The sequence below is a fragment of the Chelon labrosus genome (genome assembly GCF_963514085.1).
Source record: "Chelon labrosus genome assembly, chromosome: 22".
NCBI lineage: Eukaryota > Metazoa > Chordata > Actinopteri > Mugiliformes > Mugilidae > Chelon > Chelon labrosus.
In genome coordinates, this window is record NC_140355.1 from 16,024,138 (window position 1) to 16,129,116 (window position 104,979).

At 42.9% G+C, this 104,979-nt stretch overlaps 3 protein-coding genes across 9 annotated transcripts in view; 2 read left to right on the top strand and 1 right to left on the bottom strand.

Moving 5' to 3' along the window:
- Nucleotides 1-2,030: 2,030 nt before the first annotated feature.
- LOC311507736 (putative E3 ubiquitin-protein ligase HERC1) lies at nucleotides 2,031-39,123 on the bottom strand. Of its 7 annotated transcripts, none has more exons than XM_084572205.1 (80): nucleotides 39,058-39,123; nucleotides 35,772-36,774; nucleotides 35,130-35,225; nucleotides 34,856-35,038; nucleotides 34,423-34,635; nucleotides 34,140-34,238; nucleotides 33,931-34,027; nucleotides 33,677-33,820; nucleotides 33,372-33,499; nucleotides 32,913-33,057; nucleotides 32,650-32,821; nucleotides 32,416-32,550; nucleotides 32,122-32,287; nucleotides 31,515-31,640; nucleotides 30,954-31,178; nucleotides 30,171-30,323; nucleotides 29,851-29,983; nucleotides 29,380-29,583; nucleotides 29,069-29,284; nucleotides 28,673-28,846; nucleotides 28,408-28,522; nucleotides 28,129-28,246; nucleotides 27,263-27,464; nucleotides 26,839-27,139; nucleotides 26,712-26,760; nucleotides 26,579-26,624; nucleotides 25,935-26,188; nucleotides 25,359-25,547; nucleotides 25,067-25,187; nucleotides 24,700-24,940; nucleotides 24,446-24,609; nucleotides 24,149-24,301; nucleotides 23,952-24,049; nucleotides 23,736-23,831; nucleotides 22,688-22,855; nucleotides 22,348-22,587; nucleotides 22,170-22,253; nucleotides 21,794-22,019; nucleotides 20,699-20,993; nucleotides 19,599-20,344; nucleotides 19,145-19,358; nucleotides 18,283-18,452; nucleotides 17,435-17,518; nucleotides 16,503-16,689; nucleotides 16,266-16,405; nucleotides 15,965-16,167; nucleotides 15,526-15,785; nucleotides 15,375-15,427; nucleotides 15,075-15,269; nucleotides 14,263-14,428; nucleotides 13,919-14,168; nucleotides 13,454-13,670; nucleotides 13,066-13,349; nucleotides 12,123-12,250; nucleotides 11,875-12,002; nucleotides 10,428-10,655; nucleotides 9,938-10,065; nucleotides 9,558-9,757; nucleotides 9,299-9,407; nucleotides 9,042-9,173; nucleotides 8,765-8,863; nucleotides 8,500-8,673; nucleotides 8,124-8,408; nucleotides 7,946-8,011; nucleotides 7,729-7,854; nucleotides 7,489-7,627; nucleotides 7,204-7,385; nucleotides 6,794-6,949; nucleotides 6,585-6,707; nucleotides 6,390-6,492; nucleotides 5,887-6,056; nucleotides 5,655-5,793; nucleotides 5,387-5,556; nucleotides 5,060-5,229; nucleotides 4,753-4,918; nucleotides 4,582-4,658; nucleotides 4,241-4,493; nucleotides 3,973-4,125; nucleotides 2,874-3,179; nucleotides 2,031-2,790 (listed from the first exon to the last, which is right to left on the bottom strand). In XM_084572205.1, exons 2-80 carry the CDS (start codon nucleotides 36,741-36,743, stop codon nucleotides 2,605-2,607), a joined length of 14,406 nt encoding a protein of 4,801 aa, XP_084428331.1. In that variant the 5' UTR covers nucleotides 36,744-36,774; nucleotides 39,058-39,123; the 3' UTR covers nucleotides 2,031-2,604. The 7 variants fall into 7 exon arrangements, with proteins under 7 accessions (XP_084428331.1, XP_084428330.1, XP_084428329.1 ...); XM_084572204.1 differs by having other exon boundaries at nucleotides 9,042-9,170; nucleotides 16,278-16,405; nucleotides 19,599-20,368; XM_084572203.1 differs by having other exon boundaries at nucleotides 16,278-16,405; nucleotides 19,599-20,368.
- Nucleotides 39,124-40,907: 1,784 nt separating this feature from the next.
- esm1 (endothelial cell-specific molecule 1) lies at nucleotides 40,908-42,395 on the top strand (the record flags this gene model as incomplete). The annotated part of the gene is given in 7 exon segments (XM_084571801.1): nucleotides 40,908-40,920; nucleotides 40,923-41,005; nucleotides 41,007-41,040; nucleotides 41,043-41,098; nucleotides 41,100-41,412; nucleotides 41,732-41,875; nucleotides 42,058-42,395. Coding segments are annotated over 7 exon segments (738 nt in total). The 3' UTR covers nucleotides 42,153-42,395.
- A 59,435-nt stretch (nucleotides 42,396-101,830) lies between these two features.
- Nucleotides 101,831-104,979, top strand: part of arhgap24 (Rho GTPase activating protein 24) — a 13,489-nt gene continuing 10,340 nt past the window's right edge. Inside the window, exon 1 of the mRNA XM_084572145.1 lies at nucleotides 101,831-102,598. Within this exon, the coding sequence (XP_084428271.1) occupies nucleotides 102,493-102,598 (106 nt within the window). The 5' untranslated portion in view covers nucleotides 101,831-102,492. The remainder of the gene's footprint in view (nucleotides 102,599-104,979) is intronic.

Genomic DNA, 104,979 nt, shown 5'->3' on the forward strand with positions numbered 1-104,979 from the left:
CAGAGTAAACTAACTTTAAAATTATCACAATGCCATTCATTCATTGATGACACGTGGTAGATGCTGAATACATGTTTTCAAAGGGTCTGTAATTTTTTATAGTTGAGAACAAATGTGGAGTAGTTAGAATATATCCGTGAAACTGAGCTAAACTTATTATTTTAAATGCACCTGGACTGAAACTAACGTGTGGGTGGCCTAGTTAAGAGCAGTGACAGGCAAGCACTTCTCTCTTTTCTAAGTAATGCCACAATGCTAACTGCACTTATGGCTGCTGGAAAAACCCTTTTATTCAATCATAACCAGAACGCCTCGGCCCGCAGGGATGCATGTGTCAGCGCTGCTCTGGTTTGTAACGCTTGTTGTAATTTGACCACAAACTGTTTATTATCCAGTGTGTTGTCATCGTTTGTACTGATCAAATCAGCTGATCAGGAGAAACAGAGCGACAGAGATGAGCTGACAGCGATCTGCATCATCAGCTGTACAGGATCTTTGTGTGTTTGTGTGTGTGTGTGTGTGTGTGTGTGTGTGTGTGTGTGGGGGGGGGGGTTGGTGTGCTGACAATGATCTCTGCTTATTCTCAATGCTCTCTTGAACTTGCTCATTACAGTGGTAAACTGCAGCATTCACACTGCCCTCTAGTGGTAGTAGGAACTACTGCATGGTCATAATGTTTGACAATTAAAGCTGGCCTTACACATACACCGATCAGGCGTAGCATTATGACCACCTGCCTAACATTGAGTAGGTGTCCCTTGTCCCTCCACAAAACAGTTGTGACTCATCAGAGAATGGACATGGGCCTTCTGAGGGTGTCCTGTGGTGTCTGGCAACAGAATGTTGTTAGTGGGGGTCTTTGGGTGATGTGGATTGAGGAGAGGGGCCTCTGTGGATCAATTGCCGTCTTCTATGTAATTTTCGCATTTCGCAAATTCATGCTGCAGGCCAGGTTAGACCCTCTACTGGGCCGCCTATGTCTCTTTCATTCTACGCTATAAGATATAATAATCAACACCTGTCTAGACGTACCTTTCAGGTTCCGATAATCCCCTTTTGGTGAGGAGGTCTATATTAGATTTGAGCATTGTCTGAGCATGTAATTCCAGCCAGGATAATTTAGTTTATGGTTGTATTTTTGTGGGTCTACCTACATTACAACTTAGTGTGCTTGTATTTCCCCTAAATGACCCTTGGTCTACATGCAAGGTCTTAATACAGTATACTTAAATCCACACCTGCTTCACACCAGAAATACCCTGTAGAGAAGAGCTGCACCAAATATTAGAAACAAATTCCTGACATCATTTTTTTCCCCCCTACCTTGGCCTTTCCAAATATGTGTACATGTTAGGTTGATAGATGGATGTTATATTTATACCTGGCCAGGCTTCTCGTGAGAAACCCTCCCCTCTCAGCTGCAGGGCTGCTGACGGCAGGCTGAATTCTGCCTTAGTGGCCACACAGCACACAAGGAAACAGATGGGTAATAAGGTCACAGCAGACGCACCTCTCACTAGCACAGACAAATTGCAGACACGCCAGCTGTGCTGACTCAGGACAACATTAGACCCGCGGGGATTGAATTAAGACCTCTTTTTGTAAAATAGGAAGGTTGTTGCTTTCTGTGTTGTTTCTCTTTCATGAGGACGTTGATAGCAAATGGATGTTAAGAGGGGCTTTAAAAAAAAAAAAGGAACGATGCAGTTCTACATGATCAGTAAACAGATCACAACATGTCTGTTTTCCCTCTCTATTCCCAAATCTTGCAATCTGATATCTTCTTATTTGTCCAATGATTTGAAGCTGTGAGCTCGTTTCATAATCCCAGGCCTTAGATCAAATCAATCCATGCTCACACTCTCCTGAGGAATTCTTTATCTAATTGACACCAGATAAACCCAATTTTTTTAGAGAGTTTAGAGGCAAATAGACTACACCAGAAACATTTCTAATTAGGTTTCTGTTTTAAATATAGACTTTTCTTTGGGGCTGAAAAGGATTCTTCTGTAGGAAAGGCTGGTGGACTGTGTTCTGCTTATTTTTAGTTTGTTTGATCGGAGCACACAAACAATATGAGAAACAAATCCTCCACATACAGTCAAATAGACACTTACTTGTCATTCCAAGTGGAAACATGGGACTTTTTGTGTTCTTATTTACACCGATCAGGCGTAACATTACGACTACATTTGTCTAGTTCTATAATTTTGTGATGTACATTGATCTTTTTCTGAAAAGTGAATCATTCAAATACAATCCACCAAAGTCCTTATTTAAACACTCTTTATTTTACAATAGTACTTCCTAGAGTATGTGGGCTAGGTCATTAAATTATTACATATTTTCAAACAAACAGGCACATTAACTCCTTTATTGTGGCTTAATCGCCTATATTTTTTAAAAATCTCTATCCTTTGTCCCTGTAGTGGTTCTGATTCAGAGTAAGCACTGCAATAATTACAACACGTGTCTTTAAATAAACCAACATATAAACAGTACGCTAACATACAAGTTTGGCGAATAAAAATCTGTGTTCAGTGCATAATGTGCATGGCATCGGAGAAGATACATTCATCGTCCGGTTGTCTGCAGGTGTCCGCTTCATTCCTCTGTGTCGGAGCTGTCTGCTGGGTCGGTGTTGTGGGTCAGCATGTAGTTGTCCATGTCGATGGAGGGGCAGTTGTGGATAGAGTAACGCAGACGCTCGGCGAGGATGGCCTGGCTCGTGTACGGGGGCAGGCGAAGCAGGAAGAAGCAGGTCTGAGCCGTTGGGAGTCCGTTGATGGGCTGGAGGTAAGCAGTAAAGAAAAAATTAAAGTTTATAATTATAATACTATTAGTTCATGTAACTTTAGTTGTGATGACCTTACCCTGTCCACCTTGATGATTTGAAACTTCTGTGAGATATCCGCCGGGTTGGAAGGCAGCCTGGACCTGCCAGAGACGAAACGTAGGAAAAGCACCCGCTCCTCATTGGTGAACTCCTCCAAGCTCTGCCACAACCAGCCAATGAGCTGGTGGCTCTCGGTGATATCGCGGTAGCGCACCAGCTTCTTCAGCATCTCCACCGAGACCTCTGGCAGGCCGCAGACCAGCTGCTCCAGCTGCTGCGCCGTCAGCAGGGAGAGGAGGGGCACGGGGATGATGGTGGACATGCCCTCTCTGACTGCTGCCACCTGGACATAACAGGACAAGCTCAAGCTTTGATACTTCTGAGGACGGGACAACAACAAACGGGCTGTGTAGTTTGCACTAATGGAAACTGCTGGGTGTTTAAACGTGGAAGCAGGGTTTCACATGTCTGTACAAAAGAGGGAAATCCACACCAAAGTCTGTTTGTACACAACAATGATGCCCGTGTGATCCAGGGCTGGTGATTTCAATGTAGAGAAACATGCAGAACTAAATTACTATCACAGAAAAATAATAGAATTAGACTTGTACTAATCAGTAAGAAAAACTGGAAAATTCAGTTTAAGCTGCTCAGAAATGATAATCGCCGCCTCATTCTACTCCTCCGTGAAATCTTTTCTACTGCATGGTTTAGTAATTAAATAAAGTGCGGTCATTTTGCATAATCACTTCCATTCACCTGCGCAGAAACAGCTGGTGAAACTAACAGAAATGTCTTTTTTATCACTGTTTCTGCATCATTCGCCACAGTTGCGTCCTCTTCTTTTGCTACGATTTAATGGCACCCGAGGGGAGAGTTAGTGCCACCAGCTCTTTATCTCGAGGCACTTTACGTCTAACAAGGTGACGGTGTAGAGCCGAAGAAAGGCAGTGGTTCAATACAGCTATTGACACATTGAATGGATTTAGGACCTCGGTGTATCCTGAAGAAGTCAGTGTTGTATAGTGTCTAAATATAGACAGTATGCATACCTTTTAAATTTACCTTTTAGCTTATCTATATGCTGATAATTATCTGACAGATTTGTTAAAATACGTTATTTTAACCCTTCAAACCTGTGAGTCCATCTCATGCAGTCTGTGTTCCAGAGCTCTCTCCACATATTCAGTGCGGTTGGTAAAGGTTAGGGATATGTTTTGGCCTCCAGGGACCACGGGCACCAGCCTGCCATCTGCACTGTGGGCCATGAACGAATCCAGTGGGATCATCTTCAGAGAGATGGGGGATGATGCAGAAAATGAAGTGAGGGGTTAGTAAATAAAGATCCAAAAGTAAAGACTTTGAAGAATATTTTGCACTAAGCCCGTTCACACTGTATCGTACCACGTGGAAATTCTCCTCCGTGATTCCACTGTTTTCTAGGTGAAGGATGCCTTGAAGGGTGCGGTGGGTGAGCAGGTCCACCTCCTCCAGGTCAGCCCCTCCCAGTGGCATCGAGCAAAGCTGTTTCCACACCCAAGGAGCCAGATGTAAGTCCAGAGGTTTTTTGGTGCGGATGGCCACGGCCATGAGGATGCCCAAGAAGCGAAACTGGACCATGTGATCCTCTGAGTGGGCCGCCGGATTCAGAAGGAACCTGTGAACAGCCAGTGACAGAGGTAAAGATCAGTTTTGAGAACTGGATGTTCTGTTATATAATCCATAGGACTACGAAAGATGTGCACCTGTCAGTGTTGCTGCCCACATCTGCAAAGCTGTTGGGAGTATGAATCAGAAGATCCACCACACCAGACTGCAGCTCCTGGTGCAAACACAAGTGTCAGATTCCATAAAGCACAGACAGCATTATGAGCCATCTGTGGAGCTTTTAGACGTCTGTGTGGTTTTCTTTCTACCTGACACATCTCCGTGATGGTATCATCAAACACTCCTCCGGCATCGTCGGCGCCCTCTCCGACCAGCTTGACCTTCCAGGCTCGTGATGGCAGACGCAGCTCCAGAGGATTCAGGCTCACGACCTGCTTCGCGATCTGCACAAAGATGGGTTTGCTCGAACGCCCTCTGTGGGAACATGTGGTAGAGGATGTCAGTGTACAACTGGATGTTGCTTTTAAAAGACAGTTTAAAACGATCTTGTGACCGTAACTATCAAGGTGCCATGAAAAGGTAACACGGCAGACTGAATTTCATGGTCATCCTTACCTTGTGGAAATCCGTTTCACAGTGATCTGTGGCCCATATGTTTTGCCCTGGGTCATTGTTCTGCCGATGGTGCGCACAAGAGGAAGAGTATTGACCTTGGGTGATAGAAGGCCTCTGAGCTCGCCCCGGATGATGGCTGTCGTCCCTGAACTATAGCGTGAGGTGGACACCTGAATAAAGATTTTTAAAAAAAGAGGGAAATAGAATAGCAGGAAATGAATGGGACATCACAAATGAGCGCACAGGTGTATGACTATTGGAAGGAATACTGTTATTTTTATTTGTTCTTTTGACATATTTAAAGGGTAGACATAGGATTAAAGTTACCGAATTCTTGGCATCCATATTGAGCAGCCGCCAGGATTTGTACATGAGATCAGAGAAGTGGTAGAGTACCCTAAGGCGCATGCTGAGGACATCAGGACCGCAGTCTTTCAGAGTGTTGTACTGGGGAGGGACAGACTGTGGAAGGCCTATCTGGAAATTTCCAGAGCCACCTGCAGATGAAGGTAACATATGGAGTCCCAGGTGGATTCCCTTTCATGGATCAGAGAGTATTTGTGTGTGCACAGTTACCGCAGGACTGTGTGTGTACCTGAGTTTTTCATCGAGGTAGACGGGGTTGTCCATGCTGAACTGTGACAGCGGCCAGCAGAGATCTGTCTGATGTTTTTGCCCTGGAGGGCTGTTATGAGCGTGGGCTCCTTCACAAGGTTGGAGTGGCCGAGGCCAAGCTAAAAAAATACAACAGGGCAGTCGTAGGAGAGCCTCAGATGTGCAATGCAACGTAATGCTGCCCGAGTGTGTATTTTCTAATAACCGGTTACCTGTCCCTCACTGTTGCAGCCCCAGGCGTAGACGTCTCCAGTGGAAGTCAAGGCGAGCACGTGTTCACAGCCCACAGCAATGTCTTCTATAAACAGCCCTTCCAGGGATGGAACAACCTGAGGGCAGGATTTATTCTTCAGCATGGAGTCAGGCAGGCCAATCAGACGCTCTGAGGGACGAGCAAAAGAAGATAAACAATGGTAAGACACAAACCAACATTATTAGTCATCATGTCAAGTGGTTAGTTGTCAGAAGGACAAGAGCACAATTTTGTTTTAATTTCTAAAGTACTAAATGTGTTGTTAAGTGACTCCTTGTGGTAGTATGAAAGATTAAAAGTGCTGATACTAACTCCAATTACTCCAATATTTTTTAATGTGTTTCAATGTAATCAATTTATACAATTAAATAATCTTTCAAAAACTAAATTGATTAGTGATTAGTGTATAATATTTCACATTTCATTTTCCACAACGCAATCGACTTTCACAGTAAAATGTACCTTGTCCAAATGTGTAGACATGTCCATCACAGGCCAAGGCCACAGAGAACTGAGTCCCACAGCAAACCTTCTTGATCCCCTTGTTGCAAAGTGATTCCACTTTCTATAAATAGGAACGACAGAAATGTATATTTCATCTACAGTCAAATATAGTGGAAGCTCTAAATAAATGAATGCCTGTCAGTGACAACTTACCTGAGGGTAGTATTTGGCTGTGGAGGAACCAGTTCCCAATTTGCCATAATCCCCATCCCCGAATGCCCACACAACCATGCCATCGAGAGAGAGCACTAAGGTGTGGTTTAAACCACATGATACCTGGAAAAATGTAACCGAGTTAGTTTTCATTCATTTTCTTTTTGCAGTGAAAAGGATTCAACAACATCTGTCTACTTATTTCTTACCTGTCCAACGTGATATCCCTCCAGTGCAGCAACCCTTTCAGGCAACATCTTGTTGGATGTTGACCTCTGACCCAGGCGCCCAGACTCTCCACTGCCGAAGGTGAACAATTTCCCATCTGCTGTAACTACAGCAGAGTGACGAAAGCCACAAGCGAGCTGGGAAGATGAAGCAAGGTATTTACCGTACAGCATTAAACGGAGGTGTCTCTGTTTAACTCTCTTGAAATGCAGTGTTTGTGTTATAAAACACTGTAAAACAACTGGACTCTGGACTCAAGACTGGGTTGCCACTTTATATTAGGGCACATCCATATGGCTCCTTTATATAAATCTCAAAAATTGTGCAATATAACATTTTTAAGTGTTACAAATCATCACGTGAAAGTCCAGGGCACTGAGTTTATCTTTACCTGGACGACCTCTTCTCCTTGTAAGGCCTCGATCTGTTTGGGTCTCCTCTGTCTTTCACTGTTGCCGTGGCCCAGTTTTCCAAAATCTCCATCTCCCCAGCTGAATACCTCCCCGGTCTCAGTCAGGGCCATCGAGTGTCCATCTGACCCACAGGACGTCACCAGCTGTGTCACCACATAACCTGCCCCAAAAACAATCAGGCGTTTATAGAAGCTACTAGCTAAAATGTGTCCACAACATCCAAAAGCGAACCTGTGTTTTTACACCCTGAACGGTTACTGTACCTTGAAAAGCAGAGATAATAGTGGGCACGTAGAGATCATCAGAATTCCCCTGGCCCAGTCGGCCATATTGCCCTTCTCCTACGGCCAGTACAGTCCCATTGGACTGGAGTAGGAAGGTGCAGTTCTGACCGCACACGACCTGAATGACAATGAAAACACCAATAACAGCAGCAACATGAGAAAACGGGAGCAACAGAGAACAAAGACTGTGTCCACTGGAGTGAGTGGTGAAGTTGCAACCTGTTGTGTCTGTAACAGAGAAGATGCCAGTGTCGGCATCATGAGGTTAGTTCCAACTCCTGCCAGCTGTCCGAAACGTCCGTTCCCCCACAGATACACTTCACTCTTTCCTCCTTGTTGCCAGTCCTAAGAAACAAAGCAGTAGTCTCTAGTTATTGTTTGCATATCCTTTGCTTGGAAATTATATTTAAAGCAGATGAGTATAGCTAAGCAATACCTCTGGTCTGCTGGTGGCCCATGACATTAGCTGTTCATCCATCCTGAAGCTCCACTTACTATTGTCCTACAAGACAAAATGCAAGATGCCAAAACTGGAGAAACTTGTACATTTCAGGCAGCTCAGATTTCTGTTATATGATAGCAACAAAAGCACAAAGAGAACCATCGCCACTCACCAGTGCTTTGATAATTTCAGAGTCTTGCACCTCTGGAAACTCTGCAGCAATGAAGGATTCTGGGAAGGCAGTCCCGCTGGCAATAGCCTCAGCGCTACGGACAGTAGTGGCATAAGTGACCAGCCAGCTCCACTCTGACGGGCAGGACTGAGCATCAGGACAGATGTGGTGTGGGGGACGTGGGTAACAGCACAGATGTTTCTCCAAGGACAATCCAACAGCTAAGGAGGCCAGGCTCTGCAGGAAGGCACTGTGGACAAGCTGGTCACCTGCTGCAACATGGGTCTGCATTAAGAGAAAACATTCAGAATCATGTCTCTGCTGAGGTCCACAACGCAGCTCAGAAACAACTTTAAAAACTAGACTGAGGAATGACCCGCTCATAGTTGTATTGCTCCTGCAGCAACAAGGGCAGCCTCTCCAGGAACACGGCCAAACAAGGTGCCCGATTTAGACCCAAGATGTTCTGGCTTCTGAGGACCATACGACAGGAAGCTAGCACGTGATTTTGACTGATCCAGTCAGGGGTGCAGCAGATCAACAAAACGTCCTGGGAAATGAGAGAACAGCTGTTTTACCAAAGTAGCACGGTGAAGAACTGATATTCTGGCTACCTTTATGGTTTCAGTCATCCATATTACCTTTGACCTCCCAAAGCAGGCAGCTACACCTAAGTTTGGTATCCAGGTAGTGTTGACAACTGAGCCCAAGCCCGTAACAGTTTGTAACACTGAACCATCCTGGAAGAAGCAGAGAGAAGTAGGGAGATTAAAACTCTGAGACATGTTTCAACAGAATACTACTAGAAATTGCCTTATTATCACAAACAGTAATGTTGTTTGTTGAGAGATTTAAATGAAGCACTGTCTTTAGTTCAAGAATTGGCAGCAGCAGCAGCGGGGACTCTTATTTTCTGACCTGTAGGGACCAGATGTTGAGGAGTCCCCCGATCCCCCCAGAAACCAACGCCAATCCACTGGAGCAAAAGGAAAGAGACTTCACTGCTGCAATGTGGCCATGAAGTACAAATGCACACTTTGCACTATCCTGCTGTAACATGAAAAAGAGACAGATGGTTTTAGACGACAGGATTACTACCCTGGTAATAGGTAAGGTTCAAGATAGTAGCAGCACCAAGGCTGCACAGAGAGTTCCAGCAGCAGATCCAAACTGACCTTGACCTCAGTGCTTTTATCCTGGGAGCTGTTCAACATGTTGGGAGAAGATACAATGGTGCCCCCCTGTGGTAGTGTCCAGACATGCACGGAGCCATTTTGACAACCTCTATAAAACATAGAGAGAATAAAGAAAGAAACAACAAACAAGTGAAAAACGAAATTAATAGTAATATATAAAATCATGTTCAGATATGACTTGCAAATAAATAGGCAAAATATTCAGAGAGAGAATGACGAAGGAATTAAATAAACTCACACAGCCATCATGAGCCTGGGATCGGGTGCCCTGCCAGCGAGTGGGCACCACTCTGCAATGTTAACAATGCTGGTGTGGAAGAGGGAGTGGAGGGTCACCCAGGTGGCCCCAGACTGTCCCAAAATCTTCACTACCTCTGACCTCCCCAAACAGAGGAGCAAGTGTCCTGTGGGGTCCCATTTTAGGGAACTCACACTTTCCTGCAGAAGGAGGAAGGAGCGGGGAGCAGTTAGTAAGCATAACATGGGCAGAAAATAACACCAGTGGGTGAAAAAAACATGACAGATGATTGCACATTTTAAAAACTAAAATGTCTCAGAGAAAGGCCAAATAGTCTACATACCAATATACTGCATATATAATGAGTGTGAATGACAAACCTGAAAGAGAGACAGCACTACAGGCTGCTCGTTCTCATAGGTCTCCGTTGTGGCCAAAAGGATCTTCCCACTGGGATAGCCTACTGCAAAAGGCTTGTCCTCACTGTGCCAGGCTACACACTGGGGCGCTAGGTAAGATCAAAGAGATAGAATTCAAGTCTTTTTTATGAAGTCACCTGTATGTGGGGAGTTTAAGAAAACCGTAAAACATGTTTTTTTTTAGCTGTAGACGTATATAATTGTTGTCTGTGGGGTAAATTAACTAAGCGCTAACAAGTGATTAGCCTAACTTAGCATTAAGAAGGGGACTGGAACCAGCTAGATGACAGAATCTGGCAAGCTCCCAGACTATAGGATAAACTAAAATAATCCCTCTCTTGGTCTAGCTTTATTTTAACTATACTGAAGTCGGCTTTTACATCATATAATATAATGTGTTTGATAAGATGTTATATTTAATTTAGATTAATAAGCGTTGCACTCTCTTTACCTTCTTTCCTGTAGCAGTGGGTGAGTTCAGTGTTCTTCACCACCAGCTCTGTTTCCTGCATTGTGACCTGCAGCCAGCAGAGGGTGCCATCAAGCCGTCCCACCAGCAGGCTCTCGGCAGATCGGTTCTTACAGGCCACTAGCTGGTCGAGCACCCACAAGCTGAAGGTCTGAGCCCAGCAAAGAGCTGTGACCCGAGAACCCTGGGCCTCCACGTGACAAATGGATCCTGGAAAGTGACAAAAACAAGTCAGTTGTCTGTGGAAACCACCACACAGGCAGAGAGGAAGGCTCTGCAAAGAGTCATAGACAGAGGACAGCGGAGAGGATTATAGGGACAAAACTTCCTTCCATGATCTGTATGTACGTGCAGCGCTGTAGGAAACGAGCAGAGGGAATCATCAGAGACTCACTCCACCCACTCTCTGCTTAGACACAAACACTGCACGTACAACCTGAGACACAGCAGAGCGGACAGCATAATCACACATAAAACTCGCTTTTTCAACAGCTTCTTCCCTGCCACAGTCAGACTGATGGCAAAACAATAACTACTGAACTTGTGCAAAAAATAACCAAACACTACTTCACTTTAATTACATGGGCAATAGTTGACTTAATATTATCTCTGTACGATGTGAAATTTGTTCTGTAGTTTCTCCGATAAATGTGCAATAGTCCATCACTGCAATATTCCCAATACTCTCTCTCCCTCTCTCCTGCTCTCGCTCTCCCTCCTGCTCTCCCCCTCACCCCCACTTCACATTCCTAGAACCAGTCTAACCAGTTTATCTATTTACTATTATTTATTACTCTGTCACCAACACTGCCCTCTCACCTTCATACTTCTCATATTTTAATATTACAGTTGTATATTGTTTCTATATTTTGTATTTATATTTTTCGTTGTATAGTGATTTCTATATTTTATACTTCTTTTTAACTAAACTGTTGACTCTGAGAGCCCTGCACAAGATTTCCAATGTGCCTGGACTGTTGGTTTATGCACAAATGGCCAAATAAAGAACCTTGAACCTTGAAATTACTGTAGGCATCTTACAACTGTTTCACTTGTCACTCAGAAATTCATTTTTTATGTTTCCTAAAACTTGTTTGGATGAGCAGCTTTATTAAGTGCTCAGTATAATAACAATAAAATACCTTGTAATTATTCTTGTAATCTTTATAGATCCTTTGTCGATAATTAAGCGCCATGTTTATTTCAGAATCATGGTAGCATTCACGATCATTTCCAGACCATAGATCCTGTAAATGCTGTAGATGTATTTTTTATGCTGCAGTGGAATAACTGGTTCCTTTCTTATATTTTCTGTTTATTTTATATAAAATCTGCAGCTTTGACAAAAAAAAAAGTTTTCAGCTACATTAATAGCTGTAACAACTATAACATTAGAGACTAGTAAGTAAAGTGAAACAAATAGATTTACCTCTTATGTTCATGATGTTGATGTGTTTGTTCTCAGGGGCAGCCAAAAAGTTTCCCCCTGTACTCCAGTACACGGGAGACATGTGATGACACCTGCCAGCCCTCTCACTGCTTGATCTGTCCGTCTTACTGCAAAGCATCAACAGGAACAAATATTGAGTCTATGAACAATACCAGTTTGTTGATGGCAGCAGCTTTTTTAAATATCTTTATAATTGAAGCGTAGATGAATAAATGTTCACGCCTAACCTGGTGATACAAGAGAAGGTGGTCTGTAACTCCACAGTGTTCTGGCTGATGCTCCAGAGCTGCACAACCTTGTCCTGAGAGCATGTAGCCAGCAGACTCTGCTCACTGCTCCAGGAACAGCTGGCCACCTGAAGAGAACAGAAATGATGAAAAAAGAATACTCTTACTACTTAGGATTCACTAAAATGTGCCACTGACTAAATCACTGGCAGGTCCATGGACACAGAGTACCACTGAAATAATCCTCTACTACTTACTTAGTGCAAAGTAATGGTGTGATTAAAGTTCTTTGTTAATCAGAATAATAGCCTAATCAGAACAAAAACACCATCTACATAGCAACCAGTTGGACTGGAGAGATTCTTCAACCGGATTGAGAGGGGCAGTGTAAGCATTTATAAACTAATGGGACAGGGAAATATTAGTTCTTTATAACCATTTAAATGAATGGCAAATGAGACTATGGAATGGAGTAGGCCTGTCTGAACAAGTAAGTTTTGAACTGAGATTTGAAGGTGGTGACTGAGTCTGAATTTTTTAAGTGTTCTGGGAGGGCGTTCCAGAGGCAGGGGGCTGAATGGCAGAAGGCTCTGGACCCCATGGTGGTCAAGCGAGCAGCTGGGAGGGTGAGTTGTTGTGATGAGGATGCAGGTTAGTGAGGTACTGAGGGGGCGAGGTTGTTCAAGGCCTTGAAGGTGAGAGTAGGTTTTTGTAGGTGATATACGGAATTTGACAGGAAGCCAGTGGAGTTGCTGCAGGACCGGTGTTATGTGACTTTTGGGGGGTGTTCTAGTGATGATTTGTGCAGCCTATCTTCATATTTGTCCATGTACATTACATAGTGTAGGTAATGGAAGCCCTGTCTTAACATTTCGTTCAAAACCATTAAAACTTAGTTTCGGAGGGAGAGCTAGGAGTACAAAAGTCAATACATATAACTTACCTTGTTGTAATGTCCTTCTAGTCTCTTGAGAGGACATTTGCGCAAGTCACCAGCCAGGTCACTGTACGTTTGGGGCCTATGAGGACCGTCCCTTCCTGTGGCGGCCAACGCCTGCACCAGCTGCTGTGCTGCCCACTGGCGGTGTTTGCTGGTCAGCCTGGCGGACAGGACACATGCTGCCAATGCATTTGCCAGCTCCAGAGGGCCCACTCTGGCGCTCAGGTGTGGTAACGGGGAAGGAGGCAAGGACGAAGAAGAAGACGACGCCCCTTGGTTTCCTGCATCTGGGTCAAACAGACACATTTGCACGGGAGAGGTACTATGAATAACACCGCAATGAATCATTACACATAACGCACCTAATTAAGTATACCCCACTCTCTCTCACCATGAGACTCATGTTCAGCTTTATCTGGGCTGTGACAGTGAACGCTCTTTTCAGTGAGCAGGGACACCAGACTTTGTGTGACCAGGAATGTTGGTGGCGTCTGGTCATGGTAGTCCCTCTGCTGCAGAGCTCCCTGTGTTGCAACTGTCAGGCAACTTCTCTGCTGTGGGTCACTGATGGCCCCAATGTTCACCCCTGTAGCTGCTGCCATTAGGTCCTAGAGGCAGGAATATTAAGAAGGTATTAAGCTTTCAGAATTATTCTCCAACCATTTTTGGAAAGTTTGAGATCCACTCTTGCAATGCCTGAATAATTTCCGCAGACCTTAGTTTGATCTTTTATAGTTAGCATTGCTAGAAAATAACCCAAAGTTACTAGTCTGAATCAAGTATAGGTGAACTCAAAGAAGCAACAACCTTTAACCGGATGTTTCACTCTAGTGTTAATGACTGGATTGACACTGACCTGGGTGCATATCTCCACTAGCTGTCTGTAAGCTGTAGGGCTGTGAGACACCACGCTGCCAATGGCTGAGGTAAGAAAGCTGAGGCAGGTGGAGTTGTTTCGTTCTGTCGCCAGTCCCTTCACACCCGACTGGCTGTCCACACAGGTGTGAGCTCTGCCGGCGGCCGCTAACGTCATCAAACGAACCAGGATGCGGATGTCTGCTAGACCCAAGGACTCCAGTCCATTAGACTGGCTGCACAATGAAGCACTGGAGGGAGGAAGACAGAAAAGATTCTTGAAGTCACTTGTTAAAAATGTATTCAGTAGATATTACATGAGAGTGATGTTCTGCTCATGGATACCTTGAGGCAGTCTGAGACAGTGCTCTCATCACCATGCTGTATGCTAGCAGAATCTGGGCTGTGGATGTGACTCTTCTTAAAGCTTTTAGCCTGTCATGAGAGTCCCTCAGTGACACTGCCTGCTGTCCAAGGCTCAGGGAAGTCTTCTGCTCAACAAGTGCGTTACCTAAAATACATATAACAAAGCATTTTATTAATTACAGGATACAGTGTTTTTAAAAAGCCACATGAAAAGCCACATAACATTCATCTGGTGTGAACACAAAGACGTCACCGGATCCACTGAAATGATTGTGTATGATCTGCTATGTCCCAGCTATGATAAATGAATCATTATGCTGCAGTGAGTTTAACTAGGGTTGGATACTCCTGCTGCCAGCGAGCACAGAGGGAATGTGGGTGTGTGTTACAAGTGTCAAGTGTGCTAAATTATGATCAGAGGAAAAAAAAATCACAGAATCATTCACTGCAACATGAACAGGAAGACAGATAGCCACTGAGTAACTGTGACCTCATTCTCTGAATATGTCCAGGAATTTATTATTTACAGGGGTAGATATGGAATTTAAATCATGGTCGTGGGTGCTTGGTTTGATGGCTAGGGTCAGGGTAGGAATGCATCTGGAAAAAGACAAAAGTATACTTTTCAGGTGCATTCAAGGGTTTGTACTGTCCAGACTTTTAAAGATACTGTTTTATGTCTATTCCCTAATATACGAGTTTGTATGGAAACGTATTTCTTATACCCCAGAAATGTCAAAAGACAATCTGAATACGTGTGATCTTCTGAAATTCTATACAAAAAGTATTACCTTTGGTTGTGGCTCTTGTAGGACTAGCTGAGCTGTAAACCAGGGCTCCGAGTGGATCTGGTTCAGTAAAGACTATGGGGTCTGGTACCAGCTTCTTTTCAGTCAGTCCAAGCGGTCTCAGCAGGAGTCCAAAATCCTCCTGTCCTGTCAGTTTGTCCGTGTCATACTCATCTTGGTGGCTCATTTCCCAGTCATCTGTGTAAACAGAAGCACCATTCATATTATAAAACCAGTCGATAGAAAAGCATTATAAATAATTTGATTGTGCACCACTTCAGAGTGAAAGTAGCCCTTCCCTACCATCTGAAGTGCTGTCCATTTGGCCAATCAAGTCAGATGTCAGACCTTTTATCCTAAAGCAAGAGGATGACACATTGATGAAGCACAGATCGTCTCTCTCACCTAGTATGGTATGCATAGATCAGTCATTCTCCATATCGATCTGCAGTACCTTTCATATTTGGAGCTCGGGTCGCTCACGTTTGCGGCCAGATACTTTTCCCTGCAGGAGCTGCAGAGAAGGTAGAAGGGGAAGTTGGAGCCACATTCCCCTTTGAACCAGACGTCCACGTAGGCCCCGGTGCTGTCGTAGCCCTTACGGGCGGCGCTCTGCCCGCAGCCTGGGTGTCGTCTCTTTATGTGATTGTTAAATTGCAAGGTGAGGGTGTTGCACAGTTCACATTTCACCATCTGACTGTGTTCTTCTCCAGCCTAAAAAAAGCATCATGAATAGATATTATATCAGGACTACAAGTAACTGTTCATAAAGTTCTGAGGTTTAAACTTAAATGTAATTTTGAATATCAATTCATGACATTTATTTATTAAAGCAATCAGATTATATTTGATCCATGTTTTGTGATGGCAATATGTGTATGTATTTGTGTCACCTCCACTATCTGAAGTGTGTCTCTCTCCAAGCTGAAGAATGAAGGAGTGAGCAGGTCCTCATACGTTTCTTCGTGGTACGGGTCATCCATGTAGCCCAACTCTGTCTCCTCCTCAGCAGAGAAGGGATGAAACTGCTCTGGCCAATCACCAACCGTTGTGTGCTGTTGGTACAGCTGAGGGAGGGGGTTGGGTGATGGCAAGTCTGAAAAAATGATGTTTGTTGAAAGGGTTTACTTTCACCAACAACTGCGTTTGGAGCATATTTCTGTTGTTCATGTTTAATAGTTGTTATTATACTACCGTGACTCTGACCTGCCCTTCGGAAGGACGTCCTCTGAGTTGGGCCTGATCGTCGCCGTCGCGCTGGAGGCGGTCTGTTTCTAGTGAGGTGGACATCTAAGAAGTTCTCCCTCTCTATCCAGTCGAGTCCTGGCAATAGGCTGTAAACAAAATAACTCAATCCACCGGTGTACCAATCGTATTCATACAAATAATAATAATAGAAATGACCTTCTCAGCATCAAAGTATTCGTATACCTTTCATTGGCTTGACTGGTGGGACGCTCGGGACATTGCACCGTCTCGGGCCCATCTGGGGACGGGGTTTCAGGAGCACCCTCTGGTCTCTGTGACTCCACTGCCTGCTGCTCCTCGGTGAAGGGGTGCTCTAGCATCCAGCTGGCCAACACCTCAATGGTCTGAGAGTCCAAGTCACCTGCTACGTCTGTGTTGGACCACAGAAGAGTTGTACAGTCAGAGTTCAGAAGAAAAGACGCATCATGGAGGGCTGCATTGCTAATTCATGGCGCACATCCCCACCAGATGACCATGTGTGGTCCAGGGTCAGACTAGCACATCTGTTTTTAAATCCACTTTGCGGAAAGGTTTAGTGTATAATTTGTGATTGGGAGGGAGAGTCTAAAATTTAAATGGAAAAAGGTGGCGATAACACATGACAGTGAATCCTTGTGCAACGTGTAAATGTGAAAAACTTATTTTTTCACCTGTTTACATGCTCACAACACATATGTGCACCGTACTTCTGAATTGGTTCAGTTTTAACATGCGGTAAGGTTGTAGTGTAATTAAATGGCAAAGAAACTATTTGGAAAAAGTACTGTTGTAGGAATCTGTAAAGAGCTGCCCAGGAGAGGTGGGGAGAATCTGGAGACCATCCAACTAATTAAACTGCTCCAGGAGCAAGTCACTGAGAGACTGTTTTAAGGCAGAAAAACAACAAATAAAACACACATTTTGGTCTACATCTGTTTATGTCCACTTTGATCCTAAAACTAATACATTTTCTATGAAGGAAAATGCGTTTATTATAGAAAAACTACATTTGTTTTTTTCAAATGCTACCCTTATGCAACACACAATGAAGGACAGATGTTTAAAATATAAAGCACACGAAGCAAAAGATTTTGTGGCATCACACTCACACACACACACACTACACAAAGCAATACCTGCAGCCTCCATGGCCCAGTAGATATGTCTCATAGAGAATCCCATTTCTAGCAACCGACTGGTGACAAACATTTGTGTCCGTTCTGGTGGTTGAGGAGAAAAGGAAAAGTACACAAAAAACAGAAAACAAAAACAAGCCCACGGCTCCATTTTGAAATGTGCACTGTTGTGGAATTTAGCAGTTTAAAAAAATAATTTGTCACATTTAAATTATTTTCCTCTGGTGCTGATGCTCCCTTTTCTTAGTTTGGAGAATGAAAAGTCTCTCCTGAACACTTTTTAACCTTTTACCAACAGTAACTTAACTACACTCTGATCCAACTGTACTCTATACAAGACCCAGAGAGGAAACCTTTAGTCCAATGCACTTTCTGAAATTGTTCAAAAATAACATCAACATAACTGACGATGATGAGAAAAGGTGCCATTCAAGCATGTGAGTGTATGCATGCATATCATAATTTTAATAGCTTTCCAGTAGCAGAGCAAAACACATGCTGTTTTGAGCAGCGGATCTGCTGTGACCAGTGGCTGAACATTTAAGACCATGCAGAAGACAGACAGTTCCCACTGTGTCACCATCGATCTGCTTTGCTTCTTTTACCATAATACAGGGCATAATTAACTTCCTTTTTAAATCACATTAAAGGCATTAAACCAGCATGGGCAAAAAGGGTTGTTAAACGCTGGACTGACCTGCAGGACTGAAACGACTAGCAAAACTATTCCCTTTAAGACAGTTTATCTGTAGCTTTGTAATATATATATTTTTTAAGTATCTGTGTAGTCTTGTGTGTTGACTTCCAACAGCTTTTCCCCCCATTACTGTTTCTGCGCTTGTTCTTACCCAAGCTGCTTCTGGCCTGTGTGCTGCAGGGACCAGGTTCCATGAAGCTAGTCTGCTGTTCTGTGAAGGCATCACAAGAAGCAGAGCTGGCCAGGCTGAAGCAAGGGTGCAGCAAAGGGGGGGTGCTAACCAGGCCCGTAAGCGTAGGGAACCGAGTTAGCACCATGTGCCTAGAGGAGGTGAAGATAAGTATATACAGTAATAACACAATGAAAGCGGTGCTACGTTGACAGTTTGAAATTCTGACCAGACCAGGCATGTGGGTGGCCTTTATTTAGCCTGATTTATTGCTTTGGGATGCCTATAAACCACAGTAAACCAAGCATGTATCATTATATATGAGTTATATTAATCTCAACATTTTCCTGAAGCCCATTATTAGTTGGTGTGGTATCAAGACACATTCAGAAAAGGTACTGCAGGGATTGGTGATCCTTTGGTGAAGAATTTATTGGTGTTCCTGTCAGAACAACCAAACCTCCTCCCTAGGCTTTTGATTTTATTTTCAAGTTTATTACATAGCTGTTTGATTCTTTGCCTCTTGAATGCAGAAATAACTATAGCTGGGTTAGAAGAAGAACAAGCAGGCAGAGCTGCAGCCTAGGTTAAAGACGGTGCAGGCAAAATCTTTCACTCTTTTTGCCATTTACAGTACATCCTAACTCACCCATTCCCTGGACTTCAGAATAGCTGCTGCTGTCAAAAGATACAGGTCTATAGCGATCAGTAACAACATGAGAACGGATGAAGTTGCTAATCACTCTGCCTGGGACTATTCAGTATGTTTTTGAGAATATAATCAACCTACTATAGGTGAACTCCTCAAAAAAACTACTTTAAGATCAGCCTGTTGTATACTTACTGGAGGAGGCTGATTGGGAGGAAAGGGTTGAAATTATCAAGACCGTCTGCCTGCAGGTTTGCTGGCAGAGAGGATGCCAAGTCGGTATTAGAGGAAGAGGCAGAGGCTCTGTTTGACTGGCCAAAGATGGCAGTTCCTTCGGACCCTGCTGAGTACAAGGACACAGAGCTGGAGGACTTTGAAATGGGCTGAGAGGACGAGTGGTGGCCTGATTCTGCAAGGAAAAGGAGGTGATGAAGGTTAGAAGTTGAAGTTGAGTCTTACGATAGATGAGACAAGTCCAGAGTCTGTAAATATAACTAGTTCAAGTGTTTATAATAGTGTTTCCAATAAGGCTAAATATTTAAATAATTAAGGCATGGAGATTTCTCTTGGACTAAGAGTAGTCAAAGTTTACAGTCTACAGTTCTGCAAAACAGAGACCTCATTAAAATAACTACATACATCCACATACCTTTGCGTTCTTTGTCCTCCTGCAGTTGGTTAAGGGCTCCCTTGTATATCATGACTTGAGCTCTCTCTAAATCGACAAGGGACACAGTCTGTTTGATGGGACAGGGCCTGACCGCCCACTTCACCATGCTTTGTACGACATATTGCAGCACTGACTGCAGCTCGGCACTTTCATCCCATTGTTTACAGCTTGCCTTAGCCTGGTCAGAGTTTGGGCTGGAAAGGGGGCTCACTGAGCTGTCATGTTTGGGCACTAGGAGCAAATCTGACAGCTTCTCGCAGCTAAAAATGACAGTGAGAGATTTTAAACCTCCAATGAGAAGGTATGAGACTCTAACAGCTCTCAGTTCAAGTGCAAAGGCATCCAGTTTGGAGGTTTGGGATGTTTGGGGAGGCTGAGCTACACAGGTCAACTCCTCGATCTTTGCGGCATCTTTGGTTGAGGACGATGAAGGGAACGGATCCGCCTCAACCTTCTGATCTTTAATCTTTTTCCTTTCATCTTCTGTCAGCCTTCTTACATCATCTGATAGGTCTTCATCCAGGCAGCGCTGCGTCTCACCCTCTTTCATGTTCTCCTCAGAGTATTTCCTCCTCGGTGGTGGGTGAGCCCCCAGCCACCCCTGTTCCTCCAGCAGCCCCATCAAATAAATCAGATCTAACAACACCGTCGGTTTGAGCCCTCCGAGGCGGGAGACGTCACAGCAGCATATGTCACAGGGCTCCAGTGAGATGATCGGCGTGTCGCTGGGTGACCAAGAATTCATGGAGCTTAGTTATTGGGAAGGATGGGAAGAACCCACAGATACAGCATGGAGTGACACCAGGACGGATTCAACAGCGATTAATGGATTTAAGAATGAAGAAGAAGAAGGAAGAAGAAAGTACGATCAGGAGGGTAAATGATGAAAATAAAGTAAAATGTTAGACACATTACAGAGAGAATGAAAAAATAAACACTAACAAAAAGGAATTAGAGTAATACACATGCTGGACCAAGACAAGAAAAATATAAGAGTTGTTTAATGGAAGTTAATGAGAATCATAATTTAAGACGTTTAATCATGAGCTAGTGGGCATATGACTATATTTTTGTAATACCTGACAGAGAGGTCCGCCTCCTCCCACTGAAGCTTGGCCAGAGAGCTTCCTTCTTTCAAGACCCCAAGCAGAATAGCCCTGCGCCCGCTGGGCTTGTGCAGGCACTGACCTCCGGCACGGAGGCCGCCGTCCACGCCTCCAATTACAGCCAGTACCGGCCACACTTCAGTGCAGAGAGCAGCTAGCTTGACTTCTGACAGGGACCGACGATGGGACAGAAATTCCCTTGCGTCATCACCAGCTAGGTCTTTGTCTCTTTCATTCTCCTCTCTTTCGGTGTGTGTGGAACTGAAGCCTGTAGGAGAATGGGAGACAGAATCAAACAAAGAGTAAAATGAAATGAGAAAAAGTGTTTTTTAAGAAGACTCCTGGTTGTATATAATATTAACATCCTAACACTGGATTCTTGGAAAAATTCTGCATCTAAATCTAACCAACAGTGACCAGATGTTTCTTCTGTCTGTTCTTTGTCATAGCTGGTTTTCATTGGTCCACTGTAGCTGCATTGTGTTTGGCAGAATACTGTGAAAATACTCCATTACAAACCTAATTATAGGTCAGCTTCAGGTAATGTCAAATCTAAATTGGTCAAAGAGAAAATTAAGCTGCGTACTTGAGGGAATGTACTGTACCTATAATGATAAGACGACAAAGAGTTTGCTAGCGTATTTGGGGATTTAAGAATACGGAAAATCCTGCGCATCGGTGCATTTGTAATAATAAATTGACAGAGTAGTTTGGTAGGTTTAAAATGTGAGTGAATGCACACTGCCAAGATAGCCGGTAAGACATAACCCCAGTAGCCTCAGTGGATCTCTCCCTTTGGTGAGGGTGCATCGCTCCCTCTCTAGCTTTCTAAAATGCTTATTGTTTGTAAAATAGTTTTGGCAAAATAGATGCTTGCAGAGCTCAGCAAACTTAATTTTCTGGCCGCAAATATGTTCAGAAATGAATTACTGATCGCAATCGCTTTCCTCACTATTTATAGCTGCTCTTTTCCACAGTTTCCAGCGCTATTTAAGCCTTATAAATTATTAAACCTTAAGCAAGTTCTCTTTACAAAAGAAAACATGCTGGTCTAAGTGTGTGTCTGACCTGGATTGAAGCTTCCTGACTCCTCCTCTCTCAGGAGGGGGCCGATGAGCTCCAGTTGGGCATGAATGTGCTGGTTAATGTGTGGGGACCACTGGTCACACTGATGGAGCCTACGCAGGAGCTGCACCGTTGACTCCAGCAGCACGGTGGTCCTAGGGCTGCAGAGGGGCTCGCCAGGTAGTAAATTACTGGGCATGCCTCTCATCTGCAGGTCACGCAGCGCCACCTGTGGGAATACAAACCCACAAGAGTCTGGTTTATCCTTTTTCTTTTAGTTTAGAAATTTCCTCTAACTATTAATGTTATCCACAATGATGTTCTAGTTATACTATCATAGTTTATTAACTGTGAGTTATACGGTAAGTATATCAACTACCTTCTCCCCGGGATTGCTGCTGTAGAACAAGACACAGGGGTACAGTTCAGAGGCAACCACGCCTTCAAATGCCAACTTTGGTTCCTAAAAGTCAAACAAAAATGGGCAAAGATTAAATAGGAACACATCAATCAGTATGAGTAAAACCCTTGAATACACTGCGAATATCTGGTTAAACCTTGTCATTTTTTGCAAATGATACGGTATGAGCCTCCATGTCTAGGATGCAGGTGATGGTGTCACCCTGGGTAAACGAGGGAAGTGTTCGGACCAGTTCCCCTCCGTGATACAGGTTGCCGCTATAAGCGCGATACAGCCACATGTCAGTGGTAGTATGGTGGTTGTAATCTCTAACTGGCCAGCGTGAAACACCAATACACGTGCCCTCATTGCCTCTGTTCTCTTTGGTAATGTAGAACTGAAGAGAGAAGTCGGATACATATTGGGTTGTGTTAAAGTCTGGACACCAAACAATTAAAATGAAGAACTATGTGAGTGTGATTATGACTAGTCCTTACCTTCCATATGAAACAGCCAGAGGTAATGGCAGTGGTTGCCAAGCCGTAGCCTTTCCCTCCCGAACCATGGGAGAGGATGTTTCCACTCTCCAGACAACAGCAGATTAGTTTGCTCGGGTCAAAGGAAAAATCTCCAATAGGAATACATTCATCGTAGCTGCCAGGATTCTACAAAACAATGTGTTGGATACACATTTAAGTACCATATAACATAATAAAAAACACACACACACAGGGCGTTGTGACCCAGCAGTGGAAACATGTAAAATACAGAGGGCAGATGCAGCTGCTTCAGTCAGCACAATAAAGACGAATTTACAAATGCAGTTTAGCTGTATAAACCCTTTAAACCGCAAAACTACAAAAAACAGTGTTTCAATTAGTTTGTGACCAAAGATTCAATAGTAAGATTAGAAAACTGCAATTTGAAGTGATAATTAAAATATAGATATAATATTAAAATGTTGGATTTTATTAGATTTTTGTATTCAGTTGATACTTTCAAGATGTATTAGTTTGATGTCATTTGTTTGTATGTTTCTGTCCTCTACCACTTTCCATCCCACCCTTCCACAGATTACTGGCCCATCTGTTTCATCAAGTAGCCCTGCTGTTTTCGGTGTCATCACTGCCAGGATTGTACCTCACTTCCCCATGAACGCTGCGTTTTCTCTCAGATTATTGCATTCCATTGCTATTTTTGCTTGTGGCTGGCTGTAAGTTACTCATTTATACTGTGCACTGCATGCACTGTAATTAATTCTGCAAAATAATGGACACAAGGTAAGGGGAAAACAACGTTGCACACAGATTATATGACTCTTTTTTTGTTTTTTTTTAGCTAACTAATGCTGATCATGCTGTAAAGTGAGCAGCAGTTCAGAGACCGCAGTGTGAGTAAAGGCTTGTGCAGGGCATTAGGGAAGATGCTTCTAAAACAGTTTTATATAGAAAGAGGTAGAGAGTAGAAAGAAGTGCATTAGCCCTTAAAGTGCAGAGCATTACTGATGCAGCCCATAGTATTATTAATGTAACAGTACTGTATTACCTCTGTGTTTTTCTCAGCTGTCTCATCGTGGCTCTTCTCAGCAAGTGGTTCCTCCCACATATAAACAGACAAGAGCTGAAAGAGTTGTTTCACAATCTACAAGAAAAGAGAGAAAAAGAAAAGAAAATCACTCCATGACAGCGTATAATTTTCATGATAAATGTACTGATGTCTTCTTGAGCTTCTTTACTAGCGTGTTGGCTTTTTACACCATACCTGTTCAATCTGAACTGGCTCAGAACAAGCAGGTAACAGTCGTTCTAAAACATGGAAGGCCAAGAGCTTAGTGCGGAGGTTCTGGAAGCGTGTAGATCCTACAAAGGAGGAGGTTGGAGGTATGAATTAAAAGGAAACTGTTCTGCTCTTAAAATCAATACTTACTTTAATAATTGCTTGTTTTGAAATTGTCTTACCTAAAGAGCACTTGTGTGAAATAATGGCCATGAGTGGGTCGATCCATTTGACAAAAGTAGAAAGTCTTTTCATTACTCTTAATGACAGCACACGTCTCAGAAACACCAAGAAATCTGCAAGCTGAGATTCTACCACTTTGCTGCTTTCCACTCCTACAACAAACAACAAAAGAAAGGGAAATGGACTAGTTCATATGTAACGGCTTTCCAAATACCATATCTATTCTTTAAAGCAGTATGCTTCATTGTGCTCTTCGATTAAATTGCATTGACAAGACTTGATTAAATTTGCCACACCAGCTAAATTTGTGCTCTTGCTGGAGTCCAGATCTGCTTTTTCGGCTGTTCCTCTCTCTACTGTCTGTTGTTGGTGGAAGTTGTACAGGATCTTTTGGAGCTGCTCACACATCACTTCCATTAGAGCATGGGACACTTCAAGAGGCAGCAAATCCTCACAGGAGCTGAGAGCACAAGACACTTAGTTATTGAAATGTAATAACAGTGAAGGTAATATTAGTAGTCTTAGTTGTTTACAGTGTCTTCACTCTCACCTTGCAGCTACAGTCAATATCTGAAGCAGACGGGCACAAGCTAGTCTGACTGCCCTGCTTAGTAACATGGATCCAGAAGCTGAGGCTGCAAACCAGCCTTGGTTTATCAGTGCACAGCTGTTGTTGGTCAACGTGGAAAGGATTTCAAGGATGCCACATTTGATGATAAGCACCAGGTCCACTGGTTGGTAACAAAAATTCAGTGCAAACATTGTGGCCAGTAGGAGGTGCTGGCATGAACCTGAGTGTGACAGAGACACAGAGACACAGTGTACACAATCAATAATAAGCAGTGAGGAGCAATACAGTTCTGTTCAAATGATGGCACAGTATGGTTAAGAGATGTAAAACACAATAATGAGGACACCTGGGTGTTCTCTTTCCAACAGGACCCTCTGCTTGAGGACACGAACCACCTGCTGGTAAAAGGTATGGGCTGCAGATTGTAGCTCTCTTTGCGTATCTATAGAAGCTGAATGCGTGCCACACTGAATTGAGATGAAAAAGATTGGAAAAAAACATATTACTAAAGAAAAGACATTTAAAAATACCTTAATATCCAGTATCTCTTCTCTCCATCTGGATTGAACTAGATATTAATTCTTCCCTTGCATCTTTACTCTGCACAAACATTGTGACAGTATGATTATGAGATGTACCATGTAATGCTGAGTCTCGTAATTAGCCCCGGAGTGCGAGCCAATGATTTGTGTTCCCAAGGCGAAGCATCCAGAGAGGAACTGGAGCTGGACAGACTGCAACAATGCAGGAGACACAGTGGACCCACTGCTTTTTTCCTCCATCTTGGACAAGAAGGCCGACATCTGACACAAGGCCTCCAGACGCATCTGGTCATAACAGAAGATAGTTCATATTCAGTTAAGGCCTTGACATTTAGTCACAGAACATGTGGTTCATGTGAAAGCAGCAGTTAAATATAAGCCATAGGGTGTGATGTTTAACCTGTCACATTTTAGCTCTGGTACTGCATGACAACAATAGAACAAGGAGATTTCTCCACGAATACTGTACTAAACATCCAAGTCATAACAAAGTAGTTTCTTGTAGTTTTAAATAATCACCTACCGCATTTATGGGCCTAGGTGGCTGAAAACCCCTCCGTAATTATAAAATGTAAAAAACGAGTACATAACGAAATACTAGCTCCTGAGATTCCACAGCAGGAATAATAGTTTGTTTTTAACTTAAAATACAAAAAGAAAAATCACAATCACCTCAGCACGCTGTTGCTGCTGCAGTATGGCAAATGTAATGGCCTTGGGATCTGCCTGACTACAACTCTGTCCGCCCGGCAGCGTCGGTGAGGGGGGTGATAAGTGGACCAGGCTCCCGCAGACGAAGTGGAACACCTGGTTAAGAATGGGCAAAGTGTTGTTGCTGTAGTGGGACATAGTGGCGGTCGGGCTGATGCACTGCCGCAGGCGATCCCAAGCATCTTTCATGATCCCCAAAGAGCACAGAGGTAGGCCTGTGGCAGACGGATGAATACAGTAAAATAAAGGTCAGAGTAATTTTTCAACAAAGAAACAAATAAAGGGGGAATTTCCTTTTTTTAGTAAGTTCAACTACATCTTCGAACAACAGGCAAGTGCCCATATGAACACAGAAACTGGCTTTATTAGCTGTAATCATTCCTCCTATACATACTGCTTGTTAGGACATTCCTTCCCAATGGGATAACAGTATATCTTGTTTTGTGCAAAAATGCATACCAAGGCAGAACAAAAAAATGTGGCTTCAGCAATCTGAGTTAGTGTCTTTAGTATGAAATTCCCTATGTGTATCGTGTTACTATCCCTTCCCAGCAGCTCGGCATAGAAACACTATCCGGTGAGACCAAAGCAGATTTCCCTCTTACCCATTTTATTCTTGGAAGATCCAGAGTAGTTTTTGGACTGGTCAGGCTAAAAAAAGCCAAGAGCACTACATTAATATAACATGTAACCGGAATCAAACTTGCTGATGAAACTTTGGTGCAGCATGATGCTTACTTGTTTTCGTCCATTAACAGCCGTGTTAAAGGATTCTGACGACGACTTCCTGAAAGTGAGACGACGTGGAGCGTTAGCGCAAAAGCAGAGTGCTATAAACCAAACAAACCAACAACACAAACACTACCTTGCCCCAGTGGTCACAGCTTGACTGTTCTCCCTTTCGCTAGGTTCCACCCAAGCAGGCCTGACCCCCAGCAGGAGGAAGAGACACCGGGACACCACCAGATGGCAGGCCGCAGGGAATGACAAGCTTTCCTCGGATTCCCTGTGCTTCTCCCACTGCTGCTTGGGTTCCGTCTCTCTCTCTGGGCTGGCGGGGCTTTCCATGCTGCTGGGGAGGTTGGAAGTGCCAAACGACTCGTAGACGGTCACATTCTGCTGTACTTGCATGGCTTCCCGGGTGGCCATGAAGGATTCTAAGACTTCTGCCGTGACAGGAAAGATATCAGAGGATGAAATGATTTGTGACTGTGTATTTTTCTATCTCAGACTGTCTGTTGGTGAGCATTAAGATACCAAGAATGAATAAAAAAATATGCATTTCTAACCTGACAGGTACATACGACTGCTGCCAAATCTATCCTCATCTGCAACCTCTTCCTGGTTGTGGTTTGCTGTTGGAGTCGGAGGCACCTGTACCTCCCGGCTACAGTGGCCTCCTAATTGTTGCTCAGTATCCTTTCCTACCTGCTCCACTGAGGAGCATGGCTCTTCCCTGTCTACGTCAGGACTTTGGGGAGACTGAGACATCTGCAAAGCAAAGAAATATGTTCAATCAATCAGATTTACCAGACTATGTCCTTTTAATACAGTTGAAAAATAAATTCAGGAAAAACTGAGCAATTGAGTCAATTTAAAATTCAAAAGAAAAAATGATAAGCTACAGTACCAATCAAAATCAGGCATACCATTATAACCACCTTCCTAATATTGTGTAGGTCTCCCTTGTGCCTCCAAAACAGTTGTGACTCATCAGAGAATGGACATGGGCCTTCTGAGGGTGTCCTGTGGTGTCTGACAACATAATGTTGTGAATGGGGGGCCTTTGGGTCCTATGGGTTAAGTGGAGGGGCCTCTGTGGATCATCCCACAGATACTTGATCAGTTTGGGATCCAGTGAATATCTAGTGAATTTGCAGTCCAGGTCAACATCTTGTGCTGTTCTTCAAGTTTTTTGGGTTGTTTCTAAATCATTCCTGCTGGGTATGGCTGCTGCCATCAAAGAGTGTCATTGCTATGCTTTGTCTAAGTAACATCCACACGAATGTGAGGTTCAAAGGTTTCTCAGTAGAACACTGTATTGTCACAAGAAGGTCAATGTTATTCATTTCCCCTGTCAGTGGTCATAATGCTGTGCCTGATCGGTGTACATAACTGACAATAACGTTAAGTGGAGTATTTTTAGTAATCTTACCTGTTTGTTAGCTGCTTGCACCTGGGACATCCTTGGAGAGTTTTTAAGGGCCAACAGAGTGCTTCTGATTTTATAAACCGTTTCATAGACATCAAACAGCATCTCACAGGGCTCGTATCTGTCTCAGCAGAGAGAATAAACGGAGTAGAAAATTAGCATAGTTCCACAAAATTCAGAAGAAAAGTAGAATTTAAACAAACATGAGACACTTAAGCTAATCCTTTCAGAGAGTATTAATAGCTTTAAGTGTTTCAGTAAATATCCATTTGTGTTACTGACCTGTCGTGACAAAAGGCCTCATTATGGAGTCCAGTGTGTTTCAACAGAGCAGCCAGACTGCAGCGACAGACAATCTGCAGCAGACAATCTCCTGAAGAGCCTCCACTATCCCATTCTGCTCTCACAGCAAACAATACAGCTGAATTACAACAAAGCTATAAAGTGGGATTTAATTTTAAAGATAGGTGTCTTTTATCAGATTTCTATTTCAAAAAATGTTCAAAATCAAGCATGAACGTAAACAGGTACATGCAAATCAGACTACCTTTGCTGTGAGCGTACTCCTCCATCTTCCACCACAGGCTGCCTGCAAGTCCTCTAGAGGATCCCAGTGCGAGTTCCAGTAAAGTCCTGGTTTCCTCAGTCAGACTCAGCTCTCCTAGTCTGGTATCAGTACTACCCAGCAGCACTACTTCAGTCAGCCATGTCATGCTGGAGTCTATGGGACAAACCATTGCATAGAACACATGATAAAACTATACATCTACACTAGATTAAGATTAATACAGACTATTATTAAATTTTTCTCAGTTGGACAATAATAAGATCTGTGGCCTTGTGATCTAAGATGTCATTATTTGTTTCCACATCCAGGTGGTATCTATTTCAGACACACTTGCACATTTTGAAAGCCCCGACAGCAGACAGTGTGTTTTCCTACCCAGCTGTTCAAAGTCCATCTCAAGACCGTTTCGTAGGAGGACATTTGATAGCCAGATCTCTGACGTTTTCTCCTGCAGAGAGAGTGGTGGGCCCTGCAGCATGCCGCCAAGGCAGCGGCCGACTGCCAACGCCACAGACCGTTCGAGGTCCAACAGCCATACCCATCTGCACTCTTCCTGCTGCTGTCCATGGCTTGCGTTCTCTTCACTTTTATCTATTACAAAGATACCCTGTTATCTTCAGCATTTATATCTTCTGCCTTTAACAGTTGATTTATATTTGCAACAAACCAAGGATCTCTGAACTGACCTGAGCAGGCTTTCTGAGCCTCCACTCCTAGTTCTTGTTCCTCCAGCAGGACTGTCTCTGGCAACAGCCTGTTGAAATCGTTGAGGTGCTCCAACAAGGCCAGTAAATGGCTGAGGAGAGGTTGAACGGTGCCCAGAGGCAGCAGCAGCAGGGAATACATTACCTGGCACAGCAGACTGCCAGCCACTGAATTGTACAACACCACTGGGACAAGGGGTGAGACGAGAGAGGGGGGTTAGAATGACTGATAAAAATAAGTGGGATGAGGAATGAACACATAAACAGGTGCCTGTCATCAAATAAACGCACAACTATTGGTCTACAGAACTCTACCAAATATGCATAGATATTTTCTGTACTGTTTTTAACTACCGTTCAATTTGTCAAAATAAATTGAAAAAATGATTTGAACTGTATTTTGTGAATATAAGTGTAGTACTATCTTACTTAATAATAAGTCATGATTCTTACTGTGCAGCTTTTTAACCATTTGTTTATCTGGGGAACTCTCCTTCAACAGTTTGGTCGATCTTCTGAGAGTCTCAGCAGCACAGGGAAGCAGCAGATAAAGATGCTCCCGAAGCAGTGTTACGCTGCTGTCGTCCTACAGGGCAGACGAAATTGTTAACATAAGGGTACCTACGACACTAAAGGGCTCTGAGTAAAATAAAGCGTTTAAACATATGTCAACATAAGACTACTGTGTACACAGGAACATTTACAAATGAGGCGTCGACTTTTGCTATTGTACTGCACATTTTCCATTGCGTTTAGCTGGTTCTCTGGTTTACCTCAGGGCTGGGATGGATGTAGCAATGGGCGAGCAGGTGTTTGTGCAGTCCAGACAGCAGCTGGTGGAATTGAGAGGGAGGATCAGTTTGTCCCTGCTGATCAGCACATAGCTGCTTGTCACTATTTTTCTCCAGTTCCCCAAACTGTTGCTCCTTTATGAATGAAAGAGGAAGCATGCAGAGGGATGAGAATACTAATTAAACACCAACGAATGCAAAACATCCACAAACTCCAGAACTCCACAGATAATAAAACACAAACCACTTTATATACTTCAAAAGTGAGCTGTTAGAACAATTACTTATCAAGAACCAACTAACCCAAAGTTTCAAAATAAAAGCTCTGAAATCTAAAAATATCTATGGATATTTAATCTAGGATCTAAAAATATATGTCGCTATTTTACATAGAGGAAAACATGTAAACACGGTGACCGATAAAGATATTTGATCTGTGTTAAATGTTGGCATTAGGGCACAGGAAAATGTATCTGTTGTTATTTTTTTATCCCAAGTTAGGAGACTCTTGTAATATTCATAGGATACAGCCTACGGTCTGTAGAAAATCATCTTTCTTCCAAGTTGCACTGCTTTGTAATGTGTTTTTTTATTAGAATGAACTGCTATTTTAATAGTTTTAGCCTGTGCAGTTGCTTCAAGAACAAATTACTTTAGAGAAATCATAAAAACAACCAGATTAGCCAGAGAAAAGGAAAGCACTAAATATGTCACAAACTGTAAATCTGTCCCCGTTCACCTCACATGTGGTCCCTTGTTTCGTACCGTGTAAAAGCCTATGCTAAGCAGCAGGGTTCTCAGCAGCACCTCTGCTAAGTGCAGAGGGTCATAGGCCTCGACGGAGCTGGACGACGAGTGTGCCCGCACTGACATGGCGGGCGTCAGCGGAGGTCCCAGGGCTGTCACCTCCCCAAAATTGCTGTAGCCCAGCAGAGAAGCTACATGGCTCTGGTCCTGAAGGCTGCTGAGGACCATATCTAACTGCAGACGCTTTGAAAGAGACACAAAGGAAAGAAGAAGGTAATGCCGATTTCACAGTTACATGTTTTCACAACAACACTCACACACAGTCTTCAACAGATATTGCCTAGCAACACTCCTTCAAGCTTGCACTGGGATGTTCTAGCTCCGTCCATTGGTTCGTTCTCAATCCAACTATCTGGATCACTATCACAGTTACAAGAAGGAAAGAGAAGCAGCCAACGAAACATAAAGTATAAATAGTTTGTGTCCTGCAATTAACATTTTTATATGGACCATATTTTGGATGGGGAATATATAGAAGAACTTGTGCACACTAGTACAATAATATAGCATGCTACATACCTGTCCTTTAGAAAGAACATTCAAACTCTGAGGGCCCTGAGGGAGGAGGGAGAGGAGCAGTTCTGTTCTTTCCCTGAGTGGAGGCAGCAGCAGGGATGCACCAATAGACAGCGTGTTCAGAACGGCCTGAGGATGAAAAACAATGTCAGCACGACACGGATATGGGACACATGGGATCAATAGCTAGTATTTACTGCAATAAATAACATTATGCCATCTCACAATTGGTGAGATGGGTTGTACATTTGCTGTGGTCGCCCAAACAGCTGGGACAAGCTGAGGCACTGACTCCGCAAGACCTCTGAAGATGAACTTGTGGTCCCAGGTTGCAGGCCACTGCACCTAAGACGTCTCCCAGCACACTACCACAAATTCATGGCGTGTCCCTCTTTGGACCGCCGATAGTAGGTGGTCACCATTGCTGACCAGGAGCATCCCACAATATGCTCTCATCCAGCTAACTCGCCATAATGCCTTTCCCCTTTTTAAAGTTCCTACCCTATACATTTGTACAACAAGCAAGAGATTTTTAACAACTATGACAATGTTTTGGCTAATCTATTATCTTAAGTATAAGTATATTAGGAAAATTAGTTAGTTGGTTTACTTGTTGTATGGACTCTGGCATGTTGGTGTCTATGAGCCTGAAGAGCAGGTTTCTCAGGGGCCTGCCCTGAGCACCCAAAACCATAGCACCAGTGCCACCCGCATGGGCCAAGGACAAGTGGATGGACAGCAGCTTCATGCACAGCAAAAGAAAATGATGGTGGTCCCTGAGGAACAGATGCAAAGAGCGTAACGAGTGTTGGTTAGGTGAACAGTAGGGAAAGTGTGTAGAAGTATAAGTAAAGAAAGTGAGTATGTTACGGTAACTGCATGCAGGTGTGAGGTAATTTCATACCTTTTAGACAAGAATGGAGCAGGGGGTGTGTCGTTACTGATGCCATCACAGTAACTTTCTAGGAAGTTGCGTAAGTAGGCAAATGTACTCTCCTCCAAGTCGACACAAAAGGGCCTGTGCCATGCCACCAGCTGCCTGGAAAAAGACAATGACAATAAAGACCTATTCTATTCTAAAAGTCAATATTAATGAGTTGTGCTTGTTGAATATATGCACTTGAAATTGAGGCTTTACCTGTCAGTTGGAACTGCAGTCCAGGCCAGACTGTGAGAGGTGCCAGCAGTGATTTGTTGGATGGAGACGCCCTCTAAACCAAGCACTTTTTTGGGTTTGGTAATAGGTGTAGAAGTGTGGCCTTGCCCGCACTGGCCCATAGTGTTGTTCCCCCATGCATACACTTCATTCTCTGATGACAGGAGAACACCAGGAGTTGTAACCAGAAGACATTTTTCAACTCCTTCAAATGCACTGACTGTTAACCACTGACAGTTTCTTACCATGGGACAGAGCCAGACAGTGGCTGTCTCCACATGAGATATCAATGATCTTGGTTATACTCAGGTCCTCTATGAACCTGGGCCTCAGAGAGGTTGTTTCAGAGGAGCCACATCCTAAACATGAGCCACAGCCCCATGCAAACACCTAAAAGAAATACCACAAACAAAAACCCAAAACATATGAATTAACCTTGTGGAGAATAACAATGGTATGTGGTAGAGTGATGTTATTATGCTCCTCCAAAATAAAAGCTTTCACCAAAGACAATTTAGAGTTAAAGTTAGTTACACTTTGGTGGAGATTTGGATATTTATGACTGCGTTTTTGTCAACAGAACAGCACTGTTCAAGAGTGTAAAAACAACAAGTATCACCTCAGTCTTACATGAATCTAGTAATTTGGTGCTAGCCAAATTTGACACTCAGAATCTATGTCTTACTCGCAGCCTTGCATCTCACCTGTCCTGCAGAGGTAAGAGCCAGAGATGACTGGCTGCCAGCACACACTTTCCTGATGATGAACCCATGCAGGGCCTCTATGACCTTTGGGCGATACACGCGATTGGTGTCTCCATGACCTAGTTTACCTGCATGGATGAGTCATATCCCAGAACTTGCATTAGTGAAAACACTAGCTCAAGACATATCTTTTACGAAAGGATGAAAAGGATAATTCAAGAGAAACTTAAGGTGCGACTTCCACCAGTTCACAGAAATCATTCATTATGTATTTAAGTCAAACGGTATGTAATCTGTCGACTCACCATTGTCCCCTCCACCAAAGGACCACACAGTGCGTCCATCCTGTGCCACAGCAATGGTGTGGGAGCTCCCACAGGCCACCTGCCCAACACCACTGATGTCCTTCACCAGTGTGGGCACGTTTCGACTCTGGCTGTCGCTGTGACCTGAGGCAGGTAGAAACACGGGACAACAGAGGTTGCAACTCTGTACTAAAGGAATGTTTTCATTCTGAAAAAAATAAAAAAATCGAGACAAGATCAAGCAAGGTGAGTACCAAGTCTGCCAAAGTCTCCTTCTCCCCACGTGTAAAGCTCTCCATCATTAGTCACAGCAGCACTGTGTCTGTAGCCAGCAGACACACAAACGACAACCTGTAAGAGATGATGTTATAAGTGAAAAGTATATTCATAAACAAAATATATCACCACTGTTACATTTCCCATTCATCTTCCCTCCCACAAGCTGCATCTCCTGCAGGCTTACTTTTCCTAACAGTGGTCCTTGGATAATTTTGGGGTATTTCTGTGTAGCACTGTTGCCATGGCCCAGTTTTCCGTATTCTCCATCACCCCAGCTGAACACCTGAAAGTATTTATAAAGTTTTATGACACAGCGAACCTAGTTCTGCATTGTATCTACCAAATAAAATTAATTGAAACATGCTGCAGTAGGTTTAATGCCGCTAAACATTTACAGAACAGTCAAAAAATCCAATCTCCAAGCTTTAAAATATTCACAGTACTAGTAGTCAAGTTGAACTTCTCACCTCTCCCTCTACAGTGATAGCCAAAGTGTGACCATCAGAGCCCTTGGAGGAGGACACTTTCTTCATGTTCCTATGTGGCTCGAGCACAAGTTTCTTGGGCATGGACTGGTTGTTGGAGTCCCCCAGGCCCAGTCGGCCATAGCTGCCTTTTCCACATGCTTTCACTGAACCATCCGCAGACACTGAGAAGGTGCAGTACTGTCCTGCCTCAATCTAAGAGAAGGACATTATAGGATGGTGTTTCACGCATGCTTTCAATTTTCTAAACCCTCAACCGTTTATAGAAAAGACAGCAGTGATACTGATAGTGGTATTAGAAGCTGATTTAAGGTGAACTTTTGGTTTTACATGTGTAGACAATGAATAGAAGTGATGAAAAATGGTTTAAAAAGCTTTTGTGAAGGAAAAATGAGACACCAATAGCTAGCCATACCATCTGAGCATCACTGAAGCCCTGCGTCAGTTTTGGCAGCAGGATTTTCTCCAGCGTTCCCTCTGCCAGCTGATGGCTGCTGTTGCTGCCCCACACATACACCATGACTGTGTCACTCTCTGTGCCAGGAGCAGCCGCATCCGTGCTGCAGGAGCACAGGCAGTAGGACGCAAGGTTACAAATCTGTCGAAACAGAAGAGGGTGAGGTCCTTAAATCTGGTCACCGGAAAGAACTTAATACTGTCAATATGCATGTCGCTAAGCTCTGCCTCACCTCTTCAAACAAGGAGAGAGCTGCCTGGGAGAGTCGACAGAGTCCATCCGCGTCCTTCTTAAGCACCTGAGTATTGACAGCTTCCCCTCGGAAACCCTGGGAAAAGAGTATTCACCTTAATCCTTCAGCTTGGAGTGTTTTTAATTTAAGAGACTTTAAAGTCCGCCATTTCTGGTAACCATTATTTACAAGAAAAGCTTCTGTCGTCTCCAGAAACAGGAACATGCCACTGCATGATAAAGCAACAAATGAAGTCAAGGGAGAAAAATTGTTTGTTTTTCCCCTCACAAATCAAAAGTTGTGTTTCAACTTGTGCGATCCCTCCGTTTAGTCTGTTGCACATATATTGAATGCGGCTCACAGGTAAAATCAATACACATTATAAAAAGCACCAGCGACGTGATACTTGATACATAACATGTGCAGTATAATGAGGTTGTTGGCAACGGACATCTTTAGCTGATTAGACTGGAAGACGAATTCAGTCTTAAAGATTAGCAGAACACTAAAGCATCAGTCCAAGCTTCAAAAGGCCCATGCTTATCAGTATGTTCATAAAAGATAACCACATTTAAAGACCTTAAACAACCACAGCTGTCACTGCAAATATGTCATTTATGCAAAATAAAGTATATGACCCACCGAATATTGCCTCATTTGGAGAAGAGTTTGATGGACGACATCAAAGCCCACACCAGCGGACTGCTGTGAGCTCAGTGAGGAGGAGGAAGACAGTGCAGAGGTGGACGAGGACATGGAAGCAGCTAAGGCTACCTCCACCCACTCCAGCAGAAACTTCAGGGAGCCTCTCTGCATGGCAAGGCCGAGCAGCAGCTCCAGCGCTAGCCTCCTGCCGGTCGGGTCTGCCCCACCACTCCCGCTGCTCACTGATGTCTTCTTAAGGAACTCGGCCACCTGCGCCAGGCAGTCCAGACCCACTGATGGGATCTTATTCTCGTTAGCCAGAGAAAGTGGCGGCAGCGAAGCCAGGACAGAGGAGGCTGTGGCAAGCACGTCATTGCAAAGCACAGACTCTGGGTGCACAGACGCTGCGTATCTCCAGTTCTGCTGCAGCAATGAGAAGAGCAGACTCAAACCCGTCCTCACCCCCATTTCTATCAGAACATCTGTACCGGACTTGATTTTAGACGCTCCCCCCGGCAAGCAAGGTTCTGAGGCCGGCTCGATTTGCCCACATTCAGTTCCACTGTCTGTGGACTGAGAGGGCAGCTGCACGCGGAATTTGTCATGGTATTTGCTGTGAAGTGCGTAGTAGATCCTCTGCAGAACTAAAAGCCTGCGGTGGAGGCCCAGGGTGTAGGAGGTCTGCGTCAGCATGCGGTGAGCGAGCCATCGCTGGCTGTGAAGCAGCGATGACAGGTACTCTTCCTTCTCCGCCGATGCACTGGACTCGCACTCAAAGTCAGGCAGGCGCGGGCCGACAAGTTCTTGAACAGGCTGGGCCAAAGTCACCACCTCCTTGTTGTGAAGGAGCTTGTTGTAGAGCACAGCAGCACCATGCCTCCTGGCTGTCTGCACGCTGTCTTCTGCTGCCCAGGAGCTATTGAAGTGCTCCTGCCACTTCAGCAACACATGGGTTTGACAAGGCACCATGTCTGAGCATTATCTACGCTCTTATGTACACCTGCAAAATTAGAAGGAAGAACAATTAAAACGGGGACTCGGTGCGGCACAGCACTCCCTCACATTTGATTAACAAAATGAAATGGCACTTCCATCTCCGTCATAAATTTGCAGGAAACATTTGCTGCTGAAAACCAATGTTCTAATGTGATTTGCTGCCAAGTAAATTCAGCGTGAAGGTGTCAGGTTTCTCTTTAGCGTTGGCACACTTCCAGCATACAGTACATCTAGGCTATTGCCACAGGCCCAGTGGGTATCATTGAAATAGGCCAGCTCACCCCTTGATAACTGCTTAAGCAGCACACCCACACTAATGAGGGGGCTGTTGTCTCAAAGGTATTATGCTATACACTAAAAAGATAATGCAATATATCGTTTTAATTTAATTCATCCACATTTTCCCTCTCGGTCATTATCTCCAAGTTGATCACCCGGCGCGCCGCCATTCAGCCGCATGCAAAGGAGCCACACCTAAACCTTAATCTCGGCCTTCCAGGCAAATAAAGAACAAGTTTGCTGCTGTTAGGTGGAAACATTGCCGCAGTTTAGATAATCAGATGTAGGGTGGTTAGACGTTAATGATGAGGAGGTCATAGAAGAGGTTAAAATGTGGTAGTCACAATGTGGAGGTCAACATTCATAGCATAGGCGATCTTTTTTATGACAATATTAGCGGAATGACATTCTCACAACATATGCTAAAATATTGTTTAATACCCAATGAGCTAGTGATAGAAAGACATATTTTTAGAGTTAATTCAACGCCTTCACTACAATTGCATTTCCTTTTTGTGTTGCCGTGACCCCAGTGTGTTTTCAGCCGTCTAAATGTATACCAAAAAGCAGAAATTAACCATCATACAGCCATATTTGGCTGAGACAAAAAACTTGCACCAAAACACGAACCCGTATGAGAGTGTGAATGCCGGGTTACAGACTGCTAAACATGTGAGCACAGTCCACAGTCACAGAGCCTCGTCTCTCTTGCAGTGCCTGAGGCCTGTGGGGCTATATGGTTTCCACTCTGGCCAAAAATAACAGCGAGCATTGATATAGCAGTGGGCACTATGTTCAGACAACCACCAACAGGAAACCACCAGCAATGCAATCATCACCGCTTTAAAATATCTGGCATTGCGGGATATAAACGCCGTGAGATCGGACATCCTGTTTTTTCCAGGTAGCCAGCTTTATGTAAAAAAAAAATGTCTAGTAAACACGCAGAAACGCACGTTGTACATTACCGGCAGTAAAGTAAAGGTAACAAATTGAGCCAAATGTCCTGTTATCTATTAAAATAAAATAAAAACAAGGCTCATCTAGTAGGGGGATCAAACCAAATGTATTCATAAACACAAAAAACACTATAAATTAACTACTAAAGATTATTTTTGTCATCACTTCAACTTCGCTTCTGTTTCGTCCAACTAACCATCCAAAATATATCAGATTGAAATGGAAGCACCAGACAAAAAAAGTAAAATGTCTAGCTTTCACCTGAACTAACAGAAAATGGTATTATTACTAAGATTGTGGATTATTTATTTGCACCACAGCAATCTGCATAAGAGGGATAAAGCAAACTCCTTTTACGCGTTTCTGATTGCTCCACTCTTGAGACCCCCCAAAGCCTGACTCAGTACCGGCTGGAGGTATTCCTTTTTTTATTAGATAAGGCTTGAATGTCATCCAGACAGAGCTGGAGGAAGTTGCTGGGTCAATAATGGGACGTTTGGGCTGATGTTGCCAGGACAACCCTGACCACAATAAGCATTAATTCGCTGTGGATAACGGATGGACATTTCTTCTCAGTAATAATATGAATTAGAAAATGCCACGCAGAAACTTAATTACATCCAACTGCTATTTAAAATGACAAACAAGACACTGAGCTCAAATTAATTTAAAATTAACGACATTACCCAGTCTGTCACTTTAAAGCTAGCATTTTGCACACGCTGACACGGTTTACGTCTCAGCTGTCGCGCAGTGTCCTTCCCTGCGACGCCGAACACAAACAATGAAATCTTTCAACCTCGGCCGTGTCATTGACAAACACCGGTAACATTATTCTGCATCATGCGGTGACAGCTGAGCTAACGCTGGCTGCAGTGCAGTTGCTAGTCTGCTCCGTCCGTGGCTTGTCAAAACCCGACCAAGCCCCTGCTTTCGCTGACAGCCCTCAGCAGCAAAACACCACCCGCGGCTCCTAAACGCCGCTGTCAGTTACGTTTTAACCGAGCTATTGTAAAATTAGATATCAGACGGCAGGCGTGTGAGTTACCTTGACAGTAAAAGCCCCGGCCGATAAGCGGTTTGCGCTACCTGCCCCGTTCCAGTGAGGTCTCCCTTGGACGCAAATATCATCAGCCGTCTCCGCTTTCAGCTTCTTCTTCGGCGGTTTTAATCACCGGCGACGACCAGCGTTGGAGTACTGTCTTAGCGCCCCCACGTGTCTCGGGGTGTTCATCACCATCGAGTTTTAATTCATTTATCTTTTAATTTTCTTCTATTTTTATATTTGTATAAAAGCACATTTTGATTCCTTATCAATTCAGGGTTATATTTACATATTTTTTGTTAAAATACATAGTCTTTACTGAATAGGATGAAAAGGAACTAGGTGGATTTAACATGTACATCGATCAGCCACAACACTGACACCAATGACAGCTGAAGGGAATAACATTAATAATCTTGTTGCAGGGGCGGCACAGGGGCGAGGTGGTTAGCACTGATGCCTCACAGCGAGAAGGTCCCGGGTTTGAATCCATCAGCCGACTGGGCCTTTCTGTGTGGAGTTTGTATGTTCTCCCTGTGTCTGCGTGGGTTCTCTCCGGGTACACCGTCCAAAGACATGCTTGTTAGGTTAATTGGTAGTTCTAAATTGGCCGTAGGTGTGAGTGTGAGTGTGAATGGTTGTCTGTCTCTCTGTGTTAGCCCTGCGATAGACTGGCGACCTGTCCAGGCTGTACCCACCTCTCGCCTGATGACAGCTGGGATAGGCTCCAGCAGACCCCGTGACCCTTAACAGGAACAAACGGTTACAGAAGATGAATGAATGAATGAATCTTGTTGCAATGCAGTGTTCTGATGAGAAATCTGGTCCTGGTCCTATTCATGTAAACATTGTTGCTGACCTGGCACCCCCACCCCATAGCAACAGCACTCCCATAATGGCAGCAGCCGTTCCCACCAGGACAATGTGTCCCTCCACATCATAAAAACTGTTTAAGAACAGCTCAGAAAACATGAAAAATAATCCAAGTTGTTGACCCAAACTGATCAAGTATCTGTGGAATGCAGACACCCCTCCACTTAACCCACGGGTCCCAAAGACTCCCCTACCGACGCCCTGGTGCCAGACACAATAGGACACCCTCAGTAGGCCTGCGTCCATATCCCGATGCACCAAAACTTTGTGGGAGGCGAAAACAATATTATTCAGGTGTGTACGGCCAGGTATGTTTGTTAACTTTGATGGTGTTGCATTATGGGAAATATAGGATGCAGACTATTTTTTGGACTGCAATGGCTCCTAAACTCACATGTAAGCCCCTGCTGGTTGATTCTGACTTTGTGCTTTGGTCATTTTTGTGTGTGTCTAACATCTGGTGATTTTCTACCACTTATTTATGCAATAATAATATTTTTCTAGTAGCCTAATACCAATAAATTGGGTCATGAAAGAAACTTATTTCGTTTTTCTTTAAAATGAGACATGAGTGAGACTTTCTTACTGCAAACAATAAAAATAGGCCCTATGATTATGTTTGCAAGTTAGTGAACAGCTGCAAAACATGCATTCATGTTTATTTCATCAGTTTCTGCTTTTTCTCCCTTACATTTCACTTTGAGATCTAAAATAATTAATTTCTAAAATCTAGTTTCTACTATGTTAAACTAACATTGAACTGAATTCTTGCACGGTGCCACAGTCACGACAGACCTGATGCAATCGGAGGTTTGGGGGTTCTCGTCACTCAGACAAAAACAAAACAAACCAAAGATAACTTATGACATCAGGTCACACGGATTTCAATTCCTGGATGGCGGTCCACAGTTAATCCCACTTCCAAGCCGGATTTCTAAAAGGGGGACTGACTGACAAAAAAAAAGGACGACAACACCGGAATGAGGAAACTGACGAGGGCAAGCCATGTGCAAAACAAAGTTGTTCATCGCTGATAACCGTGCAACCTGATGAACCACAGGTCACTTCACTCAAGTCTTCACAGAGGTGCTCCGCTGCTCTTCTCGTCTCTTCCCCAGACCGCTCATCTAAAACAGACCCGCAGCCTTCCTCGAGCTCTCCGGACTTTCGCCCCAGTGATGTCTTTTCTGCTCATCACAGTGCTGTCCTCTCTGGTGGTGCATGATGCTGAGGCGTGGGGCGCCAGTGTGAAATACGCGGTGAACTGCCCGGACAGATGCAACCCGGAGCGGTGTGGCGGGACGCAGCGGTGCGCACGGACGGTCCTGGATGACTGCGGCTGTTGCCAGGTCTGCGCGGCCGGCAGAGGGGAGCACTGTTACCGCACAGTGTCGGGGATGCACGGGGTGAAGTGCGGACCGGGGTTATTCTGCGAGTTCTACAAGGACGAGGACGATTATGGAGACGAATATGGGATTTGCAAAGGTATATTCAGATTGAACAGGTTATTTTTAAGATCTTGCTGCTATATTTGTGCATGCTGCATTTTGAATAGAGATGGTGTGCTGCACCAAATTCAATATCCCTTCATGTTATTACCATCATTTAGCCCAGAATTTATGAATTATTTTAATACATAGCACAGTTGGATGTTTTTTTAGAGGCTCTGGGTTTCCAGATCCAGTTATGAATTGATTATTTAACTTGACTATCCCAGACATTCAAGCATCTATACTGCAGCAATATCACATGCACTTGCAGTTCTTTTTCTCTTGGTTACAAATTAAAATCTCTTCCTTCACAGACTGTCACTATGGAACCTATGGGGTTGAGTGCCGTAAGACCTGCAACTGCAAAGGAGGCATTTGTGACAGGGAGACTGGAGCTTGTCTCAACCTCACCTTCTTTGCCAAGATTGCCAGCAAGCTCAAGACTGAGCCACAAGCAGGTAAAAAAAAAAAAAACATTTTCCAATAAAGGTTGTTCTCCCACCTTTGTACTATTGGATTATATGATATAAGGAGTGGAATGTCTGGGTTACATCAAGTTCTGAGAAGGCATATCGTTTGTGAGAATGCACTCTTGCAAAAACTGAATGATAAATGCATTCCTTCTCTCTTGCATTCTCAGGGGGCGAGGTGGGCTCGGGAGAAGTCAGCGCTTCCCAGAACACTGCCCAGCACACAAACAGATCCACGGCTCCGAAGCGGCTCAACCCTCGCTGACAAGTGCTGACAAGACTGAATCTGTTCAGTGTAAATGTAGCATTAACTTATAAATGAACTGAAAGATATATTTTATTATGTTAAGGGATGAGAAACTTTTCTTTTTTTTACCCCATCTGGAGGTTCTGTTTGTTTCGTTTGGCACGTCATCTTTTCTAATGAAATATCCAGTTATTCTCTTTTGATTTTCTCTCTGTTCTTTGTCAGCTTTGAGGATAAATACATTAAACGGTCTTGCGGTTGTTACCCACAAGCTTCAGTGTTAATTTGTGTGCCTTCATAAACGATTCTTGTGGAAGTTCAGCAGAATGTACCCTGCATTTATTTCCAAAGTCTACGGCAATAGTTTTTATTGAAGTATTTTAGTTTTATTTGTACTGTGGATATATGAGAAGCTGACACGGATGATGTAATGTATATAACACCAGCCATTGTAAAGAATGCTCTTGCAATTAAACCAAAGTTATCACTGACTGTTGTCTTTTGATTGCCTTCATCCATTAAATTAAGTTGCATAATTACAAATTAATGGCATCTAAATGAGCCCGCTGTATACAAACTAAGCTGCAGACTAAGGCTACAGATGATAATGCTGGCTCTATCCATCCTTTTTTTTTTTATCCATTATCAGTATCACATGTATCATGCATCACAGAGTATCATGTACTATTATCTGAATCATGCATATACGGTGCATGCATGAACTTGTCTGTTTGGGTCAGACTCTAGAAGTTCAAGAGACAGTTTTGACGCTATATAAATAAAACAGAACCGTATATGTGGGCAATAAATGCCCATAAATATGTGATGAAAAGTCCCCATATCTCATAACTGACCTTTCTTGGCCATAGCAGTGCATTTAAAAGTAACTCCAACGCATTAAAAGGTCATGGCACCACTTGTTCGGCATCGTCTTGGCTGTATGCTTCAGTTTATGGTCATGAAACTGCAACTCTCATTCTGAGCTCATGTCCTCATTTGAGTTTTCTCCGTATACGTCTATCCCGAATCCTTGAGGCGACGATCAGCTAGACACAGCGCTGGAATTGAAGGCACTTTTAACCTCATAATAATCTTTCTTCTAATTCTCTAGGCATTTTCAGCGCTTTTGTGTTACTATAATGATATATCTCCATGATGGGAAGATTCTCTCCCCTCACGAGAGCGCTCAATCACACTTCCAGCGGCACACAGACAGAAAATGTTGATATTTGTTTCTGGGAGAGGGAAAAAGGGCTAATATTTGGTGCAGAAATGCAAAGAGGTCTGGAGAGAAGCAGGTCTTTTTTTAGCAGAAGGAATTCTTGTCAGCCGCGTTTCCCATGACAATATGACATGATATATTCAAAAACAGGAGCAGAGGTGGCTTTCATTGCTGAGAACGTCGCAGACATCCTTGACTCTGGAATTGTGGAATGGCCTACTTACTTTCCACAAATGGCAAAAAAATACTCTTGTAGAAAACATCTCTAAGTCATGGAAAAATATTTTTATAGAGCAAAAAAAAAAAAAAGAAAGAAAGAAAGAAAGAAGAGCAATGACGCTATCACTGTGGAAACTGATTTGGAGAAGTAAGTCTCATAAGTAAGTCTCTCGGTCTGTGCAGATATACCCGGGAAACTATTTTTAACTTACCTGATCTTATTTTATGTGGAGAAAAGTCATAAAATTATTTAAATTTTATGACACTACTTTCTCGAGAAGTGCATGTAAAAAAAATATACAACATTCATTTCTTGGATCTTTTAGATCTTAAGTTAGACAGACCTAATCAGGAGACTCTTATTTTTATTTTTTATATTTTACACTTTTTCTACTAATGTCTTGTGTTCTCACAATTAAATAAAAAAGAAAATTGTATCATGTTTTAAACCTGCAGATCTGACCAAAGTCCTAAAAGAACAAGATCATTGAAGTAAGAATATGATGATGATAAAAGCTTCTGTAATAGATTATCTGAACCTGCAAACCCCACTGTTCTGGTATAAATGAAATATAAAGCAGCCAGTAGAAAAAATTAAATTAATAAGAGCACTTATATGATACGTATTCAGTCAAGTATTCAGTGTGTTTTTTATGTTTTAACGGATAAAGATCCAAGACAGTATGACAGGAGGAGGATGCTATTCCCCTGCATCATCCCTTTATAATCCAGCATCAAACGGTGATTAAAAATATATACGTATCAAGCATCTTGGGCGCGATTTCACAATAATTCTTCCCCTGCGAGCTAAAAATATCTCTTATTAGCCTCACCTCTGACTCTTGCCGGTACAAGAATGTTTTCCAGCATCCAGCTTGTTTATTTCCTGTGCTTCCTGACACCTGTGAAAATGTCCCTTCTTCCTGTTGTTGTTGTGTCTACTCGGGACAGGAATTTAAAAGCAAGGCTCTTTTTTTTTTTTTTTTTTTTTCCTAAGTGACAAACTCAAAGCTTGGAATTTATAAAGTGACACACAAGTGCGAAAGGGCCGCGTCCTCTTGCTGCTGGGAGTTAGAAGAAGACACTGCCGCCGTTATTTAAATGAAGGCTTGGCACCAAATGAACAAGTTTGATGGGCGTATTTGAAGCGGCAGCAACTTTAATGTTGATAAATGTGAAAAAAACAAAGGGTTATTCTATAAATATATTGTGTCCACACATTTCCAATTATGTCTAGAGAAAAAAAAAAACAGAGATGAAGTTCCCAGAAAAAGACATAAATTACATTCCAGGGATTTACCTCCTCAAGCCAAGGACAAGGTGACACACACACACAAACACACACACAGGGATGCAGACAGGTATGGGAGCAGTCTGCGCTTGAGGACCTGGGGAGTTCGTGAGTGCTCTGGCTCGAATGTTCCTCTCATTCCCCTGAGAACCGACCGGCCGAGGTCCCGCCACCAAACAAAGGACCCTGGAAAATAACAGGAAAGCGTTGGTGAGAAATACCCTTTATCTGACTCCCTGAGCACGTCACTGCCGCCTCTGCAGAAACAAAGGTGCGTGAATGGAGTAGTAAATAACACTGATTTACTGCAAATAGATGTTCTGGTATTTACAGTCTGGCCCTGCCTCTACAGGTTGTTTATCGTAGCTGTAGAATGATGGGGCTAATTGGAGACAACACGCAAACACGTAGGAGGCGTAGGAGGAAATGAACCGATGCGATTGATTGCATTGATTGCAGATACCAAAATAAGGCCCCAGTCTATTCAGATGACTTGAATTGAGTTTGATTAACGAGTAATTTGGTTCTTTTAATCTAGCGTTTTCCGCCTCTTCTTGTCTTGCGGTTCTCAGAAACACAGCGCTGTGAAGTGTCAGGAGCAAAACAAGAGGTCGGAGCCTTGACCTTGGCGACCCTTGACAGATTTCTGGCTCCTGCAGGAACTGTCTTTTCCTCAAAGACGCGAGGAGGAATTTTTTTCTCACCTCAGAAATGCGGAGAGTTAGTTTAAGCAGACAGCCAACGGATGTGTTCAGACTTTGAGTAACTGTCAAAGACCCCCTTCATGTGCAGGCTCCTGTTAAGTGGAACGTGTTTATCATTAATTAGAAAACAGCTAGTGTTGCTTTCTCCTAATTTTCCGTTTTCCCATCAGGATTTATTTAGAATCAGTAATATTGTTTTTACCCCCGCATCCTAATTTAATACACTTTTAAGAGAGAAAATAGCCATATGTGACAGTTTCTCACGTCATGGGATCACGTCCTCATGAGAAAAACTTACAAACTGCATCTTATTAAACGCCATGTTTTTGTCTTTCAGATATCTTATGCAAAGTGTCGTAAAGGCAACAAAACAATATATGAACCTTGTCATGAATGTACATGAATAAACGTGAAAAAAGCACATTTTACATTTATATATTTTACAGCCATTATTGTGTTGGTGAGAATATCATGGGCCTCACGGAGGCCGGGTCTCGTATATGTGAAAGGACAGTTTGTCTAAATGCACAACAACTTAAGCTTGTTCATTTTGTGAAGTTGTTATATAAGATACTGCAGGACTGCACCATTATCTGTTTTTAGAATGTGTCATGTTTTTAGAATGTGTCATATCCTGTTTTAATATTGCACATTGGAGTATGGGAGAAACGCAATTTCAGTCTGCTGTGTAATGTACTGTTGCATGGTTTGATTGACAATAAAGTTGACTTGACTTGACTTGACTTGATTATCTCACTTCAAGGAGATTAAAAGAAAGGACCTTTTCAGTGATTGCAAACTAAATTAATGATACGTGCATCATATAAATAAAAAATGGCAATAACAAAATGTGCTTTTATAGTTCCAGTCCAAAATAAGTCTTTATGTGTTTTTTGGTGATACACATGGAACTCTGGTGGCTCTTTGATGGTATTGTACTACATAGTTGATTTTTATTTTTTTTATTTTAACAATGCACCGTTCATTTTGTTTGGAGGTGTTTCGCTGTGCAACATTACATTGACTTTACCTATTTTTAATTTATATCATTGTACTTTATAATCGTCATATGAATTTAATAGCATTGACTGTATTGTAACTGTCCCATATACGCTGCCGTGCCACTCAATTTCTTAAATGAAACATTAAAAGCAGCGCTGAAGCGTGCAGAGGAGCATAAAGACGAAGAGAAACGGCTTTAAACAAGCCAGTTTACATTTATTGGTTTTAGAAATCGCCAGCAGAGAGCAATGTTGCACCATGAGGAGCGTGGGAGATCATCGAGGAGGAAGCCTTACACTCCTGTCTCTCAATAAAGGAGGAATAATTATCACTAGGTCCATATGTAGCTGCTTATAGATAGTTCATGTGAAGTATTTTCTTTTGTTTGCAGTTTCATGGTGACCTAGATAAGCTGTATTTTTCAGTTTCATGTAAACAGAAAGAGAGAAAAGAGCTCCAGGGTCTGATAAATACTTGTTAGAAAGATATGTGTGTGTGTACACAAATAACCCCAGTCATGTGAACATCTTGGGGTCTGGGTCTGTGGGTTTGTGTGTGTGACCTTTCAACAACTATCAGGCGGATAGGAAACATGAGGCGATGTCTCCTCAGTCATTTTCTATCTCTACTGAAGCAAGCAGACTAAATAAATATATATTACCTATTAAGCTGACCTTCACAGAGTAAAATATTTACTCTTAAATTTAGTATTTTTTGTACTTATTATATAGTCAAAAGGATAAGATACTGATAGAACAACATGTCACTTTTTATTTGGTTAAACCGGCAATAACTTATATTGGCCACTAGGGGGCAGTAGAAATAAACTATAAACACCAAGCTATGACTCTTCCAATGGATTAAACTGATTAACAATTATACAGAACCATCAAAAATCAACTTTTGGCATTAATTTTAAGTCACGTTTGTGTCTATTTGATAAATTTAAGTCTAGCATTTACTCTATTTTACTTCTGTTCGTTTATAATACTGCTTTTGCCAGTCTGCTCTGTGCGTACAACAGGTTTCAGAGACTTTACATGACTGCATTGTTTCTGCATCTAAACAGCCTCTTTAATGTCCACGACTGTTTTTCTTAGTTGCAGTCTCCTAATTCATCTATTCAATTTGCCCTCTCTACTGGGTTTTAACCGATATTCAGGACATTTTAACCAAACTAAACATTTAAATACAAATCAAGAATTCAGTCACCTCTCTCTGCTCCTTTTGCGTCATGATGCAGACAGGAACATGCTGACAGACACCTGCCAACCACTGTCATGCACACTTATTCGCCGCAGAGACACTGACAGCTGTCGAATCTCACAAACCTACTGTTTTTTTTTTATTTTTTTAATACTACATATTAACGCTGCAATATAAAAACTCAGTGAGTGTCCTCCCAGTCCACCAGGAGAGGCTTCATGTCTGCAACGGGCCTCTGGAGATTTTTTCATTATCTGTCCAGAAGTCACCGACCGTCCAAAGCCTCTGAGCGCAAGGCCATGAGAACAGCAGAACCCATTGAGGAAAAATGTAATTCCCAGAGGCTTCATCTATGAAGATTCATCCATTCTAATCCCGCTCTCTATCAGACGAGGCCTCCCGCGTTATCTCACGGGAGTAGATGCAGCTCCGGTTTGATTACAGACGGCCACTCCGTACGTCACAAGGTCACAGCGTTTCATGTTCGGCATTCCTCGTCCTGCAAATGCAATAAAGCATGCCGAAGGATGGCTGAGGACAGATGGCTCGGAGCTTACTGTTGTTTGTTCACGGAATTTGATATAATTTCTATTTTTTATTTATTTATTTATTTTTAATCTTCAGGGACGCCTCATAACACCTAGAAAACTAATCTTCTTTGGAGTGATTTTATTTTACTGGGAGGAAAGAACTCACTTCTGAGTGTTGGATATAAACCTTACTGCACTAAATAAAAAGATCATGATAAATGACCCAATATTCCTTTTCACCATTATTTTATTAAAATGGAACTGAGACTGAGTCTGAGTCACACTAAGTGGCCTTGAGCAAAAGTTACAGCGCGAACAATGCCATCACATTGTACCAAATTTCACGCAATGCATCATTTTTGGCTGACTACTGGACGAAGGAATCGGGAAGCTAGCATGGCTTCAGACTGGAGAAAGCGGGATGCAGCACAAGGTGTTGACCGGGCCTCCGAATTCTCTAGATCCCAACCTGATCAAGTATCTGTGGGATGATCCACAGAGGCCCCTCCCCTCAAATTCCCCCACTGACAACATCCTGTTGCCAGACACCACAGGACACCCTCAGAAGGCCCATGTCTATTCTCTGATGAGTCACAACTGTTTTCGAGGCACAAGGGAGACCTACACAATATTAGGAAGCTGGTCATAATGTTACGCCTGATCGGTGTATATGCTAGCTGGCTGCTGGTTGTGACGTGATACCACAGTCGGCCCGCACTGCTGCTTCTTCTTAAGATGAAGCTGACGAGGACATCCCTCTCTGCCAGTAGATCAAAAACAGGTAATGCATTCAGTCTGACCCCTCACTTGACCCTTTAACACCTCAATAAACCCACCAGGATCTTCACCTCCTCCACCCTCCACCGAAAACACCTCCATCAACTCCGTTCAGGCAGCCGCTCTGGGAGCCTACGACAGTATATCACGCACTGTACGCGAGCTTGGAAATAATCCAATTCTCGACCAGCTGATTGGATTTTGAGGAAGTAATTATTGTTGACACGCCAGCCACCTCCTACGTAGATTGGAATTTTCCTCCTCGTTAGTAATGAGCACATTTTGCAGGCTCAGGTTTGGCTGACATGTGCCAAGGATAGATTAGGATCTGTCCCGTGGTTATATTATAAACGGCAGACTGCATAATGACTATTTCAGTATATTATATATTTATTCTTACACTGATCTAATTTTGCATATACTTTGGGATGTATATCTTTAAATATATATATATATATTTATATAAGTTATTTTTGAAATCATTTCTTACGATAAAGTGACTAAATATGAGACTCAGTGATTGCACAGGAATTTACTCCACAAGATGTCATCACAGTTTATTCAGATTTTTGTATAGTACACACAAAATGCTCTTTTTTTTTCTTCCCAAGAACACTTTGAAATTAAAAAAAAACTTTCAGACCACCCCTAAACAAACGGGATGCACTTTCCGCTGGTGTGTATACAGCTGGCCTTGCACCAGAGTGAGAACAGAGAGACTGAATAAATGTTTGCTGAGGAGCCTGCTCGCAGTCATTTGTGTATGTCATCTTGAAGACACCTTAAAACCGGAGCCGCGCTTGATGATGTATGGAAGGTTTAAGGTTTCTGTTCCTCGCCGTAGATGCTTTGAGACGAGTGGATCGCCATGGGAGTTTAAAAACTGTCTGTAATCTGAAATAAAAGAGAAAGTCAGCTGCACTGCTCTTGGTTTGAGACTTCCTCAAACACGGTCTCCCTCCCTCTCTCTCTCTCTCTCTCTCTCACACACACACACAAACACACACACACTTTTCCCCTCCTTCTCCCCTCCCTCCACCTCCTCTCTGTAACCAACATTCACACACTGTCTTCTCAGACTGAGTGTGAGCGTCTCACCGGCCGGGATGACTGGAAGAGTTAGGGCTGCATAGACTGCAGTGCTGAGAGAGAAAGAGAAAGAGTGTGTGTGTGTGTGTGTTTGTGTGTGAGAGCATGTGGCATGTGTCTGGGCGGACTTCATCTATAATGGTGGCCCGTGTGAAACCGTGCTGACCGCGACAGCCTTCCCGTCCGCAGTCTTTCTCAGCATGCAGATGGTGTGAGCAGTCAGGGGGAAAAGTTTTTTAACAGCTCAACGTCTCAGCCTTTGCCTAACTCGATCCGCTCGGCACTCTCTGAGTCAGCCCAGGAGAGCGAGCAACAGCGAGCAACAGCAGCCGCAGCTGAGCAGGAGTACAACTCGAGCTCGTATCAGCGCAGGATTACTGCTGTTTGCTGATTGATTACCTGTCACTGGATTGGATACGAGAGTTTGGGCATCACAGGACGTCAGAGGCCGAGGGATTCGACAGGGCTGTTTGTTTGAGAGGTGAGTCTGCTGGGTGAGATTTGTGCAGTTTAATCAGGGTGCTTGTGACAAGAGGTACATCTGTGCACCTCCTCACACACTGACATGTAATATGAATTAAAAAAAGATGCTGTAGGCAAATTGTCCAAGAGACAAGAGTCTGAGTGGCAGGTCACGGTTATGTAACTGATAATTTTAAGCAGGTATTCCTGGAGTTGAAATTAACACAAAACTGCAGCGGCAGGTAACGTCACGTCTTCTGGCAAGGCAGTACACGGCTGTAGGTGTTGTCGAAGAAAAATACAAGGTACCAGGCAGGTACTTCAACATGTAATGTAGGTTCTTGGAGTCTACTGGTATCTGGAATCACTGGAGAAGTCAAAGTTTGATGCAGGCAGTGTCATTAAATCAGTCAGCTGTGTCCACTTCCCTGTTGTGTGATTATACATTCAACCCTTATATGTTCATTTCTTTCTGATGTGGTTTCTAATATTAGAAACAGAGGTTACATAAAGGCTACTTACTAATTACCAAAAACATCTGGTTCCTCTCAACAGTATCTTTTTTATCTGCATGTGTTTCATTTCCTTTTAACCCACGTGACCCCTGATCACCAGCAGAGCAAGCGTCAACTTCAACTTACTGATCAATGATCTTTGAGATATTGCGTGTGTGCGCGAGTGCTTTTTCTGCCATTATCCTCTCGCATAAACTTCCACTTACTAATGGATTTAATCACTGGTCAATGGTTCATCAATGTGATATATACTACCGACGTGTCAGTCTAGGAACGCAGCTCATCCATATGTGAGCAGCCAGTGTCATACTGAGACCGGAGCGAAGATGCACCGGGGGGAAATAAGCGCACGACCTTCACCGTGATGTGCACGTGCCTCACACCTGGATGGGCCCTCTGGGAATCTGAGAAACGTAACGTGAAAGCGGCTAAAAGCTTTAATTGCTATCTGACACTGTATTAGCCACACTGATAGCCTGTGCATACATATGTATAGCAAATCCATGTCAGTAATTATGGCAACAAGTGTCGGACAGCTGTGAAGCATCGGTCTTCTGCACCTTTCACTCATGTGACTAAAATCAGCAGAGCATTAGAGCATTTCGTGGTGCACTACAAACAGATGGTGAGGCGTGTTCCCTCCAAAACTTCCTGATTTGCTGGCGTGCTGGTCATACACGCCAAAACTCAACTGTGTCTGGATTAATGCACTGGATGTGTGAGGAAGTCGCTGACTGGAACTACTTGGGAAAAGTAAAGATAAAATGGAAAGAGCAGCAGTGATGACATAAGAAAAGACACCTCCGCAACTCATGCTCCCCCCACCACCTGCTGTGTTGATGGAAAAGGGTGATGTGAAAGCAAACGGGGCACGGGCCGAGGCACAAGCGGGGATGGCGACCCTCGTGCGCCAGGAGGAATGTCTGCGGCGCTCAGGCTGTGCCGCTGGAAAGCCCGGGGATCAGGTTCCCTGTGTCAGCTGCTGCACTCGACTGTTCCCAGGTCTGTGATATCTGTTTATTGGGAGAGGAAGGGGCGGAGGCAGGGAGACCGCAGCAAACCTGGAGTTGAGATCAGCAAAAGAAGATTTTTTTTTTTTTTTGAGAAATACACTTAAGATGAGCATACCTGAGGCTCATTATTTAACACGTCGTACCCCGATTGTTTAATCCATGCTAAAACTGACGAGGCACCGTTTTTATTTTCTTGCTTGGCGCAGCAGCTTTGGGTGACATTTCTGAAGGTTAAAATGCAGAGTCAACTTCTCCTCCTGCCTTTGAGGGGAAAACATCACCAAGCGCAGTTTTCCATTTGCCCCGTCACCTCGTGCCATCTCGTACAGCGTCTTAATTTATGTCCACATCAACGGTATCATTCATTCGCTTGTTACGGAGTGAGTCAAGTTTTCATCCTCGTCTCTCCACAGAGCTGCTGCTGCTCAGTTCCCAGACAAACTGTGACACATGGCACGGAGGAAATTTGGAAAAGGAGGGGGGGAGTGATGATGCCAGTCAGGGTGTAATGAGTGTATCATAGCAAAAGGCCTGACGTTTTAGGGGATGAAGCCTGCCACATATGGCGTGTAAATCGTTGCGTAGACAAAATAGACGCTGACTCATCACATTGATTCATACTGGGACTTTACTGGGGACTTCAGCAACAGGAGCGACGAGAATGTTTATCTCCAAGAACCGGGCTTTCTGTGTTTGCTCTACATTATGCCGCCCCTCTCACCTCCTTTCCTCTCTTCCTGCTTCCATGCGCCCATTCATGACTCACGGTGAGTTGTGTGGGTAGCGACTGATCGCACTTATCCCGTGATGAGGGATGGCTTTTCAGATCTCGACCTCCCCGTGACCCCCCTCCTGGATTAAATCATGACAGACCTCACTTTTATGTGTGTGTGTTGGACGGAGCAATGGATCTTTATTTTTTTCATGTGTTTGAGTACTTCCATCTGTGACTGCTCCGAAGCCCTTCCTCTTTCACATCCTCTCCAACGATTAACGCGGCCGCAGCACAGCGAGCGGCATGGCCTCCTCTCACCTCTGTGTCTTTATAACAGGAGTCTAACAGAGACGGGCCGCTGTCGAGGTAGCAGCAGCTTTTGGCAAGCAAGGGTTATATTTGTCTTTAACACATGTGGGTCACGGAGGCCCCGCTGCGCCGGCTTTAAGGGGGGAAGGCTGCTTAGGGGATATTTAAAGGGTTGACAGCACTGACTGGCAATGTGAAGTTCATGTTTCCTCTCTTGCATGTTTTGTGGTGTTTTGCACTGTTAGCACAGCTAGCGCCTACCTAAAAACAGGAACACGGACTTATAAACATTGCTTTGATTGTTGGTAAGAAAGCACCGGCGTTAAAAAAAAACACCGCCACCTGTAAAATGTGCTGACTCGCATGTGGTAGGCAGATTACAACAGTCCAGTATTATTAGTCCGAACATGAGGCTAAAAAGGAAGCTCTGTTTTCACCCTCCATAGTGACATTCACATTACACGCACCGTTGACCTTTGCATCATCCAAGGAAAGTTGGCACGGGGGGGGATCACTGGCAAGCGGCGGGGTCAACGTGGAGAACAACAGTTGCTGAAAATGCAAAAGCTGAGGCCCGATGACGGACAGATGGTAACGGCAGTGCGTGCCACATGTCCACACGAATGAGGAATTTGCGTCTGCTGCTCATCAGCGACTCATCAGGGCTTCGAGCAAGGGGATCGCTTGCGTGGCCGGTTGTCATCGATAAACCTCAGATATGAACACAAAATGCAACACGTACGGAAAAACATGAAGTCCTCGGAAACTCACAGTTCATTTAAACTGCACACAAAGCAGTGATCGGTTAGTTCGGTCGTAACTTAGCAACCGTGACCATGGCAGGTGGGTCAAGCTTTGTGTTTCTCCATTTGCAGAAAGTAGGTGCGTGGGATTTAATTAAGAGCCACAGACTGTATTTAAACAGGATGGATTTCTGTCCTTTTCAAGACCACTATATAGGATGAGGAAAAATATGTATAGAAATAAGAATAATTTACATTTTCCAGAAACAGTTCTGAACACATCTCTAGAAATGGTTTATCTGTTTCAAGCTAAGCGCTAAGCCACTGTTGTTAGCGTACACAGGAGCTAAAAAGCTTGCCGTTAATATAAAACATCGCGGCTAGCACTTCCTCCTCCTCCTCCGTGTGAAATCTGGGCCGGGATAATCGCCTGCCTTGGAAATGCCCTTGACAGCAAAGCCTGATTTGAGATGTTTTTTGAAATAAGATACTTAAGGCTTTGTGCTGACGTCAGCGTGAAACGGTACGATAATTTATAGAGTGGAGTAAAGCAGGTTTCTGGGGCTCTGTTTCAATCACCAATGTCCCATTCTCTTAGCACCACCACGACGTTGAGAGAAAGTCGTCGCACAGAAAGAACAGGAAGCTACAAGTATCAGTAGATGGTGGTGAGAAAATGGTCTGCAGTTTGAAAGCTGTGAAATCATGTCACATGTTGCACATCAATGCTCAGCCCTAGACTCTTTATAGCAACCACGCGGTGGGAAAGGCAGCAGTTAGTTAGGTCCAGTTTTTGCTCAGCAGCGCTCTTTGCTCTTACCGTTGTGAACGACCACTTCCTGATGTCATAAATAATTTCCTTTTAACTTTTTAGTAGTTGTGTAGCTTAAGTCCCAGTAAGCAAACAAGTGAGTTCTCTTACTTCTGCAGACCAAATACACCACGTCTTAAACTCTGTTGCTGTTGCTTTGTTTTTTTTTTACCTCAGAAAATACTTTAATTTCCCAAAGGATGAGCTGCACCGTGAAGCGAGGCCTCAATCTCCTTTCCTCCAAAACCAGCTCAATTCAAACAAAGACGTGTCAAACAGCAGCTCAGTCTTTTTTTGTGCGCCCGCAGCCTCAATACTTTCCCATATGGGGAACAAACAGCCTGTGCAAGCAGCGCAAACCCAGCGAGCAACTGATGCTGCGGGAATGTGCAGAGAAGAAGATCTGCGCTATCGCATTTCAGAGATTTTACTGTCTCGTTCGATTCCCTTTCTTTTCTTTTAGACCTCCAGATCTCCCCATTTCCACGGCGTTGCGGTCAACACATGATACACATGACATCATTCACGCCCTCGAACGTGCATATGTAGAATTTTTTAAAACTGAAACTAAACACAGAGCCCCTCTTGTCAGCTGCTGAACTGACCTATTGTACAATTCAGCATTTGCCCGTCCGCTCTGTCGTCACTCAAAGCACATCCAGTTGCTGTATTTTATTACTTCACTGACAGATGCACATTTCCAAAACAACAAAGTGAAACTGAGAGGGCTCCGTATCCATTACTGATGGACACAGATAGACGGAGGACATCTACTAAAGCCCCTGTGCTCAAATAGAAACAAACACTAATGGCGGTTTGAAAGATTCACTCTCCTCACAGGAGAACTCAGTCCCTTCCCTTTTCACTTTGACTCGCACACTTTGAACTTATACATTTTGGTTCGGCTAACGGCCACGGAGCCACAGATATGTTGCACCCTGCTAAGAAACTGCAGCGCATGCCACAAAACCTCAGAGGGCTGATTTTGTAGCTATCTTTGTGTCGTCCTTCCCGAAACACTGTGTGTGCATGTGTGCATGTGTGTGTGTGTGTGTGGCTGTCTGTGCCGTATGCTGAGCTGTTGTTGTTTATCATGGAGGTCAGTGCGTCTCTTCCCACTGACTTTGGCTCAGCACGGTCAAAGTTCTCAGGCTCGCTGTGAGAAAATTCAGGGACATGCTTAAACTCAAGATAGTTCCTCGACTTGCCGATGACAGAAGTATTGCAAATCAGTTCATATGCATGAACAGATGGTCATTTGGGCCTTGAAATGCCACGTCATATTCCAGAGATCACGCTGAAGCAGGAAAAATAGGATTCTTGTTAAGCAATGTCAAGTCTTAGTTTGAAATGTAAAATCTATTTGCATATGTTGATTTACAGGATAGATTATTATCATCACTATTCAAGCTAGCATTTCATGAAAGCGCTCATATTTCAGGCTGCTTTGAGCAGGTATAGTGTTTCGATGTTTTCTGTGCAGCTTTCCCAGCCTTCTTGTGGTTGTGCAGGGGGGGACAGAAAATCATTAATATTACCTATCTAGTTCCACAGCTTATTTTGGAGACCGAGGCTCAGGGGACGAAGACAAACACACGAGCACATGCATCTATACACACACAGGTGTTTTTCAGGGACACAGGATACGCCTTTGAGAGGCTGTTTTTCGATGTGCTGAATGGACACAACAGCCCGGCAGTGATGTGTTCTCTTTGCGGCGACTTTGCAAAGGTTCTCTGAACCACACCTGGCGTCATCGGGGAGGTGTCTGCGGAAAAAAGAGAGCGGCTACTTAGAAAATCTAGGTTTGGAAAACAGGTCAGACATTTTTACTTTTAGCCCCCCTGTTGGGTTGAATCTGTCTAGAGCACATAAAGAGTATTTGCTTTGCTAGCTGGCTCAAAGTCTTAAACACACACACAGTGTAATTGTCATGATTCATTATACAGGCATAATCTAAAAATCCAAGCAACCCTGTTAAAGCAGCAGGTTTGAAAATAAACAGAGATGAATCATATGAGAACCTATGTTGGTTTAGAAAACGCAGCTTATGTGATACCACTAAAAACCAACGTGATACATCTCCCTAACAAGCTGTTACAAGAAAATGAATGAATGAATGAATGAATGAATATACATGTGTGTTTAGATTACAATTAACCTGGTATTAGCTTTCAAGAAACTTCATTTGCTTGGTAATCTTAAGGGTTAAAACGGCAGCAGATGGATTGGGAGGAGCTAATATTGACATACTGATATTCGCCCAGGTTCACCCGATATTAGTTCATCATGTTAGCATGTTTACACTTACTAATTAAAAGCTAAATGCACCTGAGGCTGATGGGAGTTTGCAGACTTTAAAACAAATGATTGGATACAATAAATGTGAGGATGCCCACTGTATTTCTTCATATATCGTGCACAGATGTATGAATCGTCTCTGTTGTTATGCACTAGGGGTTGGACGGCTTCGGTCGACCAATATGTGGTGAAAGTCGAGTCGACCAGTCAATGACGTCACACATAAAAACACAGTAGAAAGTAATGCTTTGCAACAGTGAAATCTATATGTTCTTGACCTGCATACATACTGTAAATAGAAGCTTCCGGGGCTTTTCTGCAAGGTAATTGAAGCTTGAACAGGGCTACTGTCGGCCATAGCCTGCACAAACACCATAAACACCGTCAGTCTGACACTTCTAATATGCAGTGTCAACTAATAAAACACAACAGAACTGAACTTAAATACATGAGCTTATCATTACTGCTCGCTGCACATACTGTATATATATATAGCCTATATAAATCGGCACCGTCAATAATGTTTAATAGTACTTCACACCGTGTTATAAGACAGGATGATGTAGCCGGGATAAAAAATGCATAAAGCAGCTGAAGGTCTAATAACTTTAGACAATGAAACTCAATGACAGGACATGGACTGTTGTTCCTCTGCTAGCGTTAGCGGATGTCTTTTCAGAGGAGTGTGCATTGCAGCTGTACATTTGTTGTATTTCAGGACTGATTTACATATTCTGCATGTCACAGTACAATGGGCTTCATCTTTAGTGAAGTATTTCCACACACTTGATGAATCGCTGCTAGTTTGCTGCAATGACCCACTTGGCTCCTCACCTGTCTTCTCCGAGGCGTCCGCGTTGTTATTGTCACGTAATCGGTGATTTGTCGACTAGTCGGTTCAAGCCCTGTTATGCACAGCACTTATATGATTCCCTGTGATTTGTTCCACATAATCTACAAATTGCCTTTTAGTGGGAACATAACAATTACACTTTCTAAAGGTTGTAATTCATCAAGGTTATGCTCCTGCATGGGCCAGAGAACTATTTTGATTCCACTCTGGTAATTTATAGATTTAGTAATGACTTTGCCCTCTCTGCTTTTCTGTGGCAGTTTATCACCTTTATATCAGAACCACAGTGTGATGTAAATTTTAAATAATGTTTCCACTGTCAGCCAGAAGTTATTCACATGAAGCACTGAGTTGTTTACAGTGTGTGATACGCACACCAGGCCGGTCCCAGCAGTGCTGTTGACTATGGCCCGGTCAGTAGGCATGAAATTGTGAGGCTGTGTGGCACCACAGTCTTAACACAACGGCTACCTCCATCAAAATATGTGTGTATCAACCGTTGACTTGCATGTGTGTGTGTGTGTGTGTGTGTGTGTGTGTGTGTCCATTGTGTGCTTACAGATCACATTCAGTGAGGATTTTTTCCTAGAAAGAACTGACCTACCCCTTTTCCCACGTGGATCTTGCATGAAAATGGAGCCAAGATGAAGTTGAGATGGATAAAAGATAATAACTAGGTTACAGCCACCACAACGCTGTGAAAAACAGCTATTTTCTTAGGGGAATGCAGAGGAGTGAGCATGTTCGAGCATGAACACGCACTCACGTAGGGACAGAGAAAGTTTTTAACTCACCAGGAGAAGCCCTGCTGCACTTGTTCCACCGCCGCCTGGACCACTGCTGGGCTGCATCTGGTCCTCATCTGGGGCCTGTGGGCTGGCTGGACATCCACCAAGCCAAGCACAACGAGAGCCACCGATAACATGGCAAGGCTTAGAGCTGACAGCAGCAGTCTCAGCGCACAATATGTCGCTGAGTGAGCTTCACGTGTTTATGTGGAAGCAATACTGTGTACTTGTCTTTTTCAAGTATATAATGTAGGTGCTGGCATGCGTAAAGGTATTAGGAGCAGCCAAACACATTATTCACATTTGCCTATATATGGATATGTAACCTTATGGTGACTTTGAAGAAGAAGGATGCCCTAGTTGTTTGAAGGATCCAAGGGGTTCAAGGATCATTGAACCAAGCCGATGGTGTGCGATTTGCCGCTGTTGGGATGTATACGAGCTCTAGTTTTTGTAGTGTGCTCTGCCCCATTACCACCTGTCTGCAGCTTTTCAGCCTTGTTAGCATTGTGAATCTGCGGCTAATCAGCAAACCAGTGCACAAGAAGAGAATCAGAAAATTTGAAACTAAACAAAGTGACGACAACGACATGATAATCTAGGATGAATAAAGTGTAGACCAACTGATCAAAAGGAATGAAAAAAGGCCAGCTCTTTACACTGGCATGTAGCTCTTTCTAACTTCCTAGCTAGCCCTACAGCTTCCCCTTTTGGTATATTTTCATACCTGCTGGTAAGAAGAATTATTTCCTTTCACACAGGCGCAGAAGGTATATGAGCCAGATGTCCGCGGTCCAAGTGCAACATTTTGGTCCGGACAAAGGCGTCGCGTTGGCCTTCATTGTTGGAAGTTCAGCTTGGTGCGTCCGTACCTTGACAGAGCCTGCCCTTTGAGTAAGACAAATCGTTTAAGAACATGTCTGAGTTGAGGTTTGTGTTCCAATACGCAATTAAGACATCAGAGTGGAGGCAGATTGTCTTGATTGTGGGTTCATTGGAGAGATATTTGGATGTAGATAGCTAAATGGTGGATGGAGATGATGAGGACTGCCTGACAGATGGTTTTAATAACTTTGAAGACAGGGTAATTAGGGCTGTTTGGCTGAAAATATCCCATACTGACTGTAGAGAACTAGAGGTAGAACATGTGAACAGATATTCCTGATTCCCAAGCTTCATTTAGCACAGCGGCAGCGTGTTGTCATGCTAAAGACAGCATGCTAAAATGCTCATCACGACAATTGTTGATGCTAGTAGCATGTTTGCCATGTGCCACTGCGTGCACCGTGCTCAGCTGATTGTTTATGTATCATGAATGTCTGCAGAGGAAGTGTTGAGAATCTACCGAAAGGTTGCAGAGGACAAGAGGAGGGAACATGCTTGTGCATTAACATGCACTCACAACTCTTACTGTCTCCACATGACAAGAGAAGGTTTTACTGCCCTTGCTCCACCGGTGCCTGGTTCACTGCTGAGCTGCATAGCGATTTTTTTCAGTGGTGACCTACAGACATGTGGACAGACCAGTTCCTAACATTAACAATGTGGTTTTAGCTGCTTAAATCAAAACATACACATCCATATAGTACAAACGCATGATAAGATTTTCCTTAAATAAAAATGTAAAATCTTGGGGATTGGGGAGGCACAGAGACTCAATCTAACTGAGACAAGAGGGAGCCCGGTAGGCCGACATACTGTATGTAGGTGGGTGACACAGGAAAAAAATACAAATATAAAAGAGATTTGAGGTTTGGTCTGTGGACTTATGAATTCCTCCTCCCACATTTCCACTTCTCCCTTTGTCTCCTTGCAACACTCTGCTCCGTCTGACAGCCTCAAGCTCCACAACAGGCAAAACATAGCTTGTTAGGGGTTTCATAGAAAGAGACATTCAAAGAAAAAGCATTGCTATTTATACCTTTACTGGTCTCTAGTAGATAGTTCATGAGATAGCTGATGAGAAATTAGAAGAAGACAGATAATGAAATTACTAAGAAATTAACCAGAATGACTTTTCCAGAACACTGAGCAGACTTGCTGCTGCCATTTGACTGTGGTGTCCACAATTAATAAAATTTTCCTTTCTCTGTTGGTGGAAATCTTGCAAAATATTGGCGGTGTTCGGTCTGCGTGGAATTTACAGCTCCTGTCGGGCAAAACAGATTAACACTCTTTTGCTCATTTGCTCATTTGCAGACCGGCGTTGCTGTAATGGACGACCAGTGCGTGTCCCACAGCAGTCCCCAGCGCGGCGGAGGTCAGGCCAGCACTGAGGTTCAGAGGCTGAATGTCGTCAGGTGTGGGTGGCTCAGGAAGCAAGGAGGGTTTGTCAAGACTTGGCACAGCCGCTGGTTTGTTCTGCGAGGGGATCAGCTCTACTACTACAAAGATGAGGAGGAGACCAAAGCCCTGGTAAGGCCGCGAATGGACTGAAAGATTCACACGCTGATTTTTCAAATGATGGCGTCACACGCAGAGCAGATTTCACTGACTAATCACTGGGTTTGGGATACATCCTCGCACAGCTCATTTAGGCTTCTGTCAGCTGAATAAACAAATCCATTTTATCTGCTCTGAGCTGACCGAGCTGACAAATTGGTATGACTCCAAATAACAAATTAGTCTGAAATATTTAGAAATATTTACCTCTTGAGAGTATAGTGCAGGGCTTATGAATATAAATTAATGTCCATTATACGTCCTCATACAGACACAAGGGTTACAGATGTAACTTGGGTTCTATGAATTCCCAGTCGCTGGCTGTAAGGAAGAATGAAAAAGAACATGAAGCTCATGAAGCTCAAGACATGTTATAGCTTTTCTCCCCAATGAGGCAGGAACTGAGGGAGAATATACACAAACACAGATCAGGCATAACATTATGACCACTGACAGGAGAAGTAAATAACATTGACCATCTCGTGACATCTGCTGGGAAACTTTTGGACCTGGCATTCATTCATGTGGATGTTACTTAGACATGTAGCATCCACCTAGACCAGACCAGTCACCCCTACCCCATAGAGCCATTCTTTGACTGAATCTGGGATTCCCACATGCATCTGGATCAGTTCCAGAGATCAGTTTGAAAGCATCGAGCATTTTTAAACATTTTTACCTGATACAATCTGTATTTTCTTCATGCTACAAGGCAAACGTGAAACAGCATTATCCCAGCATCAAACCGGTGCTCCCAGCGAGGCAGGAGAATTAAATACTTACAGATACTGTTCATAGTGGTGAAATTCGGGGGATTAAATGTTGAAAAGTGAGTAACGATAACCTCGATGATCTTAAATATCCTGCAAATCACTTATTCATTTAACATTTATGAATTTTTCAATCATTTTTATTTCTTGGTTTGTGCAAAACATGGCCGCAAAGTAATCAAAGAACAAATTAACTTAATCCTCAAACGCTCAGAGAGCCATGTCTCATTACTTATCTTTAAGGGAAAAACAAAACAACATTTCCAAATGCAAAACACATAAACGGGCGTCAAATACAAAAAATTAAAAGTAGCACACGCTATAGGGGATGCAAAAAAACATTTGGGTGGTTTTCAATGCTGCACGTGTCAAACAAGCCAAGATGTTTTCTCCCTTTGCTTTTGTTTTGTCTATCTCCGTACGTTGAGTGCCGGCCTAGCGTAATCGACACCTGCAGATACATCTAACCGCAGGACCTAGAAAGATAACAAGATCCACCTCTAAATCAGATGGCTCAGGTTGTTTTGACTGTTTAAGTCAAACTTTTTTTTTTTTTCCTTTCCACTGAAGCCGAGAGACAAGGCTATCCTGAAAGGAGAGGAGACAGTGAGTAATACAGACAATGAGGCCATCTCTACCGTTACTGTTTCCAGGCAGCCCCTCTTTACCGAGCATGTGTGTGGACTGAGCAAAGAAGCAGCAGGAGACAGACTCTGGATTCTCATTACAAAGCAGAAATCTCACATTTGTGGATGAGACGGGATAAATAATTAATTCCACAAGGTTAGCTCAGAAAGGGGCTGCGTGCCGCATTTAACAAACTGCCCTCGGTTGCAGTCAAACTGACTTTGGAGATAAAGTGAAATCTGGATTTCGGAGAAAGGGGATCCATTTGTTGCCTCGGGCCAGTGAGTGACAGGGGGCTGAGGACACCTGAACACGGATTACAAGTGATATTAAAGGAGCAGTTAAACTTGTTTGATTTCTTACTGTAACTAGTTTAGCTTAGCATAAATACTGGATTATAGGAACATATCACTAGATACCAATTCATAAGTATAAAACAGGAGTCTGTTTGCAAGTAGTTTATCGTCTGTTGTTCATATTTCATCTAGTTTTTGTGTCAGTAAGCAGTTCCGTCCTGATTTTCCTCACTTATTTATTGGAGGCAGCCTTCGAATGCAACTAGCGACCTCGTCATTGTGACACTGGAAGTCACGCATACAAAATGCTTTGAATGCTACGAAGTAAAACTTGATACGACTCTAAAAGCATCAGCAAACATCTCACAATTCATGAACTCTTCCCGAAAATCTCCAATTTCAAGGCTGTGAGTATCGAGAGGGGAGGGTCCGTCGCCCGGGCTCGTAAACGCGGCACATGCAACCACACTCGAATCCACCACTGAGCTTTTTTAATTAGCTGAAGACGTTCATTTCACACCAGGCGCTCCGGTCTCCGTCTGCAGAAACAAACAAAGCGCCACATCCTTTTCAAATATCTATTCCACCCAAAACAATCTCCTCTCTTTCCTGGGGAAACTTGAACACTGGCGCACAATAGAAATCTTTATACCGCTCATCTGCCCACACTTCTTCTCCGTCTGGCTGATTTCCCAGCATACGCAGCTCAGCCAAACCCAAGCCACATCAGCAGCCGAAGTCTCTGAAGGTTGAAACTCCAGACCTGGAGGTGGGCCGCGGGCCAGATGCAAGGAGAAGAGATATTCATCACTGCTATTTCTGGGAATCTCTGCTTCCTGAGCAGTGCATTTAAAATGGAAGGTGGTCTTTTATTTTTGAGGAGTGTTTTGCTTTATTTTTTGGTGCTGTGAGCGGTTAGTTAAGAGAAAATAACAGCCAACTGTTTGTCGCCCTGAAATATCTTTAGCTATTTATATTTATCTTCTTTGAGAAGTTAGTCATTAACAACTTCAGCTACCTGAGGAACGTTTCACTCATCTGTGGTTTGCAGCTTTTCATTCGTGCCCTACTTCTGAAACAAAGCCATGATAAATTTCAGATACCTAAAACGGCTCCTTTATTTTCTATTATTATTGTTTTTAGCAGAGAATAGGAAATTTAAATAAAACTAGGCCAGGCACAGAGGAGTGCGTTCAAATTCCTTTAAGCGCCGTGACCTCCAAAGCAGAGCGGCACAGAGGAGCACAAATACAACAACAAGACACAGCACCCAACAGAATACTGGAGGACTAGACTAAAGTTTCAGACACAAGTAGGACGAAGAGGAGACGGAGCACGGCCTGAAAGAACTCAGACTCTCAGAACTTAGACTATGTGCAGAAGAGTGAAGTGAAATCTCCTTGTGCCGAGCCATGAACTCCACAACGCAGGCGGGCGAAGACATATTTAGCTCAGTTATTAATTAACTCTCTCACACGCTGTGACGTTTCCATTTGTTACCTGTCGGATTAGCCTAATTGCTGCTTCCTCCATAGGGACAACAACATCTGCCTTTCTCTGTTGCCTATGGAAACGTGGACACAAACAAATTAGCGCTGACTGATTAGACGGGAACAGTCATCCGACATTTAATCAGACGTTTTTACTGGAATACATTCAAGACATTATTTTTTTGATGTTGTTGCTGTAATAATAACTGGTATGTTAATTATAATTACAGTATGAAGTGACCTGTTAAATAACTTACTTACGTACATGGGAACAGTGAAAAAAAAATGTCTAGTATTGAAATAGCTTTCAGAAATCAGATGTGACCTTTCTCTATCTCAGAGAGGAGGTCAGGGTGGAGGGTTGGGTATACAAAACCTTCACTTGATTCTTCCCTATAACTGTATTTATTTCTTCTCTTAGGTGCAGTATAAACACATAACGAACATGACACTGATATATTATTATCATTTCACTAACAAGACCACGTCTCTTGATATTCAAAGAAGTTTATTTGACCAGGTTAAAGAGGAGGGAAAGATAGGAGATCGAACAGAGGGGTGGATGAGAGCTGTCGAGGGTTGGGATGAGGGGGTAAGGGATGGAGGGGTGGAGGGGAAGGGGAAGAGAATGGAGTAGTGACTTATGGTGATCCTTGGAAGACTAGACGTAGGAACCCAGAGGGAGAGATTCAGGCGTTGGCTCCTTGACCCTCCGGTTCTTGCAAAGAGATTGTAAAGAACAGAGAGGGTTGGAGTGGAGGGGTTTGAGAACTGAGTCAAACAGGCGAGGAGAGGTTAGATGCGCCTTTATAGACAGGTGTGGGTACTAGGGCATTTGAGGCGTGGCCTTGTTCCTGAACTTCAGTTATTTAACTTCATTTAAGTTCATCCAGAGATCTTATTGGCAAAAACTTTCATATTTAGACAACCAGAAGACACGGAGAAACATGTTTCTGATTGTCTGAGGAATTGATTTAGCTCTGTTTTTGGTTTCTTACATTATTTTAAGGTAAAGTAGAGGGAAAAAGCTGGACCCAGCCAAAAGAATGGAAACGCTATTAGACTCCTTAGAGCCGAGGGCAACTGTGGAGTGAGGTGATAAATGGCGCCAGCGTCACGAGCAACACCGGTGGCAGAACTTTCGTAATGGCGGCAATGAGTTATTTTGAAAGTGCTGACAAAGTCCTGCTAATAGGAACAACGGATCAAAAAAACACTGTTGTGGGTGTTCTTACTGACAGTCTCGATCCAATAAAGAAGACAGAGAAGGCAATGAACTCGGACTGAGCGGAGGGAGCGATTTCAGACACACCAGAAGAAAGAAAAATAAAGTAACTGGCTATAATGAGGCGACACGGGGATCTTAAGTTTTACAGCGAAGGAAGGTTGGAGGGGTTTGTGATGCCGCCGCTGCGTCCACTTTTGTTTGCTTTGTTTTTGAGTTGCATAAGCCCGTTGTGCTCGAGTATCACCTGACATCCAGAAACAAGACGAGGCCATTCGAGGAAGCTTATTATTATTATTATTATTGTCAGTGCAGGAGGCCGTGTCATGTCCCATGCAGTTGGGCCAAACCTCTCTGAGCAACGTGTGGAATCCCAGGAATGGGAGTCAGATGGAGGTGAAGGGTCGCCGAGAAGCATGCGTAGGGCACAGCACGTGTAGGCTTAGCGTCAACATGCCATCTGCCTGCCCTTACTCGTCCATGGAGATGTATGCACGCACAAGCATGCATGTACTCACTCACATTCTCAGATGCACACACACAGGCACACACATCCTCAGATTTCATCTCGCCGAGGCACAAACAAAGGCAGTATTCATCCAGTTGGTGAAAACGGTATGATTATTGTAATTTAAACCACTTAGCATTGTATCTGTATGCCAGCGCACTAAGGGAGGCATCATTATGAATGAATGAGAGAATCGTGAATGAATACACTGAAGCGATGCATTGTTTTAAAATTTAACTCGGATATTATGATTCCGGCCGCAGAACGCCGTACAAGCCGGTTAATTAATATTCATAGAGTGCGGAGGGTGTGGGGTGGGGTTGGGGGGGGGGGGGGGGGGCACATCTGACCTCAGAGAAAATGAAAAGTAGCTGGCTTTAATTGGAGATTACATAAAATCAATAATGCAAGAGCGCAGCAGTGCTCTGAAGTCTTCTGTTTTCCTCGCTCGAGCTGGAAAACCGTTTGACCTTGGCATTTAACAGGAGTAAATAAAATGCCACTGCGGTTTCTGGCATTATTCATTCGACAAGTTTGTGTCTCTTCTCGCGGCCGGTTTGATGAAAGCAGCGAGTCTGCAGCCACTTTTTGACATTGACTAACACAGCTACAGTTTCCTTTTTTTATATATATATATAGTGCAATCACAGGAGAATAAAAACCCTATAAAAGTGTCAAGGTTCCAGTGAGCAGCATCACATTGAGACGTGATCTGACTCGCATCGTGTTTGACCGTCTGAGGATTGAGAACGACAAATTACGGACATTCTCATACACACTCTTGCAGATACAACATATATATTAAAGAGTCTACATGCAGGATGACTTCCTCCCCTGTTGTTGCTGACATTATTTCACTGGTTGGACAAATGAACAGGTATTTTCTGTAGCAGGGGAAACTCACTGGAGCATGAAAGGAATTCATCATTAACAGAAGACAGTTCTGGCTGCCAGGATCCCTAGAACCCACACTAAGTACAAAGACTATTTCCTTCGACTCCCGCACGGTGACTGCATGTCTAATAGACTGCACTGACGGGGGAAAAAGTCAATTAACTCTCGCTGGACTTGCAACAAGTTCCTGCAAGTTGGGTTTTTGTGTTTCTCTGTGCTCAGAATTGATCAGGATTGTCTCCAAGCCCTGAGAGGGCAACAGGATACTAATGTGAATTTTATGTATGTGCAGATGGAGTATTTGTACAGGAAGAGAGTGCACAGTTTGTGAATGGAGCACTGAATCATATCAAATCATAACAGGGATCTTAAAGGTTACTTATGGGCAGTTTAGGCTTCAATTTGACGCCGTGGCTATGGCGGCAGCCCAGACCCTACGCAGACCCTAGCGCTGCAGCTGACATGCACCTCCCCAGATACGCAGACTTGAAGAGCTGTCCGCCTAGCAGTAGCATGTTTCCGGCTGCTTCTCCATCTACAAAGTTTTCAAATTGATTGTTTTGGATCAATAAAGATGGAACACATCGAGGAAAGGTTAACTGAGGAGGAGATATAAACATTTATATGACTCGTCTTACAAAACGTTAAAGTTGGCAACAAACTGCTGAACATAGCTTCTGAAGATCCAAATGTTACCCTAAGTAATTGTCAATAAAATCCACTTGTGCAGGATTAACTTTTTTTTTTTTTGGTGCAAAGGGAACCGGTTGCCTGCTAGTCAGTCATGTAAATTCCAGCAAATTTGCAAATATGGACGATTAAACTCAGACATTTGAAGCAACCGGATGCTGACTACACTTTATGTGAAGGTCGCTGTTCAGTCAGTTCCCGTTCAGAGACAGAAGTGAATAAGGATGTGTATTAGCAGTATCAGTTTATAGCATATAATCCACTCCACTATGTCCTCTAAGACCCCCTGAGGGAGGTCTGAGAGGAGAACCAGACATCAGAAGCACACGAAAGATTTCTTCTTGTTTGAACGGTTTCGTTTTCTTTCTGGTATTCTGTTTGTTTTAACGCTAACCTGATTGTTGATGTTCATTTTGGACTGTTAGGAGACTTTAAAATCACAGGACCAACTCGATTGCTGCACAGATAAACCTCTAGGACACTGAGGGAAAAAAAAAATCAAACTGGTTTCCGACTGTTTTTTGTAATTTGGTGTCATTTCTATTCATCTTCATCTTCATTTTTTCGTTTAGTTTGAATAAATCAAAGTCATGCCTGGGGTTAGGCAAAACCCTGAATCCATTTTCAGTAAGATAATGAATATCGTGTTAATATAAAATATTAACACGCTATTGGCTCACCCTTAATTCCAAATGCAGGACACAGATATTAAATACATATACTATAATAATATAGAAACTTGAAGATATGTTACATGTGGGAAATCTAAAGTATGCCAAAGACGATTTAGCCTAAAATGTGACCTTAATATCTAATATCCATAAAATGGCTCTTGATGCCATAGCACAGGTATTGATACAATACACTACACCAAATAAATACTGCAGATTGTGTTAGTTTGACAGAGTGCAGTTTGGAAAATACATTTTTTATTTATTTTTTTTTTATTTTTTTTTATTAAAGCTATAAATCTCAGCACACAGCAATGGTCAATGACCCGATAACGATTGGTTCCCTGTGTGGTCTCCAGAGGAAGATATCCTCCTCTCTTTAATGAAACTGAATCTAAAAAATATCGTGGTGTTTGTCAGACGAATGTCAAGTAGTGGCCGAACATTTTGTAAATGCCTGTACATTTATTATCTGTCCTTCTAGGTGCCTAATGATGTGTCTTTCATTTGGTTAAAAGTTAAATAAATCTGACCTATAGTCTAGATTTATGACCCTGTTTAAGTCTGCCTCATCCATTTGCTTCAGTATAGCCAAATTAAATGTCATAATTGATCACCTCATTGTATATGAAGACTTTATTCCAGGGTGCATTTTTACTTACTAGCAGCCAGTTATCTTCAAGACATGGGAAAGCTTATCATACAAGACTCCAGGCTGTCTGCTTCGCGATGTCTATTTTTACCTATCTGTTCCCTTCAATCATTTCTAAACTGCAGACCAATTTGTTCTTGTAGACTGATTTAGAAAAGTAGTTTTTTCATAATCATTATTTAATGCTTGGATATTGATCTCAAACGGGACAAAGGGCGCAGCTCGGGAATGCTTGATGAGCAGGATTATACCGTAGCTTCTCTGTTCTGCTGTTGGTGCATCTGATTATGTCGTAAAGTTCAGATGAACTGTTGCTGCAAAACTAACTTCACAGGAAAATACTTGGCAAGCAGGTGCATACGTCTACTGACTGCGCGGTTTGGTTATTCGGTGTGGATTTACTGGAACTGAGAGAGCGGGGATTTCTGGAGCCTATCCCAGTTGTCACTGGGCAAGAGGCAGGGTACACCCTGGACAGGCTGCCAGTCTAGACAGACAACCATTCACACTCACACCTACAGCCAATTCAGAATCACCAATTAACCTAACGAGCGTGTCTTTGGATGGTGTCAGGAAGCCGGAGTACCCGGAGAGAACCCTAACTACCACCCCACTGTGCCGCCCATTATTTACAATTAGATATGTATATTTCAGAGCTTCATATCGACATCTGCTTTAGACTCTTGCATTCAAACATATAAATAAACATACTTTTAATTGGTGGGGTTGAGTCTGTGGCTTGGTTGTTTTGCCTCACTCAAAAATGAAAAGTGAAAAATCAGTAACACTCTAAATAAAAATCAAGATTCCTCTTTTTTAAGAAAAAAAAAACAAAACCCAAAGGCTACTCAGCATTCACTTTGATCAGCAGTATGTCCTTGTAATGTGTGTCTTTTTAGGACTCAGAGGAAGATAAATCCACAAAGCACATAAAGTCAAAGGAGTGCTCCGTCTTTAATACGGTTATATAAAAGCATTACTTATTTAATAAGGTTAAGCAAAGACTTTGAGTCAGTCTGCACTGCAGAGGAAAACACTGGTTAGTCAGTCGTTCTGTGCATTGATTGATTTTGTAATATAAATACATCTCGGAGCGTTATTTTTTTATCTACGTGAAGAGGGTTATGCACCCTCAAGACCGGATCGTCTCATCCTATATGTTTTCTAATGCTTCGATATTTTAAATGTATCACAAAATAAAAGAGGTCAATTGAAAATGATTTCTGTTTGACTTTTCAGCTCTGAGGCTGTGGGGCGCAGTTTTGGCTTTGTATTATGTAACACAAGTTGGATGCCATCTCAGAGAAATCACTGTAGGGTTACGTGTGAATTTTAGGATCTTACGGTTTATACGGAAAGTCAAAGTGAAAGAAGAACGCTCCACACCATGCTTGTCCATATTGTCCTCTGTCCCAGGATTTTTTTGCGTAACGAGCTGATTTAGCTTGTCCTTTTTGTTTCTAAATTGCAGCAGACTTTTCCTACTTGGCTAGAGACAATTCTTAGCAAACCACTCACATAGCCCGTTAAATGGTTGCAGCACAGTTTGCTAATTTTCCCATTTTCTTTTATTCCTATGTTGTTAATTTCATTGTTACCTGATTTATCATCTCTAACTTCACCCACGGTTAATCCTACAAGTGAGTAAAAATTTATGATGAAGTGCCCTATTTATTCCACCCCTTTACTGTTGACTGGAATATTAATATTTTTGATGGAGTCTGTGCAGTCACAGCTGTGGAGTATTTTACAGCGGCTTTTGAACATGGCACAGGACCAGAAATGCCTGTTTTATGACTGCGGAATAATGATAACATTTATTGGATTAGCGAACTCAGTGGAGCCATCAAAGCTGGACAACCATTAGTAACTCTCTGGTGCAGCTGAAAATGTCTTATAGGTCTTATACAGTCAAAAACAGAGGTTCAGAAGGAGGCAAGAATAGACATATATATATATACAAATGCATACCATGCGTCTCCAGGCACCCGGCTGGGTTTGCGTTCCCGCGTCTGAAAGGTCAGCGAGGCTGGAGAACAGTAATTAACGGCTAAAAAGACAGCTGATCAATGAGCCCAGGTTTTAATGGGCGCTTAAATTACCTGTTACACAAATAACTTGAGCCTGATTGACTTCAGTGTAAGCATTTATCGGTTTGCGATCTGAAATCAATCTCTCCGCCGACAATTAATTCCTCAGCTTTTTATTTTGCGTGCCCTGTTTTTCCGCACGTTCATCCGACCAGATCATTAACAAACCGAGGTTATCCAAACCTTCAAGACTTTCATTTATTTATTTTTTTTTCATTTTGAAGATATAGTGTGTAGAAAATCACATGACAACTTGGGTATTATCACCCGTCACTGCAGTTTCCCTCAGCTACTCAAAGCCTTTTGACACCTTTCAGCTCATTATTTAGATTTTCTCACCCACTGCCTCTTATCTGCTAAATTTCTGAGATAGCAAGTCTGTGGTGAACATAGTGTAGCATCTAAAGACGCAGATACTTCCTTCCTGATTAAGACTGCCCATTGTCCATGCTGGTGCCACTTCTGAATGCCTTTCCAACCCAAGAAATAATTAACAAAACATGTAAAGCTGCAGGGTGCACTGAGGACCCTACAGCTGCCGGTAAATCACAGAGGTTAGATGTTTAGAACCGAAAAGAAAAGCGGATTTAACTCTTGTGTGTATGCCACCGAGTTACAGTCGGTATTCTGGTATTTGTTTGCAGCCTGTTGAAAACACACAGCTAATTTGATTTCGTCTGGAGCATACTGTTGTACGCAGCCTTAGAAACAGGCCCCTGACAGGCTGGACTGCTGCGTGCAAGCCTGAGCCTCCTGCTGTAGCTTTTCTCGGACAGATTTCACTGAGCCTCTCGAGTCCCATATATGTGTGACTGTGTGTGTTTGTGGCTTTTTGTTTGAGAATAAAAGAAAATTGGGTTCGTGTCATTACACCGACTCCAGAAATGACCTCATCCTACTTAACGACAAAGTAAAAATGCAAAAAAAAAAAGGCAAAAACAAAAAGCCCACCCTCTTGGGTTGGGCCAGGCTAATGTACTTTGTTGGGTAAATATTACTCTGCCTGTGGTTTGGTTTGTCTGCAGCAAACAACAGGCCACCAGGGAGGATGTATGGAAAGTGTGGTTTAAAACAGAGAAGAAGAATATCTGTGGTGTTGTGGTTTTACAGTATGGAAGGATTACACAGGCCACTTTGTTCTTTTTTAAGAACACACATATATAAAATCTGCCTCTTACATGCACGCAGTTCGTATAAGTCATATTCTGTTTCCCTGGAATCAATACCACGTGCACGATGAAAAGATCTGTACTCGATGAATTATTATTTTTTTTTTAAAACGTCAGAGATATTGAAGCTAAGCAGATTCTCCAGCTAACAGCCACATCAAATGAACTCTTTCCCTCCCCACTCCTCCACTGTGGAGCGTGTCTGTCCCATCTTTACGGCTTCCTTTAAAGCACTTCATCTGGGGCCTCAGGTAGGGTTTCCACTTCCTGATTGTCACAGTTATGGCTCATTAAAGAGGGCTCTCTCTCTCTGTCTCACAGCAGGAAGGAACCAGAATCCCCCTCAGATGCTCTTAATGCGCACACGTCCTTGATACTGACAGTGTCACCTATGCACATCTTGTCTGCATTAGCATTAACCCGGATAGAGGTCGCACTAATGACGGTCAGATGCTGCGCTGTGGCGCTGAGGTCCAGGTTGTTAATCAAGAGAAAAGTCATCCAATTCTGTCATAATAACCTGAGGACAAAGTATTTGCTAGCTAAGTGAAATCTGTGAGGAATATTAAACTATAATCATTATTCTCAACTTTATATAACTACGTCTGTAATTATAACGGGACTAAATATGCAAACACTTGGTTTACACAGGGTGCAGCACATTTTGTGCAGGTTCTCACTAAAAGTCAAGTATACAAAACACCTCTTAAAACGATCGTTATGACGCCACTGCTATAGAAACCACCAACAACAAACAGATACGCAATAAAACAGGATGCTGTATCGTAGACAGGTGTCTCATATGGTGACATGGATGTCATTACTAAAACTCAAAAACTAAAAAATTCAAAAAGTCTTCTCTCACACACTGCAGCCCCATCGCAACATAGGTCAATCCAACAGAGGCATCAATGTCGACCCAATAAAATGACAAAAATATACATAAAAGGTTTTTACTCACCAGAACCAGAAGAAATAATTTAGAGTTCTCCTCTGAGCCTGTTAACCAAGGGTGGCAGATAAAGCTGTATATCATCTAAATGATATTGCAAAGAGATGCTGTACTTCCTGAGAATAGGCCCTAATGGGAGCATGTATAGAGAGAATCAGATTGGCCCGAAAACAGAGCCCTGAGGGACTCCTCAAGGGGGGGAGGTGGTCAGGAAGATATAGCGTCACCAAGGCTGACAGATAAACTTCTGTCAAATGCTCATAATTGCTGCCCTGGAAGTGCCAGATACACCCTTTCCCCGGCTGGGTCAGGCTAGCTAGCTAGCTAGCTGGGTGGCTTTTCCTCACAATATCCAGCTTTTCCTTCAAAGTCCGCTGTAAAAATGTCTTTCTAAGAAGATTTGCAACCATCGTGAGTTCAAAAAACAGCTATCAAAATGTTTTGGTCTGTTTTAGTTGTGCAGCTCGCAACAGACGAACATGAACCGCTAACTTGGCTTAAATGGAGCGACTCTCTGACCCTCCAATTGAAATGTGATTGGTTAAAGGAATAGAATGATGATATAACTAATAATATGTATGCTAGTAAGTCAAAAACAAAAGTGTGCTGTATAATTTTATGGTTGTTTGTCATGTATGGCTGGTCAACATGACATTTATTATAATGCTGAATCATTTTCTTCTGTGGCGTCATTATTTTTTAATGGGTGGCCGTAACGTTAATGCAAACTAATAACTTAAGCTGTGACCAAATATGTTAATAACAAGGTAAAATAAATATTTAAATGTACACATACGGTACAGCCAACGTTGCCGGCGATCCAGCATCTGATTGTGAAGTTGTTGTGTGTTCGACTCTGCAAGAAGAAGTCGCTGCTCCCTGCAATTTAAAGCAGAAAATCTCTGGCCTTTAGTGTCACACAGATAATGCATCATTGTGGACATAGGTGAGGGCAGAGAGATGGTGATTCTCTATAATGCTGCCACTTTACCACATTTTAACAGTATATATAACAGCCATCATGCGGACACGTCTCCTTGGGGACTGTGCACTGTCCTCTGGGGTCGGAAGAGATGTTTCCATCCATGACAATGTAAAAACATGTCAGTTTTCTATGATAATATATGAGAGCTGAAAGCCGCTGAGCTCAGGAGGGCTGTTGTTACACTGGAACAGGATAAATTTCGCAGCATTAAACTAGACTATTCAGAACACAAAAAAACAGCAAATACTAATTTAAATGTCACCTTTAATGTTTCAACTCTTCATCGTGGTGCCAAAAATGAAGCTTCTGATCTGTCTGTTCTTTACTCTCCACAGGGAGCCATTTTCTTACCTGGAAACAGAGTTACAGAACATCCAACCAGCGGCGATGAAGGGGGGAAATTTCTTTTCGAGGTCATTCCAGGTAGGATAAGATTTAAGCAATTTAACCACTTTGGTCTTGACAGAACGATGATGGCAGTGTTGGCCGGGCACCAGAAGGAACAAAAGCACGAGGTGGAAAATAACTTTGGTTGAAGTGAACAATTGCCTTTAACTGTTTGTTGGCCTGCTGTTTCTTAGAGGTTGCTGTTATGATATCTGTAGTTTTGTTCCTATATAAAATGATGGGCTTCAGACTGGGCTTTGGACAGGTTTGAATTCACAGCATATATACTCATCAGACCCTAGAAAACAAGTGCAACACAGTAAATGTCAAGAGGAGAAAATGAAGTTGTACAGTATGTTGCGAAATTATGATCATTGTATGTGTTAGTTTCCACTTCCAGCTCACTTCTAAATATAAAACATTGAAATTGAGCAATCCTGGTGTTTGCTATTTTGATGACAACCTTTAAGCTACTGTCTTACTGTCAAGAGTTGAGACTAACACATGCACACACACTCAGAGCGACTGTATGGAAACAAATAAAGCACAAAGGAAAAGTGAAGTATTTTCCCAGGGCAGAGCAATGCCAAGAATGCGAGCGTATGGATATTTAAAACACAAATGCACACTGGGGAGACACAGACACAGCTGTTAAAAGATACAGTAGCATCAACAGTGCCTGTTGATCTGTCTAAAGCCCAGTAGGAAACACAGGATGTGTGCAACAGCCACTCAGCTTTTATTTGTATTTATCTTTTCCCTGGTGTGTATCCAATTGAGTTTCTCTCAGAGGAAACCGAAATATCAAGAGACCTTCTTGATTTGTGACCAGAACAAATAGTGGTACAAGTTCAATTTAACATTTGTGGGTAAAAAGTCAGACAACAGACAAGAAAGCTATTTAGACAACTGGTGATAGCAATCCAGATGTTTCTGATTCTGGTTTTGCTTGATGGTGTTTTTTTCTTTGGTTGCTGTTTCCAGACATGTGAATGGACAGTTTCCTGCTTAGATAAATTCATGGACCATCAGAGCCCAGTGCAGGGGGAAAAGTGTATTGCCTGTGTATTCTTGTCAAAAGATGGAGTGCACCAACTCCAAACCCACGAAAAAGGTCTGGGTAATACCAGCATACAAGGCATTAAAGAGTCGAGATTACAGAAGATGAAAACTTGCATAAACTTTCCAAAGTCGAAGACAAAAAGCAGTGAGAGAAAATGGAGTCATCCACTCACTGTCTGTTATCTCACCCATCTTTTTATGACAATACTGAATGCATGGAATGACCAAGGAAGGAGCCTTGTAGCACCATAGGTTTTACTCAACATTCACGTTTATAAAATTTAGGGCCATCCAATTATTGATGTCCTTAAGACAGTCAAACAGTGGTTTTAATGAAAAGCTGTACTTCCTGAGAATAAGCCCCAAAGGGAGCGTGTATAGAGAGAATCGGATTGGCCCGAGAACAGAGCCCTGAGGGACTCCACAAGGGGGGGAGGTGGTCAGGAGGATATAGCGTCACCAAGGCTGACAGATAAACTTCTGTCAAATGTCAGCTTGTCAACTCATGGTTAATATGGCTGGAGGTGGTTATGTTATGAGAGCAACAACACTCCCCAGTAGTTTTGTTTAGACATTGTTTTTCACTATGCTGCATGTTGATGTACCAGCAGTGAAATTACTTATTGGTCTGTAAGTCTTAAAGATAACCCGTGCCGTCAAAGTACAAAAGGGAAGTTTCAAAAGGAAAACATGGTGCTTTCACTTCTCCTTTTCAATTTCACATGCTTCTGTTAAGAAACGCCCAGGATTTTAGAATAGCAGTTTTATGATATTTTGTGGACTACTGCAGGTCACAGAAACTGTGTGTACAATCCTGCAGCTTATGTTATTTAGGGAAATACATGACCGCAGCATGTTATTTAAAGCTGCTGAGGACTGCTGACATCTGGGACAAAGAGTATTAGGGTTCCATGATGACAAGTGGCATCAGTTGTGTCCCCATGCAACCTGTAGTCTGTAGTAAGATTTTAAATGCGGCAAAATGATCACGTGCGTCACTGACAGATTTTTGTTTTTTCAGTTTTTTCTTTTCCTCTGGAAAAAGTATGTGGTCTATTGACAAATTTTCAGTTTCCATTGACTCATAGGACACAGGATTTCCCAGTCTTCAACACATAACATAACAGCTTCCTTGTGTTCATTTTTTCCCATGGGACGGGACTGTACCAAACTGAAAAAAAGAAAAATGAATTAAATATAAAAAAATAAAAATCTGAAAGTAGAGGGTAGAGGAAATTTTAAATTCCCTCTTCCTGCAGTAGCAGTCATAACAAGTTCCACAAGAAATTATGTGATGTTTTGAGAGTATATTTGTTATCTGTGTTGGAAACTGAGGTTTTTAAGAAACCATTTATTGTGTCTTTTCTCATTGTGTTGGTGAATGTGGTTGAATGTCTCTCGGGATTCAGGAAGCAGTTTTGTTTTGGTACAGCTGAGGAAAAAATAACAAGAAAAAGGTTTCTACAAAATGTGCCAGTTTTGGAGGTAACTAAATCAGTGAAATGGTGACACGGTTGTATTATGCATGTATCAGTGATGGTACAGTAGAAACCAGTACAGTTTGACCCATGCTGATAAACTGAAATCTGATAGATTACAATACGAGAGGCAAGATAAATTATAGAATAAACTATGACGTCTTTTCCTTCTACCCAGTCATAAAATGTTTGTGTAGTGTTCAAGTTCAAACCTTTGCGGTGATTACCCTAAAGAGTCAGGATGCCCAAACTTCAAGGATTTGTTTTTTCAAACCTATTGTTGCTATTAGCAAGTCTGTCATTACTTTATTTGTAACATAACCATCATTTTGTGTTTTTCCACTTGACATGTGTCTTTTTTATTTTTGGAGAAAATACTAGTTATATTAAATACATAGCTATGAACAGAGGAAATTAAGAGTTTAATTTTGCAAAACCTGAAGCAGAAGTGGAAAATGTAGACCAGCTTACTGTAAATGATACCGTTTTTTGTGTGTGTTGCAGTTCTTTTTACAGCATCACAAATACAGAAGAGTCTAAATAAAAGACAGTGATCTGTCAGTCGTGCTAACGTTAGCTAACACAAGCTAACATTTTCAGGCCAGGCTTCTACAGAGGATCTGTCAGCATTACAAATGTATAAATGTATCTTTTGTAAGATAATGACTGTTACAGGCTGTAGTAACTACCAACTACATAACTAGTAGCTAAACTACTAGCTAGCTTAGCATAAACACTGGAAACAGTCTGGTGTGAGGGGAGCTAGCTTGGTCCTGTCCAAAGCTAACAAAGTCCATCCCTACTAGTACGTAGTATGAGCAACTCTAGAGCTTTCTGTTTACACTCATTACATATAATTGACACTTTTGTACCAAAACAAGAGAGGAAATATATAATATGTTTTCATCTGGATTTAAATCCAACATAGCCTACTGTTTCCATGCCTAGCTAAGAGTCTTCCGCTAGCTTTATATATGGCGCATGAGAGTGACATCAAGTTCTTCCCTAATGCTTTGCAACAAATAAGCAAATGTTGTGAAAATATCAAACTATTCCTTTATATGCGGTGTGACTGTATAGCCTATAGCTCTAATACTTAGGTTTAATACACATATGACTTCTCCTGTTTACATGCAGGCCCTTCTTCCACTGCAGTGACCTCAATGCCCATATTAATCTTTCTTCTTTAAACTGAACTGACTGTGTCTCAGTTGCATTTAAATAACTCACACAGACTAAAACATGTGGATTCAAATGTGACTCCTCATATGTCCTTAAGAAGGGCCTTTCAATTAGGATTCAACAGACGAGAGAGTTTTAGCATCCTTTAAAGCACCACTATTACTACTAAACTGTTTTCCCCACTTTGCGCTCACACTGGTGGAAAACAAGAACATTGCTTGTTATGAGGTGGCCAATAAAGAGGTCTAAGAGAGAGCAAATGAAAGGAAAACACAACGCATTTATTCCACTGGTCTAAATGTGGCAGTTCGAACACACCATGGACAGTCTCTGGCAGAGGGACGGGAGGGGTTGCGCGGGAAAAGGGGTGGAAGTCAGACTTGTACAGAGATGTCCGTTGTCTTGTAACGAGGGTGATGAGGTTTAAACACAAATAGAGTATCTGGTGGCTGCCAGCAGCATTGGGACATCTGCACAGACAGGGTACATTCTGCTCTCTGATTAACTACTATATCTGTATTCTTAGGGTTTCTGGAAAGTTTTACTCGCTCAGTGACTGAAAAAAAAACTTGCAAAACAGTTCAGAGGACACCTGTGACGAGAACTCTCAAATGATCTCTTCTGCTCTTCCCTCTTGTTCCCAGCTGCCTTGTCTTTGTCTGTTTCCACATCTGGTTGAAGTGTGTTAAAACCTGCCGAGGTGAGCAGGCAAGGGGAGGGCTTGCGAGGTGAACTCACCACACTGCAAACAATATTTAGACTAGAATCACGGCTGTATGACACTGGGGCTTTTGTTTCGCTTGTGCAAAAGCCGAGACTTCAAGCGTCAGCCGCATTGTCTTCCATTACACAGGCATGTTACAACAAGCGAGTACACATGTGCCTGAGCCGAGGGGAAGAGGGATATCAACACAAATGCATAAATATGTCTCAGATTTTGTGTTTTTTGGCATTAGATGAATAAAACTAATCTGTACTGGATTTGGACATTTTGAAAGCATACAGATTTGGGATGACTTTGTCTGACTCCTCCAAACTTATACTTCCTGAGGGATCATAGGAAAAGTTGCTTCTAAGGAGTATCTCTCATAGACAGGAAGCACTGTCAGAATAAAAACAAGATATTTCTGAGTCCATGTATCTGGAATACTTTCAGAACATCCTGCTGCTCTGGCTCATTGTGCAGTGTTATCTGATGTTGCTGAATCCTCCCCAAGACTGCCAGGTATCAGCATTAAAGAGGTGCACGGTATGACAGAGCTCTGAACAATACAGCACAGCGTGCCAAAAGCAAATTATGAATTGAGACAAAATAGCAAATTTCATATAGCTGCTTAAGCTGAATAAATACCTGTTGCTAAAAGTCACTCCCTGTCGTCCAACTGTGATTAATCATGCCATAAAACAAGAATCAACACAGGAAGCACTCCCCGCTGGGTTTTTGATGGAGAAACAGTGTGCTCGTCTTTCCCCAAGCTCCAATAAAGACAAGACTTTGGCTGCAGTATGAGCTCAGTATGTCACTCTTTGCCCCAGGCTCAGTCTTTGGCTCTGTTTCTCTCACTCTGGTAGCATGGCTAGGGTCGCCGGTCAGGCTGAATTGTGGGAATGTATCCCTGCGAGTCCTTAGAGGTTACATCCCTTCATTCATAAGAGAACCTCGGAGTCATGTTTCTGTGGATGGACTCAAGTCAAGGTACAATACATATAAACGAAGAGCAGAAGAATTTCCTTTTCTCCCAGTAGCAGCGACTTCATTTGGCTCTATCTTAAAGTAACGTCTTGGCATTTATTCATTGTTGGTCTGAGCTAACTGCTGCAGTGAAGTCTACATTTCTAAACAAAGGTTATAGTGCCCTCATGTGGTTTTGTAGGCCATTACAACTCTGGCTATCAGAAGATCTTGCTTTGCATTTTGCAAATTAAGAAAGCAGAGGAAATAACATTTTATTTTTGTAGTTCCCTTTTTATATATTCTCACAAAAGAAAGCCACGTTTTAAGATTGTGTAGCTCCTTCTTTGTGAGTTCTGCTACTGGTGAGCTAATGAGAGCTCATGCTATGTTGTTCTTTTCAATGCTTGACATATGCAACAAAATTTAAAGTTTAAGTTTTAGTGAAACGTGTCCTGGTTTTGTACTGTACTGCAGGACATTTAATCACTTTAATGAAGAAATAAAGTTTTAATATGCAGCAACACTCCCAGCAATGATTAAGTAACTTGAAATTTGGTTGGGGAACTTTTTTTTCTTACGGCCTGGTCTTATTATTTCTTTGTGACATAACATGTATCTTTTAAATGTGATTTTTAGTTTATTGCATGTGGGAATACCACTTAAATCCTTGTGCGATGTGTAGCTGTATACCCTCTGGAGAAGTTTATGAGTATTATATGTCACTGAAGTGAGCATCTTATTCCCAGACAGAAGGTAAAAGGTGTTTAAAAAAAATCATTATTTATTATTATCCTTATATCTGGTTAATGAGAATCTCAAATATGGTGTGTCGATGTGGAATGTGCTTTATCGGGATAACATCCTAATCCCTAAACCTATATGACAGGTTTCTTAATAAAAACCCTATTAAATAGTAATGACTGAATGTCAGGTTAATACCGGAGGCTGACGACAGACATGCAATTTTAAGACCACAGACTGCTGTGCCTTTCACTATGAGGAAGCCAGAGGTAATTTATAAGCTGGCGTGTAGACTTAAGCACCTGCAGTCGATGATTGAATGATGGATGGAGGAATTTAAATAAATTTTTTTTTTAAAAAAAACAGCTGCAGAGGTCTTTGATTAACTAACCAATTATTCTGCTTGTTCGCTGATGGTAAGAAATATGACAGGCTGAGAATATTACCCTCCAGGCAACAGTGTTTAAGGCTAAGGGAGCCCCTGTTGGGTAATTGAGAAAGCATATTAATCTGTCGTGCCGACATTTCAGTGTCAAGATGTACGCAGGTGGTTTTCAAAAAGGCTCCCATGTCACATCAGTCATGGATAACGTCTGGTGCTTGCACCGACTGTACGTGTGCAAATGTGTGTGGCCCCTGACTTGAGTGTACACCGATCAGCCACAACATTAAAACCACTGACAGGAGAAGTGAATAACATCGACCATCTTGTGACAATAAACATTCTGCTGGGAAACTTTTGGACCTGGTATTCATTAGTGTTGATGTTACTTAGACATGTAGCACCCACCTAGACCAGACCAGGCACCCCCACCCCATAGAAATGACACCCCCAGCAGGATGCAGCCTGACACAGGACACACACAAAAACACATTAGGAACAATTTTTAAAAAAAAAACACGAAGAACAGCACAAACTGTTGACCTGGCCTCCAAATTCCCTAGATCCCAAACTGATCAAGTATCTGTGGGATGATCCACAGAGGCCCCTCCCATCAATCCATAGGACCATAATCATTCCTTGTTTGTACGTGCATCTGTAGCTCTACTCTGGTCCGCATATTACACATATTACAATGGTGTTCACGGCGTGTTTAAAATACTAATTCAGTATCATATACTATTTGTTGTGCCATTTAAAGGCACGATTTGAACAGAAGCAACATGTTTAACTTCAAAAAAAATTTCAAATCTTTAATTTCCTCTGCAATGCAAAGGAAAAACAAGCAGAAAGATTTTAGTTAATGCTATGATCTTTTATGGATATAAACAATATATGCACTTTTTAGTCCTTGCAAGACATGAACCCATTAAGACAGGGTGCACAAGGGAAAAACATTATAAAATGATATATGAATAAGATAAATAAAAATAAAAGAAAAAAAAAATTTGATTAAGATAAACTGACCAATAGAAGAAGGTATGAAGCATACATAGAAAAATATAATTCATTCACTCCAGGCCTAGCTGCCAAATGACACGTAGTCCTCTGAGAGAGAGCCTGTTTCTATAAATCATAAAGCTCTTGAAAACAAAATTACTCCTCCACCCAACATACACAGCACCTCCCACACACACTTCACTGTCATGCCTAGAACATATATGTTAATCCACAAGTTTGATCAAATGAATCTGACACGAAGGGCATAAACACGCAGCATTTCAAGCCCCATGTTCTGATATATTGATTTAATTATCAGTCAGATGTATAGTGCACACCATACATACACACCGCTTCTAATGCATCATAAATCCAGGGAGGGCGGGATACGAGCAAAAGTATCACGGCATGCATTAAGAGGGAAAGCAGTGAAATTGATTTTATGGATATCAGTGCGGCAGAAAAGATTGAATATAAAAGTGTCGGCTAACTTCATTTGCACGCCTCTGCTCGGAGACTCTGGGATGTTTCTCGGCGTCCTTTTTCTCCCCGGGATTCGCTTTGTGATGTGACATTTTCAAAAAGGTCAGAAACTGAACTTGTCTTCCTCCCCTCCTTCTTCCTTGGTGGGTGTTTAGACGTGTGTGGGTGTGTTCATGCACATCCTCGCTTCGTCGATAACCTGCTGTCTGTGACACAGCAGTGTAGGGTCTCCTGGAGGAGTCGTGGCCCGGCAGTCTGCTGCTGTTGAATTATTTTCCCATCTACTTCCAAGAGCCACATCTCGTTTTGTTCTTCTCTTGATATCTTGAGTTTATGACCTCTAGCACTCACCATCGTGAAGATGCAGGATACATATGGCATGAAGTGAGCTCTAAAAACGTTTGAGCCACTTAATGTTGGATTTAATATTAAGAAAAGGAGATTGTAGATTGTTTATTTAAAAAGTGACATTCTTCCACATTTAGCAAACACTACAGTACTGTCTTTCACACAGTTAGCTCATGCTATCAGCTAGTTTTGAGTTCCTTCATGTTACATATCCACAATTAGATATCTGAAGAGTTTCCTCCTCTAGTGTAACATCCGCCATTAAAGCAGTTCTTTTCAAAGGCCTCATTAGTGCCGGTCTCCCCAGGGTGGGGTTCTCAGGGGAGGATGTTTATGTTTGAGATAGTGTCAGTGCCGAGCCTGAAAAGATGAAGCATCTATAGCCTGATAGGAGAGTTTTTTTTTTAAATGTGAGTCTGAAGGCTTTGGCTCCATTAAAACATTTAATGGGATAATTATTGTACTTTGCAGTGCCAGTCTGTCTGCAGGTCATTCAGAGTATCACTTTGGCCCAGCTGTGAAGATACAGACATTCATACTCTGTAGAGCTTGTATTTGGCACCACTGTGTGGCATTAATGTCCTGGAAGAAGTCTCAACGAAAGGAAGTCATTAAATTTGGTACACAATTTATTTAAGGTTTGTGATCTTTCAACTTTTCGTCCAGCTCCATTACACCAACAAAAATGTAAACAATAGCATGTAGTGGTACAATACATCTTTGACTATGTGCTGTGAAGTTGTCGCAGAAACTAGCAGAAACACATTAGCTCCGTTTGAGCCTTTGGCCCGTTTGCTCAAACACCTTTTTTTTTTTATATAGGACTAGCTAATGGGAGCTCAAAATCTGATAGTGGCTCAAACTGCTGTCAGTTTAAAATATTAGGCTCTCTTAAACCCTGAAAGCTGCAGCTGCCCGGTTGCCAAAGCAAAAGTTTTCAGCAGGAAACAGATGGAGGCAGTTGAGAAGGATTTTTAGATTTTCCTTATTGAATTCCAGAAAAACATTCAGCGACCCCAAAAAAGCATTTCTCTGTGCAGGGCCTGGGAAATGCTTGCATTGACTGGGGAAGTATAGCTTAAGAGAAGGTTTGAGAAGATTTTTAGAGAAAAGTTTAAAGAAAAATGTCTCAGGCAACGTCCTTGGGAGATACTCTGAGATGCTCAGAAAACTCATTAATATCAAGGCAAAAGCATGACTGAGAAAACTTTTCAGTGCCACCTAGACTTTAGGATCATATTCTTTGTATTGGCAGCTGGTGGAAGCAGAACATTTTGAGGCCTGAACAGTGTGTTCAAACAGATTACAATTCCTTTCCCATGAAAGCCTGTGACAAGGTGCTGGAAAGGAAACTCTGGCTGACTGTCAGATGGATTTAAAAGTCTTGCCGGTTCTCTTGGCAGAAATATATCCACTGTTTTGCTCTCTCATAGTTGAAAGTGGGGTTGGAGCTTGCAAATCCTCACTTGACATGACTGATGTGGATTAGGGAAAGGTCGCTGACCAGGTCCTCCAAGGTATCTCCCAGGAGGTGTTGCGGGAGTTTGGGTTGTCAGTGCTGCAGACCCAAGCTGTTTAGAGATCCAGCATACTCTTAGTCCAAATAGCTGTGGTGTTGTCACAGATTTCTCTTTAGGGAAGAAGTTCCTGGAGATTGTTCAGTTCAGTGACATTAAGGTGGAACGTGCAGTAGGCCTTTGCACAACATGTTATTCCTTTGCGGGACTTTTTGATAGGTACGTGTCAGTGGTTGTTCAGGAATACTTTATCGTATCTAGCTGAGGGAAGAAAAACATAAATGATCCAGGCCCGATCCAGGAGTGAAACTTAAATCAGTAGATCAGGTCAAGAAAATGAAAAAGACTTGTTCGGCATCTTTGAAAATATGTTTACTCCTCGTCTTGCTCAAAGTTACATGAACACTGTGACTATTAAATGTGAGGCTACAGCTAGCAACAGCTAGGTTAGCATAAAGACCGGTCAGAGTGGGTTTTGCAGAGTGGGTCAGCACTGTGACTAAAAAAAACTCAAAAAACTATTAGAAAGAAAAATAATGGCTTAGTTCATTGAATTTGACAGTCTGTTTTCTACGTGATGCAGCTTGTGATTTATGGTTTTATTTGTTGTCAATATCTTCAGCTGCAGTCTGATCTTTGGTTACCCTTATATATTTCTCTTTAACAGCACAGGGTGCAGTGGCAGGAACCAAGCCCGTGGGAGCTCATACGGCGGCTCAACGATACAAGGGGAATGATGAGTCCATTTTTCATAAAGCCGAGATTGATCAAGTGCTAAATGGGAAAAGGCAGCGGCAATAAGAGCGCAACGTGTGGGATGAGCGGACGTGCGGCGTCGCCTGCTGCACTTTTTGTTTTATATTCTGCACGAGAGGTGTTTCGCTTAATGGCGCATCCTTCATTAGCTCCCGACAAAGCTGTCAGACACTGAGAAAGATGATAAACTAGCAGCTTGTGGAAGCAAATGGGTTTTTCTATCTGAGCTGTGAAGGACAACAAATACGAGTACACGAGGTGCTGAGAATAAAAACGCAACGAAAAAACACTTTTTCTTCTTGAGCTGTTGAAAAGTCAGCACATCCAACCATTTTGTGTTCATTCACTTACGCTTTAGGCCTTCTTCTTCTTCCTCCTCCCTTGTGTTTGTGCGTCATTATTCCTGTCTGTGAGAGTCTGCAGCAGCAGTGTGACCCTCCGGAGGAATGTCCAGGCCGAGCCATAGAGAAGAACAGGACAGGAAGCACAGATGCTTACATAAGAGCCTTATTGAGGGGGTCAGTATTTGACATGTCACATACCAATCCCCTCTATCAACCTCCCGCTCTGACCCCCATCCACAACCTCTGCCCTTACATGTATCATGTTGGCCAGTACTCATTCGTCCCTACACTGAAGGAGGTTAGTGCTCAACTGTTACAGTATGTCGCTCTGACGAGGACGCTTGAATTGAACGTCCAGACCACTGGTATGTAAACTGATTTCTCCCCAGATAAATATTTAGATGTTTCCCCACAAGTCCACAATCCCACAGGTAGTGTTAAATGTAATCACATTCCAGGGCTATATTCAAAAGGGGGCTGTTTGCGATTTAATGGAAGTCAGTGATGTGTGGTTCACCTATAAGTCTGGGCAAAAATAAAAGATTATTAAAGACCTCCCTTCCAGAGGGAGAAACCCCGGAGTCTCAGGGTTTCTTGGCCACCAGTAGCAGCAGCCTTGCCGACCCTGCACAGCAGTATTTATAGAGCACTGTGGATGAGTCATTTGGCCGAGTGCCCACTCCTCGTTCACCAGATTTACAGGTCCCCACTTTGGGGAGGGCTCCTTGATTTACGACGCACCCCACCTCCCTACACCACGAGCTCCCACCCCACCCGTCTCACTTCCTTCAGAGGAGAGCAGACACACCATCTTGCCTTCGGCTCGCCGTTTCACTCGCCACTCTCTGTCCTACATTTCTCCCGTGCGCGCCTCAGAAATATGCTTCCTCTGCTCTTTCAGCTCCTTTGACTAGAGGTACACTGCACGTAGGGGAAAGGGTTCCTGAGAGGCAGACAGATTAGCCTTAGCCTGACCTCACCGAAATGCTGCTGATCGGTGTGTCATATTGACCGGCCTTCGACTTTGAAAAATGAAGTTGTAGGCGAAAGAGTTATATGAGGTGGAGGAGAGGCGGAGGAAGGAGGGGGAGAGTAGGAAGTGCAGTGGAGTGTGTTTTAGCAGAAACAGAAGGAGATAAATCTATCTGTGGCACAGAACAAGAACAGATGAAGAAGTGGCACTTGGGGGCCGGCGGTCAGCAGCGAGAGCCTGGCTTTTGCTCCCTCAACCTTCAGCTGAGAAGGGGGCACGTCTTCGTCTGCACCCCATGGATCTTAACTCCAACCCAGGTGTGTCTCTTAGCAGAATGAATACTAACACGTTTGCATCTGGTTTGGGCTGCTACTTTCCAACGGCGGCGATATTATTAGACTTGCCACTGCTTATAGTTTCCATTGCAACCGAGGGGAACGAGTGGAAGGATTTCTCACACAGCTTTGCTCGCCTTGAGTCACAAAGTAATTTGCAGATGAGTCGCAAATTACTCAGTGTGTCATGTTGAGGATTTTACAGGATACGCTTCGTATAGCGCACGAGTAACGCAGCTGTTATTTTATACGAGAAGTTAACGATGCTTGCATTCCTAATTTTCCTGCCTTTGCCAAAACTTCCTTTCCACTTGTCCGCTGCACTGACATCTGCGGATACGCTTTGTGACTAATACTGTAACAATTTCCGACACAATCATTCACTTCATGTGCAAAAAGATCAATAGCAATGTTTTGCAAAAGCTTTTTGTGGAAGGAATGACATTTTTCATTAATGACATCAGCGTTTCTCTAGAGATGACAGTGTCAGCTTGATGACTTATTGGTCATTGGGTTCAGATGTTTGATCAAGGATGTCTCAGCCACTATTAGATTGAGTGAAATGAAGTTTGCATGGTCCCCAGAGGATGAATTCTATTGACTTTGTGATCTGCCACTGTGAGCATTCACATTTGTGGTTTTGGGTGAGATGTGTCAGCAGCTATGGGATGGAGGTCTATGAAACTCGTGTCTCCCTCGGGGTGAACTGTAATGACTTTGGTGATGCTCAGACTTTTGACCAAGAGTTATCATCAATTAAGCTTAAAGGGGAATTACTGTTTTTTGTTTTTTTTTACAACCTGGACCTTATTTCTGGCATAAAATACGATCGTTTACTCACCCATATAACTTTGGTATCATTTGGAGTTGTTCAGAAGATATTTAGATCCAGTGGAGCACCATGTATATCCATATAGTGGGAGTGACTGGGGCACTGAAACGCAGCTTCTAAATAATGCATTATCTGCCGCGAAATTCGTTCATTTCACCAATATTTTGTTATGATACACTAGTGCTGTTTCCCGTTGAGTCCGGAGTTACCTGTTATCATCATCCGGGGTCTGTAGATTGACCTGCTACCTCTGACCTGGATGATGTCATCTCTGGTCGGCTCGTTTACCTGTAATTCGCTACTTTCTGAGGTCGTGGACGACGACTTTGTTTATGACTTTGTTTATAACAAGTAACTCCGGACTCAACGGGGAATAGCACTAGTGTATCATAACAAAATATTGGTGAAATGAACGAGTTTCGCGGCAGATAATACGTTATTTAGAGGCTGCGTTTTGGTGCCCCAGTCACTTACACTATATGGATATAAGCGGCGCTCTTCTTGATCTAAACGTCTTCCGAACAACTACAAATGACACCAAAGTTATGTGGGTAAGTAAACGATCGTATTTTATGCCAGAAATAAGGTCGAAGTTGTAAAAAACGGTAATTCCCTACTAATAACTTTATTTTTTACATTACCACCATAAGGTAATTGGAAATTGTGCTCGGAGCTGATTGGAACTTAGCAAGCATCCAGCTGCATGTTAGCATGCTAGCATTTAGCTCGGAATGCAGTCACGCTAGAGACACTAGCATGGTTATGCAGTCTTGTTCATACACTATAGGTCTACAGGTTCTGGAGATTTACTGGTGCAACTTGTGATAACAGACACAGAATGAGTTTAATTTCGCCTCATTGTTGCCAGACAGGATCTCATTAGAACACAACACATCATCAATTTCTTTTTGTGTTTCTCTTTGTGTTTGACGCAACAAATGACTGAATGTATTTATGTCAACCTCAAGAAAGGAAAAGTTAAACTACTTCTTCTTACAATCATGGTTTTGTCTAGTCCTGCTAAGTGTACATTACAATCCAACACTCTTAAAATACATCAGCTAGCCTGACCACATGCCTCCAAACATTATATGTAATTTGAATGTCATCCAGGTTGTGTGCAAAGGACATGAAGCTCTCAAAAAAAAAAAAAAGTCTTGCCAGAGGAAAAAAAATCACCTTTACTAAAAGAGCATTCCCATAGCTGGTTCAGATTTCACTCTGCTGGCTGCTCGAGGCAGATAACAGAACAGACTCCTGAATTCATAGCTCCCAGCCGGTGTGTAAATCCATCCCAGTAAAGATGTTCCCGTGCGAAAAAAGCTAAAGCAACAGATGAGAGAGGAAGCCTGCAGAAGAAATACTGTGTCACGAAGACATTTTGGAGCAGGAAGGGAAGAGTGTAGGAGGAAAGAAATGTGTGAATGAATGTGTAAGAAGGAAAAGAAAAAGAAAAGATTTACCGATAATTTAGTAGCTGTCATAATCTCGGAGCAAATTTGCTTAACTCTAACGTTGTTAAAGCTTCACTTTAGCTGAAACATTTTCAACTAGGTCACTTTTTGAATGTATTTGATTGCTGGCTAAAGCCAGTCTGTGTATGTGGTGATAAGAAGCAGACCAGAACTTGGAAAGTGAGAGCTGAAGAGTGAATTTTTCTCAGATGAAGTCCACACTGATTAGAGTGCAGGGCAGAAAGCAATTACTTTACAAGCCAAGAAACCTGAAAGACAAGATAATAATTCTGCATACTGTGAAGTTACGAAGGCATGCTACTGTATGACATTTATGTCTTCATCGTAAGGAGGTGCATACAAGCTGTCAGCTCTGGACGATGAGCTTTTAGGAAAACCTCATAGTTGAGTGCAGTGTTGAAATCATCATCTTGTTCATTCACTGTTTAAATGTCTTCCAGGCAATTTGGAGACATCACCTGGGGTTTTGTTTTTTATTTAACCAGATTAGGAACCTCTTTTTCAACAGAGTTACAAAATTACACAGTTAAAGCACAGACAAAAGACAAATAAAAGGGAAATATATATATATATTTTGATGACTGAGATAAAAAAAAATGTGCAGAGATAAGAGGGAGAAGACGAGACGGGACGGGACGAGACGAGTCCAAATATAGGCCGCTTCTTTTTTGGTGACTTATAAATTCTGACAATCCAGACAGATTAACACAACATGCATGCGCGTTAACTCAGCAGCAGTTCCAATAAAAGTTGCATTTCAGCTTAGCTCAGGCTCGGACCAGAAGAACCGAGGGAAAACGGCATCAGCAAAAGTCCGGCGGCGCTTACTCAAACACACACACACACACACTGAGCGAACCTCATCATCAGCATTTCTCTGTCTCCCCACTTAGATCACCACCAATCTTTTCTCTTTCACCCAGCTTCCCTCCCCACTGCAGCTCTCTCAGGGGTGGGGGGGGGGGCATTGCCCGGCAGCGCTTTGGCCGGATTTGTCAGAGAAAACAACGAGGAGCGGTAGCACACACAGCACTGCTGCAGTGGCCAAAAATCAAGTTAAAGCTGGATTGGGCGTCGACTGCTGTACAGATGCTTCTCCTTTGGAAGCACGTCTCCTATTTTTGGAACAAAAGCTGTCTTATTAATCCTCATGGTTCATGTTCCACTTCATCAGTCACCAAAGAGAAATATGTAGTGGTGACTCATGGGGGGGGGATGATTGATGCATATCAGATTTATCCCTACTTCTTATCAAAATAACGACAGGTCAGTGACAGGCCGTTCAATCTCCTAAAGCAATCTAGCAAATGAAAACACTGATTAATGCCTGTGACCATGTGAATTCATTTTACAGTGGTCTGACTTCAGGTGGATGGAAATTGTGGATTTTGTAGCGCTGGAGCTCACACGCCTGAGCTAACATCTGGTTTTGGAATCGCGGAGCCTCTTTTGTTGGCAGCTTTCTTCGGTCCTCGTAGGGGAAGTCAGCACTGCTGCTCTGCCTCCATTAGTCAAAATAAAGTACAAGTCGGGTTACTACAGCCCCCCTCTGTCTGAAAGGTTCAAAGGGCTTTCCCAAAGGCTAGGATGACCCAACCCGACAATTTTGACTGCAGGGAGTGCAGGTGTGCATCCACCCTGAAGCCCTCATTGGTGCTGAAAGGTGATATTAGAGGGTATTACTGAGTGGTGCAACAGGTACTTTGTCAAGTCAACCCCTTGTTTCATTCTCTGTAGTGGATAAAGGAAGGTGCACTTACTTGAAATACCAGGAAGTTTGTCTTTGTGTGTTTCCTTCAACATTATTGCTACTGTCTTTTTGCAATCAGGTACATTGTAATATCTAAAACATGTTGTCCTGCATTCTCATAATTCACTTCATTCAAACCCTTGTGTGGGCGTGAAGCTAAGCAACATCCTGCGAGTAAATCTGAATAATTTTAAAAGATGCCGAACGGACGTCTTGGGATATCATTTGTTTGGGATCGCAGAGTGAGCGGCAACGAGTTCCTGGCGTGCAATCCATACGGACGCGGCCGCTTGTGCACGACACACTCGCTGAATTGGTGATCTGTCATCGTGAGAAACGTTTACACAACCGCGAGAATGCGCACATGTTTCATGCTGACACACTGAATGCGTACACGCATAGCACGGATACTCATCTTGTCAACCCCCGACACAGAGCGTAACTGTTTGCTTGAAGCGTTGCGGGACGATGCACACAAAGCTTAAATTCTCCGGTGATCATGCGAGGATAAAGGTGTGTTAAAAGTGGTGTCAGGTTGAGTCTCTGGGCTGCAGCTTTCCAGAAGCTTCCTCTCGTATCAGTGTGCTTGCACCGCTAATGCAGCGTTTCAGCCTCCCGGCATTGCGTGCAAGTGTTCAAGTGACAACAGCTGCCAGCCCTCACCAAAACTCAACACTCCTAACATTTTAATGTTATATTAATCCCCCAGTCAGTAGTCGCTGAAGTCGTCACAGCTCTTAAAGGTTCACTTGTAAGGATTTTGGTATTTTAGCAAACCTCAAAGTGTCGTCTCGCATGGCCTAAAGATGTTTGGAGCATTAATCTCCCCCAGTTTACTGCTCGTTGCCACAGACATAAATATGCTTCACAGAATGATTGTGGTTTCTTGGCGATGGCTGAGAGCATTTGTAAATACAATTTGGGATTCATGTGTCGTTTTTGACTTTAATCATTTAAAAACCAAGACACATGCTGAGGGATGATTCTGGTCTTTCCACATGTGTTTGCACATATGCTACAAATCACTTTGCAGCAAAACACAATTTATTTCAGCTTGTTTGAGTCACATTTCCTTCCCATTTCAGTGAATTGTTAACAGCAACTTTAGGAAATTTGAAAATGGTGTCGAATACAACATACACGATCAGGCATAACATTATGACCACCTTCCTAATGTTGCGTATGCCTCCAAAACAGTTCTGACTCACCAAAGAAAGAACATGGACCTTCTGAGGGTGTCCTGTGCTGTCTGACGATCGCTCTTGTTCCAGTGCATCCCACAGATACTTGACCGGTTTGGGATCTAGAGAATTTGGAGGCCAGGTCAACACCTTGTGCTGTTTTTCAGGTTTTTTGAGTTGTTCCTAAACCGTTTTTGTGTGTGTGCCTGTGTCAGGCTGCATCCTGCTGGGGATGGCTGCTGCCATCAAATAGTGTCATTGCTATGGGGTGGGGGTGCCTGGTCTGGTCTAGGTGGGTGGTTCTTGTCTAAGTAACATCCACACGAATGAATGCCAGGTCCAGAAGTTTAGCAGCAGAACGTTGTATTGTCAAAAGATGGTCATTGTTATTCACTTCACCTGTCAGTGGTCGCAATGTTATGTCTCATCGGTGTATAGTTCTCATGGTTAAACTGACGTATAGTATCGCAGAAAACTTGGAAAAAGACAAGTATATAAGTTTGTATTATAGCTACCGTGCAAATGTAGTCAACTGCTAAAATGCCGCAGCCGACTGTACAAGTCACTTTATGACTTTTGTGCTGAATTATGTTCCAAGCTGTGTGCTTTAAGTCTTCTCTGAGCCGTGTTTCCTTTTTCTAAAGCTGAAATTGATTCCCCTTACATAATGGTATATTTACAGCAGCCTTGGCAGTACACACAGACATAGCTCTTTATTTAGTTGGCATGAAATCAGAAGAGAGACACTTGGCTCTCTGACAGCCCTCTGACCTCCCTGAACGGGTGCACCCGTTGCTTCCCTTCTCGTCCTCATCACCGCTCATTAAAACCCTGCTCACTCATACTACTCAACAGCTGCGCTGGGCTGGTGAGCCCTTTTCATAAAGCAGGAGAACAGAGGAATACAGATTTTGTCAAAATATAGATAAAAGTTAATTACCACTGTTGCGGACTTCCTGAATGGTTAATCTTGTGTGTATGAAGGTAGTCAAGATATCACGTTATCCTTTCTGCACCCGGTAATACAAAGGATTTAGAGTTAATGTGGCAATTTTTCTCCATTTTTTCGGTGCCACGATTACCTGCCTCCCTATGGGCACCTGTAGAGGAACAGAGGATCCAAACAATCCCCGTCCCCTTTGACCTCCCCACTCCTATTCACTACGTTACTCATTCAGCATCAGATGGTAATGGATAGCCACAGTAACTCTATGGAGTCTGTGTTCCCCGCCAGACAATGTCTTCAGGGACTCAGGTGGAGGCTAATGTTGTGGTGCATGTCTTGAGATTATGTGTATTGACAGCCGAGGACCACCTTGACACCAGGAAGAGAATGAGCCATCGATACCCTGCTGGGGGTCAGGGGAAACGGGACACCCATTACATAGATACATGGGAACATATTCAGAGGGAGGAGCTTCAGCCTAAGAGGCTATATGCATTGGTTTTGCATCTCTAGAGGTTATACACAGATCAGGCATAACATTATGACCACCGACAGAAGAAGTAAATAACATTGACCATCTTGTGACAATTCAGTGTTGTGCTGGGGAACTTTTGGACCTGGCATTCATGTGGATGCTACTTAGACATGTACCACCCACCTAGACCAGACCAGGTACCCCCACCCCATAGCAATGACACTCCTTGATGGCAGAACCAGAAGGATTCAGCCCGACACAGACACACACACAAAAACAGTTTAGGAACAACTAAAAAAGAAAACATGAAGAACAGCACAAGGTGTTGACCTCGCCTCCGAATTCACTAGATCCCAAACTGATCAAGTATCTGTGGGATGATCCACAGAGGCCCCTCCCCTCCACCCATAGGCCCCAAAGTCTTAAAAGATTAACAAATTCAATCAGTAAACTTTCTTAAACTCCAATTATTTACCCTTTTGCATGGTTGTCATTCATTTCACTACATTAGTTTTACTTGTAAAAGTCTGAATCCTTAAATAAATTAAGATAAATTATTGCATCTACTGATACAAAGCAGAAGTTGTCAATAAAACAAAATATTATAATGCGACTCACAAAATGCAAACTCATGCGCGCACTCTCGGTGTTGTCATATTAAGGTTGATTGTGATTCCACAATAAAAAGGTCAGTATGATGTCATCATTAACAGCTGAAGATGCGAACAAAGCACCGCAGCATGAATGGGAGATCCCATGTTTGCTCATGGGGTTGTGCCCTGTGTCAATCCGGGGGCCTTTTCAAACCAGAGCCTTCAGAGAGATCTACCTATTGTTCCCATTACAGTGTTGTAGAGTGCATGTGTGTGAGCGTATGTGGACTCACCAACCCCCTCTTCAAACCTCACCTCCCTCCCCTCCTTCCCCTTTCTCTTTCACACCCTCTCAGCTGTGCTCACTCACTCATTCTGAGTCAGGCCAAAAGCTAGCGGAGCCGCTCCTCCACTCAGGAACTCCTGTCCCCACGTTAACCCAGGCAGCCGGGACTCTGTAACCCACTCAGGAAGCCTCCTTTCTACGGCAGGAGTTTGAACGAGGCATGGAGGTAGTTCATCAGGCGATTCATAGTTTACCACAGTATGGATTATCTGAGTTAGTGTCCTCACATCAAGGTAACGATAATCAATGCGTTATTTGACTATTTTGAGCCTTTTGAAAGCTTTATACGCATGTCTCTCTACAAAATAATTGATGTTTCTCTCTGAAGTACGAGTGGCTTTGTTGTAACAGCTGCACTTTGCAAAGGGATTAGTTCATCTGGAGGTAGTAATGAGTGAAATATAGACTCTGTAAGGCTGCCATCATTTGTAAACAAAAGATGTAAAAGAACATGTTGGTGGCTTTTGTTTCCTCTCTTATCACATATGAATGGACAGACGCTGCGCTGTGTGGCGTGGCCAGACGCTCGGTGGCTGACTTCCTGTTATGTTGGAGGTATTTATGATGCGTGGACTTCTGAGAAGACTATCATTAGACACATTATTGAATCTCAACTTGCCCCTGCTTGCATTGCAAACAAGAGGTCTCCTGCAGACAAGAGAGAACAGACACTGGTGTGTTCATTTATTCTGTGTGTGTGTGTGTGTGTGTGTGTGTGTGTGTGTGTGTGCGTGTAGACATGCTCACTGGGAGAACTATGACACATATTTTTGCCATCTAAAGCTGAACAAGGTAGTTACAGTGTAGTTCATTGTTTTCTGGGTCGCCAGCAGCTGCTTCCTCTACTTGGCAAGCAGCACAATCAAAGTCTGGAAGAACTTAACAGTTTCACAACAAGTCTTCAATAAAATGTATTCCCCCTCGGTGTGTACTGAATATTTAAGGTCATTTTTAACCCTTGAACAGCTGATGCCGTTCGAAATTCAAGCTAACCATGTCTGGGGTTGAACCCTTCATACGTTAAATACCTTGATACACCGTTTAACTCCTTTGAAAGCACGGGAACATACCTTTAACCCCTCCTCAAAGGGATATTTCAACATTTTGGGAAATAGAAATATTCTATTTTGCAACATGCTAATCATCTTTCCATTAAATATGGAGTTGCAACCAGCAGATGCCATGTTTGGCTTAGCACAAAGATGGGGAAAGAGGAAAGAGGTACCAATAAACTCAGTTTTATTCCGTTTTATTATTCTATGACAACAGTTTTAGTTTTAACTGATGGACAATTTCCTAACCAAGCTGCATGCTAAGCTAAGCTAACTGTCTAACGGTTGTATTTTTAGCTCACAAATATGATGCCAGAGGAACAAAAAGACAACAAATTTATGTTCATATGTACGTGCATTTTAAATCTTCTCATAGTGCTACCGTGTGGGAGCAGGTGGTCTAGGTGGCAAGAACTCCTACTGCAGTTCATCTACACCAAATTCTCTGTACGTGCCGTAGAGTGGATGCACTCTGTGTGGTTTTACAGGGCTCCCTACAGAGGTACCGGTCAGACTGAAGTGTACCAGGGCTCCAGGTATTTGTGGGCAATTACAGCACAGTGGGATCCTTTGTTGTCTCCCACCTGTTTTGAGCCATTAGTCAAAGACTAAGTCTGCAGCTGGGTTTGGTCGCTTATTAAAGCCGGCGGTCACAACTGGAATGAACAGTTGGTGGCGGTTTGCACTTACGCCAACTTAGACAGCAATTATGACATGACGTAGACAGAGAGCGCGACTACACGTTCCGGAAAAGGTGAAATAATTCAGTATGAAGCCAGATGTGAACAAGTTGAACGCATGCAGTTACATTTAGTAATGTCTTTCCTGTGTTTTGTGCAGTTTCAAGGTTGACTGTACTATTCCTCTAGTTTGGTTATGCTAGCAAATAACTCAGTCCAAAATTTCTGTATGAAAGGAAAGCTGATATAAACTAAGTTGTCATTCTAGTAGGTGCTCCGCTGCAGAGAGTATTGTCAAAAGAATAACAGTTGAAACCTCTCATAATGAAGTCCCAGTGTGAATAGGGAATCTTAATCTCTGCGCCTTTTATTGCGAGCTGTCTTCTCAAGAACAAGTCTGCATGCCTCTGTAAAGCCGATTATTCACCACCGAGTTTTTAAAAACTTTGGAGCAGTGTGCCGGAGCGCGGCGAATCAGGGGAATTGTGACAGCTGTCACGGTTGTCTCTTCAGGTACAGTCGCTCCTATACGTGAAGATCTTCGACTGTCTCTGCCGCCGAACTCCTGCTGGGATTGATCTCATTTATAAAGTGATGATTGAGAGTTTTTTTTAAGACGCAGTGGCAGTCGCTGCACAAGCAGTCTGAGAGTTGTATGGACGAGAATATTACTCGCAGGCAGCTTAACTACAGCCATTAAAGAATCAGTCAAAAAGGAGCCTGGGGTCGCTTTAGTCCAAGGACAGATATGGAGAATTTACCCACAGGCAAGAAGACGATATTTGAGCTAAAAGTTCTTATCTTGCTGTTGTTAATGATTCTTTAAAATCTTTACGGCTGTGAAAGTTGTAGGCTTTCGTTTTCTCAGATTATCTCAGTCAAATCAGCGATTGACCTTTTACACGTCAAGTGACAATGCAGACTTATCACTGTGCTGTGTGCTTGTGAAAGGGCCAAACAGGATTCTTCAAACACTTAGCACGTGCGCCCTAAATAGTTAAAATTGTCAGTGTGCTAAGTGAGCGTAACATCCCTCCCATCTTTTAAAAGAAAAAAAAAACAAGAGGCCAACTCGGTCACTGTGGAAGAAAACTGAGCATCAACAGGAAATGTCAGGAGGAACAGAAGTGTGCTGTAATGCCCGTGGTATGCTGTATAATCCTGTTGCACGCTTGTTTAACAGCTTCACAACCAACAGGAAATACTGTCTGTCCATGCACGTAATGGACAGGCTGATTGATTTTAAACGCGGACAATGGAAGTCACAGGGACGCCGTGGAATTACAGTTACTTTGCATGACAACGAATGCAAACAAAGCTGACGGGGTGGAGATGTTTGTGATTGAGAATCTCTAGCGGGACAAACTGTGGCCACTGTGAGTAACTGTGAGAAATGACAGATTCACATCAGTAGTTAGGAGTCATTAGTTGTTCTGTTTGCGTAACATGACACCTTGAACAAATGTGTAACTGCACACAGGCAGCTCACAGAAAGCATCCCAAGAATTCTACTGAAATGTGTGGTGATTTCTCAATGATGAAACAAATGGAATAATTCTCAGCAGATCTGAACAAATACTGGAAATTTCCACCGCACAGCATCATAAATCACTGCATAAATCACGCTGCACCTGCTGTGACTCGATGGTTCTGAGCTGTCATTTGTGGCTTAAGAGGCCAAACACTTCCCTGATTGAGATTAAGATTGCATCTGTTTCTTTCAAGCATCAGAAAATCCAGCAATATGTCACTGTCGTAATTATTTTTTCAAGTAGCAATTGCCCCGCTGTGTGTAATGTGGTAATACTGATGACTTCTTCTGGTCTCATTTGTTAGTCATCTCTGAATTTGTATCGGTTTGGATTTAGGTTTACTCTTTCAGTGGTGTCATTTTTGTTTGTACGACTTAAGTGGTTCCCTGTTGTTTTGTTCTTTGTCCTCATTTAATTTTGCATGACCCTCGACATTGTTTTGAAGAATCATTGCGCATATCCTAGATTTTAGTCTCGTGTGTTGAGACGCTGTTGTTGGATGTTGTCAACCGAGATCATGGCAAGACCTAAAAAAGGTTGAAGCTCAATGTGGGCAGCTAAGGCCATCACCATCCTGGCATATGCTAATTCCGGGCTAATTCAAAAATTTGTAAACAGGTGGGGCCTGAGTGGAGCTGAGGTGGGTCACTCAACGCAGCCGCGCCCTAACTTTTATATAACTGTACAGTTGTGAGTTTAGAGGCCAAAACTGTTTTATCAAGCCATATAGTACTATGTCTACGGGGATTGACTCGCTTATGGGGGCCTCTAGTGGCCGATTGAGGAACTGCAGTTTGTGGCTTAATAGCATTTACTTAGTTCATAGTTCATAACGCATTGACTGTAGGTTTGAAATGACATGCTGCATACTGCCGTTGACTAGGCCAGGTATCTGATATCCTCTTTTTGGTTGGTAGCTGGCCAGCTGGCTGCTAGTCTTTTGTTTTCAGTTGGATGGGGCCTCTAAATGTGTTTTGCCTGGGATCTTGGCCAAAGGGATTGTAACATCGTATTTGAAACGAAAATGTTGGCAGGTGGGGCAACTACTAAAGAATATCGCCTGTAACCAAAGCTTAATTAATATCTGGCTTGTTCTACAATGTCCCAGAGCTCCACTAAAAAAAAAATATATATATATATATATATATATATATATAGAAAAACATTGATGACACCTTTATGTACTTCATTGACCATATGCAGTTGTGCAACAGAAGTGTATTAATCCACAGCTGAAAATAGCAAATGCACAGGTTTCTGCAGTTTGAGTGACTTTTATCAAAAACCTCAAGACACATTTCTGCATTAAAACAACAAAAAAACAACAACAATGAAACCACGTATTTGAGAGCCATTTCCAAAGACAACTGTAGCAAACACTAACACTAAATAAGCTTAGTGTTAAAGTTGAGGGGGCCTCATTTGGGTCGGACCCCAGAAAAAGCTTCGCACGGCCCTGGTGGTGCCTGTCTCACACGGTCTGACACACTAGATACACTAACACATCGATGTGTTCTCTTACTCTCCCTCCCTTTGAATTAAGTGCATTGGGGTTTTTTTTTTTATCATCAGCCTCTGAGTCGAGGTTGTTGCGCAGAGGAGGGGTGAATTAAAAGCGGAGCTCAGAAAACAAAGTGTTTTTGGAGCGTCGGAGCTTCTACACCGGCTGAGGAAACACTCCCATGTGCGAGCACAAGTGAGCTGCAGATTTACCGGTCGGTGCGTCGTTTCTTTACTGTTTACTTGCCGAATGATATGTTATGACTGAAACTCTGCCGTGCATGCTGCTGGTATATGAACTGATGGAGGTAATTGTTTGCCACTGAGAGCTGACGCTGCGCCTCGTTGTTTGTGTTTTAATCACGAATAATAGTTGAATGGAGTTTAATGCAGATGTGCGCACATACATTAATGATGTCTCCAAGGCTAAAAGATAGGGGGGCGTGATAAAGTTAATGAAATGTCTCTCCTACGCGAGGTGTAATTAATTAATAGGAGCTCTGGGGACAATCAATAGCGGGTGGTGACTAATGACTGGATTAGGAGCAGGGAGCTGCAGACTACCGTTAAAAAATAGACCCGCTTCCTGGATGCAGATCAAGATATGGATCCACGCTTATAGTGTTTTTAATGTTGGATCTGCTTTGCAAGCTTGCATCAGACCCTTTCACTATGAGTCTGCCCAGTGGATGATGCACAAATACACAGATGTAGTGCTGCAATGATATTTTGAAACCATACGCTTCCAAAAAAGCACACCTGAACCTCCTGAAATACCTGTTGGGTAAGAGGATGTTGTTCAGATTAACTTTGTGGCATCCTGTTTTTGCACAATGGATGCCCTCCCCACCAGTCATTTAGATCCGAAGAAGCCAACTTGAATGATGAAATGTCTTCTAGAAAACAAAAACAAGTCCTGTAGACTTTTTTTTGGATATACTTTTACCTGGGTGACTAATATCGTGTGTCATTTTTCCTGAACATAGCTGCTTTGTGTTACAAAATAATGGAGCAGACTACGTTTGGTTAGTTTATGGATACCACAGATATAGAAAAATATGTCCTGCAACTAATTATTATGCAAATTTCCTCAATTAAATATGTATTAAGTCAAAATAATTTCAAAATAAGTTGCTGAAAAACTACCTGTTGCAATCTCTTAGTATCCAAGATGCATACAATTTAAGATGGACTGCATTGTCCAACCAGGAGCCTAGCCTAGAAAAATCTAAACTAGAGAGCATATTACGTTTTGCTCGGAAAATTATGCATATTACACACTGATTTATCAGAGTTCTGATAAGATATAATAAAATTAATCCTGAGCAGGAGTAAAATAAAGTCCTCTGAAGATTTAAATTATTCCTTGTGCTTCTTTTTAGAGATGTCGTGCCGAGAGTGAGGCATGCTGGCTGCGTCGACTGCAGCTTCATTATTGTCACAGTGTGTGTTTTTGAATGGATCCGGTAGCGTTTAAAGACAAGACGTGGACATGTTGAATGTTGCCCAAGACAAACACTGGCATCTGCTGCCTGCTAATGAGATCTCATCAAGACTGACAGGGAGCATCAGTCTCACTGTCAAAGTATGTCTCCAAATATAAACGTTCGTCTCTCTCTGTCTCTCTCTCTCTGACCTCTCGCTCCCACCACCAATTACTCAATCATTGTCATTCTGATCTGTGCATCTTGCCAAATTAAGCGCCTCACTCGCTGTCATTCAAAATGCAAAACACTGACATATTCATTCAGAGTTCAGACTCGTTTAAACCAGAAGTCGTTAAGACCCGTCATGTTGTCTTCCTGTCTATAAATAGTTTTCAGATGCAACATCTCATCCCGGGATACGATCAATGGGGCAGGATCCCTGGTGGTCAGAGTCATAAATAATTCAACTGTCGGGGTGACACTCTGTTTGTCTTTCAAAAGCCCATCGCCTCTGATAATAGACCAGGTGCATCGCTGCAAAATGCCACCAATCCCTGTCTGTTTGTCTGTTTTTTTTTTTTGTCATCTTCATAGAGCTGGAGTGGAGCTGTGGAGATGGTTTTGTTGCCATGGTGATCCCTGCAGCCCGATTCGTTATGTGAAACAGGTCCAGACCCTCCACTCTAGCCTGTCCAGTATCACATGACAACAGAGAAACAGAGTGCTTGTGGCCATTATCCACAGGTCGAATCAGGATACAGTGTCTGTAATGGAACACGCGCTGGTGCCCCTGACATAGAAACATTTCTTTTGATTTATGACTGCGGCTGATGTGTGTGTGTAGAGACACATCGTGGTTGTGTCGGGTTTGGGTGACTTATTGCTTTTAAAGCCATTTGTTTTAAAGTTGCCTACTCACTCAGTGTTTCGCTTACATGTGCTTCATATGGAAGTGCAGAATGACCTGTCCAGAGACATTTAAAGGCTGTTTTCACATCCGTCTGCTGCGCTCATCGTAAAGTTGAGTTTCAGGATTTTATGGCAGCGCGAGTCGTTTGGAAGCTATAATTACGATCCAGCATGGAACAAGTGTCATGTGGAAACCTGAGGTCTCCTGTGATCGTGCTCTTTCCATATGCATACCATTGATTGCATATAAAGATTGCCATACCCTCCGCTGCGTGACCTATAGGATTCCTGTAGGCTGGTTTTGAATCTCAGTGTGGGTGGCACCGGCTGTCGCCATCTTGGCTGCGGCTGACTCCACCTAACTCCCAGCTACTTGTAAAATGCGCGAGCAATAAACCTGTGATGGCATCCGTCTGTCACTCACAGCATCCGCACCCTTAATTAACTTTAAGCCTTAATATAATAAAAACAGGCGAGTTATACAATAATTCGACCCACTAGATTTAACTATAGACACCCGATTAATAGGTTTTAAACATGTTTATTTCATTTGTAAAGTTAGACCTTTTATAATGGCCGTCTATGGGGATTTACTCACTTTTGAAGCCAGCCTCAAGTGGCCATTTGGGGAACTGCATTTTTTGGCCGTTCTGCGATGGGTTAATTGTTAATGCCCGAATATTGTTGCTTGATTCATACATGATTGTGTATTTTCTGAGTTGGGATAATTTTAATAATTTAAAACTAGCCAATGCTTATGTTAAAATCAAAACACCGGTTAGCTGAAAGTTGTTCATTGCCGTTGGATAAAGACGTCAGACGAGAACAGAAGTGCTGATGTCGTATTTGTGTTGGATGGTTTGATTTTCTGTTATTTTAAGATAATATTTACACCACTAGATCTTCCCTGACTGCTTTTGTAAGTGTGTTTTAATCACTTAATAATTTTTTCCGTCTTTTATTTGAACAGGGGGAGACAGAGAGCGGATGACAGCCAACCATGAGACCTACCTTCTTATGGCCAGCACCCAGAATGACATGGAGGATTGGGTGAAGACAATCCGGAGGGTCATCTGGGCGCCTTTTGGAGGAGGTGAGCACCCACACAGCTATAGTTGTTTGAATAATCTGTGGTATTTAATGAAATTCTTATGCCCTCTTCATGGTTTGTGAGTTGAACAGGGCTGAAGGATGGACACGTTTTTGTATTGATTCTGTGCAGAGGTGCAGCTTGTTAACAGGCAACGAAGGCCACTAAGTGGCCCCTGAGGGCTGCATAATTTAAACTACAGCAGTGGCAATGTGCTAAGACCTCTGTAAGGGGCCTCCACCAGACAATGTCGCTGAGTATTAAAATGATGTTCGGTTCAAAATGAAAAGAAGTTATCTCCCTGGGAGTGACGAAAGAGAATAAGAAAGCGAGATGGTGGGAAGTGAAACCATTAGTGAGAATAGCTTGCAGAGCAGCGTGTCCAGCTCTGTTATCTGGGGCCTAGTGTGAAAATGGCCTCAGATGACTCTAGAATCGCCTCTGTGAGACGGCATACATTATGTACAGTCTGTATGTTTTTCGTTTCATTTGCTGGCGCATGACAGAAACAAAACTTTGCAGCAAGTTTGAGGTACAGTACTGGATTCGCTGGTTACTGGTCTGCAATACTTGACATCACCATTTCCTGCAACTACAAGACGTGGGGAATACCTTGCATGTTTTAAAAATAATGTGAAATCCAAAGCTTGAATCTCCACTCTTTTGGCGTGTCGTCATCCTGCATGATTTGTCTTTCTTCATGCTTTTAACGAAAGAAATCACCATGTTTATATCACATTATTTGACCACGTGTGAAATAAACCAACAAAAACTGCAGCATAGTAGTCACCAAATAGTTCACAACACTGTAATTGTTCTCATGTAATCGTTCCTGACTTCGGTGTGCTGGTTATCGAGTCCCCCGCTGTGCCGCTGTGGCTCGTTATTGACTGCCCTGGCAGACATTGGCCTACATTGTGTACGAGCGGGCCACAAGCGCAACGTTTGTGTGAGCAGACGGGCATTTCGGGCGGATCCCGGTGACGGCGTGAATAGACGAGGGCCGAGCCGGCCCCTCTGTTTTCAGTGCAGGGAGTTTGATGTCTATTGCAGTTGACTGCTCTTCAAAAGGACGAGGCATTTGTCAAAGATGCCACAGGAAAGGTGGCTCTATGTCGGAGCGGAGCTGGGCTTTCTCTGTCTCACCCACACACACACACACACACACACACACATATTCGAACCTTTCACATTTTGCAGTAGCAGCAGACACCAACTGAGCCCTGATTGGCCGATCATCTCTTCTGAAGTGTGCCGAAAAGTTCCGTTCAGACAGCGACAGACGGGGAGACGGCTCCCAAAACGAAGCTCTCGGACGCTTTGCTGTCATGTTGTGCTGCCTGCTATGATGTAGCGTTAATTACTGGCCAGCCTGAACAAACATTTGGACAAGACAGAGAGTGAAAGTCAGACCTTTGAGAAATGTGCAGCTGTGGCTTCTCCATCTGGATCTTTGGAGATTTATTTCATGGTAACTACCAGTTGTATAAGTTGCATATTTGCAGTTTGACAACATTGTTATCGTTGCTATTGAATGAATAGGTCCTACATTACATTTCCAAGCAGTGTCCTCTGCTTGGCTGATTTCATCTGTTTTTGCCTGATGTCTGTGCTGCAGTGACGTTCAGTGATATCGGTGATCATTACAGTAATTTCCTCACATCAGTTCAGCCATGCGGAGATGTTCTGTTTGTTGGTTTGGACTTTTTTTTATCATCTGCTCATTTTACATTGCGCATTGGTGAGTATCTGTTTCAATCTGGCTGCCAGACTGTCTAACGGCAAACCAGCTTTTGTCCTAATTTACAGATAATTCTGCTTCTAAGACACATCAGCACTTTGCTGAAATGTTTGAGCTACAGCTAAAGAGTGTATTGTGTGCATTTAGTTATAATTTCCTTATTTGTATCATGTCATTATGATTTTTCTGTCTTTTTAGCGTAAAAGCAATTATTATCGTGGAAACTGTAACTTTATTGTTAATGCATCAGCAAGACTGATCAGGCATAACATTATGACCACTGATAGAAGAAGTCAGTGAGAGTGTTCTGCTGGGAAACTTTTGGACCTGGCATTCATTCATGTTGATGATACTTAGACATGTAGCACCCACGTAGACCAGACCAGGCACCCCCACCCCATAGCGATGACACTCAGCAGGATGCAGCTTGACACAGACACACACACAAAAACGGTTTAGGAACAACTAAAACCAGCAGGTGTTGACCTGGCCTCCAATTTCACTAGATCCCAACCCGATCAAGTATCTGTGGGATGATCCACGGAGGCCCCTCCCCTCAACCCGTAGGACCCAAAGGCCCCGACTAACAACATCCTGTTGCCAGACACCACAGGACACCCTCAGAAGGCCCATGTCCATTATC

Excerpts from the sequence above, each read along its gene's own strand:
- LOC311507736 (XM_084572200.1), bottom strand. The coding sequence starts at position 36,743 with ATGGTGCCTTGTCAAACCCATGTGTTGCTGAAGTGGCAGGAGCACTTC. Across the intron at positions 24,050-24,148 it reads TTCACACAAGTGCTCTTTAG|GATCTACACGCTTCCAGAAC; the intron begins GTAAGACAATTT and ends CCTCCTTTGTAG. Across the intron at positions 7,386-7,488 it reads TATTATCTCTGCTTTTCAAG|GTTATGTGGTGACACAGCTG; the intron begins GTACAGTAACCG and ends TTTTTGGGGCAG.